This window comes from Babylonia areolata, chromosome 10 (genome assembly GCF_041734735.1).
Source record: "Babylonia areolata isolate BAREFJ2019XMU chromosome 10, ASM4173473v1, whole genome shotgun sequence".
Classification (NCBI taxonomy): domain Eukaryota; kingdom Metazoa; phylum Mollusca; class Gastropoda; order Neogastropoda; family Buccinidae; genus Babylonia; species Babylonia areolata.
Window position 1 is genome coordinate 3,223,889 of NC_134885.1, and position 144,179 is coordinate 3,368,067.

Here is a 144,179-nt window from a genome sequence, read left to right on the forward strand (position 1 = left end):
TACAATACAGTACAATACAGTACAATACAATACAATACAATGGCACGCACCGTAACACATCGCGACAAAGTAGCAACACAGCTGCTGGGGAGGGGGGGGGGGGCTGAGACGAATCAGATAAAAAAGAAAGAAAGAAAGAAAGAAGTTTCAGTTTCAATTTCTAAAGGAGGCTGACTACGTTCGGACGAATCCATATACGCTACACCCCGCTGCACACAGGACCTAGCTCGGGGACCGAATGACTAGATGCTCAGTTTCATTTTCCAGTCAAACTGTGAGAACGGGTGAGACCGAGACTCGAACCCAGACCCTCACGGAAACTGCTGCATCGGCAGATAAACGTCTTAACCCATTCTGCCACTTCCCTCCGAGGAGCAGCACGCACTTGGCGCACTGGAAAAGAACCTATGGCAACAAAAGGGTTGTCTTCCGGCAAACCTCTGTCGACGAAAATCCACTCTGATAGGAACACCAATGCACACGCATGCACTCAAGGCCTGACAAGCGCGTTGGGTTACGCTGTTGCCAGGCATCTGCCCAGCAGATGTGGTGTATATGGATTGATTATTATTATTTTGTCCGAACGCAGTGACGCCCCCTTGAGAAACTGAACCTGGAGCGAAGAGAGGGGAAAGAAAAGGCCAGGAACTGACAACGCGGCGTTAAAGACGAGCCATCCACTGACCTGAACCCGGGCCTCAGTGAGGCTACACCGCAGCGCCAGCTGTTCGCGAGCGTACACATCCGGGTAGTGAGTCTTCTGGAACACGCGCTCCATCTCCTCCAGCTGAAAGCTGGTGAACGTCGTGCGGTTCCTCCGCTTCTTCCTCTTGGGCTCCTCCTCCCCTCCTCCACCTCCTCCTCCTCCGTCCTCGTCCTCCCCTCCTTCTTCCTTGTCCTCCAATCCTCCTCCTCCTCCTCCTCCTCCCCCGCCTTCCCGGTCCCCCTCCCTGTTGCTGACCTTGCCGGTCTGTTCCAGGACCTTGTCCTCACAGTCTTTGCTCCTGCTGGGCAGCTCACCGTCCTTCAGATCCAGGGAGGAGGAGTCGGGGTTTCGGCCTCTGTCGGATAAAAGTCCTCCTCCTCTTTCTCCTCCTCCTCCTCCTCCTAATCCTCTGTCTCTCACGCCCCCTCCCTGTCTCCCTCCCTCCACGTGCACAGAGTTGTTGTGGGGGGGCATGCGGAGTCTGGAAGCCTCAGCCTGCTCCGGGGTGAGGGGGGTGGTGCTGGCCTGGAGGTAGTGGGGGGGCAGGGCGTGATGGTGGGGGTGGTGGTGGGGGTGGTGGGGGTGGGGCATGGGGAGGGAGGCGGGGGAGGAGGTGGTGAACTTGTGACGGTCGCTGACGTAAGCGGCGGTGTCTGACGCAACTGCCGCTCCGCCGAAGCCTCCCCCTCCCCCTCCTCCTCCTCCTCCTCCGTTGGCCGTGGATGTTGAGAGCGTCAGGTTCTTGGTGAGGGGCATGTCTAGAGAGTCCCCCAGCTCTGAAACATCCAGCACGGCACAGTTACTTATTTGCACAATCTTCATCATATTGAATGAAATCGGATTGAGTAAACTTTTTGGGGGTTGAACCAACACAAATCCTTATTGCACATCCCGCATGCTTTAAAGAGAAAGTCAAACGTAGTTTAAAAGATCATTTTCATTTTTGCAAGATTGGTATCGGTATATAGTTAACGTTGCTATGTTTATCATTGACAGGATGTTTAAACCAAATTTTTGGTCAAGATGTTTATTTTACAGTGTTAAGCAACTAATTATGTAATTGAGTTAGCAAAGTTTATAACAACTAACAATGCACTGCCTGTTAAAAAAAAAAACAACAACAAAAAAACAAAAAAAAAACAGCGTTCTAACAATTTCCCAAGAAACGAGAGAATCTGCAATAAATATTCCACAAATGATATCGCTGCAGAGTTTCGCTGCTTGTTTTTGTGTCCCCTTTTTGGACAGCTTCAAGAAAAATGGTTGCCTACATATCACAGAACCCGTCCAAACACCATTAAATTCTGACTTACTGTTCTCTGAAAGAAACGAAAGAATACTGCTCAAACTTAAAGCATGTGTCTCTACAATTCGTGTTTCTCTTCAATGAAGCTTTGTACATTTATAGGAAATCTAATTTTGTCGATTGCGAAGGAAAATGAATGTCAATGTGCATTTACCTGCTTGTTCGAGTGAGCCTTTGTGTTTGTTTACTTCTTCTTCTTCTTTTTTTTTTTTTTTTTTTGTTTTGCATCACTCCTTTTGTTTATATGTTGTGTGTTTAAGATGCTGATGTTTAATTTATCTGTGCCCCCATGGGTCACATGAACTAAAAATTCTTGCCTTGCATCGATCACAGCTACCCTTCAATGGAGAGCAAGTCTGCCTATCTGTCTGTCTGTCTGTCTGTCTGTCTGTCTGTCATTGAACGCTGCACAACTCCCTGTTTGTTGACCTGATGTAAGGTGGCAGAATGGTTAAGATCTTTATTTGCTGATACAGTGTCCGCGAGGGTGTGGGTTCGAATTCCGCTCTCGCCCTTTCTCCCAAGTATACTTGGAAAATCAAAGTGAGCGTCTTGTCATTCGGATGAGACGACAAACCGAGGCCCCGTGTGTAGCACGCACTTGTCGCACTGGCGGGGGTTGGTGGGGGGGGGGGGGGGGGGGGGGGGAGAGAGAGAGAGAGAAGAAGAAGAAGAAGAAAGACCCCCTGGCAACATACGTGTTAACCTCTGGCGAAATTCTGTAGAAAAAATCCACTCGGATAGGAACGCATAATTATGTGACTCACTCAAAGCCCGACTAGTGCGTTGGGTTATACAGTGCAGTGCAGTGCAGTGCAGTGCAGTACGGTACGATACGATGCGATACGATACGATACGATACGATACGGATTTGACCTGTACAAATTACTTTCTGTTGATCATGAGTGCCAGGAGTGTTGGTGATTCGTTGCGGACATCTCTGCTGCTAGCGATATTTGTTCATTTCCACTGTTCTTTTTTTTTTCCTGACTTCCTGTTTGTTTGTTTGTTGTTGTTGTTGTTTTGTTGTTGCTGTTTTTGGTTTGTTTGTTTTTGTTTATTTGTTTGTTTTTTTGGGGGGAGGTTTCTTAGGGTTTTTTAAACAGACAGTCACCCCACGCCCCTCCATTCTGTTTTGCGATTTTCCAAACGATCCTTTTTTCATATTTATTCATTCATTTATTTATTCATTTATTTATCTAACCATTCATTCATTTAAAAAAATATTAATCCATGTATTTATCTTATTACTTAGTGAGTGAGTGAGTGAGTGAGTGAGTAAGTGAGTGAGTGAGTGAGTGGGTTGGTTGGTTAGTTAGTTAGTTAGTTAGCGTAGCTTTTCACTATCAGTCCTGATTAAAGCTGGCCAAAAAAAAAAAAAAAGATGTAGCTGATGCGATGCGAAAAAGAGAGGAACAGAATGTGTGAGATTATTTTGCTTCTTATCCTAAATGTGACCTAGTCAGGGAACATTGAGTCTATTTTCTGTTAAAAAAAAATAAATAAAAAAAATCGAAGAAGAAGATTGCTTCAGTTCAAAATCTCGCAAGCGCACAAAGAACTTTTCTTATTGGGGGAAAAAAAAAGAAGAAAACTGGTGCTGTTAGCGCAATGTTGATGTGGAGAGAGACAGGGAGCGCTGAAGGAACACGAAAGACTTGGCACCAAGATCTTTCGCACTCACCGCCACACTTTTCGCAGGAAACAAAACAAACCCTAACACGCAAAAACGCTCGTACAAGTGCATTTTTAATGAGTTTAACGAAGCTTTATAGAGAGAGCGTGACCTTCTCTCCCCCCCCCCCCCCCAAAAAAAAAAAAACGAAAAAAAAAAACCGGTTTGCTGTATCAAATACAGCGAGCGTCTGATGTTTAATAACTTCCCTCTCCGCCCATTTCCGTTCTTTCCATTTCCATTCCCGTTCCCATTCCCATCCACTCTCACCCTCCCCCATCACCATATTCCGTTTCTCCCCCTCTCTCACTCCTTCCCCGGCCCATCCCCCGGCCCAACCCCCCCCCCCCCCCCTCCCCCCCGCCCCCCCCCCCCCCGCCCCCCCCCCCCCAACCCCCCTCACTGAACATTCCGTCTTCGCGTACATCGCGTAAAGATCCGAGGTTTTTTTTGTCGGTTTTGTTGTGTGTGTTTGTGGTTTTTTGTTGTTGTTTTTTTTAAATTTCGGTATTCAGATTCAGGAAAAGATAATTTTGACTATTCCTATTTTGTAAGGCGCTTTGAGCAGCATTGGTGCTGGATATCGCGCCATAGAAAAGCTATATATTATTATTATTATTATTATTATCATCATTCTCTTTCGCTCTGAGGTCTTCTCAAAGTCACAAACCATTGAGTTGTTAACCAGTGGGAAACTATTGCTATTGGGGTTTTGGGGTGTTTTTTTTTTTTTGTTTGTTTGTTTGTTTTTTTTGTTTGTGGTTGTTTTTTTGTTTTTGTTTTTTAAAAATTAATTTTGTTTATTTTCATATCCCAGCAGTGTAAACTATCATTTCCATTAGATCAACCTTTTTTTTTTCAAATTAAGTGAACTTAATTGTCTCTTTTGAGATAACTTTACCCATAGTCTTGTATGGTATTCACTATAGAAACATTAAATATACATCCAAAAGAGAGGCACATGTCAGTATTGTAAGAGATTAAATCAGATTATACTGACACACCCAAGAACATTACACTAAATATTGTCTGAGAACTTTTAACATATCTATTAGCTATGAACAATAACCGAAAAACTAAGAACAATTAAACTTTATCCAGGAGCAAATTCTAAAATAAAAACATAAACAATAGGAAAAACAGCGCTGAAAGTTTCCAAACGACACGTGTTCTTAAAAAAAAAAAAAAAAAAAAAAACCCACGTCCCATGCCAACAATAGACAATAGGTGTTTCAAGCCACCGACATCAAGAGCAGATCGGCGAATAGACCACAGGCGTTAAAAGATCATACTAAAATAATAATAAACATTCAGAGTGAATTATCTTAACCAATTTTAATCCCACAGTAAATAACAAACAGAGTGAAAATAGTCAATAAGCAACAGGCATTCCACAATCATGGTTGATAACAACCGTCTAGACTGAAATGTTCTAACACACCCCATGCTATTATAAACGTTTAGAACAAAACAAAAAAAAAAGTACCAATGATTAAAACCTGAATGAAACTGTGATAAAGTCAGCAAACACAAAACGTTCGGAAAGCACTGCCGCATCCACACATCATGAAAAACAATCAATGGAAAACTGAACTTATACCTGGATTAGTAAAAAAACAAAAAAAACAAAAACAAACAAAAAACCACATATAAACAAACGTTTAGAAAAGAGAAAAAAAAAAAAGAACGTATGCATATATATCAGCAAACAAATGTTCAGAAGAAAACGGTATCACAGCAGTCATTAAAACACAGTTGTTGTTGTTATTGTTGTTTTATCCTTCATGAGCTAATACACAGTTGGTGTTGTTGTTGTTTTATCCTTCATGAGCTGATACAAAAGTCAGCAAAAATAAATATCATGAAAATGAGCCTGATCCAAAGTCAACAAACACAAACAGAAATAAACCGCGTACCCAAGTCGTTAAACATATTATCGTAAATTGATATTCACATGACTCATCAAACAAAGACATTTAAAATAAACTTTTAGCCAGGTAAGTATGCACCAATTTTCAGAGAGAAAAAAAAACCCAAAAGAACAATCTCGACCTTAACTGAAATCAAAGGTCTTCATAAACCAATAAGACGAAAATGATAGAAAACCTATACTGTCAGGCTTGATTTGTATAAGGAAGATATTATTCAAAGCTCCATTCCTTCAGATGGTAGTAAACAGTATAGACTCTCTCTCTCTCTCTCTCTCTCTCTCTCTCTCTCTCTCTCTCTCTCTCTCTCTCCCTCTCTCAAAGAAGATGAAGTTCATTTTGTTCTTTGTTGCGAAGTACTGAAAGAAATCAGAGAAACTTCTATTCGACCCAGATACTATCGACAACCTTGTCTCTTCAGATTGGTTCTATTGTTGTCTTGTACTGACCATGATGTTGTGCGAAATTTGTCTCTGTTTTTCTACAAAGCATTTAGATACAGGGAAATTCTCACTTCTTAATGCTCCTGATTAACCTGATATATCCATAGCTGCATTGTTTTGATCTGTATGTCTTAAATGATATGATTATTGTCTGTTCACGTTCCCCTTCATGAGGGGCCTAGGCCTAAAATGAATAAACCATCTGAATCTGAATCTGAATCTCTCTCCCTCTCTCTCTCTCTCTCTCCTCTCTCTCTCTCTCTCTCTCTCTCTCTCTCTCTCTATCCAGCAGAACATCCAACTCATGCGATTACGTTTCAAACAACAAATAAAGCAACGACTGCCTGATCAGTATATCTAAAAGATATTCATTGGCAATCTGCCGATTTCAGAATGAACTGTACTTATCCGAAAAAATGTTTAAAGAAAAATAACTACTTTGAAAAAAAAACCCACCAATTCAACAGTTCTACCATTTTATTTAGCTATATCTATAATTATCATCAACAACAACAAAAACAACAAAATAAACCACTGAATATCGAACGTCTAAACAGACGGGGCTTTGAAGTGAAACTGGGAAATTTTTAGTGAAGACTGTCCACAACATGTAATCTGGATCTAGGTAGTGAATTTCACTATGTTATTATTGTCGTTGAAGTCTGTCGGAAACGTGAGTGGGAATATCTCTCTCTCTCTCTCTCTCTCTCTCTCTCTCTCCCTCCCTCTCTTTCTCACTCTCTTTCTCTCTCTCTTTCTCTCTCTCTCTTTCTCACTCTTTCTCTCTCCCTCTCTTTCTCACTCTCTTTCTCTTTCTCTCTCTCTCCCTCTCTTTCTCACTCTCTCTCTCCCTCTCTCTCTTTCTCACTCTTTCTCTCTCTCTTTCTCACTCTTTCTCTCTCTCTTTCTCCCTCTTTCTCTCTCCCTCTCTCTTTCTCACTCTCTTTCTCTTTCTCACTCTCTCTTTCTCTCTCTCTCTCTCTCTCTCTCTTTCTCACCCTCTTTCTCTGTTCTTATTTGAGTTTTATGTCTTTCCACTATAAACGATAATGGGCAATTAAAAAGAAAAAAAAAACAGAAAAAAACCTGCAACAACACCAACAACACCAGAACACTCTCTGTGTGGAGGGGGCGCGGGGGGGTTGGGGGGGGGGAGGGAGGGGCAGGGGAAGAGGGGTGGGAAGATAGGACACGGGAGGGATGGGAGTGATAGAGGGAGTTCTATGAGGGACAGAGGGAGTTCTGTGAGGGATAGAGGGAGTTCTGTGAGTGATAGAGGGAGTTCTATGAGGGACAGAGGGAGTTCTGTGAGGGACAGGAGTTCTATGAGGGACAGAGGGAGTTCTATGAGGGACAGAGGGAGTTCTATGAGGGACAGAGGGAGTTCTATGAGGGATAGAGGGAGTTCTGTGAGTGACAGGAGTTCTGTGAGGGACAGAGGGAGTTCTATGAGGGACAGAGGGAGTTCTATGAATGATAGAGGGAGTTCTATGAGGGACAGAGGGAGTTCTATGAGGGACAGAGGGAGCTGTGTGAGGGATAGAGGGAGTTCTATGCGTGATAGAGGGAGTTCTGTGAGGGATAGAGGGAGTTCTATTAGGGATAGAGGGAGTTATGTGAGTGATAGAGGGATAGAGGGACTTCTATGAGGGATAGAGGGAGTTATGTGAGTGATAGGGGGAGTTCTATGAGGGGCAGAGGGAGTTCTATGAGGGATAGAGGGATAGAGAGACTTCTATGAGGGATAGAGGGAGTTATGTGAGTGATAGAGGGAGTTCTATGAGGGACAGAGGGAGTTCTGTCAGGGACAGAGGGAGTTCTATGAATGATAGAGGGAGTTCTATGAGTGATAGAGGAAGTTCTATGAGGGACAGAGGGAGTTCTATGAGGGGCAGAGGGAGTTCTATGAGGGGCAGAGGGAGTTCTATGAATGATAGAGGGATAGAGGGACTTCTATGAGGGATAGAGGGAGTTATGTGAGTGATAGAGGGAGTTCTATGAGTGACAGAGGAAGTTCTATGAGGGGCAGAGGGAGTTCTATGAATGATAGAGGGATAGAGGGACTTCTATGAGGGATAGAGGGAGTTATGTGAGTGATAGAGGGAGTTCTATGAGGGACAGAGGGAGTTCTGTGAGGGACAGAGGGAGTTCTATGAGTGACGGAGGGAGTTCTATGAGGGATAGAGGGAGTTCTATGAGTGATGGAGGGAGTTCTATGAGGGATAGAGGGAGTTCTATGGGGGATAGAGGGAGTTCTTTGAGTGATGGAGGGAGTTCTATGCGTACGTGTCCGTCTATATGTGCGAGCATGCATGCCTGCTTGTATTGCGTGCGTACTTGCGCCCACGCGTGTAACGTTTATTTGTATGCTTGTGGGTGTGTGTGTGTGTGTGTGTGTGTGTGTGTGTGTGTGTGTGTGTGTGTGTGTGCGTGTGCTCGCGTGCGTGTACGTGCATGTGTGTGTATGTGTGTATGTGCGTATGCGCGTGCATGCATGTTGCTGTAAAAACCACACACCCACCCACGCACACACACACACACACAGAAGGATGACCCACCTTTAGCGTTAAACAGTCCGGGTCTACGGGCAGCTGCAGGAGGTTGGGAGGTGGTGGTAGGTGTGGTGGTGGGGGTGGTGGTGGTGGTGGAGCCCAGGATGCCTTCGATGCTGTACCCCCCGCCACCCCTCCCCCCGCCCTCACCACCCCGCCCACCCCCACCCCCACCCCCACCCCCGCCGTACCCCGCCAACAGGTCGTGCGAGGTCAGTGACGGGTGGTGGTGGTGGTGGTGGTGGAGGTGGTGGTGGTGGTGTGGGTGCGGGTGGTGGGGGAGGAGGGGGTGAGGGTTGGGAGGGGAGGAGGGGTAGGGGGCGAAGAGCGTGTCCGACTTGCCGCCCCCGTAGTGGACAGGGCTGAGGCTCATGATGCTCCTCAGTCCTGCTTCCGGTCAGTGGCGACGGTCAGTGTGGGTCAGTGAATGGTTGGCGCTCGTGCACACACTGACGCACTGACATACACACACCCCCTCCGGCTTGGTAACAGTGGTCAGTGGCCGGGATCTGGATGATACGGCCGCTGGTCGATGCAGTGGTTGCCCAATCCAGCTGTCACCTTGGTTGACACATTGATTTGTTGTTGTTCTTGTTGTTGTTGTGTTTGTCTTTATGGACGTGCAGTTGTGATCTTTGTGACAGTTCAGTCTGGCGGTCACGACAATTGGAAAACTGATTGGTGTTTTGTTTTGTTTTGTTTGCACGCGCAGCCTTCAGTACAATCGCTGACTGTTGAAGTTGTGATCATACAGTTCACGACTGTGAGTCCAGGTCCACTGTTATCCTGCAAAAAAAGAAAGAAAGAAAGTTAGGAATATGAGTGGATATTATCTGTATCAAAGTGATATTTGTTTATCGGGTAATTCATATTATATCTGAAGCTGTCATCTATTCAGAAATTGCGTCCAATACTTACTTTCACAGGTAGGGTCTGGAGTTCCTTAGCATTCTGCCGATATCCATACGTTAGTTATTTACGAGTCTTGATCAGAGACATGTTTCCGTGTTGAAGTGATAATTTATAGAGTTCTTCTTCTTCGTATCGTGGGCTGCAACTCCCACGTTCACTCGTATGTACACGAGTGGGCTTTTACGAGTATGACCTTTATTTTTTTTTTATCCCGCCATGTAGACAACCATACTCCTTTTTTCGGGGGTGTGCATGCTGGGTATGTTCTTGTTTCCATAACCCACCGAACGCTGACATGGATTACAGGATCTTTAACGTGCGCGTTTGATCTTCTGCGTGTGTACACACACGAAGGGGGTTCAGGTACTAGCAGGTCTGCACACATGTTGACCCTGGGAGATCGGAAAAATCTCCACCCTTTACCCACCAGCCGCCGTTACCGAGATTCGAACCCGGGACCCTCAGATTGAAAGTCCAACGCTTTAACCATTGCGCCCGTCATGGAGTTCAGATTATGGATGAATTTGAGAATCAACGTTCGTTTCAGAAGAGGTATAAACTTTTAATGTAACTGGACTGGAACCCGGTTTTCTTACAGCAGTGATGTCGATGCAGTTCAACTTTTCGAGACAAGACCGGAAGCCATTGTTTTCTGTTTAACGGACGAAAACGTGCTTTGCCCAGATATACTAGTTCCAGGTCAAAGCCCACCTGTGCTTATCAGACAACTGCTGTTTCTGGGAGACTTCCTGTGCGGACAGACATGCGCATTACATAAAAAACGGTTCTATGCAATGTCAGTCTGAAGAGCCTCAAGGTGATTGCATTGCACGTGATCGACTTGAATTTTGATGTGGTAATTGAAATGTTTCATACCATTTGTTTGCTCATTTGTTCATTCATTCATTTATGATGGATACCCATACAACAACAAGAAGGGGGGGGGGGGGGAAGCATACATACCCGTGCAATATCAGGTTCAATTAAAAGTCTCTTGATATTACAAGATTCCCTGTGTATGAACAACATTAACCTTCAAGCTGGAGATAAGGAGAGTTCCTTTGAATATTATCCTTCAATATAAAAAGTCTCATTGGGTTTTAACATTTAATGTATATAAAAAAACAAAACAAAAAACAACAACGTTCAGTATGAAGAGATCCCCTGACCATAAAAGATGTCTTTTTTGCATGTACTATAAATCAGCCATACAAAGAGACTTTCCATGTTAATTTTCAACACAAACCACCGGTATCGATGTATAAATGTTAACTATCAATCTTAATAGACTTCTAGCCTTTATGATTTTTGTATGTGTCATTGAATGCAATACCAGCCGTTATAATACTAAAATTGCCTTTTCAATAGTTATCTTTATTATACAAAATAAAACACCAACCTCTGGGTTTATGAAAATCCTGTATATGCTTTAATATTAGTAATCTTCATCATAAACAGGCTTTTTTTTTTTAGCCATGTCATATTTCAGTGTAAAAATTCAGTATGTTCCTTCATTGTGAAAAGACTCTTGACATTAAGATATGTCTTTCCTGCGCACGATACTATCATCAATATTTAGCATAAAATACGATATATCAACCATCAGTATGAAGACTACTGTCCATGAGATATTTTCTTCAGATTTAGTTATATATGCCTGAGTGCTACTAGTATTGCGCGATACCCAGACATCCAAAGACATACACGTTCCAGAATAAATGACAATCCGGACAACATTACGCACGCTTCGTTGAACATCGGGACTAAATCTCCAGATGACAGTACAAAGGCAAATTATTCATAACATGCTTCAAGTTCAAACTAGACACCATGTGAATATAGAATAAGATTAATCCGTGAAAAAAACAACAACAAAATAAAACAGAGGTGTTTACGACAACTGGGAGAACAGTAAATATTTGGATTTTTTTTTTTTTTTTTTTTTTTTTTTTTTTTGTGACAGGGAGATGGAATACTGGTGTGTGTGTGTGTGTGTGTGTGTGTGTGTGTGTGTGAATGTTGACGTGTTGTCAGCTGAGGACGCAGCCTGATCACGGAGAATGACACGTGTCACTTACACACGCCGCAGCTGGTTCCTGTTCCTGCCCACTGAACCAGGACCGACAACCCCAGGGTGGTCAGTAACGGTCAGTGATCACGTCACCTTGTGTTAGACTGACCACAGCCGGGCAGTGATTTACCTCCCTATTACACTGACCGCACGCCCTGGCATTTCCGGTGAGCCTGGCGGTCGGCTGCCGATGTGTCTGGAACCGGATTTGGGGAAGTGGTCGTTTTTCAGCCTCCGTTTGTATCTGTCTTTTCTGTCGCTGTTTTTTACACTTGAAATCAGTTCGTCACTCGATACTGTCGACTTCAGTCTGTTGTGGGGGGGCTGCAGAAGTTTGGCTGTTGATACAGTTGGAGAGAAGGTACTGGACGCGACATTGTCGTGGAAAGAAAATCGTTGTGTTTGTCAGTTACTTAATGAATCAGTTAAATGATCAATTGATTAATCAATTAATCAATCTTTTTCTTTATCAGTTAATTAACTAGTAACCTTAATCAATTAATTAATTAATTTTGTTTATTCATTTATTAGTCTATCTATCTATCTATCTATCTATCTATCTATCTATCTATCTATCTCTCCATCTATCTATCTATTTATTTGTTTGTTTTAATCATCGCTTAAATGGATGCGGCAGAAAACGGTAGTATTTAGTGTTGTTACGCCTGACTAAGAGTGTTGGGTTATGCTGCGTGGTCAGGCATCTGCCTAGCAGACGTGGTGTAGCGTATATGGATTTGTCCGAACGCAGTGACGCCTCCTTGAGAAACTGAAACTGACATGGAACTTCTTTTTTTTTTTTCAGTGTAAATGTGAATGTCATCCTTTTCCAAGAAAGATGGTCGGGGGAAAACGTGAAACTTCTGACAGCCCTCTGAAGAGAGTGGTCACGGAAAGGGGGTAAACTGGGGTCTTATCTCTGCGCTTGTGACTCGTTTTCAACTCGGTTCATCCACCCCCGAAAACGGAGTATGGCTGCCCACATGGCGGGGTGAAAACGGTCACATACGTAAAAGCCCACCTCGTGTACACACGAGTGAACGTGGGAGTTGCAGCCCACGAAGGAAGGAGAAGAAGAAGAAGAAGAAGAAGCGTTCGTCCATGAATAATTCTTTCACTTGTCATTGCTGGTCAGCGATGACTATAGAACAATGGCGTCACAGTGAAAGCTGTTGCACGCTGCCGGCTTGGTAAGAGCTGCGCAGTGCCAGTGAAACTGACATGCTTCCATTGATACTGTTGAAGAACTGTGACATGCTGCCACTGATACTGTGAAGAACTGTGACATGCTGCCGCTGATACTGTGAAGAACTGTGACATGCTGCCACTGATACTGTGAAGAACTGTGACATGCTGCCACTTATACTGTGAAGAACTGTGACATGCTGCCACTGATACTGTGAAGAACTGTGACATGCTGCCACTGATACTGTGAAGAACTGTGACATGCTGCCACTGATACTGTGAAGAACTGTGACATGCTGCCACTGATACTGTGAAGAACTGTGACATGCTGCGACTGATACTGTGAAGAACTGTGTAACTGCTGGTAGCGTTAAGAGCTCTGCTACCGTTACTGGACTAACATCGGTAGTGTTAACCACGGCTAGTGCTGGTAGTCCCGCGTTATCACTGGGCTGCTAGCTACAACTGGTAGTGTTGAGGCATGTGCTACCAAAGGTATTGTTAAGGATTATCAATTGTTTTTTTTACTTCAAGTCGCCTTTTTTTCTTTTTTTCTTTTTTTCTTTTTTTCTTTTTTCTTTTTTGCTTGCTTGCCAGGCTTTTGTTTGATTCGGTGGTTTTTTGTTGTTGTTTTTGTTTGTTTGTTTGTTTGTTTTTTCATTTTTTCTTGAATTTCAATTCGATGTGAAAGGAAGTTGTAGGCGAACTGTCGTCTTCAGCGCTGCCTAATTAGAGGATTCTGCTTTCCACTCCGGAGGACCTACAGATCTTTCTGACCTTATCAGTGTTTACGCTCCCGCAAGAAATCTCCGCTCTTCCTCTGACTGTTACCTTTTGAAAACTTCCTCGTGTCAATACAAGAACCTGTGGTGAACGTTCTTTCTTCTTTGCTGCTCCTCATATCTGGAACAACCTTCCTCATCATATCCGTGCATCTGATTCTATTTCTGCTTTTCGCTCATCACTAAAGACTCATCTTTTTAAAAGCTATCTATAAGTACTCTCAGCTTCCTTTTCTCCAACACCACCCATGTCAGCTCACTTTGGATGTATGTAGAGTGGGAGGGGGAGAGTGAGAGTGGGAGGGGGAGCAAGGGTTGAGAAAGAGTGGTCATGAATGTTTTATGTAAATGGTTATATTTTTTCTTTCACGTAAAGCGCCCTGAGTTCTTAGAAAGGTCGCTATATAAATGTACATTGTTATTATTGTTATTATTATGAAGTGATGTACTGGCCGCAGTGTCGTGAATTCTTTGTTGTGTGCTTTGTGTCCAAGGAAGTCATTCTTTGTCTTGGTACTGGGGTTTTGACTATCCATTTTATAGTATGTACGTTTTAAGTTGAAGAACATTCAATGGCTTGGTTTGTGTGTGTGTGTGTGTGTGTGTGTGTGTGTGTGTGTGTGTGTGTGTGTGTGTGTGTGTGTGTGTGTGTGTGTGTGTGTGTGTGTGTGTTGTATTATGTTTTACGTGCTTTCAGCACCGGAATGGTCTCCTCTGTCGTATGACCCGTAAACATGAATGAAGTTGTAAATCTGCGATGCAACATGGAACTGTAGGGCACGAAGTTTGTATAGGTTGCACAATACAATACAATACAATACAATACAATGCAATGCAATGCAATTCAATCCAATCCAACCTAAATTCAATCTAATAGAATGCAATACTATGCAGCAAAGTGCAGTGCAGTGCGGTGCAGTGCAGCCCAATTCACTACAACACAATACAATACAATAGAGTACAATACAATACAGTACAATGCAATACAATGCAATGCAATTTAATCCAATCCAATCCAACCTAAATTCATTCCAATAGAGTACAATGCAATACAATAAAATGCAATGCAATCCAGTCAGTTCCAATCCAATCCAACCCCAACCCAACCCAACCCAATACAATACAATAGATACAACACAATACAATACAATAGATACGATAAACACAATGCAATACAATACAACCCATCCCAACCCAACCCAATACAATGCAATGCAATACAACCCAATCCAACCCAATGCAATGCAATGCAATGCAACCATCGTTTGTTCGTGTAGATCATTGAAAGCCTAACGAATGCCGCCGCTACAGAACTGTATTGTGACTTGGTGACCTTTCTATCACTGGGCGTGTGAGAGTAATTACCATGGTCAGTGTTACCGTGATTGGTATTAACAACTATTGGTCAGTATTGTGAGTTGTTACCATGGTCAGTACTGTGAGAGTGTTACCACGGTCAGTGTTACCGTGATTAGTATTAACAACTATTGGTCAGTATTGTGAGTTGTTACCATGGTCAGTACTGTGAGAGTGTTACTATGGTCAGTGTTACCGTGATTAGTATTAACAACTATTGGTCAGTATTGTGAGTTGTTACCATGGTCAGTACTGTGAGAGTGTTACTATGGTCAGTGTTACCGTGATTAGTATTAACAACTATTGGTCAGTATTGTGAGTTGTTACCATGATCAGTGCTGTGAGAGTGTTACCATGGTCAGTGTTACCGTGATTAGTATTAACAACTATTGGTCAGTATTGTGAGTTGTTACCATGGTCAGTGCTTTGAGAGTGTTACTATGGTCAGTGTTACCGTGATTAGTATTAACAACTATTGGTCAGTATTGTGAGTTGTTACCATGGTCAGTACTGTGAGAGTGTTACTATGGTCAGTGTTACCGTGATTAGTATTAACAACTATTGGTCAGTATTGTGAGTTGTTACCATGGTCAGTACTGTGAGAGTGTTACTATGGTCAGTGTTACCGTGATTAGTATTAACAACTATTGGTCAGTATTGTGAGTTGTTACCATGGTCAGTACTGTGAGAGTGTTACTATGGTCAGTGTTACCGTGATTAGTATTAACAACTATTGGTCAGTATTGTGTGTTGTTACCATGGTCAGTACTGTGAGAGTGTTACCATGGTCAGTGTTACCGTGATTAGTATTAACAACTATTGGTCAGTATTGTGAGTTGTTACCATGGTCAGTGCTTTGAGAGTGTTACTATGGTCAGTGTTACCGTGATTAGTATTAACAACTATTGGTCAGTATTGTGAGTTGTTACCATGGTCAGTGCTTTGAGAGTGTTACTATGGTCAGTGTTACCGTGATTAGTATTAACAACTATTGGTCAGTATTGTGAGTTGTTACCATGGTCAGTGCTGTGAGAGTGTTACCATGGTCAGTGTTACCGTGATTAGTATTAACAACTATTGGTCAGTATTGTGAGTTGTTACCATGGTCAGTACTGTGAGAGTGTTACTATGGTCAGTATTAACAGCTACAGCCCTCGTTTGTCTCTGCGATAGAATGGTGACCAGCAGGGCAGTGCGTGTACCGTTCGGAATGACCAGAGGTCAGAATGCTGACCACAGCAGTAGTAATCGCCAGGAGTACTGAGCGGATGAGCGATCAAGGTTTTCGATACCGGTACCACTTGTGGTATAAATCATCAGCAGTGTGTAGATTGTGATTACTGATTGTAGTTTGTGATTATCGTATACCAGCTTTTATTGTATACGCAGCTTTGATGTGACGTGTTGTGTATAATATCGTGTGTTTTGTGAAGCACCCAGTGCAGTTTTCTGGACTGATTGCTGTTATAAGTATCCAGAATGCTATTATCAGTATCCACTATCATAATTGTCATTATCATTCCTGAAAGCTGTGAAACGTTTGATTTTGTAATGCACCCAGAGTAGAGTGCTATTAATAGTCAGTATCATCCAGAGAGCTATTGTAAGCATCCATTGATATTATTATCATTATCATTATTGAAAGCTGTGAAACGTTTGCTTTTGTGAAGCACCTACACGATAGAGTGCTATAAGTATCATCCAGAGTGCTATGATAAGCATCTATTGATATTAGTAGTAGTAGTAGTATTCCTGAAAGCTGTGAAACGTTTGCTTTCAAGTTGTGAAGCACCTAGCCTAGACCGCTATCATAAGTATCCAGAATGCTATTATAAGCATCCATTAATACCATTATTATGATTACCATAATTGTTATTCCTAAAAGCTGTGGAACGTTTGCCACCGAGGAGAAGAGGTTACGTATACACACACACAGGCACCACTTACTGTGATCACTGATCCGTGCTGATCGATGAAGGCTCAGTATTGACCACTGCCGCAGACCTCACAGCACAGAGAGACTGAAGAACAGGCACGGCGCTCCCTACAGACGTGCAGTGATGTCAGTGTCCGTGCACCCTTGTCCCTCATCGCACAGACATCACCATCTGGGGACAGGCATCATCAACGCACACAGAAGACACACACACGCGCTCTCTCTCTCTGTCTCTCTCTCTCTGTTCCCCTCCTGCGGGAACAACAAGTCTGGCGCCGACAGGCGAACTGAGAGCCTGGCACCCAGCATCCATCAGAATCTCTGCCCACTCCCCTCCTCTCACCCCTCCTCTCTCTCTCTCTCTTCCAGTGGTGCCGAGGGTTCTGGCTGAAGCCACGCCCCTTCCCGTGGGCGCCAAGGCCTGTCATTGGCTGAAGGGGGTGGGAGGTGGGGGTGGGGGGGGGGGCTGGGTAGAGGGAGGGGGGTGGGGGAGGGTGCCTTTCTGGAATTCAGAGCGTGCCGTGCTCTCCCGCTAACTTCATTATCAACACTGGCACCGCCGACCATTCTTTAGGCTAAACCTTCTTTTTTCTCCTCTCTCTCTCTCTCTCTCTCTCTCTCTCTCTCTCTCTGATCGGTTAGGGGTGTGATTGGGGGGTAGGGTGGCTGGTGTCCCAAATGAGAGCCGATCCTGAATGTGTCAAAGACTCGGAAAGCCATGATGAACACGGAGGCGAGGGGAGAGTCCAGGACTGAGAGATTCGGCGCGCCTTCCTGTCACTGTGGACGGAGTGAAAAACGGCGCTACTGGCTGGTGGGGGGTGGGGGGGGGTGGGGAGGGGTCGAGTAACTTCAGTCTGATTGTTCAAGCCAACTGATCTGGGTTAATTTGTTTTAGAAAAACAAGAAGGCGGAGACTGACGAAGCCTCTTTGCTGTTGCTGCCCTTGTTGTCGTGTCGATGCGACATGGGTGCTGAGTGACAGAGCAATGCTGAGCTTCTCAGGCTGCCGGGATGGGTGGTGGCTGTCTGTGGCTGTATGAGGGAGGGAGGTGGCAGAATGGATAAGACTCTCATTTTGATCAGTTCAGTGCCCGTTACTGAGGGTCCGCTGGGTTCGAATCCCGCTCTCGCCCTTTCACCCAAGTGTGACTGACTGGAGAATCAAAGTGAGCGTCTAGTCATTCGGATGAGACGATAAACCGAGGTCCCATGTGCAGCACGCGCCTGGTGCACTGAGAAACAACCCATAGCAACGAGGGTGTTGTCCGCTGGCAGAAATCCTGTGGGGGGGCGGGGGGGTGGGGGGGGGGGAATCCACTGTGAGATAGGTTCACAAATACACATGCATGCACTCAAGGCCTGACTAGCGCGTTGGTTTATGCTGCTGTCAGGCATCTGCCTACTAGCAGATGTGAGTGTAGCGTATATGGATTTATCCGAACGAAGTGACGCCTCCTTGAGAAACTGAAACTGTATGAGTGTGGTGTGCCAGCCAGTGTGTCACGTTTTGCAGTATTGTGTAGTGTGCAGAAATGGCCAAACGTTTTAATTCAAGAAACAAGTCAGAATGAAGCGTCCAGTACATAAAGTCCTGAAAGAAAAAACAAGAGAGGCAAGGCCTTCAAGACTCACTTGTGATACACTTTATATATATATATATATATATATATATATATATATATATATATATATATATATATAAATCCAAGCTTTTTATGTATTGAGTATAATTTCAAAATGTAATGTTTAAGATGAGAAAGATCAGTTTAAAGCAAATTAAGTCCCCTAGCATTAATTACAGAGTAATTTCCCTTTTTTACTATCTGCACCAAAACGTTTGCAAAATAAATGAAACTTCCATGCTTAGCAAAAGAAGTTCCTGTTTGAACAAAAAATGATAATAATGACTGCGCTTGTTGTTGGATCAGAATATCAGATCAAAGTGCCAAGTTTAGAGAATACAAAAAATATAAATATAACAGTAAATGCAGTTTGCATATAATTAGGCTTCAGTTTTTGTTGTTGTTTTTTTGTGCCCATCCCAGAAGTGCAATATTGTTTTAAACAACATGACTGGAAAGAACTGAATTTTTCCTATTTTTATGACTAATTTGGTGTCAACTGACAAAGTATTTGCAGAGAAAATGTCAATGTTAAAGTTTACCACGGACACACAGACACACAGACACACAAACACACACACACACACACACACACACACACACACACACACAGACAACCGAACACCGGGTTAACCGGGTTTGTTTACACAAGTGAGTCAAAAACTGGGGGAGCGACAAGGTTCAGCTTTATCGTGCTCTTTCATGTGTCACAAACGATTAACAGACGGCAAAGGCGAAACATACACACGGCGATATTTGATATTTAAAATGAGTTGAAATGCAAATCGAAATACAACACACTAGAAAGTGAACATTGTCTGAAGCAGTAATGTATTTGGGGAGAGAGGGAGATAGACACAAGACAAGACAAGACAAGTTCTTTATTATCGAGGATAATAGATAAGCACTGGCGCGCTTTTTTTTTTTTTTTTTTTTCATCCAGTCCACGCCCTGAAACAGGGTCTACACTACACAAAACTACATTATATATGTCATTGCATGCACTACACAAACAGAGAGAGAGAGAGACGGAGAGAGACAGAGTGACACACAGAGATATACAAACAGAGAGACAGAGATAGAGACAGAGAGAGTTCCGTTCAGTTCAGTTACTGAAGGAGGCGTCACTGCGTTCGGACAAATCCATACACGCTACACCACATCTGCTAAGCAGACGCCTGACCAGCAGCGTAACCCAACGCGCTTAGTCAGGCCTTGAGGGAGAAAGAAAGCATAAACAAATAAATGGATACATCGTAAAATTAATAAATGAATAATTAAACAAACAAATGAAGAAAAGTAAGCAGATAGATCATGAAACAAGATAAAATGCGGAAAAAGAGAAAGAAAAAATAGAGAGAGAATATATATATATATATATATATAGAGAGAGAGAGAGAGAGAGAGAGAGAGAGACCAGAGCTGTGTTGTGTTGTGTTGTGTTGTGTGCACTGTGTTATTGTGTTGTGTGAATAGTTGTTAGGGTTTTTTGTTTGTTTGTTGTTGTTGTTTTTGTGGCTTCATTTGCATCGCAGGTCATGGAGCACCCGCTTTTTGTGTTTTTTGTTGTTGTTGGGGATTTTTTGTTTGTTGTTTGTTTGTTTGTTGTTGTTGTTGTTGTTGTTGCTTTTTTTAAGTGCTTCACATGCCTTTTTCGTTGGCAAAAAAAACACAACAACAACAACGTTTTTTCTTTTTTCTTTCTGGTTGTGCGCATAGTTGTCTTGTACTGTGTCGTGTGCAGAGAACATGAAATTGTCTCCCATGCATCGCACCCAAGAAGTCCTGAGGCACGTGCACACAACTGATGTCTTACGCTGTGTAGCCTCAAGGTCACCACTGGCAGGGAGGGGGACCCGGGGGGGCGGGGGGGGGGTGGGGGGGGGGGGGAGAAGGGGGAAGGGGGAGGTGGGGGAGGAGGGAGGGAGGACCCCTGCGGAGAGAGTTCCCTCAGGTCTCTGACATCAAAGGACCGACGTCACAGCTGGGCACCTTGTCCCTCTATCTCTGACCACACTCCCCACCCACTCCCTCCTCCTCTCTCGCGCCCCCCCCCCCCCCTACCCCCTCCCCTACTCCCCATACTCCCCCACCGACCTCCTCCTCCACCCCCTATCCCACCTCCTCCCCTACTTCTTCCATATGTCCCCGTCTCTCTCTCTCTCTCTCTCTCTCTCTCTCTCTCTCTCTCTCTCTCTCTCTCTCTCTCTCTCTCTTACCCACCACACACCCCCTGTGGCCCACTCTCGTTCTCACCCGCTGTTGGTCAGCTTCTTTTTCTTGTTCTTCTCCTCCTCCTCCTCCTCCTTCTTCTTCTTCTCCCTCTCCTCATCCCCCTCTTCTACTTCTACTTCTTCTTCTTCTCTCCTCCTCCTCTTCTTCTTCTACTATTTCTTCTTCTTCTCCCTCTCCTCCTCCTCCCCCTCTTCCTCCTCCCCCTCTTCCTCCTTTTTCTTCTCTTCTTCTTCTTCTTCCTCCTCCTCCTCCTTCTTCTCCCTCTCCTCCTCCCCCTCTTCCTCCTCCTCCTCCTCTTCTTCTTCTTCTTCTCCCTCTCCTCCTCCTCCCCCTCTTCTTATTCTTCTTCTTCGTCTTCGTTCGTGGGCTGTGATTCCCTCGTTCACATGTACGCTATATATGCACGAATGGGCTTTTCAGTGTATGACCGTTTTTACCTCCGCCACGTAGGCAATCATACTCCGTTTTCGGAAGCGTTGGGGAGTGGTTCGTCCTCTGTTGGTCTCCACCGGCACCCAGCTCTCACCTATGGGTCCTAAAGCTGCTAGCATTCGGCAGCGCCCAACCCCGGGCAACGGCTTTGACAGGTTGGCTAAACTAGGTGAGGGTAGCCGATGGGTCTCAAACCCTCGGTGAGGTAGGGCTTGTCTACCCAAGCATGTGAAAACTGGATCCGGCGGACTCTGCAGAAGAAACCTTCATGGTTCAACGGAGAGAAAGGCGGTTGCAGCAGTGCACTGTGGAGTGCTGAGGGCAGGATGAGGCACATAGGACATCCTGGTCATCCACTGCATCCGTTTCCATCTCCAGTCGTCTTGACCTCGTCTTGCCACTGGATACAGACGGTCTCGGACAAGAGAGTGAGGTCGACGATGCGCAACTCCTCCTCACTATAAACAAAGTCATCGCGCAAGTCATCAGTCATCCTTCACCCAGGATGACTAGATGGTCCTCGTCGATTCCGACGGACGAACCACACATCCGCGAGGGTCTGGGTTCGAGTCCCCTGACTTTCCCTTTCTCATTTCACCACTCAAGATTGATGTGTCTGTTGATTGATTGTTGTTGGGTTTTTGTTTCCTCAGTACAATTAAATCCCATCCACATTTCAGCAGGCTACCGTCGTTCTTGACCTTCATCGTTTATCCAGCCTCTACCCCCATCCTACCTTCCTCCCTTCTCACATCACCCACACACCCACCCCCTTCCCACATCACACACACACCCACCCCCTTCACCATCACCCACACCACCCAGTACACGTGTGTGAAGAGTCACAGCGGGAGGGTGAGAACAGGTCTTTGGTCTGCCCTGCATGCTCAGCTCCGCTCTCTGTTCCGGGGTTCTTGCCCACGTCTTCTGCTCATTAACTCAAATCTCGCTCATCTCTACTGTTTACTCAGCGTAGCCCCACTTAAGCTCGATGCTCAAATCTGACTGACCTCCAAAGAAGGTTGGGGGATGTATGGAAATGAGTAACTTAAAAAAAAAAATCTTGATCTGTTGGTCTGATACGTCAGTCAGTGTGTGTGTGTGTGTGTGTGTGTGTGACTTGATAATGTTATGTCAAGCCCTCAAACAGAAAGCCTGAAAGCAAGGCAACAAATGAAAGAAAAGAATGAGGTCATGTGAAGTTTCTTTTTCTTTTTCTTTTTCTTGTTATCACAACAGATTTCTCTGTGTGAAATTCGGGCTGCTCTCCCCAGGAAGAGCGCGTCGCCACACTACAGCGCCACCCAGTTTCTCAAGGAAGCGTCCCTGCGCTCGGACGAATCCATATACGCTACACTACATCTGTAAGGCCATAACCTATCGCGCTTGTCAGGCCTGGAGTGCGATCATATATCTGTATATGTGTGTACCTATCAGAGTGGATTTCGTTTACAGAATGTTGTCTGAGGACAATACTTTTATTGCCATGAATTCTTTTTTTTAAGTTTGCCAAGTGCGTGCTGCACACGGGACCTCGGTTTATCGTCTCATCCGAATGACTATATAGACGCTAAGTTTGATTTTCCAGTCAAACTTGGGAGAAAAGGCGAGAGTGGGATTCGAACCCTGAACCCTGCGTGGGATCTTGTCTATCCTTCAATTAATCATATTTAGTTAAGTCTTTTGTGCCGTACCCTTCAGTAACCACTCGGTACACGGCTACAAAAGTGTAGCGACGCGCTCTCCCTGGGGAGAGCAGCCCGAATTTCACACAGAGAAATCTGTTGTGATAAAAAAAAATAAAATAAAACAAAAAACAAACAACTAAACGTCGAGAGTGCCTTGCTCACGTTCCACCCCGCTCTCCCGACCAAGAAGGTTTCAGGACAGTCGGCGTTGGGATGGTACCCGAAGGCCAAGTAGCTTCAGATAGCCCAGATAGTCGAGACAGCAGTTACCTCCTCTGCTGTTCTGATGGTCATAGTCGGACACGACTGACTATCATACATACAGGGTAAAATCAGTCTCTGATAATCGTAAGTCTGAGCCACTTTTTTTTTTTTAAATTATATTATTATTATTTAGTTAGTTATATAGTTATTTATTTATATATTTATTTATTTTATTTTATTTTATTATTTATTTATTTATTTGTACGCTTATAGTTGACTTCATCAGGTTTTTGTGCCTAATGCATATTATTATTTGTAGTAGTAGTTCTTTTTTATGTATTTATCTCTCTTTTTTTCAAGGCCTGACTAAGCGCGATGGGTTTGTCCGAATGCAGTGACGCCTCCTTGAGCTACTGAAAACTGAAACTGAAACTGAGCCACTGGTCGGCCGAGGTACAAGAAGGAAGCATACAACAGCTAAATGACGTTGCCAACATTCTCATAAAGATAAACGTGAACATTCGCCACACAAGCACACACACACACACACACACACACACACACACTTGAAATTGAGCGTGAACGTTACTACAACGTAACTAGGAAAGACCGGCTATGTAAATCATGTGGAGTTATAGAGGATGAACTGCATTTTCTGGACAAGTGTAGTGTGTACTCTGACTTGAGATCTCGCCTACTTGTGACAGTTAATTCCCAGTCTTCGAATCATTGGCCAGATGGCACTGGCAACACAATAATCCAAAGGCCGAGTTCTCTGTTGCCACAAAATTATTTCCAACCAGAACTGGCAAAATACATATATGAATGCTTTAAAGTTCGCAGTCCATAACTATGTCTTATGGAATGTCCTGCATGTGCTCACAACTTATCGCTTTTATTTTTTGTTTGCTTGTTGTGTTTAGTTTATAGTGTCCATAATTCCTATGATGGTTTTACGACAATTAAATGAGTTCTGAGTTTCACACACACAGTACAGAGCACAGAGGGGGGATGGGGACCGCTCTAGCTGCAGCTAGCAGTGTGGACGTCTGACGTCTCATGTTTCTGAAGGAGTGGAGAGGTGGTGGCAAGGCAGGAACAGGGAGGAAGGGGAGGTAAGAGTAACGATGATGGGGAAGGTGGTGGTGGTGGTGAAGGGCTGAAGGGGGTGGTTGGAGGAGTGGTGGTAGTGGTGGATGAAGACAGTTCAGAAGCAGCGGATTTGGAGGGGGGTGGGGGTGGGGGGTGGGGGGGTGAGGGCGGGAGGAGGGGGGGGGGGGAAGCGCCACAAACTGACCTCCTCCAGTTACCATCCACACATGTTACGTCCAGGCCGGCCCCTTGCCAGTCCCTCACGGCGGAATGTTCCCACCACTGACTGGACATCAAGGAGGCGTCACTGCGTTCGGACAAATCCATATACGCTACACCACATCTGCCAAGCAGATGCCTGACCAGCAGCGTAACCCAACGCGCTTAATCAGACCTTGAGGAAAAAAACAACAACAAAAAAAAACTGGACAGCTGAGGGGAGGGAGAAGGATAGGGAGGGGGGGGGGGGGGCGGTGGGAGGGGTTGTTACAGAAAGAGCGGAGGAGGGGGGGTGGGGGTGGGGGTGGGGGTTGGCGGTGCAAGAGAGGTAAGATTTGAGAGGTTGTTATTATTATGGTTGGATGGGAAGGACTGGGCCCCGCCTTGCCATGGCGCGCCCCACACCGGACACCTGACAGTGGGCGCGGAATCACAGCCCCAGAGGTCCTTAACTCTCTCCATACGAACGGCGAAAGAGATGACGTTAACAGCGTTTCACCCCAATTACCACCATCAAAATATTGCAAGCGGAAGGCTCTTATACTGAAGAGGTGAATGTTGACAAAGAATACCACAATTCTGACGACGGAAGCTAAAGGTTGGGTCATTGAGACACCCACTGGACATCCGAGGGGTCTGTGTAGAGGAGAAGAGAGGACTGGGCGTACTGAGTGAGTGAAAGGCTATGGGGGTCTTCAGCTGTGTTTTATGGTCGAAGGGTTGATGAGTTTTGTACTTTTCGCCTGCATTCATTTGTGTGTTGTGTTGTACTTTGTTGTTTTGCGTTGAGCTGAGTTGTGCTGAGTATAGCTGAGTTGTGCTGAGTATTGGTGAGTTGTGCTGAGTATAGCTGAGTTGTGCTGAGTATAGCTGAGTTGTGCTGAGTATAGCTGAGTTGTGCTGAGTATAGCTGAGTTGTGCTGAGTATAGCTGAGTCGAGCTCAGTCGCAAAGCGTCTCGTCGCGTTATGTACGAGCGTATTTTGCGTTGTGTTATAAAAATTTTTAAAAAGATAAAAAATAAATTTAAATATATATATATTTTTTTTAATACTGAATAAACTGGAATGAACATAAAAGAAAAATTGAATCGATCGTTTCTTTCAGCTCGTTGTAGGCCTCGAATGGTTCGTGCAGATCTAGAGATCTACCATGTGTTGTGGTGTGCTTGAAGGGATGGCAAAGTCTCCTTTACCGCCAAAATAAAAGAATAATCGAGATATAATAAAACACACACACACACAAAAAAATGATTTAAACGGCGTTATTACGTCCACTACAGTCACATCTATTTATCGCACGAAGAAGAAAACATCAACATTGGTTTAAGTATTAAATTTAGTCAAATGACGTAAGATGCGCCGCAGCAGTGGGGGATTAGTCTGCTTGCTTCGGAACTGAACATGCACAGTTCGATCCCGCTCGCATGCCTTTTTTTTCTGTTTTCCTCACAAGCTTAATTATTATATCATATTTAATACACAGCACTTTTCAACGCTTTTTTTTTTTTTTTTTTTTTTTTTTTTTATCTCCTCATGATTCCTTTACTGGATAAAGCGCGAAGCACAAGTGAGTCTTGAAGGTTTTGCCTCTTGTTTTTCATTTGAAGTTGAACTAAAGGCATTGCTGTTCAGTGGCATTACACAACATACATGTAGGATATTTTTGTCTGACTTAAATGAGCAAAATGTCTCCGCACTTGTATGTGTCTGTGTGTGCGCGTGTTTGTGAACAGCTGTGTGTGGGATTACAATTTTATGTTGTGTCACTGTTACAATATGTGTTTTTAATTTTCCTTTGTATGCACCCTGAGTTTACTGGAGACGGAGCGCCCTGAAACTCCGCTATTATGATTATTGTTTTCATTATTATCGTCATAATTGTATTGTATTGTATTGTATTACACTTTTAGTCACAACAGATTTCTCTGTGAAATTCGGGCTGCTCTCCTCCAGGGAGAGCGCGTTGCTACACTGATAGCGCCACCTTTTTTTCTTCTTTTTTTTTCCCTGCCTGCAGTTTTTTTGTTTTTTGTTTTTTTTTTTTGTTTTTCTTATCGAAGTGGGTTTTTCTACATAATTTTTCCAGGAACAACCCTTTAGTTGCCGTGGGCTCTTTTACGTGCGCCTAAGTGCATGCTGCACACGAGACCTCGGTTTATCATCTCATCTGAATGACTAGCGTCCAGACCACCACTCAAGGTCTAGTGAAGGGGGAGAATATACTGGCGACTGTACCGTGATTCGAACCAGTGCGCTCAGATTCTTTCGCTTCCTAGGCGGACGCGTTACCTCCAGGCCATCACTCCACTCCTGTATTACTTCTTTCATTGTCATTATTACCTCTTTACATTATCCCACAACCTCACTTTTATTACTATTGTCTTTTTTCTTTCTTTCTTTCTTTCTTTCTTTATATATATATATATATATATATATATATAATTCTTTTTTCTTCACATCTCTTTGTCTCCTTCAGGTTTCTGTTCAGGAATCGTTCGGTGAAAAGACGAGCGAGAGGCTGACGGGTCTGATCTGGTCTTTGCAGAGACTATAACAGATCTTCATGCAGATCCACCACATCAAAGACATGCCTTTTTTCCCCCACCCCCTCAGGCCTGGTTCTTCCTTTCTCCCCCTTGTCTCAGTGCACGATAATCAGATGCATCGGCCGGCGAGATGTAAACCATCATCCGAATCGCCCTTTCATTTTCGTCACTAGTTTATAAAGCCACCTTTCGCTCAGTTGCCGTTTCCGCCGTTCACAACAGCCTGTATACCATGTTCTTTGAGCTATGGATTGTAGGTGTGGGTGTGACGTCCTTAGCAAGGCGTCTGTCCCTAATACAGAGCAGCGTGTCTTGCTAGTGACGGTCAATGATAAAGAGCTTGCAAAACAGGGTTTTTACGGCCTTAAGCAGTTGCCGTAGGAGTCGCTGTTTGTTTGTGGATTATTAATATCATTATGTTTATTATCATGAGTAGTAGTAATAGTATCATCATCATCATCGTCGTCGTCGTCGCCGTCATTATCATTATCATCATCATCGTCATTATTATCATTGGTAGTATCCGCAGCAGCAGCAGCGGCGGCGGCAGTAGTAGTAGTGGTAGTGGTAGTGGTAGTAGTAGTCAGACAATGCCACGCCAATTCAAACCATTGCTTTGTTGTTCTGGGTCCGTCCCAGTCCGCCTGAAATTCAGCAGCTGTCCACATCACGCAGCCCAAACCTTGAGGCTAAAAAATGAATAACACTGTGATCGGCGTGGGGCCTTCCTACTGACATGACTGATTCAGCAACACACACACGAGTTTATGAAAAGGACATTTTAAAAAATTATTTACAAAGTTCGTGGCTGCACACCGCACATTTTGTTCCCACGTTTTTCGTCACTGACCCGAACACCCACCCAGCCTCCATGTTGCTGGTGCTCCTTGTTCTCTGTAAAGGACGTCATGCCCATGATAAAGTTCAATGGAGTATCTCTTTTCTTCCGATCTGGATAGTTTGGGAAGTATTTGTGCCGCTAATTATAAAGCAGGCCCAATGTCTTTTCTTTTAGTCTGCCCTAAAACTGGGGCATATTGGTTGGGGGGAGGGGGGGGGAAGGCATGCCTACTCATCCGTTCTGAATACAAAATGGTACGTTTTGAACATGCAGGTCGGAACGAGCGCTTCTAGCCTTTTTAGGGTGACACACCAACCGTTCAAACGGCCCTCTTTTAACGATATGGCAGCAAAGGCTTTTGGAGCAGCCTCTTTAATCTGTAGCAGTGAGCTTTCTAGGAATATTCGTTCTCTCATTACTACGAACGGATAAATGTGTCATTGAAATGAAGTGCAGTCTTGATCTCATCTGCTCCGCGTTAGGGCCTGTCTACCTAGATAAGATAAGATAAGATAAGAATAACTTTATTATCTCCAACTGGAGAAATTTGGTCAGGTGCATCATCACAACATAGACAAGTAAACAACATGGGGACCATAACTGTAAAAGCCAACAACAGCCCCAACAAATATTACGAAGATACAAATGTAAAAAATATCACATACATCGTTTCATACATACATCCACACACTGCAGGTAATAACTAGTATTCGTAATGTAAAAACAAAAGAATTAAGAAACATTATTTGAATATAATTATAAACATAGCCTACTCTACTGCACATTGATTATAATAGACAGATAAGATAAGAATAAAGATGAATTGCGGAAAACCACAACCAGATAATCAGCACACACCCGCACCACCCCCCACCCCCCACCCCACACACGCGGATAACTTGATTAAACAAGAGTAATAAACATATGTTCTCAAATAAAAGCATTTCACATATTCGCTTTTAAAAACATTGCAATTAATTATTACAAGACTATGACACAAGTTCTGTACGTGTTTTCCGGATAACGCCAGTGTTCGTCATTAGGGACAAGACGGAACAGACGGACGGATGAGAGAGTCCGACGTTTACAGTTGGATTACCTGTGCCTTGAACTGATCTGCCTGGCCACTTAGAGCAGGGCTGGCACCAGGGGGAGTGCCGTGTGTGGCCTGTCGCTTTCAGGCTGTGTGGGAATTGAAAGCTGATAAATACACTACCTGCATCGCCGTTCCGGTCAGCAGCTGCACGGCGGTAGGCCAGAGGCCCGAACATTGGTGAGGAGCAAAAAAAGTAGGACAGTGTGGGGAACAGGAAAGAAGGAAAGTGGCGGGGGGGGGGGGGGGGGGGGGGGGGGGGGGGGGGGGGAGGCCAGGGAAGAGAACTGAAAAACTAAAAGTTGCAAATATGATTGACTTATTAAAATCAAACCAGACTTACCTGGTAAGGTGGCGCCCTCTCGTTGAGTAGAATTATGATCAAAGTCACTGTCACTATCACTGTCACTGGTCCCGAAACCTGGTTTGGTCGTGAAGGGGACGTTGCACTGCTGTTAACTCTCTCCATACGAACGGCGAAAGAGATGACGTTAACAGCGTTTCACCCCAATTACCATCATCAAAATATTGCAAGCAGAAGGCTCTTATACTGACGAGGTAAATGTTGACAAAGAATACCACAATTCTGACGACGGAAGCTAAAGGTTGGGTCATTCAGACACCCACTAGACATCCGAGGGGTCTGTGTAGAGCAGAAGAGAGGACTGGCCGTGCTGAGTGAGTTAAGGCATCACCAACTTTCTCCATTTCTGGCGTTGGTAGGATGGGGCCTGAGTTACGGTAAAGCTCCTCCTCTCTGTCCACTTACTCCGTCATGTCTCATACCACTCAGTTTTGAAATCGGCGGCTCTCTCTGCAGATTTTTCGGTATTGCATGGAAAGTCTGTCATAGATGTCGTGGGTAGCGAGAATTTTACGTCAGTGTTGTCGAAAATTTGCACGGATAGTAAATCTCGAGTCGCTGATTATTGCTTAATCTGCAGGACGTGTATGGCCAAACCGGAAACAGTGTACTTGCCAGGCTCTTTCGATGTGTAGCGTACCTTCAGGTCTTGTGATTTCATTAAATGAATAGTTCTAACACGTACAGGGAGGTGAGGAGAAGGGGGCGCGGGTTGGAGGTTGCTTATAAGTTCAGCTGAATGTATGGTTTTCTTTGCTGTACCGATCGCTGTTCTAATTGCACTACGCTTCATACATGAACAGAAGGGACGTGGAAGGTAGGGTAACGCTGTCGTTCACACACACACACACACACACACACACACACACCTGATAAATATTCTTTCGTCATAAATCTAAACAAGTGTCTGTTTATGTTTTGTCATTAGTGTCACGACTTAAACACACTGAAATTAATACACACTGCTCTCATTGCTCTCCTTTGACGATTTACTGGCTAGAATTAATTACCATTAACAGAATATGTCAGACTGAAAAAAATAACCATATTTTGATACTACCATGATAGGATCATATCATATTGCTTTTAGAAACGATAGCTTCATTTTTTGAAGCAATTGTTTAAAAGATATATATATATATATATATATATATATATATATATATATATATATATAAGAGTAACAGGTATGATGTACAACTGTCTGAAAGAAAACATTGATAATCAAAATTGAAAACCATTCCAACCATTCTGAAAACGTTTGTCCATATGTATATAATTAGGTTGTGTTTCGCTAATGTGCAGCTTTTACGTGGAGGTGATTCATAGAAAGGATATTTATTAACTCATTGACTGCTGAAGCATAATAAAATGAAATCAGTATAGCACGAATCTGAAATGCGAGAACTAGGCAACACCGTGTGTACTTTGAAGTCAGTGGTATAATATTTGATTTTGCTGTTTAAAAATGATGCAATGCCAAGGGAAAGAGGTCCAAATAAGGAGGAGTCAGCGACATCCTATTTCAGATAAGCAACAGCCCACCACTGACGGGCGTCAAGCAGCAGTCAAGGGGTTAACATGCCCAGGTTTTTGTTGTTTTGTGTGTGTGTGAGTGTGTTCTCTCCCCCCCCCCCCCCCCCCCCCCAGCATTTGTGGTTGCCGAGAAAATGCCAACATTAAGGTTTCCGACAGACACTCAGACGCATACAACTGAAACATTTAATTAAAAGTCAGTTAATCATCAAAGACAAATCGTTTATCAATAAATCCTTGTACAGATCCGGCACACACACAAAAAAAAAATCTTTTTTTTTTCTCTTTCTTTTTTCTTCTTTTTTTTTTCTCTTTTTTTTTTTCTTCTTCTTCCTGGTTGTTTTTTCTTTCTTTCATTCTTTCTTTTTCCTCGAAATCAACATTTCCTCCAAAGAGGTTAGCTGAAAAACCAACGCCACTGGTATTTTCAGACACAAAACATACGGGCGATCTCGGCCATTGAAGGCAGCTTGTCAGCTTGTTAATGTGAACGGCTGAGCGGACGAAACGAAACGCAAGCTGGCCAGCAGTTGGCTTTGCAGTTAGAAAGGAAAACAGGAGCCAAGCCTGTAGATGAGGTAAGCGTGTTAGCCGCCATGGTATAGTGGAGCGTGTGTGCCCGGAAAGGGGGGGATCCCTGTTGTTTTCTTTCCATTGGTTGAGATGTGGGGATTGACGGGATCTTCGGGGATTGTTACGTCACTGGCCAATGATCTGATAGGTGGTACCCGGATGATTCCTTGTCTGTAGAGGTTGGGGTGTGTGTGTGTGTGTGTGTGTGTGTGTGAAAGAGAGAGAGAGAGAGAGAGAGAGAGAGAGAGAGAGACCTAAAATAATCCCAAATTTAAGAATGTTGCGTAACCGGTTTATGGACACTACGTTGAATTCAGTTATGACCACCATAACCGGCAACACAAAAATCACCATCAATAGTAATAAGAAGACTGATGACGATGTTAAGAAGAAGCAGAACAAGAAGAATCAGATACATTCTGGTCAGTGCAGTCCTCTTATCTATAAAACCTAACCAATAAAACGACACAAATCAATCCTCCCTTATGTAGGCCAGTACATGAGCTCCGCTTTAATTTCACAATATAACCCATTGCATCAGATTGTCCAGTTGCTCACACGACGAGAGACTGGCAATTCAGCCCTCACACTGCACTGACCAGTGTAGCCCAGTGCATGAATTGGGTCACTCCTCAATCCTCTATACTAAACTGAAGCCGTAAACTGGTCACGTCTGTTTCTGATCAGTTATCATGACATCGGATGTCGGTTGTTGTTTTTCATTTCCTCGGGTGTCTGCGGCCAGACTGACCCCATCTTTAATTCTCCAGTAAGCTACTGTGCAAAGCTTCTCTGACCTACACGGTGTCAAAGCCGGACAGGTTTCTTTTTGAATAGCTCCATCCTATGGACTTGACCTTTACTGAGAATGGCTGCAGTGAATCAGTTTCAAATATCCTAAGCCTGCCTGCATGTGTGCTACTTTGCGGTGACCTTGAACTATACAGCGCGACTGACTATGTGCATGCAGTCCTTGGCGATGTAACTTCAACAGAAGACGAAGAACAGAAAGAAGAAGAAGAAAAAGGGGTTGCCCTAATTGGTCACACGCGGACTGACTTCATGTGTGATGCTCACTTCGCCTACGGAAATACAAACCACACGTGGAAGAAAAGAAAAAAGGATCAGAGAGAGCGAGCAACCGTCAGAGAGAGAGAGAGAGAGAGAGAGAGAGACGGAGGTAGGGCGAGGGAGAGAGTGGTGGACAGGGTTGAGGAGGAGGAAAGATATCGTAGGGGTGGTGGTGGAGGTGGTCCATTTGAGATTTACACACACACACACACACACACACACACGCACACACACGTAAAAAGGAAAGAAAAAAAAATAATGATACCGGGCCATGGAATCAGATGGCTAGGCCACAAAACAGGAGAAACCCGCAGCGAACAAAGGGGGAAGAGAGGAAGGAAGGAGGGCGGGAGGGGGGGGGGAAGGCCCAAGGTTGTTTGTTCGGCATATTCCCCACAGCAGGTTATGATGTGCGAGTACCGCGGGGCCCCATGTGTCCAAACACTCCCCTGAAAATGGACACTTGCTCACGCTGGTCACGTTTTGCCAGGCATGTGCTGGCCACCTCGCCTGGGCGCTTCTCCGTCCTCCTCCCTCCTCAGCGCCCCTCCCTCCCTCTCTTGTTCCTCCTCACCCCTGCACCCGCCCTCCCACCCCCCAATACACCTTCCCTCCGTCTTCCCCTTCCTCCGTATTCCGTGTCCCTAGTTTAAAAATAAAAATAAAAAAATAAAAAAGAGAATAATTCCCATTCACCGTACTGAAACGAAAGAGGCATAAAAAGAAACACACACACACACACAGACACACACAACAAAAAACATACACGCACGCACGCACGCACGCACACACACACACACACACACACACACACACACACACACACACACACCTGTATGTTTTGATAAAATGCAAACCTGAAAAACATGCCTTCACACACCAAGACACCATATTCTATTTTAAAGCCACACAATTCGCCTGTTTCAGTCCATTTATTGTCATAAAACACAGTGTTGAAATACACAAAATGTATTAATACGTATTTCACTATCATAAACGTAGTTGATATTACGTAATATCAATATCAATCTTCGGGTTTTGCCAACAAATAGGAAAATATAACTCAAAACATATATAGTGTATACTGCAAAATGGGCAGCCAAAGTCAATAATATAGAAATGTAAAGAAATTAAAACCCCTTTTCTTTAAAACCAACAAAAGCAGAAAGGTAAAACTTCAATCACATCAATGTCATATCGTATAAACACATTAATATATGCTTACTTGTTCACAGTATATTGCTAACAAATCAAATACATGAAGTCTGTTTGAATGTATATATCTATGTGTTTGGAGTGAATGGTGTACGTGCGCGCGTATTCAGGCAACTTACTATATGTTATATGTTAATATATTCATTTATATGGAATAATAACTGGAGTGTAAAAAATGAAATATTTGTGAAACAACCATTATTTTTGTCACAATAACATCTGGGCAAATAGTATGTAAAAAAAAAAAAAAAGAAAAAAAAAGAAAAAAAGAATTGAATACATTGAATAAAAATTATATGAAAACAATGGCAGCAAATAACCCTTGTGGTTCTGGGAATCATTTGTAGTCCAAAACCTTTTTGGAGCTTCCATTTGAGCCATGTACACAGCCAGGGATTTTCTGTTTGACAGGCGATTCGTCCTCCTGTCACCGAAAGGTTTTTGTGTTCTCTCAGTCCCTCCTCCCCACCCTCCCACCTCTCTCTCTCTCTCTCTTGTGTCTCTCTCACGAACACTCCCCCACTCCCTACACCGCCTTCTCCACCACAAAAAGGTCGAGGTGAGAGAGAGAAAGAGGGAATGGCGGAAAAACTGTAGTATGACCATTACTGCCGAACATCACCTTGCCAGAGAGAGTCCAGCTCTTCACCCCTGGCCCTAAACCTCTTGGCCGCAAAGCACTCCCGTTGCTATGTGTTTCCATTCCGTCACAAACCTTCATCAATCAAAACTTTCTGGAGTCGAGATGAGACGATTCTGCCGTGTTAGGTGCACTGCGACCCGATAGTTTGATTCCTCTCTTAGCAAACATTTTGCAAACAGAACTGACAGAACGACTTTGTACCTGTGGCTCTGATGACTGGATACGCCTATCGTATGTCGCGGATTTGGACGGTGCGTGAGATGGTCTGGCGCGATGTATATGTTCTGACACATAAGCAGTTCTCTCTCTGCCAGAATTGAGTTGACTGGAACGAGCAGGTGCGGATGTGATTTTAGAATCATGGGCAACAGCCTGGTTCGAATACATTCGTCTCAACTTTACTACCTTCTTGGAATTCTGCTCTGGCGGTTGCTCTGAACTTCCGTCTAATTGTTCAGAGGGTTGTGTGTTGCAGGGGAAAGGTGATAGCACAAAGTGATGAGGATATTTGGGGAATGGCAACTTCGGGTAAGCTGTTCTACTTTGACCATACTTTTTCATAGCTTTTTGCGCCTTCTCTTTGCTGGAAAAAAGCGGCGCTTCTCGCGTATTCACGCCAACATCGGCATTAACAGAAGGGTGCAACCTCTCCAGTCTCCCCAAATCGTTCCTGGAATAATCTCGGTCTGAAAAACTATGCTCAGTTGGGTGAAAACTCTGCTGTTCGTGTGTCGTGAGACTGGAAGGGAAAGGCAGGCGTGACCTTTCCCCCACCTTTGGAGAAAGGAGAAAGGAGAAAGGATGCCGCTGTGCTGAATTATTTTGATAATTACCTATGTCATTTTGTGGAACAGAGTCCTGTGAGTCAGTGTGGAAAACTGGTAGAGGTGCAGACCGTGGACAGGAATATGAGCCATGCTCAGAATATACTATTTTCTTGTGATTTCTGAAATGCTCACTGAACGCCTTTTTCAGTTTGGCTACTTTTCCTGTGTCCTCTCCATCACCGCCAGCTTTCTTTTGCTGTTCCTGTTCCGAAGCCGTGTGTCGATACAGATAGTAAGGATATGTAGGATACGGAAGGGTCTTTACCTTGGGCTTGGTCTGGTTGCTGTATGATTTGCGCAGTGCATATACTTTGCCCTCTTTCACACAGTCACCGCCTTTACCAGATACAGAGGAGGTGTGAGCTGTGTCCGCTCGGGCCTTCTTTGGTGATGGTGATGGTGAAGGATATGTGGGATATGGAAGGGTCTTTACCTTGGGCTTGGTCTGGTTGCTGTATGATTTGCGCAGTGCATACACTTTGCCCTCTTTCACACGGTCACCGCCTTTCCCAGATACAGCAGAGGTGTGAGTTGTGTCCGCTCGGGCCTTCTTTGGTGATGGTGATGGTGAAGGATATGTGGGATATGGAAGGGTCTTTACCTTGGGCTTGGTCTGGTTGCTGTATGATTTGCGCAGTGCATACACTTTGCCGTCTTTCACACAGTCACCGCCTTTACCAGATACAGAGGAGGTGTGAGCTGTGTCCGCTCGGGCCTTCTTTGGTGATGGTGATGGTGAAGGATATGTCACGGTGGGATATGGAAGGGTCTTTACCTTGGGCTTGGTCTGGTTGCTGTACGATTTGTGCAGTGCATACACTTTGCCCTCTTTCACACGGTCACCGCCTTTCCCAGATACAGCAGAGGTGTGAGTTGTGTCCGCTCGGGCCTTCTTTGGTGATGGTGATTGCTGATGATGTGGCCACTCTGGGGACGGATGTTTCGTCATTTTGTCTGACTGATTAATGCAGGTCCTTTGAAGTTGTGAAAAGTTTGCCTGGGATTTGTCATAATCACCCGAATATGACTGCACTGATCTGTAATCTTCACGTTTCTCTTTTGGAAACGATATTGAAGATGAATGATGAGGACGCTGGTGAAGAAATGTCCTTTTTGCGTTCTTTCTTCGTCTGCTTGAATGCTTTTGCAGTTCAGATACCTTTCTTAAATTGAAATGCTGGCAATTGGTGGACTGTTCAGGCGATTCGTAGCCTTTTGGAAAGTGTCTATAAGTAGTAGGATTAAGTATAGGTGCACAATATGAAGAATGATATATACTTTGCTCAGGCAAGTTCTGCTTGAATGGGAGTGAAGAAGTCATCGGAGGACAATATGGATGATGTTTTGTGCTGACAGCTTGAGAAGGATTAGGTGATGTAAGACTTCCTTTGACAAGAACTTGGTGGACTGGTTTATTTGATGATATAGCTTGGGGAATATCATCTTTTGTCTCTGTGTGATATGGCAAGATACGGCTGCTTGAAAGTGTATGTGGTGAACTGAAATGCTGGGCATTTTCAAAAAATACCTTTTCCTTGCGATTTCTGGAATGCTCACTGAACACCCTCTTCAATCTGACTACCTTTCCTGTACCCTCACCATCACAGCTGTCCTCTTGTGAGTCACCCACTGAAGACTCTGACTTCACTCTGCCAGCTTTATTTTGCTGCTCCAAAGCCACGTGTCGATATAAATAGTAAGGATACAGGAGGGTCTTTACCTTGGCCTTGATCTGGTTGCTGTATGATTTGCGCAGTGCATACACTTTGCCGTCTTTCACACAGTCACCACCTTTACCAGATACAGCAGAGGTGTGAGTTGTGTCCGCTCGGGCCTTCTTTGGTGATGGTGATGGTGAAGGATATGTCACGGTGGGATATGGAAGGGTCTTTACCTTGGGCTTGGTCTGGTTGCTGTATGATTTGCGCAGTGCATACACTTTGCCCTCTTTCACACGGTCACCGCCTTTACTAGATACAGCAGAGGTGTGAGCTGTGTCTACTCGGGCCTTCTTTGGTGATGATAATAGTGAATGCTGTTGATGTGGCCATTCTGGGAATGGATGTTTTGTCATTTTGTCTGACTGACAGTTGTAATTCTTTCGCAGTTCAGAAACTTCTCCTGTTGAGTTGTTTCCTGAATACGACTGTTCGTATGTGAAATCAGGTTGACGTTCCTTTTGGGGGAATGAAATTGAAGATGAATGATGGGAATGCTTATGAAACTGAGACTTTTTGGTGTCTTTTTTCAAATCAGTGAAATATTTTTTCAGTTTTGACATCTGTCTATTGTTCCACTCTTTATCATTCCGTTCAGCTTTTTCAAATACTTTATCAGCTTGATAATTGGCCTGAACATGTGACTTGTTACTATCATTTTGAGCATTTTTCTTATCACATATGGATATACAAAAAGGATAATGGTGTTTGGTTTGAACCGGGGTAGTCTGTCTGACTGGAGAATTAGAATGTACAGGAGGGCTCGGTTGATAATGGTGTTGTATGTTAACATCTTGTATAAGTCTTGGAGATGTGAGATTGCGTCTCACAGGAGTTTGGCGGGATGGTTGACTCACTGATGAAGCTTGAATGCCTCTACAGAGAGAGGCGCGAGTTGTGTCTAGTTGGGTCTTGGGAGGTGATGGTGGTGGTGGGCACGGATAATGCGGCCACTCAGGGAATGGGAGTTTCCTCACTTTGTGTGACTGCCTGTTGTACATCCTTTGATGTTCAGAAACCTTTCCCTCATGGTTGTCATAATCACTTGAAAAAGGCTGCACACTGTCAGAACTGTTATGCATTGAAGACACTCCTCTTTGAGGCACACCATGATTGTGACAGTAAATGTAGTCATTGGGAAGTGTTTCGGGAATTTGACCACAGAAGAAAGGGTCATGAGAATAATTATGTTGTTTTTCATGTTGTTTTCCCCTAGGGCTGTAACTATTTTCCCATTCAGAAACACTTGTCTTTGGATGGCACACTGGATCCCACATGGAATTTCTTATATGTCGCTTTCTTTCTTCCTGTGTGTTCTTTTTCTCTGGGGGTGATGGACAGGGACAGGGATAGTGAGGATACTGTGGAAACAAAGGCTTGTTGTAATTCTTTGACTCACTGCTGAATGTTCTGCGTATACCAGATACCTTCCTCTCAGGACAGACGTAGTCCTGTTCAGTATCTGTTTGACTCACTTCTGCTTCTAGACTTGTATCATTCACTCTTGGAGAGGTGATGGGTGGAGATGAAATGTGAACTGGGTATTTTGGTACTGGCAACTTGTGAGAACCTTTTGAAAGCTGACTGAATTTTCGATGAAGAACAGACACTTTCCTCTGTGGGGGATCTTGAAATTCCCATTCCGAACTTGGCTCGGAAGATTCTTCACATTGTTTCTGGACTTTGATCTTGTGGGTATGAGGCCCGATCGAAGAATGGTACTGACAAACTGGTGACCATTGTCTTCTGTGTTTATGTGACAGACTGCTGAATGTCCTTTTCAGGTGTGACACTTTTGAAGAATGGTACTGATTAACTGGTGACCACAGTCTTCTGTGTTTATGTGACAGATTGCTGAATGTCCTTTTTAGGCGTGACACTTTTCCCTCTGGTGACTGATAAAAATCCCATTCACTTTCTTCTGACGTCTTTAAGGTCAGAATCAAGATCAAAATGATATGGTTTAAAGTCTGCATTTTCGGATTTGCCTTCCTGTTCGCTGGATGAATACAAATAGTATGGGTATTTAGGAAATGGTAGTCTGCTATACATTTGTTTACGTCGTCCATATTTTTTCATTGCTTTGTTAACTCTTGATTTGTTGATGTGGAAATATGGATTGCGAGGAGGCCATTTTCCCACTGTCTCATCTTCACTTGAGTAACATGATACAGCATACTCACTTGGGCAAAAGGGGTAGTGATGATGCACGGGATGTTTAGACTGCTTACTGGTTGTGGCCACTCTTTTGTGGGAATAGAAATCAACCTTTTTTGTCTCTCCATGACCAGTTTCTGATTTTTCCTTCCAGAAAGCGGTGCCAACATCGTGAGAGTATGGGCGGTCTGAGCCAGCTTCTTCACCCTGACCAGAAAAAGAACGTGGTAAATTCATATCTGTATCTGCCTTCCTTATTCTTTCCGAGCTTTCAAACTGCTTAGACTGCTGAATGGTTGTGGCCACGCTTTTGTGGGAATTAGAATCAACTTTACTTTTCTTTCTATGACCAGTTTCTGATTTTTCCTTCCAGAAAGTGGTGCCAACATCGTGAGAGTATGGGCGGTCTGAGTCAGCTTCTTCACCCTGACCAGAAAAAGAACGTGGTAACTTCATATCTGTATCTGCCTTACTTATTCTTTCTGAGTTTTCACGGCACATGTCGCGTTGTGCACCTTGCTCCATAGCAGCGTCCGTAAAGGATGGATATTGTTCTACACTTCTTTGTTCTTCTAATTTTGTGTAAGTGGCTGATCTTCTTATCTCACCAGAACTCGAATATACTGGACCAAATGGTTCAGAATCACATGAGTCTGTTGCGATAATTGTGGGCGTATCCTTTCTTTGGGCAGCTATAGAATCGTCAGCTTGGCGGTCTGAGTCAGCTTCTTCACCCTGACCAGAAAATGAACATGGTAATTTCACATCTGTATCTGATTTTCTAATCCTTTCTGAACTTTCACGTCGCATGTAGTTTTCTGCACCTTGCACTGTATCAGCTTCCATAAATGATGCATATTCGTTTGCGTGTACACTCCTCTGTTCTGATAATTTTGAGTAAGCATCTGGTTTTTGTATCCCATCAGAACTCGAAAAAACCGGGCCAAATGGTTCAGAATCAGCTGAGTCTGTGTCAACTGTGAGTATATCCTTTCGGTGGGCAGCTGTAGATTCGTCAACTGAATCTGTTGTAGCAAATGTGCATGAACTTTGTTTATGTTCAGAATCACTTACCATAGTTTCTTCAGCAATTTTGTTCGAATTTCTCTGTCTTAAAAGTTTGATTTCTTTGGATTCATCAACTCCACACACTTCAATAATTTTATCTGAACTGGTCTTATGTTCTGTGTCATGGACCTGCTTAGAACCATCAACCATAACAATTCTGTCTGGAAACGTCATAAATTTTGAAGTTTTGACATGCTGAGAATCACCAAACGTATCTGTTTCCACAACTTTGTCTGAACTTGTTCTAGATAGAAGAGGATGGCTCATACTGATTCTACAAGGACTTTCCATGTGTGCGGAAAGTCCTGCAGACATTGCCTTATGTCTTTGGTAGCCTGTGTATGATTCCATGTTGTTAAGGTGGTGAACACCTTGGTTTTTATGTAGTTCTTGTGGGGTGTTACTTTCTTTTTGCCCACATGTTTGAAAGTCACTTTCTCTGCCTCTTCTTTGAAGATTGCTATCCTTTCTTTCCTTTTCATCCATTATAGAATGGCTTAAGGAACTGGTACGTTTCATGTTGTCAGTTTCCCTTATTGAGGAACCAGATGCACACCCTGTGGCGGAGCCTGATGTATGTTCTGTGGAGGAGCCAGATGCTTTCCCTGAGACAGAAGCTCGTGTATGCCCTTTTGAGGAACCAGATGCATGCTTTATGGGAGAATGAGATGTATGACCTGTAGTGGAACCAGATGCACACTTTATTGAGGAACCAGATGCACGTTCTACGAGGGAACTAGATGCATGCCCAATGGTGGAACCAGATGTCTGTCGTTTTGGTGAACCTGATGTGTGCTGCATGGTGGAACCTGATGTACACTGTATGGCGGAACCTGATGTACGCCCTATGGTGGAACCTGATGTATGCACTATGGCGGAACCTGGTGTTCGCTCGACGGCGGAACCTGAAGTATGCAATATGGCAGAACCTTGTGTACGCTCTATGGCGGAACCTGATGCATGCACTATGGCGGAACCTTGTGTACGCTCTATGGCGGAACCTGATGTATGCACTATGGCGGAACCTGGTGTACGCTCTATGGCGGAACCTGATGTATGCACTATGGAAGAACCTGATGAACGCTCTATGGCGGAACCTGGTGTACGCTCTATGGCGGAACCTGATGTACGTGGTATGGCGGAACCAGATGTTCGCACATTGATGGAACCTGATGCACACTGTTCGGCGGAACCTGATGTACGCACTATAGCAGAATCTGATTTACCCCCTATGGCGGAACCTGATGTATGCCCTATAGCGGGAGCAAACTTACACCTAATGGAAGAACTCGATGTACGCTCTTTGGCAGAACCTGATGTACGCCCTATAGCAGAACCTGATGAACGTCCTATGGGGGAATCTGATGTACCGCCTATGGGGGAATCTGATGTATTCTCAATAGGGGTGGAAAAAGATGCATGCCCTGTAGGTGAACCAGATGCAGGCCCCATGGCGGAACCAGATGCACATTCCGTGGAGGAACATGATGTACGCTGTATGGCGGAACCTGATGTATGCACTATGGCGGAACCTGGTGTACGCTCTATGGCGGAACCTGATGTATGCACTATGGCGGAACCTGGTGTACGCTCTATGGCGGAACCTGATGTATGCACTATGGCGGAACCTGGTGTACGCTCTATGGCGGAACCTGATGTATGCACTATGGCGGAACCTGGTGTACGCTCTATGGCGGAACCTGATGTACATGGTATGGCGGTACCAGATGTTCGCACAATGACGGAACCTGATGTACACACTATGGCGGAACCTGTTGCACACTTTATGGCGGAACCTGATATACGCTCTATGGCGGAATCTGATGTACGCTGTATGGGGGACTCAGATGCACGTTGTATGGCGGGACCTGATGTACGCCCTATGGCGGAATCTGATGTAAGCCCTATGGAAGAACCAGATGTACGCCCTATCGAGGAACCTGGTGTACGCTCTTTGGGGGAAGCTGATGTACACCCCATAGCAGAACCTGATGTACGCTCTTTGGGGGAACCTGATGAACGCTCTTTGGGGGAAGCTGATGTATGCCCCATAGCAGAACCTGATGTACGCTCTTTGGGGGAACCTGATGAACGCTCTTTGGGGGAAGCTGATGTATGCCCCATAGCAGAACCTGATGTACGTCCTATGGAAGAACCTGATGAACGCTCTTTGGGGGAAGCTGATGTATGCCCCATAGCAGAACCTGATGTACGTCCTATGGAAGAACCTGATGTACGCTCTTTGGGGGAAGCTGATGTATGCTCTATGAGTGAACCTGATGTACACCCCATAGCAGAACCTGATGTATTATCTTTGGGGGAAGCTGATGTACGCCCCATAGCAGAACCTGATGTACGCCTTATGGAAGAACTTGATGAATGCTCTTTGGGGGAAGCTGATGTACGCCCCATAGCAGAACCTGATGTACGCCTTATGGAAGAACTTGATGAATGCTCTTTGGGGGAAGCTGATGTACGCCCCATAGCAGAACCTGATGTACGCCTTATGGAAGAACTTGATGAATGCTCTTTGGGGGAAGCTGATGTACGCCCCATAGCAGAACCTGATGTACGCCTTATGGAAGAACTTGATGAATGCTCTTTGGGGGAAGCTGATGTACGCCCCATAGCAGAACCTGATGTACGCCTTATGGAAGAACCTGGTGTATTATCTTTGGGGGAAGCTGATGTACGCCCCATAGCAGAACCTGATGTACGCCCTATGGAAGAACCTGATGAACGCTCTTTGGGGAAAGCTGATGTACGCCCCATAGCAGAACCTGATGTACGCCTTATGGAAGAACCTGATGAACACTCTATGGCGGAACCTGGTGTACGCTCTATGGCGGAACCTGATGTACGTGGTATGGCGGAACCAGATGTTCGCACATTGATGGAACCTGATGCACACTGTTCGGCGGAACCTGATGTACGCACTATAGCAGAATCTGATTTACCCCCTATGGCGGAACCTGATGTATGCCCTATAGCAGGAGCAAACTTACTCCTAATCGAAGAACTCGATGTACGCTCTTTGGCAGAACCTGATGTACGCCCTATAGCAGAACCTGATGTACGCCTTATGGAAGAACCTGATGATTGCTCTTTGGGGGAAGCTGATGTATGCCCCATAGCAGAACCTGATGTACGCCCTATGGAAGAACCTGATGTACGCTCTCTGGGGGAAGCTGATGTATGTTCTATGGGGGAACCAGATGCAGGCCCCATGGAGGAACCTGATGCACGCCTGATGGGGGAGCTTGATGCTGTTTGCTGAGTGTCTTGTTCCCTACTGCCTGACTGTCCAGTTCCCATGGGCCTCCATTCTGGAAAGGGGCCCGCAATTAACTGTTCTGGACATGCATCTTGTGGAAAATCAGAAGTCTTTTGGGATGTATTTTGAACCAGTTGGTAATGATCTAGACCTGCGTTCTTTTCGCCATTGATTAACGGACCTGGAGCATCGCGATAGTGACCAGGCTCTGGAACAGAGATTAATCTGACCTCATTTTCTGTTCTTAGTCTCCAAGGGACATGTTTACTTCGTGTTGTGAAAGTCTGGGTGGGCAGATATGCTATAGAGTCTAGAGCAGCAGCTGGTTGTTTCAAATCTGAAGAGATATCCACTTGCGAAGTAACAGAAGCTTGACAGGAACAACACCAATGTTGAGGTCTTTGTGCAAAACGACAATCGTGTGATTCGTCTTGAGCGTAGAATTTAGGAGACATCCGTGGCTCATTCTGCTGACCTCTGCCACTCTGAATTCTATTTCTGTCAAAGTCATCTTCAACATCTTTAACACATGGAAGAAGACGAACTTTGGCTGATGTTACCATGGATATTTGAGGCTTGCAATGTCTGAAATATTCCTCTTTGAAATGGTTTGCGTCTTCAGGAGTGACAAATGTAGTATGAGTGTGTGTAGTTTTTGATACAGGTGACACTGACGGCGCAAGATGTTCGGCAAAAGGTACAAATGGCACAGAATGTTGATATTGCCACTCAAACTGGGGATCAGAGACGCACAGTTGTTTATCCTTGTTCCCTGCAGCCGGAGAAAATGTTTGTGTTGCTGTATCATGCCTGCCATCCTGTGTCTGTTGTCCTGCTGTGTTGGACCGTGGACCCAAGGCAAATGAAAAGGAAGAAGGTGATGCCGGTTTCTGACACGCACTTCCGTCATCCTGCCTATAAAAAGACGTGGACGCCTTTATGTTTTGATTGTTTGGTTCATGCGCTGTTTGTCCAGCATAATATAGAGAAACCGGAAATGACAGACCCTGTCTCTGTTCAACTATACATTGTGATGTAAGGAAACGGGGTGATTCAAAACTGTTCGCAACCTGATTAGTTGGGCCAGTCTCTGTATCTAGAGTGGGTGCAGAAGATGGCTGAACTGGATATTGTCTGCTTTGTTCAGACAGCATTTTTCCGGAACTATTTTTATTCATTGTGTGGTCTGCATGAGTTTGTGGAGTCAAGGATGAATGTAAACATTCTTTTTGAGCGATGCTATCTTTGTGAGGAGTTCGTAATGTTTGAAAATGAAACTGTGAATCCTGTCCCTTTTGATTCAATGAACCAGCCTCAACAGATTTGTCCACGGTTTTTGAGGAGTCAGAATAGTGTAGGAGATACGCAGCTTCTGTGTGTGAGACATTTTCATTTGAAGCACTGGCAGGTTGAGATGCATTCCATGCCTCTTTCTCTCCATCATATCCATCAACCTGTAAACTCTGAATATCATCAGATCGGTTGATTTGCTGACTATAGCACCGTGCTGGTTCTACTGAGTAAATACGCTGGCGTAATGATGGCATCGATTTACCTGACTTTAATATCTCAGTTTTAGATTGAACAGGTCCATGAGATGTCAACAGATCTGCATGAGAAGATTCCCGTGAATGAGACATCTTGAGATCATATGTCGCTAAAGGTTTCTGTCGACGAAGTGGCGGGCGAGACTCATTACATGAATCATGTTCCATGTGAGATGAGTTCAGTTGTGGTTCATGGGAAAAGTACTGCTCCATTTCATCCTGAGCCGGAGTCAGTGTCACTGACATACTGCACTGTGGAGAGGGTGAATACATCGGTTCAGCCTCCTCAGCACTGTGTCCGTTATACTGATTGACAGAGCCTGGACTTTCCTGATAGTGAACATCCTGTGTCCTATGATTCTGAGAGTTTAATTCTGGTAAAGTAGTGACACATTCTACTGAAGCCACAGATTGTGAAGACTTGTAAGGCAGTTCTGAAGCAGATCGTATTGAAGCTGTGCCTGACTGTGACTGCTCCTGTGAAGACAGCTTACGTACATGCGTTCCTGAAACCTGAGGACCTGGTGTGGCTGAACAGTGATCATTCATTTCAGGTCTCTCATCATGTCTTTCAGAGTCAGAGAATTCGTCCAAAGGAGTATGTGGACCTGATGGAGTCAGAGAGTGACTTTGCTCCTTATCGCTCGTCGAGTCTATTGTGATGATTAAATCTTGCGAATCTTGTGAACTACTAACGCTTCCTGTCAAATAGCCTTGTGATGCTTCAAACGGAGATGCGCCATGACATTCTGGAAAACCGGACAGCTGTTCCAGCTCTGAGAATTTCACACCTGGGAAACTGGATGGTCCGAGTTCATGATTAATTGTGTAATGTTCATGATCTGGATACCGAACAAAATGAGGAGTTTGAGACTGTTCAATATCTGGAAGAGTTTCAGTTGCTGATGACGTTTGGCTTTGATCCAACGGATCATAACTGGGATGACTTCTTTCATTTTCCAAAGCCATGCTGTGAGTCTGCGTGTGATCTGTGTCATATACTTCATATTGCAGTCCTCCATGGATCTTCTCACTCTCCATTAAAGGCGAAGGATTTGAGAAATACATTCCATCATCTGTCGATGTTGTGGAGTCTGAGTACACTTTATTGTCCATCAGTTGGTTTGTCAAGATTGTGGAGTCGTCTGAGTACGCTTTAATGTCTGTCAGTAGGGGTGAGTATGCTGTTGATTCTGTTCCTTCAGTGTCTGTGTACTCCTCTGGCTCCAGGCGTCTCCTTCCATTCTTTTCTTTGATCTCCGTCTGGAACAATAAATACTCTGCAAGAAATAAGAACTACCAAACCACTGCTTGGAACACGTATGCCTTCTGATAGGTAGTGCATACCTGTGTGCAAGCTGATGGTAGCAGATGCCATTGTTTAAAAAGTGTAACTGTAGGCTATTTACAAGGCTAATTTCTCATTTAATATCTCTTCTCTTTACTTCATTCATTTCCCTACATAATTACTGAGCTTAGTGTGGATCACGCATGTGTTGTGTTTGTATTCAAATAATGATCAGGTGAAATACTACTGTGACATTCAGTTTCACAAGTATCACACTTTGTTGTATCTGGATTCGTCAGTTATTGCCCCAAAATGAATTGCTGAGAAAATGACTCACTAAAAGCAATACGACCTTCAAAACGTGAATGAGATACGAAACAAATGACAGGATTAACTGTGCATAGTATACTACAGTCATCTGTAATTTGTTGTGTTCGTGTGTGTGTGTCAGTGTGTCAGTGTGTGTGTGTGTGTGTGAGAGAGAGAGAGAGAGAGAGAGAGAGAGAGAGAGACAAAGACAAAGACAAAGACAAAATCTTTATTAACGAGGGTAATAGATAAGCAAGTAACATGCTTTTTTACATCCAGCCCTCGCCCTAAAGAGGGAATAAAGCTAAAAAAGCGAAAATGAGCACAAAATCAAAACACAATCAAAATATACCATTATTTTACAATTCAAAGCCATTCCACAAAAGGAAGAAGAAGAGAAGAAAAGAAAAAAAAATCATGAAATACACACACACACACACACACACACACACACACACACACAAACGCACACAAATGCACCCACTCAAAAGAGAGTGAGAGGGAACGCAATGTTGGATTTCAGGTGACGTCAATTTTTGTGAATAGGTACATTTTTAGATTTTGCTTAAAGTTGTTGTGGTTAGTAATATTTTTTAAACGTGATGGTAACTTATTCCAATACGCCACTGGATACAGATGGTCTCGGACAAGAGAGTGAGGTCGACGGTGCGCAACTCCTCCTCACTAGAAACAAAGTCATCGCGCAAGTCATCAGTCATCCTTCATCCCATACCATCATTTTCCCCAAGCCCTGTGGCGACAGGCGAGCGACGAAGCGACAGGTGTTGGTACACTGGCAGTCGTAGCCGCGGACCTGCACACAGGCGGCTCAGGCCATAGGGTCGTTTTTCACCGACTGGAGCAGCGGTGGAGATCGGCAGCCCCCTGAGCGACTGAGCAGCCCTCTTCAGGACAGCACTGCTCACCTCCATGGCATGAGGAAGGGGCTAGAAAAGGTGCCCTAAACATTGCCTGCTCCACACCACCCTAGTCAGCATACCGCGGCTGACGGGGACCTTACTCAAGCGGTCGACACACAAAGGAAAGAAAGAAGAAAACAAGGAGCACCCCATTGACCATTGCCACATGGAACGTGCGTACGCTTCTGGACAGAGGCGACTCAGCCAGACCACAGAGACGCACAACACTCATTGCGAGTGAATTAGCCAGGTACAACATCGACATCGCTGCCTTAAGTGAGACCAGACTGGCAGAAGAAGGTGAACTCTGTGAGCGAGGCGCAGGCTACACCTTCTTTTGGAGTGGTCGCGGACCTGAAGAGAGACGTGAGGCTGGAGTTGGCTTTGCAGTGAAGACAACCCTCGTTGGCTAGCTGGCTGGCCCCCAGAAAGGAGTAAACGATCGCCTGATGACGATGAAACTCCCTATATGCAACGGGAAGAAGTTTACCACCATTGTCAGCGCCTACGCGCCCACCATGACCAACCCAGATGAGATCAAGGACAAGTTCTACGAGGACCTGAACGCTGTCATCACCACTGTTCCCAACGCAGACAAGCTCATCATTCTTGGTGACTTTAACGCGAGAGTTGGTTGTGACAGCACCTCCTGGGAAGGAGTGATTGGGAAGCATGGGGTTGGTAACTGTAACAGCAATGGCCAACTACTTCTCCAGACATGTGCTGAGCACGACCTTCTTATCACAAACACCATCTTCTGCCTCCCTACCCGTAACAGGACGTCATGGATGCATCCTCGCTCTGGGCATTGGCATCTCATCGACTTTGTCATCGTCAGGAAGAGGGACAGGCAGGACATACGAGTCACGAGGGCCATGTGCAGCGCCGAGTGCTGGACAGACCACCGCCTTATCGTCTCCAAGCTCAACCTCCGCATCCAGCCCAAGAGACGGCCTCAGGGCATGAAAGCGCTCAAACGCCTGAATGTCAACAAGCTGGAGCTATGCAACATCAAGCAGAGCTTTGCTGACACCCTGGAGGAACGCCTTGAGTCCACCATGCTGGACAACCAGAATGTGGAGGCAGCATGGGGCGCACTGCATGAGACGGTGTACAACACTGCCATAGAGTGCCTGGGGCCTTCTGTCAGGAAGCACAAAGACTGGTTTGATGAGAACTGCACTGAGATCAAGCAGCTGCTAGAAGACAAGCGCCAAGCCTACAGAGCCCACATTGAAGATCCCAAGTCACAGTCAAAGAAAGACATACTGAAGAGCGCACGCAGCACCATCCAGCTGAAGCTGCGGCAGATGCAGGATTCCTGGCTGAGCAACAAAGCTGATGAGATCCAGGGCTTTGCAGACAGGAACGACATGAAGAACTTCTATAACGGCCTGAAAGAAGTCTACGGTCCCACCACCTCCGGATCTGCTCCACTCCTCAGTGCTGATGGTTCTACCCTGATCACTGATAAGGACGGGATCCTTGAGAGATGGGCTGAACACTTTGACAGTGTACTGAACCGCCCCTCCACCATCAATGATGAAGCCATCGACCGACTCCCCCACGTGCCAGTCAGTGAGTCGTTGGATGCCATTCCAACTTTGGAGGAGACCCAGAAAGCTATCCCTCTGCTACCCAATGGCAAAGCCCCTGGCTCAGACTCCATTCCAGCTGAGGTCTACAAAGAAGGTGGTATGGTGCTGACTGAGAAGCTTCATCAGCTGTTCCAGCTCATCTGGCAGCATGAGGCAGTTCCACAGGACTTCAAAGACGCTTCCATCATACACCTGTACAAGCGCAAAGGAAATCGTCAGGCCTGTGACAACCATCGTGGAATATCCCTGCTGTCCGTCGCAGGCAAGACTCTGGCCAGAGTGCTACTCAACCGTCTCATAGCACACCTTGAGCAAGGTCTCCTACCAGAGAGCCAGTGTGGCTTCCGGAAAGAACGCGGGACTATCGACATGGTGTTTGCTGCCAGGCAGCTCCAGGAGAAGTGTCAGGAACAGAACGCCAACCTTTACTCCACCTATGTCGATCTGACCAAGGCCTTCGATACTGTTAGCAGAGATAGCCTTTAGAGAATCATGGCGAAGTACGGATGTCCCAGAAAGTTCATCACCATCATACGTCAACTACATGATGGGATGCTGGCCCGAGTCCAAGACAACGGAGAGACTTCAGAACCATTCCCTGTCTCCAACGGAGTCAAGCAAGGGTGTGTTCTTGCCCCCACCCTGTTCAGTCTCATGTTTTCAGCCATGCTGACAGATGTCTTCAGAGACGCTGACGTAGGCACTGGCATCAGGTACCGCACAGATGGCTCACTCTTTAACCTCAGGAGGCTTCAAGCAAAAACCAAGGTGAGGACAGACACCGTCAACGACTTCCTGTTTGCTGATGACTGCGCTCTCAACACTGCCTCCGAAGCTGACATGCAACACAGTGTCATCAAGTTCTCTGCTGCCTGTGACAACTTTGGCCTCACAATCAGCACAAAGAAGACTGAGGTGATGCACCAACCAGCTCCAGGAAAGCCTTACGTTGAACCAAACATCTTCATCAACGGGCAATGACTGAATGCGGTGGACAAGTTCACATACCTGGGCAGTACACTCTCCCGCACAGTTGTCATCGACGACGAGGTGAATGCCAGACTCGCCAAAGCCAGCGCTGCCTTCGGCAGACTCCATAAGAACGTTTGGCACAGGAGAGGCATCACCCTGGATACGAAGCTCAAAGTATACAAGGCCATAGTTCTCACCACACTGCTCTATGCATGTGAATCATGGACGGTCTACAAACGCCACGCCAAAAAGCTGAACCACTTCCACACCACCAGCCTCAGAAAACTTCTCGGCATAAAGTGGTAAGAGAAGATCCCTGACACAGAGGTGCTCACTCGTGCAAACTTGCCCAGCATCTACACCATCTTGATGCAGGCCCAGCTGCGCTGGGCAGGCCATGTAGTTCGCATGCCAGACCACCGGTTCCCCAAGAAACTGCTGTACGGCGAACTCCAACATGGCAAGCGCTCCCATGGAGGCCAAAAGAAGCACTTCAAAGACACTCTGAAAGCTTCTCTGAAGGCCTTCAGCATCAGCCAGGACACATGGGAGCTGAATGCAATGGACAGACCAAAGTGGCGTTCAGCTGTCCACAAAGGCGCCAAATCCTGTGAGGCCAACAGAATCGCTGCAGCAGAGCAACGCAGACAGGCCAGGAAAAGCAGTGCGAGCAAGTCCCCGACAGCCGCCACCATCCCCTGTCCACACTGCATCATAACCTTCCGGGCGCGGATTGGCCTGACCAGTTATCTGCGCACCCACAGAGCCCAACCCACCCACCCCCAGGATGACTAGATGGTCCTCGTCGATCCCGACGGACGAACCACACACACTTCAAATACCTTCCTGTAGGAAAAGCTCAAGGTGCCCAAAATGGCTCCTTACCATGAGGAGGAATATTGGTAGCACCCCTCAACGAATAGGTAGTCTTATTCAGCCATTTCTGAGCTATCTCCAGGACCTTGCAGTCTTATTCAACCATTTCTGGGCTATCTCCAGGACCTAAAGGCACCTTGTGCTCCAAGAGCAGGAGGCTTGCTGCGAGGAGGATAGCGTACATGATAGAGCTATTTCCACACGTGTTACTCAGTTAGGTAAGGTAAGTTCTAACCTAGCAATGTCAGAGTCGAGTTGGGCCTGGTTCCATGCTGAACGAACAAGAGACCTGTCTCCTGAGGAAAGAGGTGAGGGGGCACCCTCAGCCCTTTCTTCAGTGTACCTGATCAGGAACCTGATCAGTAACTTCTTCAGGTTCCAGCAAGGGCTGGATCCCTTCTGATGTGGAAGCACCCAGGGAAGCTTCCTGAGCCTGTAGGTCGACCCAACAGAAAGCGGAGCTGGACCACTCAGGCACCTGGTAATAAGGCTGCAAGAGCCGCAAACCCTGGTATTCTGCCAGGCAAAAGGAGGCAGCTGAAGAATAGTGGTGGGACTGAAATTATAAGCCTGTCCGTGAACAGGTACGCCAGACCTTCTCACGTTGAGCATTGTGGAAAGTGATAGACGCCTACCAGTGTTGGGATGACAGGAACACCCAATCATCTCCCAAGAGGGGGTGAAAAATCTTGGCTTTCACAAACTGATCAGTGGTACAGGGACGTGCTATGTTCCGTCAGGGGAGGGGTGGGGGGAGAGAATCCATCCGTGGGCACCAGACACCCTGCGAGTCCATGCCTTTAGGACACAGGCGTCTATATCTCCTGGAAGGGGGTAACTTGCCCAGGTCTGACCTGACCAGGGTGTCGAAACCGCCGGCGGACAGATGGGACAACAGCCCAGAAACGCCTGCAATGCACTGGTTTCCCCCAGCAGAGGAAACCAGCCAGACAGGGAAAGGTTGTTGGAGTGCAACAAGGTCACCTGTTACCATTCGCCATCTCTAGACTAAAGGTTCTAGGGACAGAGAGACTGGAAAGCGGGTCATGTACCTCAGCTTTCACTACCTGTACACTTCCGTAGGTATCAGAGGTCCAAGTGAAGGAGGAGGCGGGGGCGGAGGGCGGAAAACGCAAATGCCTGTTACATTACTCACACATCCCAATCCCTGGACCCACAGGTGCCAAGAAGCAGAGATGACGGAAGTTCTGACGGGTTGGAAGAGTCAAGAATTATTTCAGTTTTATCCTCATTCAACTGTAACCTGTTTACGAGGGTCCATGCCTTCACATCATTAATACAGGATCGCATGGTAGAAAACAAAATGTCAGACTGAGATCGATCACATGAGTTGTACATTTCAGTGTCATCAGCAAACATACGATGCTGAATGTTGTGATTGGAAATCATCTTGGACAAACGTTGGGCGAACAGAATGAACAAACTCGGCCCCAGAACCGAGCTCCGGGGCACTCCGTACAAAAGAGGAGATGGATCAGACTCATATCCCAGGACGGACACAACCTGCTTTCTTTCAGTCAGATATGACACGAAGAAATGGAGTGCCGTATCCTGAGCACCAAAGCGAAGCTTCAGACGCTCGAACAGAATACTGTGATCGATTGTATCGAAAGTAGCACTTAAAACGAGAAGCGTCAAAGCAGAAATCTGATTCGAATCACCTGCAACAGGCGGGTCATTGAAAACTCTAAGCAAAGCTGTCTCCGTACTGTGACTGGGTCTGTAAGCAGACTGAAAAATGTGCCAAAGTCCATTTTTCTCAAGGTGGGTTAAAAACTGAGACAAAGCAATTCTTTCGAGTAGTTTGGACACAAAAGGAATATTTGAGACAGGTCTAAAGTTTTTCAAGACGTTGGGATCGAGGGAAGCTTTCTTTAGAAGTGGTTTAACCAAAGCATTTTTCAAACAAGTGGGTACAGTACCAGTGGACAGTGAAGTATTCAAAATGTCAGTAAGAACAGGAAGAATTTCGTCAATGCATTCCAAAAATAAGTATTTTGGAAGTGGATCAAGACCACAGGTCTTTTGAGTCATTTTAAGAATAGTCTCACGGACAGTTTTCTGATACACTAGTGTCAAAATGACTTAACGGGGCGCCATTAAACAGGTGGTCAACATCAACAGGCAGGGCAGGGGGACTAGGCTGTTGGTCCAAAGAGTTTCGGATAGTGGCAATTTTGGCACTGATATAGTCCGAAAACATCTGAGCCAGCTGGTGTGGTGGGTAGAGCGATGGCAGAGGACTCTGTTTCACCCTCCCTATCAAGTTGCCTGTTAGCCTGCACGTAGCAGATGCCGCGATTTCAGCACTGTATAAACTGGGTTTAGCATTAACAACTAGTTTCGTTTTGTGTTTAGCAGCGTCCAATATCTGCTTGTACACTGTCAGTTTTTGGGAAACCCACTGACGCTCTGCAGCACGTCTCTCTTGCTTCAGGGCCCGAAGACATTGTGCCGTATTAAGCCGTTGACCAAAGAATGATTCAGAGTTGATGGCTGTAAATTGCGCTGAATGGCTGAGCAGACGACGGACTTGGCAGAGGTCTTGGTACGGAGTTAATCGCGAAATTTGGCCAACAGAAAGCAAACCAATGGGCTTAGTTTGCATCAGTTTGACATGGCATTACTAGTATATGTCACCAACGATTGACTAACGATTTTCAAAAATACTCTGTTTTGCAGATGTAATTATCGGTGCTGGTTTTTTTCGGATGAGACGATAAACCGAGGTCCCGTGTGCAGCATGCACTTAGCGCACGCAAAAGAACCCACGACAACAAAAGGGTTGTTCCTGGCAAAATTCTGTTTAAAAATCCACTTCGATAGGAAAAACAAATAAAACTGCACACAGGAAAAAAAAAAAAAAAAATGGGTGGCGCTGTAGTGTAGCGACGCGCTCTCCCTGGGGAGAGCAGCCCGAATTTCACACAGAGAAATCTGTTGTGATAAAAAGAAATACAAATACAAATACAAATCTGTACCCTATTGTTAGTCGTTTCTGGAAAAAAAAAAAAAAAAAAAAGACGTCTAGAAAGGTTCTATGAAAATGGCATGGACAGACATGCAGGGATGGGCAGACAACCACATGTGTACAGTTTCATCCCTATCGTCTAAAATCACAGTTTGTGGGTTGACATTGAACTAAAGAACACACATCTGACCACAGAAGAAATCCAGGGTTGTTGTTTCGTTTTTGTTTTGTTTTTGTTTCTTGTTCTTGTTGGGGTTTTTTGTTGTTGTTGTTGTTTTGGAGTTGTTGTTGTTTTTGTTGTTGTTGTTTTTTTTGTTGTTTTTTTGTTGTTGTTGTTTGTTTGCTTGTTTGTTTTTTTATATGGATAATAACTGCAGCCTTTATCAGCATCTCTCGGGACGTTTCCAGATTGAAACCATCTGTCGGTGCTGTTTTGTCACTGAGCTTCATATCCGTCATTACATTGTTGACAGTAGAATATATCACAATTTAGGAGAGAGAGGGAGAGAGAGGGAAACGGAAACGGAATGGTTTATTCACATATAGGCCTCAGCCCCAAGTGAAGGGGTTGATACGAACAATATACAACTCAATAAGACAACATAAGCAAACAAGCATAAATGCAGATAACAAAACATAATTATATTCATTTCAAGAGAGAGAGAGAGAACGAACGAAAGAACGAATGCTTTATTCATATGAGGCCTGAACCCCTTACTGAAGGGGGATTCATTGATAAATGGTGAGAAAATGACATGACACGGTAAATCGACAATTCAAATCAACCAAAAATGGTTAACACAAATATTCAACAACATTCACGAGGTAACTGTACATAATTTCTTCAATGCTTCGCATGTAATATATGGCTAAAGTTATGCAGAGCACATTCGTGTCTTGAAGACATGGGTAAATTGAACCTAAAATTAGACGGATCCCTATAATACTTTGGTTGAATCAATCTTTGTCTAACTCTAAGATCACTCAAAGCAGGGCAACATAAAAAAATGTAATTTATCTTCCTTACCCAGACTGCATGAACGGCATGTATACACAGGTTCATTTAAAATACAGTATCTGAAACTATGAGCAGCAATATTAGAAATACCAAATCTAAATTTTGTCAATGCACATTTTATATATCTGTTCAATCCTAACCCAATGTATGGTTCAATTACATGCAATGTTTAAAAATGTCTAAAAATGTGCAAATCTATCACTATTTTGTGTATGATCATGCCAGTCTTGCCACCTGCAATTGATAATACGTTGTCTGAAACATTTAAGAAACCTGCAATATCTTCCACCCCCTGATTATCCCATACAAATGCAAAACCACAAGAATTTAAACACTGACGAACACTCGTTGCCCATGTCTTCTGACCATTATTATCGAAACAATATAACATCTTATAAGCTTTGAATTGAACTATGTTTTCATTCATTCCAGTCAGTTTTAGCAAATATTCAATACGCTTAATATATGAACTTAGATAAATCAGATATCTCGTATCTCGGCCCAGCTCACCACATGCAAGATAATTTGGAGTCCGGTTGTCTACATAAAGAAAACGTTTCATTGCAAACAAGTGCATTTTTTCTGTTACTGTTCTGTTTTCCAGTCCCCAGATTTCTGCTCCGTGATGTAATATCGGCTAAACTTGTGAATAAAAAAATTGAACAAATACACTCACGAACTACAGTCTGCCTTATACAAAATATGAAGTATCCCAATCAGTGTTGGGTTTTTTTGTTTGTTTGTTTTTGTTGTTTTGTTGTTGTTTTTTTGTGCTTTATTAGCAATGTCTTAACATGCAAAATTGAAACTCAGTCGACTGAAAGAGAGAGAAACAGACAGACAGACAGAACTGAACAGTCAGTCACCTTTTTGTCAGCTTTGTGCAGCTTCGCGGTTGCTTGGAGTAACTTGTCTTCCTGGATCAGAACGTGTACAGCGGCATTTAAACGTACACGCGTGCAAGCGAATGTACATGCATGCATTCAAACGTTTGTATGTATATGTGTGTACTCACGTGCGCCCGTGTGTGTGTGTGTGTTATTGTGTGTGTTTCTGTGTGTGTGTGTGTGTGTGTGTGTGTGTGTGTGTGTGTGTGTTTGTGCGTGTGTGATAAGCTGATGCTGATCTGAACACACATATAATACCTGATAAATCAACCTGCCCAGGTACAAAGACAGGTGCAGAGTGATTTGACCTTGGATAAACAGTTCCTCTATCGTACCAGCCCTACTGTTGCACCAAAGCGCCTGCTTAGTCGTGGAAAAGGTATTTCCTCACCCCCACACACCAACCACCTCTCCATGCACGCACGTACATGTTTGCATACAACCGCCCTCCCCCCCCCCCCAACCCCTCTTACCCCTCCCTCCTTCCCCCCTACCCCAACACACGCACACACACGCATGCGCGCACAAACTCCCTTCTCCAAAATTTCACGGAAATGTTTAAGCTTGACAAACGAACTGAAAATTCCGCGGAATTAAATCAGTTTTGCATTTCAGCCATTTCTTTCACTCAGTAGAGAAACAGATGGCTGTTCTTCTCTCTCTCTCTCTCTCCCTCTCCCTCTCTATGATATCAATCCCGAACAAAGCAAACAAATAAACTTTTTTTTTTAAATGTTCATGCTCAGATTCGTTCCTGAAACCTCCATAACATCGATCTTTTTATCTTTAAGACTGTTTTCCACATCTCTGATAACAAGCGATGGCTGGCCTGTCAGAGTTAAGGGCTTATCAGTTATCCCTTCAGAAATGCTGTTAGACTATTCTTTAAGCAAACCACGGATACATTCTAAACCTGTTTTTTGTATATAAAAAACCAACAACAACAACAAAAAAAACAACAACCAATGACACCTGATAAGTTAAATAATATCAATTTGTACACTGGTCTGGGACAATCAGGCAGACAGACAGACATACAAAGCGAATCCTATACCTGATCCTACATTACGGACGGGCAATGAAGGTTAAAGTTGTGAACGAACAATGCTCTAACCAGAAACTCACTTGTAAGCGCCCATCCCCAATTTGCACCGGTTTCACCCAGAACTTGGGGGTGGGGTGGGTAGGCATTTCACTGGGTACTCCACCCGGCTAATGCGGGAGACCGTTCCCTGACATAATATTACACTGTACACTACTGGCTGGGCTGGGAGTGAGAACAAAGCGGCTTCTAGAACAAAGCACCTAGGTGTGGAACCGTGAGTAAGAGGTAGACTAAAAGAACCTTGGTAAAAGTCGACTTACGTGGGATAAAAGAGGCGACGTATCGAGCCACAGGCCCTTCTTCAGGCGAATGAAATGAGTGAGTGACATACAGGGTGTGGAGAAACGCCAAGCTCCCACTTTCTTTAGATGTATTTGAAATCTAACGCAAACATTCTGTTCTTTATATCTAAATCTGCACTGCATTATAAAGCAACACGATGACAAATAGTTTATGATTTTTTTTTCCAAGTTGGTGAGGGGGTGGTGAGCATTTATTAGATATCTGGCGGTTACAAGTTAGTTTACGGTATTAAAATGAACAGCTGTTATTAGGTCCATGGCGAATTTCAGACGAACTATGTATAGACCTACCTCGCGTTTTTTCAGTATGCCGTAGTGACAACACCTGCAAACAATCAAACAAACAAAATAATATAATAAAATAAATAAATAAATAAATAAAAGAAGCAATGAACGTTTAATAGCGCATGCACGCACATACGTTCACTCTGACACACAATTGCACACAAACACACACACACACACACACACACACACACACTTGCACAGAACGTCAGTGTCCCACCACACACGCGCGCGAATGCACATAATTATGTACAGGTTACAAGTTTTGCTTTCATACTGTACTCTAGATACACAAAGCACACACTTTTACGAATTGGGTAATTGATAACGAGTGTATCATCATGCTTGTGTGCGGGAATATGTGAATGTGCGTGAGAGAGAGAGAGAGAGAGGGGGGGGGGAGAGGGAGAGAGAGAGAGTATATCGTCAGGTATCGCCAGGACTGTATTGAAGAAGGAGAGAGGGACAAATAATGGCGGGGAAAGGGCGAGGCAGAGAGAGTGAGAGAGAGAAAGAAAGACTATATCGTCGGGTCCATGTCGCCAGGACTGTATTGAAGAAGGAGAGAGGAACAAATAGGGGGGGGGGGGGGGAGCACAAGGCAGAGAGAGAGAGAGAGAAAGAAAGAGAGAGAAATAAAGACTGTATCGTCAGGTCCATATCGCCAGGACTGTATCGAAGAAAGAGAGAGAGAGGGACGGATAAAGGGGGGGAAAGGGCGAGGCACAGAGAGAGAGATATATATACAGAGAGACCGAGAGAGCGTGTGGTCGGGTATTCCAGAAGGGCGGATCTCGGCGTCACTCACACGCAGCACACCATTCCCATCACCAGAAGCAGAACGCCACAGCCTACCCCCACACCCACAAACACGCTGACCGGGTAGTTCAACACCACATCTGGAAAATAAAAGATCATAGAATTTGACAAAAATAGAATACGTTAAAATAAAGATAACATAAAAGGAAACGATGTAAAACTAATAACATGAAATAAGATAAACTCCGTGAAAAGGAGAGTATACACATTTTGTTTTCAATACCGGATTAATTCAGACGGTGACGATGGAAAATAGCAAGAGCTAATTGGGAGAAGGAGGGAAGGGTGAATCTCGCGCACATACAATACATATACACGCGCGCGCGCGCGCGCACCATCGGACTATTTTCCCACACTCTCTCTCTCTCTCTCTCGAATAATTGGCTTTGTCTGTCATCAGTCCCTGAGACGGTACAAGGCAACGAGAGAATTGTCCCTGGTAAAACTGCGTGGTAAAATCCTTTCTAGTATACACGTGTGTGTACGCAGCATGCACTAAATGCTCATAAAAGAACCCACGGTAACAAGAGAATTGTTCCTGGCAAAATTTCATAGTAAAATCCATTCATTATACATGTGTGTATAAGTGTGCATGTGTTTGTGGGTGAGAGAGAGAGAGAGAGAGAGAGAGAGAGAGAGAGAGAGAGAGAGAGAGAGAGAGAGAGAGAGAGAGAAACCTCACTGAATGAATAAAGGAAACAAATAGTGAGCGCTTCAGATGTCAGTCGGCTCTACCGAGGAAGGCAGCCTGTTGTGCAAAGTAACTCTGTAAAGCGCTCGGGGGATATAGGCGCTGTGTAAATATCCAAAGCAACCAATGATGAAATAAACTGTGAATTCTTCTTCTTCTGCTGCTGCTCCTGATTTTATGCACTACAATAACTTCCACGTTTGATTCTGTGAGTACTTAATGTATAACTCACCCCGACTGCCCGAACAGCCATCCTATGCCTATACTCTGAACTGGGGAACGAACTAACCTCACCATTCGATGTTCAAATGCCCCTCAAAACCATATGCACAAACAACAAATCAATAATCATTACCACCGATACAGACAATCAAAGAATACAAAGCAACATGATTATCAACAACAGCGTTAGTCATATAACCAGTCATGCATGCCTCAATTCAAAAATCCAACATTGATACAACAAACAGGGGGAGCTAGTTTTAAGGTCTGCTTTGCGCTTTTCATCAGCCTGCATCACAGACCTCAATGTTTTATGCAGGTATACAAAACAGCCACGTCAACATTAACAACAACAGAAGCCTTGATATCAGGCACACCCCCGGTCCCTTCATACCCCGACCACTCAAACGTCAATGACTCCCACCTTGCCATGTGAGTAATCATAGACGTTTGTTTAAAAAAAAATGTATTGTATTGTATTGCCCTTTGTCACAACAGACTTCTCTGTGCGTTATTAGGGCCGCTCACCCCGGGGAGAGCGTGTCGCTACAGTACAGCGCCACTTTTTTTTTTTTTTTTAATGAATCAGCGTTTTCACCACCACCACCCTACCCCCAGCCATACTCCTGTTTTGGGGAAGGGGGTGCGCGGAGGGGTTTGCGTATCTGACCCTGTGCGTGCATATACACGTAGGAGGTTCAGGCACGTGCGCTAAGTAAACATGTTACTCACAGCCCCGGACTTGGTTTTATCGTTTCATCCGAATGACTAGCGTCCAGACCACCACTCAAGGTCTAGAGGAGGGGGGAGAAACATAATGCCGTGTGATGGATTCGATCCCGTGTGCTCAGATTCTCTCGCTTCCAGTGCGGACGCGTTTCCGGTGGACCACTACTCCACTGCATCACTCCATCAATCATGGAAGTAAATAAAAGTTTATAACAACAACAATAACAACAACTACTTCAACAACAACAACTCTGACACATCCTTTCGTACAAACCGCTCTAACGTCAGCGACGCTCACCTTGCCATGTGGATTCAAGACGCGCAACTTCTTGCAGGTCAAAGTTCTCGCTGGCGTCGACGGTATCGGAGAGCTCCTCGGGAATATCCGGCACGTCTATAATGGGCTGAATACCCTCCATGTGTATCGGGGCGAACGTGATGGTGTCCGTGTCTGTTTCTGCCATTTCTGGGTCTTCTTTTTCAGTTTTTCTTTCTTCTTCTTTTTTTTTTTTCTCTCTTTTTTTTCTCTTCTTTTTCTTTCTTATCTGATTGCCTCACTCGTCTCTGTGACCGCAGCTGATAATTACTTCAACAACCGAATAATGAGCAACCGAAGAACAAATAGATCTAACTACATATGGATGGAAATAACAAGCGACGAAATTTTACACCGCCGCCTTTCAGATCTATTAGCTTGGATTTCTTGGAATAAAAGCTTATCAACGATGGTGGATAAAAACACTCGAGATCCTGGGGCTACCTCTTAATTCAGAACAATTATTTTGACTCTACGATTACTCTTGTCTATTATTTCTATCAATCATGACTGCCTGTCATTGAGAATGTCTTAATTTCTTTTATGGCAGTATCTTTACAAATTCTGTACGTAAACGTTCTTATACTTTGCAACCGTTATTCAGACTGCCTCCATATTTAACTTAGTATTCAGTTGTGGAAAGGTTAACAGGAGTTCAGTATTTGTACAATTAGTCACTTCAGTTCAGTTACTCAAGGAAGCGTCACAGCGTTCGGACAAATCCAGAAATGCTACACCTGCCAAGCTGACGCCTGACCAGCAGCGTAACCCAACGCGGTTAGTCAGTATTTTGTAAGCTTACGTTCAAGTACAGTCATCTTACCGAATTTTCTTAAATCGAAATGGTCATCTGAGTCACGGCCTTCTTACTACAACCAGAGTTTGGGGTAACATGCATCATATCTAACATGGTTTTAGTTCAGTTCAGTTCAGTTCAGTTTTGGGGACGTTTATAAGCCTTTCGGCTTTTTTTTTTTTGTTTTTTTGTTTTTTTGTCCCAGTCTAACAAAAAAAATATTGATTTGAGTTGCCAGTACACTTGCTCAGGAGTAGCAGTAGTAAATTTTTATTTTATTTATTTTTTATCATTCATCACAAATGAATTTCAACTTGCTGATACTGTTCTAGCAGATTTTTAAAAGTGTTAACATTGTTAGCCATCTTAACAATAACATGCAGAGGTAATGTATTCCAATAACTTGAATAAGGTGCAGTTCTGTCACTAAAACATTTTTTTTTTTTTCGAATGTTAGTTTTGAATACTTAATAAATAGTTTGTCAGTGGCATTCCTTGTTATATCCGCAAAGGTTTTTGAAAAAAGGTCTCTTTGTCTTACTTATCAATATTATTCTTATTGAGTATTTTATGTTTGTATTAGATCCCCTCGACCTCTAATTCTACTAAATTTCAAAGATGGTAAATTAAGTAATTTCTGAGTCTTTCTTCATATGTTTTATCCTGCAATCCACTAACAAACTTTGCTGCCTTTCTTTGAACTTTTTCAACTGCAACAGATTGCTTTTTGTATAGCGGGTATCAAATTACATTTCCAGATTCGAGGTGTGGTCTTACTACTAAGTTACTAGTGTCTTAAATAATCTAACAAAAGTGTCACTGTCCATATATGAGAAAGTTCTTTTAATAAAATCTCGCGTACTCTGTTTGCCTTTACTATTACATAATTAAAGTGTCTATGTAGCTGACGCTGACAATCAAAGTGACCAACCTTGACAAGCTCACTACTCAAACACAAAGCCAAGCGTTCACAGAATTCCACCACGTGAAGCAGTCCACTCGATCTGTATCATGCACATGATTATTTCTCTCAAAACTGTTTTCGGGTGTGGGGTTTCCAAAATTTTCTGCATCCTTTCACGGAAGCTGACAACTGTCATTTTATTTTGTGAGCTGTTTCTCAAATGAAAACCACTGCAAATGAATGTCAGCGTTCCATGGACTGAAGCCTGGTAGAAGCACCGTTGAAGTCAAAGGGAGACAACTCAATTCTACTAGCTGAAATATGTTGTGGGTATCGTCCCTTCAAATGTGCAAGAGATAATGGCGCCCTGTCAGCAAAACGTGTATGTGTCAGTGTGTGTGCGTGTGCGTGTGCGCGCGCGCAGCGCGCTCATGGGGCGCACGCTTTCGGCCCCGTCTTTGTTCGTGCCGGTGCATTCTTGAAAGTGTACAGATCGGATGCACTGGCATTCACAATACACAACTGACCGGCAGTGCCTCGGAAGCCGCATCAGTAGCCAGTGCACTCAGTGACGCCGGCCGGGCGCAGCGTGCGCGCTCACACACTGGCGCGCGCGCGCGCGCGCGCGCACACACACACACACACACACACACACACACACACACACACACACACACACACACACACATAAGCACAAACACAAATACACGACTTACACACACACACACACACACACACACACACACACAGAGTCACTCGTTGGCACATCACCTAAGTTGTACATATGGAGAAAAATAGATTTGTTTCACAGGGGGAAAACCTCCCTCTCTCTCTCTCTCTCTCTGAAACACACACACACACACACACACACACACACACACACACACACACACACACACACTGACAGAGAGAGAGAGAAAGTCGGAGAGAGAGTCACTCATTGGCACATGAGTCACAGTCGTACATATGGAATAAAATAGATTTGTTTCATAGGGGAACCCCCCGTACCCCCCCCCCCCCTCTTCTCTCCGTCTCTGTCTCTGTCTCTCTTTCTCTCTCTCTCAGTCTCTCTGAAACACTCGCACACACACACACACACACACACACACACACACACACACACACTCACACTCACACACTGGCACACACACATGACACATAGATATACACACACACACTCACACTCACACACTGGCACACACACACACATATGACACATAGATACACACACACGCACGCACGCACACACACACACACACACACACACACACACACACACACACACACACACACTAAGTCACTCTTTGCCCTCTTCCCTCTCCATTTCCTTGTCTGTCAACCTCCACGGTTTGTGTTGTTGCTGTTGTTGTTTGTTTTTGTTTGTTTGTTTTTCTACTAGTATCCACTGTATGAGAGCATTTAGACTAGAATTGAGTTTTAAACTTGTATTGTATCGTATTATATTGTATTACACTTTTTTTTCACAACAGATTACTCTATGTGAAATTCTGACTGCTGTTTCACTGAGAGCGCCACCTTTTTTTTTTCTTTTTTTTTCCCTGCTTGCAGTTTTTGTTGTTGTTGTTGCTGTTGTTATATTTGTTGTCCTATCGGAAGTCAGGATTTTTTTCTATAGAATTTTGCCAGAGACAACCCTTTTGTTGCCGTGGGTTCTTGTACATGCGATAAGTGCACATGATGCAACCGGGACCTCGGTTTATCGTCTCATCCGAATGACTAGCGTCCAGACCACCACTCAAGGTCTGGTGGAGGGGAGAGAAGATACTGGCGACTGTGCCGGGATTCGAACCAATGCGCTCAGATTCGCACGCTTCCCAGGCGGACTTACTGAAATAGATTTTAAAAAGTGTATCAGAATACAACTGATATGATAAAAAGAATGAAGAGTTAGATAAGGCATGAACGGAAGAAAAAAAAAGTAAAATGAATACAGTGAATAAAAAGAGCCTAATTCATGGAACTCTCTGAGTCCCTGTCTCGGTTGTATCTGCTGTGTGTGTGTGTGTGTGTGTGTGTGTGCCAGTGTGTGTATGTGTGTGTGTGTGCGTGCGTGCGTGTGTGTGTATACGTGCAGAGTACGTGTGTGTCAGTGTGTGTGTGTGTCAGTGTGTGTGCACAGTGCGCGCGCGCGCGCGTGTGTGTGTGTGTGCGCCGGCGCGCGCGTGTGTGTCGTTGTGTGTGTGTGTGTGTGTGTGTGTGTGTGTGTGTGTGTGGCAGTGTGTGCGGTTTCAGTGACACTGACATGACTGACACGCATATATGTATACTGACGCCATATGCGTTCCACTGATTTTCATAAGTACGCACACACGTGCACGTGTATGTGCGCGCACGCGCGGTGCGTACGCACGCACACACACGTACACACGCACGCTCGGCGCACACGTACGTGACACACACAGGCACACACCGTGCGCGCGCACGCACATACACACACACACACACACACACACACACACACACACACACACACACACACACACACAAACCGTGCGCACACACGCACACAAACAGCGTCAGTGACGAAACCATGACTGCACTGACTCGCACGCACGCACACTGGCATGTGGGCGCGCGCGCACACACACACACACACACACACACACACGCGCGCGCGCGCGCGCGCCACGAGTGTCGCGAAAGCCGTCATCTTCAGCCGAGGGGAGGAGGCTGTCGGAGTCGACGCTTAAGTGACAACACGATCAGTCGAAAGTACCGTAACTCCTTTTTAGTAATCAGGTGAACCACAGAACAAACACACGCGTACATGTGCCATGCTTTTGAAAAATAATCGGCTTAAATGATAATAATAATAATAACAATAAAGATAAAATAAAAAATGGGCGTGTCCGCTGTGTTGTGAGAAAGTCGGGATTCTCCTCAGCATTGCTGATGGCCAATCACATTGCACTTTACAAACATCCCGCTGCGCGGCCATCTTTGGATCATCAGCTTCTGTCTCGATTGTGGGCTGCTGAACGGTGAGTTAACCACGTCTCGTTGGTGTGTTGCGTAATGAAAACTAGGTAACTGTGTCGTGACAGGACAGACGTCAGTGGAAAGGTGACTGCGGTTTGCGGTAACATTATATTGTACCTCATATAGTCATCAGTAGATACAGTTTCGCACTGTACCCACCAGCTTTTCTTCTGCATCTGTGTGCACTTCTGAGCGCAAGATGCGCACACTGACGCAGTCACACACACATGCAATGGTCGTTGACTGACGCAGTGCATACCAGTTTTGGTTTGTCTTGCGGCACCCAGATGTTAGATCAAAAGTCACTGTTTCATGCATGCTAAAAATCTCTGATTTTGGAGCCCAGCATATTAATTTAAAGTTCAGGACCAATAGGAATTTTTGACATTTAAGGAAAGCAAGAGATTTTTTATTTTAAAAAGTCTATTTTGTGTGAATTGTATGTCTACAGCCCGTGCTGTTGTACAAAATAAACAGCACAAACTTTCAAAGACATAAACAGATTAAAATGTGTCACAAACATGTATGCATTCATGTACAGTGATGCACACACATACACTCACACACACACACACACACACACACACACTTTCTCTCTCTCTCTCTCTCTCTCTCTCTCTCTCTCTCCCTCCCTCCCTTACATATGTATACACTCATGTGTGACACTTAAAGAGTTTTGCAAAAGCATTTGCACAAGCACATAGACACACACAACAGTAGGAAAGGTGACTTATTTTTGTGTCATTTAACAGGTCATTTGTATACAGGTACATGTACAGGATACATCTTATGATGATGAAATCTGTACTTGGTCAGACTGGCTAACAGATATGGAAGGAACCAAGGGAGCAGATATTCTGACCATCAGTTATACACAAAAACACTTCTCAAGCAAAAAGGGACTGATACTGTAATAGACAGGTTGAACTCATACATATTTCTCTTCACTGAACTTATTTTAGAAAGAAGAGCAGAAACAGGTGGCTGGCAATCATGACTAAACTGACGGGCGGAATAGCCTAGTGGTTAGAGCATTGGACTTTCAATCTGAGGGTCCTGGGTTTGAATCTTGGTAATGGCGCCTGGTGGGTAAAGGGTGGAGATTTTTCCGATCTCCCAGGTCGTCATATGTGCAGACCTGCGTGTGCCTGAACACCCTTCATGTGTATACACAAGCAGAAGATCAAATATGCATGTTAAAGATCCTGTGATCCATGTCAGTGTTCAGTGGCTTATGGAAACAAGAACATACCCAGCATGCACACACCCAAAAATGGAGTATGGTTGCCTACATGATAGGGTAAAAACGGTCATACACGTAAAAGCCCAAACGTGTACAAACGAGTAAACATAAGAGTTGCAGCCCATGAATGAAGAAGAATATGACTAAACGGTACAAAGTGGTGGTTTTTTATTTGAGACCATCAAACAGACAACTCAACAACAACAAAAACCCACAAAAATACTAAAAGACTTACAGAAAAATAATTTCCAGGAGGGAAAAAGAAGCAGTCCTATTTACATGTCTCCACTCCCACCACCCAGTCCTCATCCCAAATAAAACCTGCAAACATCATACACACATGCATGCACACACACTCACTAGAAACCAGATTACACATACACACACATACACACAAACTCACGCATGCATGCACGCGCGCACATACACTAACACGTGTGCGCGCGCGCGCACACACACACACACACATGTAAACACACACAAGATGAAATGCACACACAAGCGTGCACACACACACACACACACACACCAAATGAAACATGTGCATGTGCTAACACGAAACAAATGAAATGGATATGTGAAACTTTTTTGCCAAATATTTTGCAAACTCACCACTTTTGTTTGGCAACATTTTGAATGTAATATTATGTTCAAGGTTTGAGTAGATGATGTCATGGGCCTTGGATTGCCTTTATATATATATATATATATATATATATATATATATATTCACTTTATTTTGATTTTTTCTTTTTTCTTTTTCTTTTTTTCTTTTTTTTTTTTTTAATAGAAAAATGGTGGGTAGGGTGGAGAATGGTAGGATGGGGTGGTTGAGAGGTCAAGTGGCTAAAATCATAATTCTGAATCTCAAAGGCACATTCACTCTACATTTCACATACTGTACGCCTTGCCATGCACACACACACACACACACACACACACACACACACACACACACACACACACACACACACATGCTCACTTACACTGTCTCTAGCAAGCATGGCATGCAGTCAGACACACTGTTACCGACACAGCCACACACAGTAGAACAGTGCTGCGGGCAGAAGAAATTCACCACCATGTTTGTGTTGATCTGCAGCATGCATCACCGATCACAGTGCAGCAGAGCAGGAAAGATGGACTGAAAAATTAAGAGGATAGACTAAAATAGAGCATTGATTTTTTCCCCACTCCTCACGGTTCTGATTCCCCCTGGCTCCGTCACAGAATGCAGATCACAGAGCAGCTCTGTCCTGCATAGAGTCAGATGGAACTGATGGGTGCTATTGCTGAGTGGGTAGAGCATTGGACTCCCAACTTGAGGGTCCTGGGTTCGATCTCGTTATCAGCGCCAGGTGGGTTAAGGGTGGAGATTTTTTCTGATCTCCCAGGTCAGCATATTTGCAGGCCTGCTACTGTGCTAGTGCCTTCACTTCTTCCATATGTGTACACATGCAGAAGATCAGGTACACATGTTGAAGATCCTGTACTCCATGTTGTCAATCGGTGGGTTATGGCAGCAAGAACATACCCAAGTTGCACACCTTCAAAAACAGTTCAGCAGCCTTGAGGGTGTGATAATAAGTCTACATCAAAAAGCCCACTATTTTCAAGTGAACATACAGGTTGCAACCCATGATTGAGTGCATAGAGATTGGAACAATGCATGTAACAGTCTGTTCAGTGATTGTACTATTTTGGAAAATATTTATTTCATTTAATTTAGCATATCCGAGCTTTGTTGAGTGTTGTGAATGCTGACAGTGGAACAAGCAAAAGTCCCTACGGTTGTATGTCCTTGCCTAGATATGAGTGTGCATGATCAGTGTGTCAGTCTGTGCATGTGTTTATGTGTAAGCAACATTTTTTTTTTCTTGGCTTTGACTTTGAGACATGTTTATACCAAATATTGGACATGTATTCAGCAGAAGACAGTAATGAGAATTTAATGTAATGAGGGCAAGATTTTTGAAATACTTACATATGATTTACAGTTGCATGTTTTTAAACACACAAACATGGACTTGCATGCATGAACACAAAAACACACACTGAGACAACAGATATGTGCTTCCATGCATGTAAACCCCCCACCCCTACCCTTGCACACACACACGCACACACACACACACACACACACACACACACACACACACACACACACACACACCCCTGAGCAAAGCCCCTCCATGAAGGAACAAAACCAGAGATATTGATCAATATGTCATCATTGACCGATTCACCCTCAGCTGACCTCTCCTTGTCAGAACGGCACATTGTCTGGATCTGCGCAGATGATGTTCTTGGTGTGTGCCTGCCTAAATCCTGTCCTTGCTAAGTTGCTATTGATTTGCTGTTTGTGTCTGATTGATTGGTGACTTCCTCTGGAGTGCCTTGATACGATACAGCCAGTCTGTTTGTGAAGGTCTCTTGGCTAGGGCAATATGTACCACACATAAATCCTTCAGTTGAAGAGTTCTTGGCAGCTTGTGAAAGTTGACATGGTATGTTGTGAAGAATGGTAAGATAGGAACAGTGCCAATGCTTGTAATCATGTGCACAGGGGAAACCACAGTTTTTGGTAGGAAATCATGTGTAGGTTGACAGTCAGCAGTGTTTCTCATGGAGATAAGGTGTCCCTTGTGCTTTTTAAAATGTTTATCATGTGAATATGAATGTTTTTATGTCACAGTTGTTCATCCGCAGTTCAGAAGTTTTAACTTTCATATCAGGGAAGTTCATTTGTGATTCAGAAGTTTTGTTTATCAGAGTGGTGAATTTCTTCAGTAAATTGAGAACAGATGAAAGCTTGTGTCAGAGCTTTTATTTCAATGTCTTCACTTTGTTTTAACAGTGTTACCCAACAAAATGAAACAACAAAATCTGTGTAGTCCATCTTTTTAGGACAGGTGAGCTCGTGGGGTGAAGGTGAAAAGATAGCATGAAAGAAAACATTGCATCCCCTTATCTTCGTGTCAGCCTGTGCTTTCTTTAATCCACAGTCAGCCCAGTTGTTGTGGGTGATGAACTCCATGTACTCCCCCTCTTCCTCTTTCTGTCTGTGTCTTGAGCCATTGGTTGTGAAAACAGATGTGTCTGGAGAGTGTAGATTGGTGAACTGAACATATTTCATTCTGTCCTGTTCTAACTGGTTTATGCTTCCAGTACACAGAGCACCTGATGCTAATCTGAACCAACTTCTGAATGTGTAAAAATAGCAGAGACACAGAAAATTTTTACTCTGTGTGTGTGTGTGTGTGTGTGTGAAAGAGTGTCAGTGTGTGTGTGTACATGTAATTATACTGGAACATGTATTTTGTATCCTTCTGTGTGTGTGTGTGTGTGTGTGTGTGTGTGTGTAATTATCTGTCTGTATAGTATATAGATGGATATGTGCATGTTGTTCAGGTTTGTATGTGTGTTATGTGTGCTAGTGTCCACATATTTTTGAATGCATTTATGTAAGACTGTATATATTTGTATATGCTGTTCTGTTTTTTGGTGTGTGTGTGTGTGTGTGTGTGTGTGCGTGCGTGCGTTTATTCTTTATGTTTGGTTTGGTTTCATTGTGTTGACTCTTCTGTTACTTTGCATTAACCTGATTAAATAATATCCTCTATTCATATTTTATGTTTGTATTCCCATGTTCCTTGACCAGTACTGTTGTTGCTAACTGAATGCTCAAGGCTGATGCAAAATGCTGACCAGTGTGACGATGCCAACAATAAAGGTAATCATAATAGTCTTTTCAGGCCATCTGGCTGGTGCGGACAGGAGAAGTGAAACTCACATGGTATGGGCAGCACATATGCACAGGGTGAATATACAGACATCAGACATAAGCGTTGCATCAGGGTTTCAAAACTTCACAAATGAACATAGCGACCTTAACCCAGTTAATCCTAGGGGGTTTACAGCCTTGGCAGGCTTCCTTGTCATGTTGATGCAGTAAAAAGCAGAAAATACACTGAAACTGACTGGGTTTTTTTTGTTCAAATTGACGTGTGTGGGCACTGGTGGAATACTGTAGAAGCTAGCTCCCTTTGCTTGCATTCTGTGCACATACAGGAAGGTGGAAACCATTTTAAAACCCCATCGGTGCCAAGGGAAAAACCATAGAAAGTGGTGTTTCAAGTCATAAAACAATATCCGAAACAAAAGCCTAAAACTGAGAAAACGTTCAGGAGATATACCACACAAGATAATTAATGAAACAAATTTCGAACCCCAAGCAGTGAGTCATACGCAGGGGTCAGTGAGTTAAAGGCCAGCTTCCCCATTGTTCCAGAGCGAAAGGGTCTGTGTCATCATCTGAGAGAGCAAGGGCATCGCTCCAGACCCGGTCTTCCATCCAGCGGGAACACACCACACCCATAAATCCTCCGCCTGCCACACCTGTGAACCCTCTACCAACCACAGTCGCTCGCCATGTCCACCAGTAACGATGGCGTTGTGCAGCCCAGCAGTGACAGCTTCTGGGAGGTGGGCAAGTACATGCGCACCGTCAAACGCTGCGACAACGGCTACAAGCTGTGCGACCAGCTCCGCGCGCTCATCGAACAGCGCAGTGACATCGAGAAGAAGTACGCGTCCATGCTGACGACCTGGTCGAAAAAGTGGAACGACTTCCTGGATAAAGGTGAGGGTTTTTTTTTTTCTGTATTGAGTGGTAGAAAGAAAAGGTTGGAGTTTGTGAATGAAGACTGTATGGGTGTACGTGAGTGTGTATGCACACACACATACAAACGGATAAGCACTTGTGACACAAGTATGTGTGCATGTGTATGCACCCCGACGTAGACACAGATACACATCTAGGCACACACACACACACTACACAGACACTGATGCTCTGAACATTTAGCCAGATTCACTAACACCCACGTTATCAACTAAAATTCTAGATTACTTTTTTTTTTCATATAAAACTCTGTATTTCCAGAGAATATTCAGCTTCCCATGACAAAGGAGAGACAGTTTGATAACAACTATAATAATCAGTAGCTGTCTTGTCTTGCAGAACCCATCAGCTTTGTGAACATATCTGCTATCAGTATTTCATGCATGGGACGCTATTCCCATATGATGAACTGTGTGTTTTTCATTGATCTACTGTATGTACAGCTGTTACTGTTGGGTGGGATTTCAGTGTTTCACACATGGGGCGTTGTTCGCAGTCTCTGCTGTACATACCTAGACACCTGTGTGTGGCACAGGTTCGGTGCCAGCAGTGCACGGAGAGAGGGGCCATGTAGGGTCTGTGGAACTGTAAGCAGTGTTAGCAAACAAGCCAGCACCACCCCAACCCCCAACCCAACTTTTTGTGCCTGTGTTTCAGTTTCAGTTTCTCAAGGAGGCGTCACTGTGTTTGGACAAATCCATATGTGAAACAACACATCTGCGGGGCAGGTACCTGACCTGCAGCATAACCCAGTGCACTTGCCAGGCCTTGAGTGCATGCGTATATTAGTGGTTTCTCCCCTACTGTTGGAATTCATTGACAGCTTAGTCTTTTGTGAAGGTCTATGACTCTAACTTGGAGGCCAGATTAAGCTCGCTCTTGGTGCTGCAGCCTGGGGGGCTAGTTGGCCTTGGGAACCATCCCAACATCAACTGACCTGAAACCCTCTTGGCCACCAGAGTGGGGATGTGACTTGGGCAAGACTCTCTCCACTATAAAGAATTCTAGCCCAGATAGTATGGATACCAGTTGCCTCGAATGTTGTCCTGATGGTCTTAGTTGAACAGAGAAATCTGTTGTGACAAAAAAGAGTAATACAATACAATACAATACAATACAATACAATACAAATATATTTGTGTACCTATTAGAGTGGATTTCCTCAATGGAATTTTGCCAGAAGACAGCATATAGTTGCTGTGGATTTTTTTTCAGTGTGCCAAGAGCATGCTGCACAAAAAAAACCAGTTTATCATCTCATCTATATGACTAGACACTTAGTTTGATTTTCTTTTTGTCCATGTGCCTCTGTGTGTATGTGTGTTGCCTCTGTGTGTATGTGTGTGTGTGTGCCTGTATGTGTGAGTCGCCTGTGTGTGTGTGTGTGTGTCTGTGTCTGCCTTTGTGTGTGTGTGCCTTTGTGTGTGTATGTGTGTGTGCCTGTTTGTGTTCTTTCTTTAACGTCTTTTCACTTATCACTTTACCATTGCCTGTGTGTATGTGTATGTGCCTGTTTGTATGTGTGTGTGTGTGGGGATGTGTGTGTGTGCCTGTTTTTTTGTTGTTGATTTTGTGTGTGTGTGCCTTTGTGTGTGTGTGTATGCCTCAGCTTGTGCCTGTGTGTGTGTGTTTGTGTGCCTCTGTGTGTGTGTGTGTGTGTGTATATATATATATCTGTGTGTATATATGTGTGCATGTGTGCCTTGTGTATGTGCCTGTGTGTGTGAGACAGGCCCAGAGTACGGCACAGGCCAGGCGGCGTGGCGCAGTGTTCTGGCGGAGGCGGAGCAGGTGAGCGGGCTGCACAGCCAGGTGGGAGAGCGGCTGATGGGCGAGGTGTACTCCTCCGTCAAGGCCTGGCAGAAGGAGAACTACCACAAGTCCATGATGCACTTCAAAGAGACCAAGGAGTTCGAGGACGAGTTCAGAAAGGTTCAGTGGCACGCGCCTGCACACTCATTTTGACTGTTTCACTTCACTGCTGTAGGCAACTGCAGTTGACTAGACAGTTCACTGCCATGGATGACATTTGTCAGCTAAGTTCACTGCCTTAGGCAGCTTTATTCAACAAGACAGTTCACCAACATTGGCAACTTTAGTGGACAGTTCATTGCCATAGGCGACTTTAGTTGAATAGACAGTTCACTGCCATAGGCGACTTTAGTTGAATAGACAGTATAGGCGGCTTTAGTTGAATAGACAGTTCACTGCCATAGGCGACTTTAGTTGAATAGACAGTTCACTGCCGTAGGCGACTTTAGTTGAATAGACAGTTCACTGCCATAGGCGGCTTTAGTTTAATACAGTTCACTGCCGTAGGCGACTTAAGTTGACTAGACGGTTCACTGCTATAGGCACCTTAAGTTGACTAGACAGTTCACTGCCATAGGCACCTTAAGTTGACTAGACAGTTCACTGCCATAGGCACCTTAAGTTGACTGGACAGTTCACCATCATAGGCGACTTAAGTTGACTGGACAGTTCACCGCCATAGGCGACTCAGTTGACTAGACAGTTCACTACCATAGGCAACTTTAGTTAAATAGACAGTTCACTGCCATAGGCGACTTAAGTTGACTGGACAGTTCACCGCCATAGGCGACTTAAGTTGACTAGACAGTTCACTACCATAGGCGACTTTAGTTTAATAGACAGTTCACTGCCATAGGCGACTTAAGTTGACTAGACAGTTCACTGCCATAGGCGACTTAAGTTGACTGGACAGTTCACTGCCATAGGCACCTTAAGTTGACTAGAAAGTTCATTGCCATGGGTGACTTTAGTTCAGTACAGTTCAGTCACTCAAGGAGGCATCACTGAATTCTGACAAATCCATGTACGCTACACCACATCTGCTGAGCAGATGTAGTCGACTAAACAGTTTAACTGCCATGGGTGACTTTTGCCAGCTAGACAGTTTCTGGCATAGGCAACTTTTGTCAACTTGACAGTTCACTGTCATGGACAACTTTAGTCGACAGTTTACCGCCATAGGTGACAAATCAACTAGACAGTTCACTGCCATAGGCAACTTCAGTGGACTAGACAGTCCAAAACCATAAGTGACTTATTCAACTAGACAGTTCACTGCCATAGGTGACTTAAGTCAATAGTTCACTGCCATAGGTGACTTTGATCAACTAGACAGTTCACTGCTGAAGGTGACTTTAGTCGACTAGACAGTGCACCGCCGAAGGTGATTTTCGGCGACAAGACAGTTCAAAACCATTGGTGACTTTATTCAACTAGACAGTTCACCACCATGAGTGACTTTAGTCGACTAGACAGTTCACCGCCATCGGTGACTTGAGATTACTAGACAGTTCACCACCATCGGTGACTTTAGTTGACTAGACAGTTCACCACCATAGGCGACTTGAGATTACTAGACAGTTCACCGCCATCGGTGACTAAGTTGACTAGACAGTTCACCACCATAGGCGACTTGAGATTACTAGACAGTTCACCACCATCGGTGACTTTAGTCGACTAGACAGTTCACCACCGTAGGCAACTTGAGATTACTAGACAGTTCACCACCATTGGTGACTTGAGATTACTAGACAGTTCACCACCATAGGCGACTTGAGATTACTAGACTGTTCACCGCCATCGGTGACTTAAGTCGACTAGACAGTTCACCACCGTAGGCAACTTGAGATTACTAGACAGTTCACCGCTATTGGTGACTTAGTTGACTAGACAGTTCACCACCACAGGCGACTTGAGATTACTAGACAGTTCACCACCATCGGTGACTTTAGTTGACTAGACAGTTCACCACCATAGGCGACTTGAGATTACTAGACAGTTCACCACCATCGGTGACTTTAGTTGACTAGACAGTTTCACCACCATAGGCGACTTGAGATTACTAGACAGTTTACCACCATCGGTGACTTTAGTCGACTATACAGTTCACCACCATAGGCGACTTGAGATTACTAGACAGTTCACCGCCATCGGTGACTTTAGCCGACTAGACAGTTCACCACTGTAGGCAGCGTAAGTTGACATTGAGGGATAATGTGTCCGTTTAAGAAGCAAGAGATTGATGGTACAGGATCGAATCCTCTACAGAATACATGACATGACATGACATGCCAGTGGAAATGTATGTGCCTTGAAAGTGTGGAAAGTTTCTGCCAGTCGGTTTTTGGCCCCACTTAACACTCCCTCAGTTCAAATCCCAGCTAAAAACTTGTCTGTTCTATGAGGCATTTTCATGATTTCTTCTCTCTCTCTCTCTGCACAGTTAATTTTAGCAGTTTTCTGCTCATAAGTGCATATGTGTGTATGGTTGAATGTGGTTCGTAATTTTTTCAGGCATGTCTGCGTGAGAATGGGCAATTGCCAGGCCGCACTGAGTCAAACTTTAATTAGAGAAATGAGCTGTACAAATGCCATTCTTCTTCTTCATTCATGGGCTGCATTTCCCATGTTCGCTCATATGTACACGAGTGGGCTTTTACGTGTATGACCCTGCCATGTAGGCAGCCATACTCTGTTTTCGGGGGTGTGCATGCTGGGTATGTTCTTGTTTCCATAACCCATGGAACATTGACATGGATTACAGGTTCTTTAACATATGAATTTGATCTTCCGCGTGTTTACACACAAGAAGGGAGGTTCAGGCACAAGCAGGTCTGTACATATGTTGACCTGGGAGATTGGAAAAATCTCCACCCTTTACCCACTAGGCGCCATTAGAGATTCGAACCCAGGACCCTCAGATTTAAAGTCTTAGCTTTAAGCACTTGGCTATTGCGCCCATCAAAATGTCATTCATTATTATTATTGTTGTTAGCAGCAGCATTTCAATGCCCCCAGTGGGCACACGAAATAAACTCTTTGCCTTGCCTTGCATCATTATTATGATTATTATTATTACTATCATCATCATCATCATCATCATTATTATTATTATTATTATTACTATGCAATGTCCAGGCTCAGAAGCCATGGGCAAAGCGGCTGTCCAAGGTGCTGGAGGCCAAGAGGGAGTACCACACGGCCTGTCGCACCGAGAAGAGCACTGTTAACCAGGAGAACAACGCTCGGGGAGACGCCTCCATGTCCGCCGATGGGGTCAGTTTCAGTTTCAGGCATCACTGTGTTGAGACAAATCCATATACGCTACACCACATCTGCTGGACAGATGCCTGACAGCGGCATGACCCAATGCGCTTGTCAGGCCTTGAGTGCATGCTTATATATTTGTGTACCTATCAGAGTGGATTTCTTTTTACCTGATTTTGCCAGAGGGCAACACTCTGGTTTCCATGGGTTCTTTATCAGTTCGCCAAGTGCATGCTGCACACGGGACCTCGGTTTATCGTCTCATCTGAAAGACTAGATGCTCAGTTTGATTTTCCACTCAATTTTGAGAGAAAGGGCGAGAGGGCGAGATTACTTCCTCTGTAGACCTGGTACGAGTATTCTCATATCAACACACTATTCTAATTTTGCTTATTCTTGCTTGGTACAGCTGGCATTCTAAACTGAACTGTCTACAGATTCCGGAAGCTTGAACACAAAGCTTTGTTCAACCGATTGAATCAACTATTCTCCACCGATTTTTACTGTTTAAGTGAACCAGCCTGTTTGGGTAAAATGGGTTAATTGGAAATGACATGGAAATGGCACAGAAACCAGTCCATGTGGAATACGATGAGAGCAATGCCGTCACCTGGTGTGTGTGTGCATGTGTGCGTGTGTGTGTGCGTGTGTGTGTGTGTGTGTTTCAGTTGCGGAAGCTGCAGGAGAAGCTGAAGAAGTGCCAGAAGGAGGTGGAAGCCAGCAAGGACAGGTACCAGGCCTGTCTGAAAAACCTCAACGCCTACAATGCCAAGTACGTCGAAGACATGACGGAGGTCAGTGCCTAGTGTGGGTTGGTTAGCGTGTTCAGTACGTGGAAGCTTTTTTTTTTTTTTCTGTTTCTGAACAGTTGTTGAATACATGGAAGCCTTTTTTTCTGTTTCTGAACAGTTGTTGAATACATGGAAGCCCTTTTTTCTGTTTCTGAACAGTTGTTGAATACATGTAAGCCTTTTTTTCTGTTTCTGAACAGTTGTTGAATACATGTAAGCCTTTTTTTCTGTTCCTGAACAGTTGTTAATACATGTAAGCCTTTTTTTCTGTTTCTGAACAGTTGTTGAATACATGTAAGCCTTTTTTCTGTTTCTGAACAGTTGTTGAATACATGTAAGCCTTTTTTTCTGTTTCTGAACAGTTGTTGAATACATGGAAGCCTTTTTTTTCTATTTCTGAACAGTTGTTGAATACATGGAAGTCTTTTTTCTGTTTCTGAACAGTTGTTGAATACATGTAAGCCTTTTTTTCTGTTTCTGAACAGTTGTTGAATATATGTAAGCCTTTTTTTCTGTTTCTGAACAGTTGTTGAATACATGTAAGCCTTTTTTTCTGTTTCTGAACAGTTGTTGAATACATGTAAGCCTTTCTTTCTGTTTCTGAACAGTTGTTGAATACATGTAAGCCTTTTTTTCTGTTTCTGAACAGTTGTTGAATACATGGAAGCTTTTTTTCTGTTTCTGAACAGTTGTTGAATACATGGAAGCCTTTTTTTCTGTTTCTGAACAGTTGTTGAATACATGTAAGCCTTTTTTTTCTGTCTGTGGACAGTAGTCATTTCTTTCAGTGTTTAGTTACTTTGCATGGAAACATCGTTTTCTGTTTCTGGACAGTAGTGATTTGTTTCAATGTGTAGTTACTTTGCTGAATACAGGGAAGCTTTGTTTTTTTCTGTTTCAGGACAGTAGTCATTCCTTTAAATGTTTAGTTACTTTCTTAAATATATGGAAACACTTTTTTCTGTTTCAGGACATAGTCATTCCTTTAACTGTTGTTCCTTGATACATGGAAGCACTTTTTTCTGACTCTGGACAGTAGTCATTTCTTTCAGTGTCCAGTTACTTTCTTAAATATGTGGAAACATTTTTCTGTCTCTGGGCAGTAGTCATTTCTTTCAGTGTCCAGTTATTTTGTTGATACATGGAAGCACTTTTATCTGTTCCTGAACAGTAGTCATTTCTTTCGGTGTCCAGTTACTTTGTTGATACATGGAAGCACTTTTATCTGTTCCTGAACAGTAGTCATTTCTTTCGTGTCCAGTTACTTTGTTGATACATGGAAGCACTTTTATCTGTTCCTGAACAGTAGTCATTTCTTTCGTGTCCAGTTACTTTGTTGATACATGGAAGCACTTTTATCTGTTCCTGAACAGTAGTCATTTCTTTCGTGTCCAGTTACTTTGTTGATACATGGAAGCACTTTTATCTGTTCCTGAACAGTAGTCATTTCTTTCAGTGTCCAGTTACTTTGTTGATACATGGAAGCACTTTTATCTGTTCCTGAACAGCAGTCATTTCTTTCGTGTCCAGTTACTTTGTTGATACATGGAAGCACTTTTATCTGTTCCTGAACAGTAGTCATTTCTTTCAGTGTCCAGTTACTTTGTTTGAATCCCACACTTGCCAGTATTGCCTCCCTCTCAACTCGACCTTGAGTGGTGGTCTTGACGCTAGTCATTTGTATGAGACAATAAACTGAGGTCCTTTTATACTCAGCACACGTAAAAGAACCCATGGCAAAGTAATTCTGCAGAAGAGATCCATTCTGGGGCCGTATTCAAGAGACCATCGTGCCTGCGGTTAAATGTGTGCCTGTGGGTAATCTGCCTGAGGCAAGGCAAACTGCCTGAGGGTTAGCGATATCCGGTATTCAGGAACACAGAAATCTACCTGCAGTTCTACAAACCCGAAGGCAATTTACCCGTACTATCTGCCAAGGGTGACAGCACACAAAGCAGAGGCAAATACGGTGAATCCTTTTGTTGCGGTGGTTATTTTAAGGGAAAACAGGCGTTTTGCAGAGAGACAGTGTCTTGCCTCTGATAGTTTGATTTTATCCTTTGTTCACTTGGCTGTCAAAATTGATGTATTGAGACTGACAGACGTCATTATATTCCATATGAATTATGTATGTAGCTGTGAAGTGAGTGTACTTGCAGACAATAGATTTGGAATGCCCGAAGTTTGCAGAGTTTGCAGATCATCGAAATTCGTTTATTCCAGAGAAATATTTGAATCCGACTCCGTTATTTTAGTTCATTTTTGCAATTAGTTGCAAAGTAGGGAAGACAGTGTGTCAGAATGTGAAAGTGGCCCCTAGATTTGACAAGTTGCTGACTCAAATCGCTGCTTTGTCACTGAATCTTTTTTTTGCTGTGGCGCGGTGTGAAGTAAAAGAGCATGCGCAGAAGGGAATCCCCGGGAATCTTATTTATAGACCACGGGTTAGCTGCCTGAGTGCACTTTGTGTGTCCTGAATACGAAGATAACCTGGCCTTCAAGGCAAACTGTAACTGCAGGTCCCTGCCCTGTCAAGGGTAACTTGCCTTCAGGCAAAATGATTTTTGTCTTGAATACGGCCCCTGATAGGCACACAAATGTATATGCATGCATATAGTGACTAGCACGTTTGAGTGATACCACTGCCAGGCATCTGCTTAGCGGATGTGGTCTAGTATGTATGGATTTGCCTGGATGCAGTGACGCGTCTTTGAGAAAATGAGACTGCCTTTTGTGGTGGTGATGTCGGCTTCGGTCCCAGCTGTATCCCTCCCTCAGTTTGGCAACAGAGCACACCAACTTTTTCCTCACAGCAGTGCTATAAGGGAAAAGATAAACATTTTAATCATTCATCAGTATTTAAGCCACTGAGGTTCAAACTGGATGGCGAAAAAACATGAACTGCCAGTAAACTCAGAAGAGAATTATTGTCACCGTCATTTGAAAATATTTTCATTTTGCCATCAGTCAAAGAATTTTTTTTTATTCTAAATATTTTGTATTATATTTTTGTCACAACAGATTTCTCTCTGTGAAATTCGGGCTGCTGTTTCTGTGGAGAGCGTGTAACCACAGTACAGTGCCACCCTTTGTTTTCTGTGTGCGTGTGTTATCAGAGTGGATTTTCCTTCATAATTTTACCAGGGAGAACCCTTTTGTTGCCCTGGTTGTTGTTGTTTTTTTAACACGTGCGCTACGTACATGCTGCACGTGGGATGTCAGTGTATCCTCTCATCCCAATGAACAGTCTCCAGACAACCACTCAGTGTCTTGTGAAGGGGAGAAAATTATGGCAAGTGTGAGACGTGATCCAGCACCTTCAGATTCCCTCGCTTCCTGGGTGGACACATTACCACTAGGGCACCAGTCCACTTTTCTATCATGTTGATCTGCAAAAGTTGACTCAGGTGATACTTGTGGTGTTGCAGGTGTTAAAGTTGTGGTGTTGGAAGTGTTGTGTTTGGTGTTGCAGGTGTTGTTTTTGGTGTTGCAGGTGTTGTTTTTGGTGTTGCAGGTGTATGACAAGTGCCAGGAATTTGAATTGAAGCGGATCAACTTTTTCAAGCAGACCTTTTTCAGACTCCGTGAATCTTTAGATCTCAGTGTGGATCCCAAGTAAGTGTGTGTTTCTTTGTTGTAGTTTTTTATCATGTTACTGAGGAGAGAAATGTTTTTTTATTGATCATGTTACTGAGGAGAGAAGTGTTGTTGTTTTTTTTATTGATCATGTTACTGAGGAGAGAAGTGGGGTTTTTTTTTTATCATGTTACTGAGGAGAGAAGTGGGTTTTTTTTTATCATGTTACTGAGGAGAGAAAAGTTTTTTTTATCATGTTACTGAGGCGAGAAGTGTTTTTTATCATGTTACTGAGGAGAGAAGTGTTTTTTTATTGATCATGTTATTAAGGAGGGAAGTGTTTTTTTATCATGTTACTGAGGAGGGAAGTGTTTTTTATTGATCATGTTACTGAGGAGAGAAGTGTTTTTTTTATTGATCATGTTACTGAGGAGGGAAGTGTTTTTTTATCATGTTACTGAGGAGAGAAGTGTTTTTTATCATGTTACTGAGGAGAGAAGTGTTTTTTATCATGTTAATAAGGAGAGAAGGGTGTTTTATTTATCATGTTACTGAAAAGAGAAGTACTTGACTGCTGTGGTTACAGGTTTGGCCATGTGTACATGACTGTTGTGGTTACAGGTACGGCCAGGTGTACATGACTGCTGTGGTTACAGGTTTGGCCAGGTGTACATGGCTGCTGTGGTTACAGGTATGGCCAGGTGTACATGACTGCTGTGGTTACAGGTTTGGCCAGGTGTACATGACTGTTGTGGTTACAGGTTTGGCCAGGTGTACATGACTGCTGTGGTTACAGGTACAGCCAGGTGTACATGACTATTGTGGTTACAGGTACAGCCAGGTGTACATGACTGCTGTGGTTACAGGTTTGGCCAGGTGTACATGACTGCTGTGGTTACAGGTATGGCCAGGTGTACATGACTGCTGTGGTTACAGGTACTGCCAGGTGTACATGACTGCTGTGGTTACAGGTATGGCCAGGTGTACATGACTGCTTGTGGTTACAGGTTTGGCCAGGTGTGCATGACTGTTGTGGTTACAGGTTTGGCCAGGTGTACATGACTGTTGTGGTTACAGATACAGCCAGGTGTACATGACTGTTGTGGTTACAGGTTTGGTCAGGTGTACATGACTGCTGTGGTTACAGGTTTGGTCAGGTGTACATGACTGCTGTGGTTACAGGTATGGCCAGGTGTACATGACTGCTGTGGTTACAGGTATGGCCAGGTGTACATGACTGCTGTGGTTACAGGTTTGGCCAGGTGTACATGACTGCTGTGGTTACAGGTATGGCCAGGTGTACATGACTGCTGTGGTTACAGGTATGGCCAGGTGTACATGACTGCTGTGGTTACAGGTATGGCCAGGTGTACATGACTGCTGTGGTTACAGGTACGGCCAGGTGTACATGAATTGTGGTTACAGGTACGGCCAGGTGTACATGACTGCTGTGGTTACAGGTATGGCCAGGTGTACATGACTGCTGTGGTTACAGGTACGGCCAGGTGTACATGACTGTTGTGGTTACAGGTTTGGCCAGGTGTACATGACTGTTGTGGTTACAGGTTTGGCCAGGTGTACATGACTGTTGTGGTTACAGGTACGGCCAGGTGTACATGACTGTTGTGGTTACAGGTTTGGCCAGGTGTACATGACTGTTGTGGTTACAGGTACAGCCAGGTGTACATGACTGTTGTGGTTACAGGTACAGCCAGGTTTACATGACTGTTGTGGTTACAGGTACAGCCAGGTGTACATGACTGTTGTGGTTACAGGTTTGGCCAGGTGTACATGACTGTTGTGGTTACAGGTACAGCCAGGTGTACATGACTGCTGTGGTTACAGGTTTGGTCAGGTGTACATGACTGTTGTGGTTACAGGTTTGGCCAGGTGTACATGACTGTTGTGGTTACAGGTACAGCCAGGTGTACATGACTGCTGTGGTTACAGGTACAGCCAGGTGTACATGACTGCTGTGGTTAAAGGTTCAGCCATGTGTACATGACTGTTGTGGTTACAGGTTTGGCCAGGTGTACATGACTTTGTGGTTACAGGTACAGCCAGGTGTACATGACTGTTGTAGTTACAGGTACAGCCAGGTGTACATGACTGCTGTGGTTACAGATTTGGCCAGGTGTACATGACTGTTGTGGTTACAGGTTTGGCCAGGTGTACATGACTGTTGTGGTTACAGGTACAGCCAGGTGTACATGACTGTTGTGGTTACAGGGAAGTCCAGGAGTACATGACTGTTGTGGTTACAGGTTTGGCCAGGTGTACGCAGACCTGCAGGCCTACATTTCCAACATGGACGGGGACAAGGACCTGAAGTACTGGTCAGTGATGCGGGGGGTGGACATGGCCATGGCCTGGCCGCAGTTTGAGGTCAGTCCCGGACATCTCCTCTCTCTGTCCCCGCTCCCTCCACACTCTCCCACTCTGTCATGCCTCCTCCCCCCTCTCTCTCTTTCTCTCTCCCCTCACTCTCTCCTTGCCCCCTGCCCTCTCTCCCCCACTCTCTTTCTCTCTCCCCCACTCTCTCCTTGCCCCCTCCCCTCTCTCCCCTCACTCTCTCCTTGTCCCCTCCCCTCTCTCCCCTCACTCTCTCCTTGTCCCCTCCCCTCTCTCCCCTCACTCTCTCCTTGTCCCCTGCCCTCTCTCTCTCTCTTCCACTCTGTCCTTCCCCCCCCCCCCCCCAGCCCCCCTGACCCTCTCTCTTTCTATTCCAGTCTGCCCCTGCCCTCTCTCTTTCTTCAACTCTGTCTCTGCCTGTTCTCCCCTCTCTCTCCCCGTCTCTTCCACTCCGCCCCTGCACCCTCCCCCCCCCCTCTCTCTGTCTCTCTCACTTCTGCTCTGTCTCCACCCTCTCCCCTCTTTATCTTCACACTCTGTCCCAGCCCTCTTTTTCTTTATTATCATATTATCACATTTTGTGAAGCACTATGCTTGAGGGAAAGTTCAGTTTGGGACAGCATGATACAGATTTTCTTTATTATCACGTTTTGTAAAGCGCCATGTGCAAGGGAAAGTTCAGTTAGGGACAGCGTTATATAGATTTTCTTTATTGTCATATTTTCACATTTTGTAAAGCAGCATGCGCGAGGGAAGTTTGGGACAGCGTGATGCAGAATTCTTTATTATATCATAATGTTTTGAAAAGAACCATGCGTGAGGGAAAGTTTGGTCTGGGACAGCATGATATAGATTTTGTTTATCATCATATTACATTTTGCAAAGCGCCGTGCACAAGGGAAAGTTCGGTTGGGGCAGCATGGTACAGATTTTCTTTCTTAACATTATTTTTTGTAAAGCACCATGACGGGCGCAATAGCCGAGTGGTTAAAGCGTTGGACTGTCAATCTGAGGGTCCCGGGTTCGAATCACGGTGACGGCACCTGGTGGGTAAAGGGTGGAGATTTTTACGATCTCCCAGGTCAACATATGTGCAGACCTGCTAGTGCCTGAACCGCCTTCATGTGTATATGCAAGCAGAAGATCAAATACGCACGTTAAAGATCCTGTAATCCATGTCAGCGTTCGGTGGGTTATGGAAACAAGAACATACCCAGCATGCACACCCCCGAAAACGGAGTATGGCTGCCTACATGGCGGGGTAAAAACGGTCATACACGTAAAAGCTCACTCATGTGCATACGAGTGAAAGCAGAAGAAGAAGTGAAGCACCGTGAGTGAAGGAAAGTTCGGTGTGGGACAGCATGATACAGATTTTCTTTATTATCATATTTTGTAAAGCACCATGTGCAAGGGAATGTTCAGTGTGGGACAGGTTGATGCAGATTTTTTTTATTATCACGTTTTGTAAAGCACCGTGCATGAGGGAAAGTTCAGTTTGCGACAGCGTTATAGCAGATTTGTTAAGATGACGATGACAGCGCTGCATGGTGTGTGTTTCTCCTGCCGACCCTGCAGGAGTATTCCCCAGAGCTGCAGGCCATCTCCAAACAGGGCAAGAGCTCGGTGAGCACCACGGGCGACGGAGGCATCACCATCACCAGCATCCGCCACTCGCGGGAGAGCAGCTACAGCAGCTACAGCACTGACCAGCCTCCCTCCTACACCTCCTCCACCTTCGCTGCCTCCACCAGCTCTACGGTGCCGCAGTACAGCAGGTAAAAATGTGTGCGTGTGCGTGTGGGTGTGTGTGTGTGTGCGTGAGAAAAAATGTGTGTGTGTGCTTGTGTGTGTGGAGGGTGGGCGAGAGAAAAATTGTATGTGTGTGTGGAGTGTGGGGGAGAGAGAAAGTGTGTGTGTGGAGGGTTAAGGAGAGAAAAATTGTGTGTGTGTGTGGGGGGGAGAGAGAAAGTGTGTGTGTGTGGAGAGTGGGGGAGATAGAAAGTGTGTGTGTGTGTGTGGAGGGTGGGGGAGAGAGAAAGTGTGTGTGTGGAGAGTGAGGGAGAGAGAAATGTGTGTGTGTGTGTGTGGAGGGTTAAGGAGAGAGAAATGTGTGTGTGTGTGTGTGGAGGGTGGGGGAGAGAGAAAGTGTGTGTGTGGAGGGTGGAGGAGAGAGAAAGTGTGTGTGTAGAGGGTGGGGGAGAGAGAAAGTGTGTGTGTGTGTGTGTGGAGGGTGGGGGAGAGAAAAAGTGTGTGTGTGGAGGGTGGGGGAGAGAAAAATTGTATGTGTTTGTCCTTGTGTTTAAGCAGAGTGGACAAGAGAAAAATTGTGTGTGTGTTTGTGTGTTTGGAGGGAGGGAGAGAGAGCAGTGGGTGTGCCTGTGTGTATTGGGGACGGGAGGGAGGGGGTTTCGGAGGATGTCTATGTCTGTAAATATTATTTGAGTGTGTTTTGTGTCTTTGCATCTGTCTGTCTGTGTATTTGTGTGCTTGTGTATTGTACTGTTTATTGTGGTTGGGTGAAACTTTATATTCATTTTGTGATAAGAATTGAATAACTTAAAGCATTTAAGAACAAATTCTTTTTTTTTAATTATATTTTGTTTTGTTTGATGAATGGTGTTTCTTATTTTCTTCTTTTTTTTTAATGAGGGAAGTCCATCAAATGTCTTTTCTACAGTGAATTATGTGGTGAGGCTTTTTCTGAAGTTCACTGAAGTTCCTCACATTAGTTTTTTTTGTCAGTTTAAAAAACCTTCCCATGTTGAGAACGGTGAGATGGGTGTCTCACAGAGCAGGGTTGTGATGGTAATGGTGGTGGTGTGCGCACAGTGCTACCTATGACAGTGCCATGAATCCTTTCACTGAGGAGGAGGAGGAGGAGGATGGAAAGGCTGGCGACCACAGAGCTAATCTAAAGTATTCATTTTGCTGTCCCATTCTCAGCACGGAATTCCCACCTGTAAACCACCCAGCCACTGACCATTTTTGGACCTTATCTTCTTCTTCTTTTTTTTTTTTTTTTTTTTTGCTACTTGCAGTGAAGGTTATTTTTGTCCAGAAAACGCACGGTCACCAGGGCGTTATCATTTTTGTCGATAATGAAGTCTGAACATTTCACGCTAACTGTAACATTTGTCATAAATTCTACTAATAGTTTTCTTTGGATCTGAAGTTTGTTTGTTTTTGTGTTTTTATAAGCAGTGCACTTTCATTATTTTGAAAACAAAGCACCTTTTCCACCTTCTGTTCAGCAGTTTTTAGTTTTGAACTTCTTTTCTTTTGACACACTTAAAAAAAGAAGAAAAAAAGAAAGAAAAAAAAGAACTAAAAGCTTCTATAGCATACGCCATCATTCATCCCACGTTTTGAATCATCTTCACGTTTTTTTCTTTCTGTTTTTTTTTTTTTTATCCACTTCTCATGTTTACATTTTGATGGTCTGCAGAAGCTGCATTTTTTCCTATGTGATAATATAACAGAACAGATTATGTCTTTATTCCAAGTGTACCCGGGTCACAAGAAATATTTACAGAGATAGTACATCAAGGGTGCGAACATGAATCAGAAATTGTATATAAACACAAATGCAGTAGGATGTGTGACACATATGTAAATATACGTTTAAGTGCAAGTACATGAACACTCATTTGGATTTAAGATGTCAGTAGAGACAGGAGCAACAGCTGAGTGGTTAAACTTACGGACTTTCAATCTGAGGGCCCCAGGTTTGAATCCGGTCATGCTTCCTTGCAGGCAAAGGGTGGAGATTTTGCCAATCTCCCAGGTCACCATACGTATAGACCTGCTGACGCCTGAACCCTTTTCATGTGTATAAACAAGCAGAAGAACAATTACGCATGTTAAAGGTACTGAAATCCATGTCAGTGTTTGGTGGGTTATGGAAACTTGAACATATCCAGCTTGCACTCCCCCCTGCCCCCTCCCCTCCGAAGATGGAGTATGACTGCCTACACAGCAGAGGTGAAAACTGTCATACCTGTAAAAGCCCACTTGATAATGTGAGTGAACGTGGGAGTCAAACAAAGAAGAAGAAGTCATTTGCATGGAGATCATAGACAGCATGTATGAACAGCCCTGATGATGGAGACTGGTGTTCTCTTTGTGGGTCATAGAGGTTAAAGGTTAAAGACAGGGTCATGGAGAGGACCATATAAAATCAGGGAGAGGCTCTGGGATGAAAGCAGCCGGGAACCCCTTTCATGTGTACACTCAAGCAGAAGATCAAATACACGAGTTAAAGATCCTGTAATCCATGTCAGCGTTTGGTTGGTTATGGAAACACGAACATACCCAGCATGCACACCACCAAAAACGAAGTATGGCTGCCTACATGGCGGGGTAAAAATTGTCATACACGTAAAAGCCCACTTGTATACATACGAGTGAACGTGGGAGTTGCAGCCCATGAATGAAGAAGAAGCAATACAGGTGAGTGGTGTGTTTTTTTCAGCCAGGTGCACGACAACCCGTTTGGTGACTACGACCTGGACACAGAGGAGGGGGTAGACCTGGACGACAGCAGTCAGGGCTGGGCTGTGCGGGCACTGTATGACTACGCCAGGTCCGAGGAGGACGAGATCGAGTTCAAAGCAGGTCAGTGTGGGTCTCCGCCGTCTACGTTGGTGGGTGCAGGGTACAATTGTCTTCTGCACTTGAAGAGTACTTTTTTTTTTTTTTTTTTTTTGCTACCCCTCATCATCTTCAGTGGCATTACTCCCATGATGCTCATTCCGAGTCCACCCCTTAACGGCCTCACCCAAGTTCATCTGTCGCAGTCCCAGCATTGGCAGTCCACAGGAAACAGTTTAGGTCACCATAATGCCAAAAGCCCGAGACGATGCTGCACAGCTGCTGAGTCACTAGATGGTGGTCAGTAGTGCCTGTTGTGATTTAATGCTCTTAGGACACCACCATCGATGCCCCCTGACAACAGTAATGGCTTATAGTCACAGAGCAGATGGGCGCAATAGCCGAGTGGTTAGAGCGTTGGACTGACAATCTGAGGGTCCCGGGTTCGAATCACGGTGATGGCGTCTGGTGGGTGAAGGGTGGAGATTTTTACGATCTCCCAGGTCAACATATGTGCAGACCTGCTAGTGCCTGAACCCCCTTCGTGTGTATATGCAAGCAGAAGATAAGATACACACGTTAAAGCTTTTGTAATCCATGTCAGCGTTCGGTGGGTTATGGAAACAACATACCCAGCATGCACACCCCCGAAAACAGAGTATGGCTGCCTACATGGCGGGGTAAAAACGGTCATACACATAAAAGCCCACTTGTGTGCATACGAGTGAACGTGGGAGTTGCAGCCCACGAACGAAGAAGAAGAAGATAGTCACAGAGCCAGACTGAGCGAGCGTCCCCAACAGATCGAAGCCACCACCATGTCCCCCCCCAACAACAATCCCCCCATGAATCTGCGGACACTAAAGACCTCGACAGGACTCGCCCCAAGCAGTGAGGTGGAGGGGTTTCAAAACTGAGGTCACCACGAGAGCAGGGCATGAAAAACCACAGAATTTCCACCAATTTTTTTTTCTATACTGATAATGAGTAAGGATGATAGTGATGACGAAGCTGCTGTTGAAGTCCAGTCAGGCTTGGGACTACGCTGTGGGCTGCTTTTTCAGTGAGTGCTTGTGTCTCCCAGCACGCTGGCTTTTTGTTTTGTTTTTTTTGTCCCACAACTTATTGTAGTTTGTAACTAACTCCTGCTGGTGGTGATTAGTTTTTGACTCACTTGTGTAAACAAAGTGAGTCTATGTTTTAACCCGGTGTTCGGTTGTCTGTGTGTGTGTGTGTGTGTCTGTGTGTCCGTGGTAAACTTTAACATTGACATTTTCTCTGCAAATACTTTGTCAGTTGACACCAAATTTGGCATAAAAATAGGAAAAATTCAGTTCTTTCCAGTCATCTTGTTTAAAACAATACTGTACCTCTGGGATGGGCACAATTTTTTTTTTTTTAAAAGCCTAATTATATGCAAACTGCATTTACTGTTATATTTATATTTTTGTATTCTCTAAACTTGGCACTTTGACCTTATTCTGACACAACAACAAGAGGAGTCATTATTATCATTTTTTGTTCAAACAGGAACTTCTTTTGTTCAGCATGGAAGTTTTATTTATTTTGCAAACGTTTTGGTGCAGATAGTAAAAAAAGGGAAATTACTCTGTAATTAATGCTAGGGGACTTAATTTATCACAAGTGAGTCTTGAAGGCCTTGCCTCTCTTGTTAAATTTATACTTTCTAAATGAAATCAAAGATAATGAATTTTCAGCCATTGATGAAAGATCCATGTGTAGCACAAAACGAGAGAGAGAGAGAGAGAACAGAATGAGGTGGACATGCATGCAGCTGAGGCCTTAAAACAAAAGAGAAAAGATATTGAATTCTATAATATGTTAAGCTGCATTTGTGTGTGAGCTTTTGTATTTGAATAAATATGACACAAAACTTTTTTTTTTTTTTTAAGGTACTGCATTTGTATTTGAGATTTTGTACTTGAAGAAAAATGACATGTTTTGAAACCTTCTCCAGCAGACTGAATGTTTTTGAAGAATGACAAATCATGATCAGTAGAAAATGCGTCGTCTCACTGGTGTTACATTTGTTACGTTAGTTTCAGTTTGTTTGCTTCACCACATCTGCTTGCCCTCCCCCCTCCCCTCACCCCCCCCCCCCCCCAGAAAAGAATGTTAACACCGCAACAATGGTGTTACTACATTAGTTTCAGTTTGTTACACCATGTCTGCTTGCCCTCCCCCCTCCCCACACTCCCCCCAAAAAGAACGTTAACACCACAACAATGGTGTTACTGCATTAGTTTTGGTTGGTTTGTTACACCACGTCTGCTTCCCTTATCCCACCCCCCAGAAAAAAAATGCTAACGCTGCATCATTAACGCTGGTCACATGCGCTGTCTGCAGGGGACGTGTTTGTCCAGCTGTCAGCCGAGGACGAGATGGGCTGGTCCCGAGGTCGCAAGGACGGGGTCGTCGGTCTGTTTCCTGGCAACTATGTGGAGAGGGTATGACGATCGGGCCCACAACTGTACAACTCTTCTCTCCTCTCTCAGGTTGTGAACCTACAGCTGTCCCAGTGAGACAGTGAGGCTGAGACCTGGCTGCTGTGGAGAGAAGGGGGAATGGAGAGCTGGAGAAACGTTGATGTTGTTTGAGAGAAGGGGGAGTGAACGGAGAACTGGAAAAATGTTGCTGTTGTTGAGAGAATGGGAACATAGAGCTGGAGAAACCTTGATGTTGTGAAGATAAGAGGGAATGGAGAGCTGGAGAAACCTTGATGTTGTGGAGATAAGAGGGAATGGAGAGCTGGAGAAACCTTGATGTTGTGGAGATAAGAGGGAATGGAGAGCTGGAGAAACCTTGATGTTGTGGAGATGAGGGAACGGAGAGCTGGAGAAACATTGATGATGTGGAGATAAGAGGGAACAGAGAGCTGGAGAAATGCTGATGTTGTGGAGGTAAGAGGGAAACATTGATGTGGAGAAAAGAGGTTAACAGAGAGTTGTGGAAACGTTGATGTTGTGGAGAGGAAAGGGAAGGCTGGAGAAACCTTGATGTTGTGGAGAGAAGAGGGAACAGAGAGCTGGGGAAACCTTGATGATGTGGAGAGAAGAGGGAACGGAAGGCTGGAGAAACCTTGATGATGTGGAGAGAAGAGGGAACAGAGAGGCTGGGGAAACGTTGTGTGTGGGAGAGAGGGAACGGAAGGCTGGAGAAACCTTGGTGTGTGGAGAGGGAACAGGAATGCTGGAGAAACCATGATGTTGTGGAGAGGGAACGGAAGGCTGGAGAAACCTTGATGATGTGGAGAGAAGAGGGAACGGAAGGCTGGAGAAACCTTGATGTTGTGGAGAGGGAACGGAAGGCTGGAGAAACCTTGATGTTGTGGAGAGGGAACGGAAGGCTGGAGAAACCTTGATGTTGTGGAGAGGGAACGGAAAGCTGGAGAAACCTTGATGTTGTGGAGAGGGAACGGAAAGCTGGAGAAACCTTGATGTTGTGGAGAGGGAACGGAAGGCTGGAGAAACCTTGATGTTGTGGAGAGGGAACGGAAGGCTGGAGAAACCTTGATGTTGTGGAGAGGGAACGGAAGGCTGGAGAAACCTTGATGTTGTGGAGAGGGAACGGAAGGCTGGAGAAACCTTGATGTTGTGGAGAAGGAACGGAAGGCTGGAGAAACCTTGGTGTGCAGAGGGAACGGAAGGCTGGAGAAACCTTGATGTTGTGGAGAGGGAACGGAAGGCTGGACAAACGTTGATGTTGTGGAGAGGGAACGGAAGGCTGGAGAAACCTTGATGTTGTGGAGAGGGAACGGAAGGCTGGAGAAACCTTGATGTTGTGGAGAGGGAACGGAAGGCTGGAGAAACCTTGGTGCTATCGTCAGGAAGACAGCAGCAGCTCTGGGGGTTGTGAAGCCTGGTGTGTTGTGAAAAATATGCTGTTGGTGAAAAGTGTGATGTGAACATCACGTGATGAAAATGTAGGCACATTGTGGGTGAATATTGTGAACATCGCGTGATGAAAATGTAAGCACATTGTGGGTGAATATTGTGAACATTGCGTGATGAAAATGTAAGCACATTGTGGGTGAATATTGTGAACATCGCGTGATGAAAATGTAAGCACATTGTGGGTGAATATTGTGAACATCGCGTGATGAAAATGTAAGCACATTGTGGGTGAATATTGTGAACATTGCGTGATGAAAATGTAAGCATATTGTGGGTGAAAAGAGTGACTTTCGCATGATGAAAATGTAAGCACATTGTGTGTGAAAATAGTGAACATTGCGTCATGAAAATGTAAGCACATTGTGGGTGAAATTAGTGACCACTGCCAGATAAAAATGTTTGCATATTGTGGGTGAAAAGTGTGATGATTGCATGATGAAAATGAGAGCACATTGCGCTAATGAACAAAGAGGATTGTTGAATGTTTGAGGGGCTGATGAAAAGAGAGGGGCGTGTCAGAGTGTTGACTTTATGCACAGTTTAACTTAAAGTGAGCAGTGAGGTGTAAAGAGTGAACATGCGCACGAGCAAGCAGGTTGTGTTGTGGACGTCATGCACAAGAGCCAAGCATGTTTTTTGAAGGCGCTTGTTGCTGTCTTTTTTTTTTTTTCTTTTCCATTTATCAGCTTTTGATGTTAATTCCTGTGTTTTCTTTCCTTTAAAAAGAGGTGGCCAGTTCCAGCATGATTATTTTGAGAGCATTTTTGTGTGTGTGAAAATTATCATTGTTCTTGCCTGGTTCATTTTTTATTTGCGAGTACCATGGATATATTCTGCAATAATCGGCCAGTCGTCCATTGTGTTTTTCTACATTCAGATCTGCCATTTTGTTACGCAGTTTACCATATCAGTTACTTTGTAAGACTGTAGGTTTGCAATTCTCTTTCCTGCCAAATGCTTCGTTATTAAATGCTGCGTCTCATTTTGTTCATTGGAAATGGCATTGCTTTTTTTTGTTATTGTTGTCGTGGCTTTGCTGTAGCCTGTGTCAGGAATGTTTCTGGGTTGTTTTTTTTCCATATATTGTGCCATTTTAGAATGTTGCGAACACAAAATACAATTCTTTTTAATACTTTTTCTTTTTCATTTTTGAGCGTACATATAAGAACAGATGAAACATAAAAACATCCACATAGTAAAAACTGAAACAAAGAAAGACAGAGAAAAACGAACACAAATTGCCATAACAATTTTTTATATAAAAAAACAACCACCCACAGATTTTGATCCATAACATCAAATAGGTTATTAGCAATTAATAGATAATCAAAATGCATGTTATTATAAGAAAATCTAGTCATCATAACTATTGTCTGCAACAAAATTACTGGGTTTTTTTTTAGCTTTTTCAACAACAAAAGATAAAAAAAATAAGGTGTATTTTGTGTGTGTGTGTGTGTGATTTTTTCATACATTGCCATTTAGTAGATCTGTTGCAAACACAGGTATTGTGACAAGATACCAGTCTGTGTTATGGTTTATTATTTTCATACATTGTGCCATTTTAGTCTGTTGCATACAGATAACATAGTCTACAGTATGATTTGGTTTATTTCCATACATTAGGCCATTTTCATCTGTTGCAAAATGAGCTGTTGTGTCAAGGCACAGGCAACCCAGTGCAGCATGGGAGCCCCATGGAAAGTGAGTCGTGGAGATGTGAGCCATGAAGATCAGTCAGGGTTTGTGCCGCTGTTGTTCCTGTTGTGTTGGGCAATATTGAAGACCACTTTTGACGTGTGTGACTTTTTTTCCCTGTTGGAACTGGTGTGGCAGCCTGTTCATACCCCTCACCCACCCCACCCCATTGGTCTTTTTTTTTTTTTTTATTGCAGGGTCAAATCTGACCAGCCCTGATCAACTAAAGGGTATGTGTCCACTAGTCTGGAATGACCCCCTGAGGGTAGACTTCATCTAGTCAGAACCTCACCTCACCTCCCCTCCCCTCCCCTCTCCCCCAAGTTGGATTTATGCCACCCACCCCCACCCCCAACTGTCCCCTTGTAATAGGTATGGATGTCACTCTAGGCTAGCTAGAAATGAACCTCAAGGATAATTTTGGCCGTTAGAATCGGTACAGGCTATTAAAGTAAAATTCCCCCATGTTTGCTTTGGTTAAGTTGTAACGGAGATAGGGAGGGGGTGGGGAAGGAGGGGCGGCAGTAAAGGCTGGCCCAGAAAGCCCCCACCCCTACCCCTTCCTTTTTCAATGGATGGATTAAGCCCTTAGAAGTGGGGTAATTTACAACTTGCGGGGAGGGAGGGGTCGATCTTGAATAGCCCCCAACAACCCCAGGGGTCCTTCAAGGTTAGCCCCCAATGACCCTGGGGGATAAAAGCTAGCAGGGGGGTAGTTTGAGGCTGTGACACCAGGCTGTTTTGCACTCGGGGGCCCATACTGTGCGTGGTTGTGGTTGCGAGTGCCGTTTGCACTGGCAGTGATGTTGGCAACTTGTTGATGTGTTTGTGAAGGAACCATTCCCGTTGAACAGGCTGGCCATTGTTTTGTTTTGGTTAGGTTTTGGTTTTTTTGTTTCTAAACTGAAAGAGGTTGGCCATGTTAGAACTGTAAGAGGATTGGCCGACTGTTTCAACTGTAAGGGGTTGGCTGGCCATCTGTTTGAAGTGTAAGGGGATGGTCAGTTGTCTGACCTCCTGCTTCAGCTGCCATTATGAACCAAGTCCATTGTCGGCCCAGCATTCTTCCAAAGTGGCATTTTCTGTCTACCAAGGGCATTTAAAAAAAAAAAAAAAAAAAAACCCTCAGTTTTTCGCCCCACACTTCAACTTTTTTTTTTTCTTTATTTTTGTTAGTCTTCTGTTGTGTGTACATTAAGCTGGTTGTGAACATGAGAAGTTTGCAGTATGGTGAGAGATGGAGATGGCTGTTTGCACGTTGTTGAATTTGGTGAAGAGAACGTTTTTGATGTGCATTTTCTGTGTGTGTGTGTGTGTAAAATGGAAACGGGGTGAAAAAAGGGAATAAGATTTTTGTTTTTGGTGCAATACTGATTTACATTTCTTTTTTTCTTGAAAAGCAGTTGTGGAAAAAGTGAAAACTGTTAGATATATATTCATCTTCACAATGAAATACTTTTTTTTGAAAATAAGTTAAATGAAAAAGTCAGCTACTTTTGACTGCTGGCCAGATTGGAAAGAATGTAATAGTGCCGGTGGTTAGCAATATTATTACATTCTAATACAGTATACATTGCTGATTCCATGGTTGAAGCATGTCTTTCCCCCCCAGTGTACTATAATCTGTACACGTATGCAGTGCTCTTTTTGTCTTCAGTGCAGCCATTGCTCTTAGAGTTCAGTACACAAAAAATATGCATAATGTTTGATAGGAGTGTTTTAACATAAAAGTTAAAACAAGGGAGGGGTTTTTTTGTTTCGTACTATTTGCAGGATTGGTCTTAATGTTTTTTTTTCTTTTCTTTTCAAACACTTGTACAGTGCATGATTCATTTTCCCCCCTTTGTGACATTAGGCGAGCAAGATGCATGGACCCTGCGACTCTGTTCAGTCACTTCTTCCAAGTCCATTATCTGTCTTTGAGTTCCACTGCCCCACTCACTTGTTACCATTAAAACATTCAGAGAAAGAGTGAAGTTTGTTGCACACAGAATAGATCTGTTGATGTTCATCATATAGCTGGCATGATGGAGAAAGTTCTTCCAAGGCACAACGAAACATTTCGTCCCCACCCCCCCCCTTCCCACAAGTTCCAACTGTGCCAGTGTGATGTGTAGACAGGATTAACTCACTCAGTACGGCCAGTCCTCTCTTCTCCTCTACACAGACCCCTCGGATGTCCAGTGGGTGTCTGAATGACCCAACCTTCAGCTTCCGTCATCAGAATTGTGGTATTCTTTGTCAACATTCATGTCTTCAGTATAAGAGCTTTCCGCTTGCAATATTTTGATGATGGTAATTGGGGTGAAACGCCGTTGACGTCGTCTCTTTCGCCGTTCGTATGGAAAGAGTTAAAAGTCCTGTACATGGAACTCCACATGTCAGCATGTACATGTTGTGCTGTCCCTGTGGTTCTCAAGTGAACTAAGCATTACATGAAGACTATGCATCATCATCTTGGCAAGTGAACTGCCTGTCCTATGGACAGTTTTCTGTGGAAGCGGGATTTTTTCTCCTCCTATCATTTCCCTAGTACATATTTTTCACTTTACTATGTTTTTATTCATGTACTTTTTTTTTTTTTTTTTATCTGTTTTTCACGATCCTGGAGTGAGCTCTCAAAGCCTAATCAGTGTGTTGGGTTTTTGCCAAGGTCAGGCATGTACCTTTTTTTTCTTCTTTTTTTAAAAAAAAAATGTGATGTTGCCAAGATGGATCAGCCTGCGTGCTTTGATTCCACCCTGAAACTATGGAAGGTTTTTTTTTTTTTTCAACGGCATCATTTAGATACCAACAAAACTTTTAGGACGCACTTGGAAGCAAGCATGTATGACAGATAGACCATTGTTGTGTACAAGGTTGCGCACATTTTTTTTTTTCCAGGTTGTTGTCTTTGAAAGGGTGCTTGAAGACCAGCCAGTCTTATTCTGGTATTACTGGGGTACATGCGTAGTGAAGGAGGGATCATGTTGACAGGAACCACACCAGTTGTGTTATCAGCAGCATTCCAACACATTGTTCCACATGTGCTGTGTTTGTGTTTGATAATGCACTGACTCAGAAGAGGGGTTTAGTAATGTTGTGGAAGATGAATCACTGGAACCACAGTTGTGCTGTCAGTGATTGAAGCAGCATTCAAAAAGGATTATGTTGTTCCACATGTGCTGATGTTTGATACTTTTGATAACCCTTTGACCAACATTGTTCTATTCCCATGTTGATTTATCCACTTGGTTTGTGCGTACACATGCTTATGTGTGTGGTGTGTACTGGTTCAGATCTATTGGCATGTATAGTCGTTTTATCTGCAAAAAAAAAAAGAGGGTCTTCCAAGTTTCTCAGCTTTCCTTGAAAAACACATCAGATATATACAGGCTCTTCCCATGTAGTCATTACAGCAGGAGCACAGATTGTGAAGTTTTGTTTTTGTGGCTTGTAAAAATCCAGTTATGCACAGTGCCCAATACAGTGAGTATACTCTCCCTTGTTTTGCGAGCCAGAGACCTCAAGGCATACCCCTTCCTCTGCTTGCGGAAAAACCCACGTTGTCCACAAAACAAGGCAAGGGGTAAGAAGCTTGTTTTTGAAAGTAAATGTTGTGAAATTGCTCCATGCATGGACCGTTGTGAGGCTTTTGAATGTTTTGGAGTTTCAATTGTGCAAATTCTGAGCTTAAGATGTCTGGATTTTTTTTTTTTTTTTTTAATCCAGAATGCACCATGGGTCCAAAATGAAATGTTGCTGTAATGTATTAATGTTATGTTGCTGTAATAAATTTACAATTGAAGTGGCAAGAATGATAGGTTTTTGTAAAACATTTGATTTCAATGTGACATTTACCTTAACCACAGTTGATTATAGGGCAAAAATATTTATTGTATTTAAACCACAGTAGATTTCTATTGGTGGAATTCAGGCCGCTCTTCCCGTGATCATAATTAGACCCACACCCCTTTCGTTTTTCGTCTACAATTATGTTTTTTTTTGTTTGTTTTTTTACCAAGTGGATTTTTCTTCATTTTGCCAGCCAGCTCTCCTGGCACCATGGGTTCTTTCACATGCATGGAGTGCATGTTGCACACAGAACCCAGGTTAGTCTCAAAGACCAGATCACCACTGAAGGTCTAGTAAAGGGAATAAAATACCAGTTCATGCAAAACTGAATTGAACACTTGCTTCCTGGTTGATCAGATTTCAACTAATCCACCACTGCCCTCATTTGTGACATACCAGAAGTGATAATGTGTAGTGATAAGAATGTATATTTTGTGTAGTAAATGTCTTTCATTTACATGCCGTTTCCCCACCTGGGACATAGGCTAACAGTGCTCTACAGCCATTCCAGTCCTTGACAGTGGCTTTGTGTGTGGTCCCATGTGCTGTCCTGTCCTGCCTCCAGGTCATGCCATGTATTTCTTGGGCAACCTCCCCCCACTTTTTTTAATTCTTTTTATTCATCTTGTCTTCATTGTTTGCGAGTTCTGCTTGATGCAGACTTTGTCCAGAAAACTTGGATGAAATATTACATATTCAAGTTATGCATATCATGTCCTGCTTTTGTTTATATAAATATTACTCATGGTTACCATTATGTGGATGGTGGTGTTTATATTCATGCTAAAATGTAAATGATGTATAGTGACAAAATAATGCCAAAACAGGAAATTATCAGTTACATTGTGGAAGACAAGGTTTAAAAGGTCTATTGTTGTCATGGAAATCTTAACAGGCAGACTTATTTTGCTAGTATAAAACTTGCAAGTGTAAAATAGTGTCCAGTTCTTTTGCTAGTATTAAACATGCTAGTTCAAAACAATGTCCTGTTTTCATTGTCCCTTCCAGTGGATGGCCGAACACTTCACTGTCTTGAACCACACGTTTGCGTCGACACACACAAAAACTAGTTATACAAAAATGTACACTGATAAAGAATACTTTCAGAATTCAGGTGGTTTTGTCTTCAATTCCATAACTTTTCAAACTTTGATCCAGTACACATGTACAAAAAAAAATTGTCGTTTTACTTAACAAAAAAAACTAATATTAAAGAATGTGGACATTTTTTTTTCAAACTGTATTCTTTTAATAAGGGTTGTATTTTCATTCCTACCTTGTACAATGATGTTTTTTAACTGAGGACTGCATTTATAATCCATTGGTGATAAAACCACCTCTACAAAACTTATGGGCGGTTGTGTTCTGAGTGGAGTGTAAGTGCACTACTGTTAATTAGGCTTAGCAAGTCACTGGCTCTGAAGCAGACAGCTTGCTTCAGATCGACCTGCCAGTTCCGATTACCACATGCATAGCATCACCCAATACCATGTCAGGCACCCAAGGTGAAAGAAATTACCATTGAAGTATGATCATTATTTTCACGTCTGCATTTAGGTTCTGAAATGTGGAGTTGGTCTCATTTCATGAAATTGTGAAAATTTTGTTGAAAGGTTTTGTACCACCTGCCTTTTCACTTGACCCTTCTGAATATCGATTTTACTGTTATGTTCAGAACCAAGAAATAATCAGGTAAATTATTTTATTGCCTTGGCTTTATCAGTTTTTTTTGTTTCGTTTTTTTAAGCCAGTTTCTGGTGGAAAGCTATCTGCCAGTAAAGATACAGCTCGCTTTTTTAGGGGTACATCCTGACTCAAGAAAACCTGTAAACTTTTTATATTATGTAGGATAAGTCCCTTATACTGCTGTGTTGTGTACAATCTGAAGACATTTTATTAATCTGCTGTTCAGGTTTGAATTTAAAGATCATTGCATCTTGCCTCCCAGGTAAGTAAGAAAACAGTGCATGCTGTTAAAGGCGGCTTGATTTTCATGTGCGCAAGCGAAACGGTTCAAATGCCTGCACCTGTGTGTACATTGTATCCACCACTGTCACCAAATTGATTTCAGTATATAATTCAGTTGTTTTTTTTACCTCGTTCTCAGATTTCATGGTTCTCAGATAGCTCATTTATGTAATGCTTGGTACAGGTTGCACCTGATGGTTTCAGTTAACCAAGACTCTGAAAACCTTTTCTTTGCCATGTGTTCATAAACATTTCAGAATTTTGTGATGTGCAGACTGACTGCCATCCTTTAAAATGTTCAGAAGATTAGAAGACTTTCTTTTTCAAGCGATGGTGAATATTTCAGTGACTGGGAAAGTCTGGTGAAAAATTGAAAGACGCTCTCAGTAGTATCTAGACAATGTGAGGCTAGTAATATTTCAACGGAAAAATAAGGATGCATTGTTCCGTGTTCAACTTTTTTTTTTCCCCCCATCATCTGTCCAACTATTTGTGACAGCTGCTTTTTGCTATGAAAATAAAGTTTCAAGAAAAGGGTGCCCTGAGGGAAAATGGACTCTTGGCTCAACTTCAGCTACTGAAATCAGCTTATTCATGGTTATTGATATGTATTAAATGCTGTTACTATGGTTGTGTAAATTGTAACAATTTTATTATTGTAATAACCAGTAGCCTTTTACAGTTTAGCATTGTTGACTGCTCAAGCCAGTGGAGATAACTGGACAGGAAGCATTAACTCACTTCGAACGAATAGTTTTCTCCCTTGCTTTTCCCAACAGACAACCCATTTGTTAGGGTTAGGACAAAAAACAAAAACAACAAAAAAGTGACTGAATGAAACTCCCAGTACTTGACCCACTGCCCCCTCTTCTCAAGTTGTGTGAACACCTACCCCCATCCCTCTTCACTGCTCTCAGAAGCCAAGTCATCGGTACCCTCTTGCTGTTAGCTTTCTTCTTTGCAGATACTTCATTCAACGTCTTCATCATCTGTGGAAACCTTCAGTTTGAAGCATTTCAATGACTTCAGCAGCGGTAAAAGCCACTGTCGTGATCTACTTTGTTTTTTTTTTAATTGTTGAAACCACTATAGTGTTCTTTTGTCTAGAACACTACCTTACGTTCCATCGTCCAGAGTGAGTTAGACATCCATGAGCTTGGATTAAAAGAAAAAAAATCCATGACTTAATGGTTTGCCCACATAGCATAGAGCAGTGCAACAGATCTGCATTGTGTTGCCATTCAGTGATCCACCATGCTGAGTCTTCATGCACTTTGACCCCCCCACCACTCCCCCTCAACTGTGACGGGTTAGTGACTGGTACACAACCCCTCGTTCATGTGTAAGAGCACACCTATGATTGCAAGTACAAACAATGAAACCAACTCCCTCCTTGCAGAGTGAATATCAGCCACTTGTTGGAAACATTGCAGATATTGTAGACTTAGTTCGGCTTAGACAATGCAGAAATTGTTGGAGACTTTTCCGGCTTATGTTGAAACATCCTGTTTGATGTACTGTTAAACTGTTTAATCAGAATTATGTTAAGGCCACATAAGTCTTTCATTATTTATTGCAACTTGTTACATATCAAAAATAGTGTCTTCCCAGTTATGTTGACCAGAGTATTTTTGGTGCACGTATCCTTGCATGTGTTTCATAAAATTATTTTCTATATCCAGAATATGGGTAAATTAAAATCTACATTCCAATATTTTTCCATATGTTTGGCTGAGGTGTCTTCACTAACCTTTTTTTCTCTCTTTTTTTAATATTTAGCACCGTCAGTTTGTATTTACATTTATGTAATCAGCGTCCATCTTTGTGGCAAAAAGGAAGAATAGGATAAATTTAATATAATGGTAGTACTGATGTAAACTTTTCTGGTCATTCCACTGACAAAATGGTTCAGGTTCCATAGCCTTTTCCAGGCACCAGGGCAGTGATTTCATATCCAGTATGGCATTGGAAAGCAGTGCCTAATCCTCTGCTATTAACTCCCACCACATGGGATGTTTCTCCCACTTTTCTGTCACTGTTTCTGCCTTTCTTCTTCCCTCACTACAGTCTGCAAACCTTCACTTTTTTCCCTCCATTCTGCTGTCTATGATTTCAACTAACTCCACTTGTAACCACTTGATGGAGGTTGATGCCATGGCTGTACCCGCTCACCACAATCATTTCCCCTTTTGTCGAAGCTTTTAACACTATCAGGATCACTTGCACTGTTAATGTAAATGGACCATTACAGGCCAGACAAGAAGGTAGAGAGGTGATGTACCTGTTAGCAGTCCACTGGCAGGAGTGGATCAAATCTGATTTGTCCTTACTGAAGAACTGTCCCAAGCTGGGCAACTTGTCACAAGTTTTCCACTGGCCTATCAGCGCTGAAGAGGTCCTGCTGAATGGCAACTCTCTGCAAGTTACTCCTGTATGTCCTTTTACTGTTCACTGGCCTCAAATAGTACCCCAAGGAGTTGACTTAGTTCACTGGTCTCAAAAAGAGTTCACTGGTCTCAAAAAGTTGAAAGTACTTTGATTTTAAAATAGTTATGTACAAAACAGGAAGGTGGCCAGAACAGCTGGGTTTTTCTGAATTTGATGTGTGTCCAACTTGAGAAAATTTTCAGCTACTTTGTGCTGTGCTGTGCTGTGCACTAGTGCACACACATCAGCACTGCCTGTTATTGCTGGTACTGTTCAACCCCAACCCCCTATTGCTGGTACTGTTCAACCCCCATGTTAAAAGAAAATGTGAAAATAAAAGTAATCCAGAGATCTGTCTGCTGACTTGGGTACTTCGGTATGAATGAGGAATGAATGGAAGACAGAATGATGGATATGAGTGGAGGATGCGACCTGAAGAGATAAAGTATTGCTGAAGGACAATCTGATTTGACTTCAAAAGAACATATGGTTTCATTTACTTTTCTCTCATTCTTTCAAGTAAAGGGTAAGAAGTGTCAGCTGACGATACTGTTTTGATCATAATACATCACTGATCAGTGATGAAATCTTTGAAATTTGAGGACACCTTTTTCCACAGTTCTCAGACTGTGAAAACAAATTAGGGGGGACAAGGAAAGGACAAAATCTATGGTCTCATTTTCTGGCAACTCCCCTACACTTGCCATGCTATGTCTATAAACATACAGATACATTCAAAAGGCCTAGCAAGTGCCACCCAGCTAATTCTCACCATTACTGTAGAAGTTTTCAATCTGACAGTGGTAACACTGAGCAATTGGAGCACATTTTTGATGAACTGCTGAACTTATTCCTCATTCTATAGTCAATGTAATGTTACCATCATCAGCTTCAGGCATGTCATGCTTCAGACATCCATCCATCATTCTGCAGGTTAATGACAGGACTGATGAAACAGATGCAGAGAAAACCAAAACCAGATGTTGCTCAAGCTGTGGAACTCTACCATACTTTCTGCGACAGTTGTAGCGACTTTCACCGTTTCAGGCCAGGCCTGAAAACAGATCTTTACCCATTACTAAGATTAACCTTTCTCCTCCCTACCATATAAGAGCACAACTGCTTTAATTCACTTTGTGATGAGCGTGCATGAGGAAGAGGTGAAGCATGAACGCAGTCGCCAGTTTGTGTGTGTGCATGCGATACGTTATTACCTCTTTCTGCGTTATACACCATACCATATAATTGTTCCTTTGGTACTTTTTGCAATTATTGTAAATCGCCTTGAGCACTGGAAGGTACTACATACATTTCCATTATAATTTCCAATGCACTCAGCTGCCTGAAATCTGCGGGATCAAGAAGTATTTTACCCTCCTCCCAATCTCGGGCTGAATACTTTCAGCGAACACCCTGACCTACACTGCCACCAGGCTGAGTATCTTCCCTTTTACTTTCACTCCCACCTCCTGCCCTCACATGCCTGCAGCACTCACATCAAGCTCTCATTTTCAGGTATGGCACATGTTCACATTGCATCTTCAAAGAAAATCTCATCTTGCAAACTTTATTTTCCTTTTAACTGCATGTGAGCTCAAGAACTTTATAAAATAAGTTAAATGTTGAGTTACTTTGGGTTACTTCTGAACAACTGTGTTGAAACCCGAGGAAAATCAATTCAGAATGAAAATTAAAATTCCAATTTCCAGAAAAGCAAGACGGAAAAACCAAGGACTGGTGAAATTTGTTACATGTTAAGACACCTGTCTGGTCCACACAGGAATTAACTAAATCCAGACACAAACAGGGCCATGATGGCTAGCAGCCATGTCAAGTCCGCAACACCTCAAGCCCACAAGTCCTCCTCAGGAATGTCCTGCGAAGGAGGAGGATCAGCAAACCCACCTGCAGGCCGCATGTCTGAAGCAGCTCCAAAACCACCCTGCTGGTCCGATGCGGAGGAACCAAAGCCCCCAGAGTCCCCAGGGGGGCCAAACCCCGCTGCGATAGTGAATGGAAGGTCGGAAGAGCGCCCACTCCTGGCACGATCAGAAGAGGGATCGGAAGAAAAGCCCGTAAATGGATGGTCACCAGTAAAGCGAGAAGTGAAACCACCAAATCCAGGTCTTGGCGTATCCTCAGAATTTCTTCCACGTCCATACCCGCCTCTCTGCAACACAAATGTTTCCATGTTAAAGAAACAGTCACCACTTTTATTCTTGACATTTTAACCATCATGCTCTGTAGGCTTTTTACAATTTTGATTTCATGACTGGCTGACTGAATAATTACTACAAAGATCTGTGCACAACATCTTTTCTTGATGTTTGTGGACACAACTGAGCAATGGTTTTGTGCTCACTAAAACTGATAAAGACTTGAAGCTCTATTTCAAAGTGGATTAATCTCAAAGCCAGGCCAACAAGGACTTGGCTCAGACTGCAGGGCCAGGTGGTAGGCAGTAATGGGTGGACCCCACAAGTGTCACAGATGGGGAAAGATAATGCGAGTCTGGGCACTTTTCTATTTTTTCATTTAACGACTTTGTTGTCAACAGGACAGATTCTGTCAGAAATGACTCAACAGAGCGAACATCAGCCCTTTTCATTTTATTTCCAGAACAAAACCAAAACATGAACTGCACGTAGAACTATGCACACCTCTGACTGTCAAGTATTTGTGAGCAATGGGATGTGTCTTCAGCTCTCTAGGACCTGGACTGAGAGATGGGATGAGCAGGTACAGAAGGAACAGATCCAATTTGCCCACTCCTGTTTCACCTACTATTCGATTGTGCTGCTACTCTCAGACCTGGAGTTTGTCCCATTTCTCCTATCAGCCAGTCCTGTTTTACATATCAGCCACAGTATCTCTCTCAGATATACACTCACACAAAGTTTGTGCATAAACACCAACATCAGCTTGTTTTCAAACACACTACAGCTCTTGACAGGGTGTTACACTGTATCTGCTTCCATGGAAGTGACTTCCAAGCAAACATAATGCAATTTCCTATGGTATAGATGTCAGCATCCAATGCAAGAGAAGCAGCCAAATTCTGATGTTTCAAAGTTACAAACCTGACCATCAACACAAGAGTGGTCCAGCAATGAAGGAAGTGAGCTTCTTGAATTATTTTTTAAATAAAACGTGTACACGTGTACACACTGACACAGCAACCGAGTGCACAAACCGAAAATACGCGAATGGTGATTACCAATTTAGTGATAGGTTAATCTTGAACAGGGGAAATGGGAATAGGCAAATCAGGATGACACAGAAGGAACAGCCAGTGAGTCGACAAGAATCTGCTGGACTGCTGTCTGGCCTGTGTTGTGTGTGACCCTTGTACATGGTGGTAGGGAGTGGACAGTTTACATTTAACCACAAGCCCTCAGGTCGAGTATTGTGTATCAGTCTCTGGGCACAGTGGTACTGGTTTTAGGATATTTTTTTTTGTGAAATAAAGGCAAGACTAAAACCAGTGCTTACTCAAGACATATGCATTTATGGACACACAAACTGAAATTACATACACACATCAATACACAACCACACACATACCCCAACCATACACACACTAACACATAACCACAACCACACAAACTGGTTATTTGCACCAAACAAAAACGCAGGCTAGAGGTTTCTTTTTTTTTGTTTTTTTTTTTTAAAGAAAGAAAAAAACATGTGAAAAGGCTAAAAGAGGTTTGCTCACAAACTGGAATGTCTCGTTGGCTCCAGCCCCAACTTCACTCTTCTTATCACCACCACCAAAACTGGAAACTGGAAACAAAATTACTTCGGTTAGTTTTCTGACTTGCTTGTGTAAACAAAGCCTATGTTAAAATCTGGTATTCGGTTGTCTATGTGTGTGTGTCCATGTCTGTGATAAACTTTAACATTGCCATTTTCTCTGGAAATACTTTGTCTGCCAATACCAAATTTGGCTTAAACATAGTAGGGAAAAAAATCATCAGTCATACCAATAATAGGTTGTACATATCCCAAATATAAACATATTTCCAAATCATAAACTGTTTATTTTGTTGATGGTTCTGCATTCAAAAAACGCCATTACCCCTTTGCAGCTGCCCGAACGTCTTGTATGAAGGTGCCATGACCTCGTTTTTCTTGTTCACAATTAAAAGCAAAGGAAAACAAATTCTGGACAGTACACATACAGTGACACTAACTACATTATTGATGTGTTTACTGCATATCAATATTCTAAAGCGGACACTGAATTAATTATGAACATAAAAGAAAATTTGAATTGACCATTTCACTAAGATCAGCCTTATCTACACTGGTTTGTGCAGATCATGATATGTTGCAAAGCCTGATGCAATAGTAACGTCTTTTACCGCCCAACAACGTCTCTTTTACTGCCTAATTAACTCACTGGAGATGGGCTGGAGCTTCAGCGCAGGTGCTCTGCCCACACAGAACGACATGCCTAAGTGTAAGATATGACGAATCTCCAAATTTTTTTTCATACACTCAGCAGTGTTCAATTAAAGGAAAACTGATCAGGCTGTCTTGAGGGACCAGTCTAGGAAAAATTGAGTTATTTCCCCTTGACAGTTAACCATGTGAAAGGCTTTTTTACTCCATCTTTCTTGACCGGGTCAGAAGTCGTGATGCTTAAACATGGCAGCGGAGCTGACGTACTCCCTGCGTGAGGCTGTCAAAACTGACAGTAGTAGTATCAAACATTGAACGTGACCTAGACACTGGTGACTAATTCCAATGATTTTTCTGATGACATTCAGTTAGTACCAATGATTCTGAAAGTGACGACAAAACTTTGCTGACTGACCCCTACGACGCTGAGACAGAAATTGACAGTGACACAATGACGGCCATAATGCAAGACAAGATGACTTGACTGTAGATATTGACGATTCGGAACAAGAGTACTTGTATGAGTGGGTAAAAGACCTGACAAACTTCCCACTGGCTGCACCTTTCACTGGGACCCCAGGACTCTTGACTTTCCAGACACGCCCACTCCTGTTGAGGTGTGTTTACAATCTGATACTTTGTTAATTTAGTTCTTGTGTAAATAATGTTGATTTTTACAATTTTTAATGAATAATTTGCAAAGATTAATGTAAAATTATCATTTTCTGTGTGTGCACTTATTAAATTGTGTCAGGGTGTATCTGTGCAATGGGTGTGTCACTGTATTATGCGTGGGCATGTCTGTGCATGAGTGTTATTTATACTGTCACTGCTGAATTATTATGCACGTGTATGTGCTGTGTATTATGTTTATTTTGCATTTGTTTTGTTTTGTTTGTTTTTTGTGGGGGGTTTTTTTTGTCCTTTTTTTTCTTGCAATACAAGCAAAAGCTTTTTTTTTTTTCTTATGACAGCATTGTCTGTTACAGAAATTCAAAACACTTTACATGCATGAGGAGATCTGCCAGACACAGGAGCAGACATGGGGAGACAGGCCAGGCACTGGCCTGCTAACATTCCACCCACCAAGGAGCAGCAGACCAGGAAAACAGAGGATGCAAGGTGTGTTATGCCAAACACAAAGCAGCGTCACGTCAAGGTGAAAAACGCAAAAAAAGGCCACCACAATCATGTGCAAACAGTGTAAAGTGCCCCTCTGTGCTGTTCCATGCTTTGAGGTGTCCCACAGTCAAGGACCATAGCAAATAATCTAGCTGCAGCAGAAATGTGTAAATAGGTTTTTTTTCATTTTTTCAAGTGATTGATTTGTATGGTTTTGCTTTTTCTGTCTTTCCAGTGCTGTGATGATTTTTTTTTTTTAACAGTTTGTTGTGCAACATTTGACTTCAAACTGATTTATGAGAATCAGGTTTCATTACTGTGTGAGAAAATCTTATGCTGCCTTGTGGATTAGCTGATGGGTATGACATGCCTGGTGAGTACAGTATACCTATTTTTAAATTTTTTGTTTTGTTTTTCAGTATTTAGTTACAAAATATAAAAAAATATTTAGCAGCATTTAATGAGAAAACTTTAAAAATGTTAAAAGAACAGATGGTAAACTTTGTAGTGATATATAATTTGTATGTCTTTGTCTCTGTGTGAAAGTGTTGAATTTTTAAAATATATCCATATTTGCCCGTCACAGTAAAACTACATGCACTATTTAACTACGTCTCCACAGAACAGTCAAGACAATTTCATTTTTATCAGCACATCACACATAAAACAGCTTGTGCATTGTCATCTTCAGTCAACCTGCTGTAACGACCTGACCGCCTGACTGCACTGAAAAGCTACAGTCAAACAAACGTCTGCCATCTCCGAGGCAGCCTGGGGTAAAAACTTAGCCAGAGTACACCGCCACAACCCAACACCAACATGGATCAGTGTCCCCAATGATGCACACTGTGCTTCCAGACACCAAGTCATCCAAAGACAAATGAACAAGTTGTCTTTGGGTCCAGAGGACCACCACCTGTACGTGTAACACAAACAGCTCGTGCATTAGCGTCAATACATGCTCTCACTCAGCTACAGGTGTGTTTGCAGGCCTGAGAGGGTGGAGGGGGGTGTACATACATGGACACTAATGCCTTTCTTTCGAAACTTTTCTGAACAGGAAAAACAAATACAACTGCAGGCTGAAAAAAAATTAAGGTGTGGCGCTGCACTGTAGCGACATGCTCTCCCCAGGGAGAGCAGTCCCATTTCACAGGGAAATCTGTTGCGACAAATGTGAGAAAATTATGGTGTGTTTTAAAAATCTTTTACACAGCCACTAAGAAATATACTACAGAGTGCAACCCAAGGAAGTGGCTATTTTGAGTTGTCATCTTATCCAAATCCAATGCACCGATATATCCAAACTACGCTATGAGATACGTTAACTTGCATATATCAGTTTATTCATGGATTTAACTTTTAAACTTCAAAGTCGCACTAAATGCTGAGCTGAGAGTCAAAGCCAAAATGTACAAAGGAAACGCTCTGCACAAATACAGCAAATGTCCCCCCCTCCCCCACGCCCCTTCCAGCGCTAGGTGATCTGTACTCACACAGAATCTGTACACACATTCAAAATCAGTTTATCTAAAAGCAGGAAATGCAGCAGATAACCTGTTTGGCTCAAAGCACAGGCCAGTATACTTACAGCTACTTCTCCGGTATTCTCTGTTCGTACCAGCACCACGACCTGCGCCTCCTTCACCAACTGTGTGAACAGAAAATAAAATAATTTCATAAATAGTGATCACACCATATACAACTGCCTCTTCAAACAACAGCGGTGTGAACAGTTCACATGACAAAACACGGCAGTTGAAAGGTTTCGTCAGTGCACACACAAAGATCTTTCAGGCAGCACACGAACTCCAGAAGTGCAGACCTTCCCATTACCCTTGCTCAAATGCACAGCTTCAAGACCCAGCTTGGCTCAAGACCTCACCCATGCATTGTTCATTTACTTATCTACTACTCCTATGGTTAAATATATATGCATCTAGTAGATCTGACTTGTGAGGCCATGTTGAAACTCAAACCTAAGTCAGGATCCATGACTAAGAGATTGTGTCATCAGTAAGGGGCCTAGTAGTTGGCATCCTGAGCAATGTCAAATCAGAACACCAACATGATTCAGCAGGAAAGCAGGTTCTCCCCTACTGTGCAGCATTCAGATCACCTAATATTCATTGTGGACTGCCAGTACCGAGAGTGCAACAGATGGACCCAGGTGTGGCTGTGTGTGTGTGTGTGTGTGTGTGTGTGTGAATGAACAGCACGAGTTAGTGCCACTGAAACGGTGCAGATGGAGCAGAAGAAAAATGCCTAGAGCACCCCTTTTGCCCCCACCCCCTCCACTTACCTCCTCTTCCCCTGGCTCTGAAACTCTCTCGGGGTGCACCCTGTCTTTTCAGCGTCGCAGGAATGATTTCGGCCGGTAGGTTAAGGAAATCCCTCAGGTGCATGATGCCCTCGTTTGTCAGAAACCAGTAGTAGTGGCACCATGCAAAACCTTCTCGCACAAACCCTCGGGATTTTAGACTCTGGAAACACTCCACTTATATATCAGTTCCACAAGTAACAGTAACAGGAAAACTTTGTGATAGTGATATTTTACATAAAAAACTTGCAAATAAATCGCAGTCACACTGATCACCGTCACCCAGAAAATGGAAATGAAAATGAAGTATTCATATATGTAGCTCATATATACTTTTAGTTTGTATGTATATAACAAATATGAACATTTATGAAAAAAAAGTAATTCAAAACCAGGCGTACAGAATTAAGATATGGGTTCATCATAAGACAGGATAAAGAAACACAGAAAACTAAAGGCTTAACTGCAAAAGCTGAATCCTAAAAGCCTTCAGCAGAATGCATGTGGATGAAATACATGGACAGGCATGTGAACAAGAACATCAGATTGTCTTCTCTCATGCCATGCACAACCTGTAGTTAAATCATTCTCATGCTATGCGCCATCTGTAGTTCAAGGAATAGCGAATCTCAAGCTATGCACCATTTGTAGTTAAAGAAACAACGAATCTGTCATGCGATGCACCATCTGTAGTCAAAGGAATTATCCTTAGTTAAAGGAACAATAAATCTCATGCTATGCACCATCTGTAATCTAAGGAATCATATGTCTCCTCCCTCATGCAATGCACCATCTGTAGTTTTCACCCTCTTGTGATCATACTGGCATCAGCCGCTAGTATCCTAACCAGGAATAACAGACTAAATGGGTCACTTTTCTATCAAGCGCTGATCATTTGTTGTCACTCTGAAAGGCTCGAAATGAAGGCTCTGATTTTATCGAGGTTAACTCACTCGGGACTGTCAGTTTTCTCCCTTGCTTTTCCCCAAAGACGGTCCATTTGTAAGAGTTTGGAAAAAATTTACAAAAAATACAAAATTCAGAGTAAGAAAATGAAACTTTCAGAACTGGTTTTGTGTTGGGCTATTACATCAAAATAAATAAATAAAAAATAATAAAAAAATCAAATTTCTCATCTTGTATTTTAGAGTTTTGCCATCGTGTAGAAAATAAATCCAATTTTTCACCCCGAATCACTAAACCCATGCTCACTTCTTGCACTTGATTCACTTTCATCTTCTCCGACCCTCCAGTTTGTAGTATTTCAAGTACTTCGGTAACACTAAAATGTTGCCGTCGTTGCCTCGTTCGCTCCCCAACATTCTGAGAAGAACCCACTTCAGATGCCATTTGCCAACAGGCTGCAATGCGAGCAGGCGACCAGTGTGAATGTGAATGTCAGTGTGTATGCGAGACAGGCCACACATGACAGGCTGGCCAATCATACCATTCGGTAGTGGAGTGACCCAGAATAGCGCACTCTAAATGGCTAATCACAAAATCATGTATACAGTGCGTGATGGACTTTTATTTTTGGAAAATGCTATTCCATTCCGCCATCCGAATCCAAATATATTTTATGTAGGAATGCTCATGCATTCCGTCATCCGGAGAGTGTTAAGTCATAATCCAGTCATGTGTTGGCACTTTGTTGGGAGTCAACTTGTCAAGTGCCTTTTTATAGAAAAGGGAAAGGAATAAACCACAGTAACTTCAAAATGAACCTGACCAAATTTCACCGTGGCAGCTTAATTGTCTGCTTACCGGAATAACTGACTTCACACAAGAACTGGATCAAATATTAGAATAAGTCAGCTTTATTATCTCCAAAGAGAAACTTATGGTCTTGCTCATGATATAAACATAAAACATTCTTTAAAAAGACTATGCATCCTCACACAAATTGTGCATATACACTTGCATAACAGTTTTAAAAAGTCAATTTAGAGACACCACGCCCCCTGAAGGCCCACAGGAGGTGCCCTATTTAATCCCCAACCAGCCAGCATGGCCCACTAAACAGTGTTCACTTACCTTCACTTTAGCTTTAACTCAGTACGGCCAGTCCTCTCTTCTCTACACAGACCCCTCGGATGTCCAGTGGGTGTCTGAATGACCCAACCTTTTGCTTCCGTCGTCAGAATTGTGGTATTCTTTGTCAACATTCACCTCTTCAGTATAAGAGCCTTCCGCTTGCAATATTTTGATGATGGTAATTGGGGTGAAACACTGATAACGTCGTCTCTTTTGCCCTTCGTATGGAGAGAGTTAAGCAGCCCCATAATGCACCGAGAATGGAAGTACATTTGTTCCTTCCACTGCTGCCGTTTTCATGTTTGAACCAGGTGGAATACTTCTAACATTTGTTCTGAGTGATGAATTTTTTATTTTTTTTTTTTAAAACAAAAATGATTGATCAGGCATGCCTTCAATCATGTGCAACTGCTATGAGTTATCTATTTGTCGTCAAATATTCAGAGCGATTTTCTTTTATCATTCTTTACAATTAAAATGTTCCCAAATTACTTGTGTAAAACTTTTCTGCATATCATGAGCTGTGTTCCAGCAAAATACAGCCTTATTGGTATTCAATTATTTTTGGTTGTTTTTTTTTTTTTGGGGGGGGGAAGGGGGTTTATGTGCAAATTCAGTGCAGAGTTACTTTCCTTCAGAAAAAAATTAGGAGTTCCCATGGGATTTATGGACACTTAATGCCTTTACCCTTATACTATGTACCATCTGCAGTTAAAGGAATGTCAAAGGAATTAGCACACCTCTCGATTTACAGACAGGATAACCATAAAAAATAATTTAAAAAACCCCTGACATATGCCAACATCATCTTTCTTCCAGACTGAGCTTATTTCAAACCTTTTTGTGGAGCGGAAAGCAGCATTTGGGTGGAAGTAGGTAAGACTGATGGTAAAAATGCTTCTGAACTAAAAAGTCATAATGAAAATAAGTTAGAATTATCCATTTTGGCTCCATTACTGGCCAGGTAATTTTTTCAAATACTACTGTTTATTCCATAAATGGCAGATGAATGACTGACTTTGTGGACTGGAAAATGATCACATACTCCTGCCATCGATTGTTACCTGTATGATCATTCTCAACCGTTCTAAAGCCCGAGACCTTTATGATATTCAAGGTTACTAGGACAGTCATCATGCTCATGTGTATCTGTATCACACAAACTCAAAAAATATCAGAACACATTTATATTTCTGTATTTTGTATTTCTTTTTATCACAACAGATTTCTCTGCGTGAAATTCGGGCTGCTCTCCATTTTTTTTTTTTCTGCCTGCAATTTTGTTTGTTTTTCCTATCAGAGGATTTTTCTACAGAATTTTGCCAGAGACAACCCTTTTGTTGACGTGGGTTCTTTTACATGCGCTATGTGCATGCTGCACACGGGACCTCAGTTATCGTCTCATCCGAATGACTTGCATCCAGACCACCACTCAAGGTCTAGTGGAGGGGGAGGAAAATAGCCGCTGAGCTGTGATTTGAACCAGCACGCTCAGATTTTCTCGCTTCCTATGCGGACGGCATTACCTTTAGGCCATCACTCCACATTGTGGAAAAAAACCCAGAACATAAAACCAACTCATGTATTTCTGTATGATACAAATTGTGGAAAAAATACCAGGACAGACAGCCAGCACCTGTGTTATCTGCATAACACAAACTGTGGAGAAAAAAAAGGATATATCCAACTCGTGTGTATCTGTAACACACACACAAAAAAATACCAGAACACATCTAACTCACATATATCTGTACAATAAAAATTGTGGCGGAAAAATTCCAGGACAGACATCCAGTTCATGTGTGTGTGTATCACACAAACTGAAAAATGGCCTTATCTGCAACTTACTTTCATCAGCTTAATGACATGCAGATTAGGAATGCCAATGTCGCGGTGTTCAGCACCACCCAGTTTGTTGCTGGCAACCATCACCCCCTCCTTGAATAGGTACTCATACACCTTCTGTCGGTGTTGCTTAGGAACCAGCATCCTGCAATGCACAGTACAACACACAAATGAGTACAACACACAAATATGAGTGTGACAAATCTGTGATAAGCAAGAGTTAACAAAACTTTTATTATTTGTATACACAAATATGTGCATATCATACATCTTAACTTGTTCAGTGCCGAAAGGACTTCAGCTGATGTCGTACACAAACTGTTGCCACAGTGCCTAGAAGATATCCTCTTACATCCTGTATCCATTCACCTTTTTCCTTAATCTGACTCTGGTTCAATTCAGACAATGAATGTTTAGGTTGATGTGTCTGGGTTTTAAAAATACTATTCATTTAAATAAGTATATGTCAGGAAGAACACCCGCTTCTCAATCATTTGGTAACTGGAGCACATGGGTACACAGCAAGGGGGTTTGCCTCCTTTACAAATCTGGCATCGGAACCTTTGAAAGATTGTTGTCCCAGTCAGCAGACTTAAAATGACATTGAAGGCTGTTCAAATGATTGTAAATAAGTGTGTATAGTCTGTTAAATGTGTATACATGTATGGACATTGTTTTAGTGTGTGCATTCTAAAGGGCTATGCATTTAAGTTTTTCAATTTGGTATTTAAATCCATGTCTTAAAGGATTTTATACTGTACTGTGTAAGTGAGCATGTTTTACATGGAAAGGTGCTTTATGAATTAAATCATTATCAAAGGGGCGTGGCCATGAACTAATACCTATGAGCTCTTTTCACTGATACTGCCGCAGATTGAACAGCCCAATAATCCAAAATTTTTGTGAAACACGATGAAAATGCAAACGACAGGATTCCCCCCCCCCCCCCCACTTTTCTCACTGATCAGATGACAGACTTGTACACAGAGGAAGCTAGTCGATATGCACAGCAGACAATTTTTGTTAGCATACATGGAGCATGCAGTGATTGTGCCAGCATCATCAAAGAGCTTCCTCTGTAGGGAAACATTCTTTGGTGTCACACCGCTTGACTGCACAGTCTCCAAGAATATGACTGAGCTTAGATGATTGAACTCACTTCTGTCAGTGTCGGGAAAGATTCACCTACATGTATGCACTATCGTGACTATGCACAAGCTGTAATTCTTATCAAACTTGTTTTTGTCTTCAACTACGAGTATTAACTGACATGTCATTTCAAACCGTTATTTTTCATTCTGGAGGCTATACAGTGGCGATCGAACTTTTTTTTTTGTTTTTTTTGTCACAAACAAATTATAATCTTCACTTTGAAATGACTGAACAGTTGAGACAAAGTGATGAAGTGCCCTACATTGCACATCTTTTGATAGTGGGCAGGGCATCATCTCTTCCCCCTCAAGTCTGGATGAAAATTATAACGGTGGAAGATTCTCCGCCACCACCACCCTGTAAATTCTCCAAACTTCATCTCATATACCCTCAAAATTATTGAAAGCTGCAACAAAAAATCCCACAAATTTAACACAAAAATCAGAAATCTTACGATTTGAAGTTAGATCTTTGCACCCGCTTGTTCACCTTTTCTTGTTAATCTAAGCTGGTAATAATTTAAATACCCGTGCATTCTGGTGAGTGAAACATTTCTCGACGAATGTTCAGTAACCATAAACAAAATGACCTATGATTGCAACAGCCAAGCATAGTGGCCTCAAGGCATTATTTTTGCTAATCCTGACGTCAATTTCGGTCTCTCGAGTATGACGTGCGCGCAAGCTGAAATGTCAAGCTCTATGCAAGCTCGAAAAAAACAAAAAAACAACAACAACCTCACATTCATCTTCAAATTAATATCAGAGAGTAAGGTCCTTACCTGTTGATATACGTGTCAGTTTTTCTCTCCACAACCGTACCGTCCTGCGACGAAATTACACTGAACTGTGGTGCAACACCTGAGGTCACCTGGTCCTGTCTCTTGCACCGGATTGGCTGACTGCGAGCGCTGATTAGAAATCGCGGGAAAGGGTCACGTGATAACATGCGGGGCAGGGTTTTGAAAAAAATATTTGAAAACAAAATGGTGGGGGGTGGGAGTGGATCACCGAGATTCACGTGCCTGGTGCTTGGTTGACACCAGACGAAAGAAAACGCAGAGTGCAGCTTCAAGTTGTGCAGTCCCTTACCTTACACAAACATACCTCAGTCCGAACAGCATCGCCACTGATCAAATAAGATTGTGGTGTTTTTTTTAAGTCCCCAAATTTCGTGGCCTGTCTTGACATGCTCACATGGTGACCTCAGTGTCGATTTAGGTCATGTCCAAGTTCAGCATCCTAGATCATTGCACCTATTTTATTCGTGGCAATTTCGTGCATGTCTGAAACGATATTACCATCTGAGTAGATGTTGTAACCAATTTTAGGAGGATTTCAGCGATTATACGTTATCTTACTCAATTCTGATGCACTGGATTCAGTCACTAAACTAACGTGCCACCATCTTGCTTTTCCGTTTTCCGTCCTGCAAACCATTGAAATGTAACCAAAGGTGCAATAATTCAGGATGATAAAATTGGACATTACCGTCAATTAATTATCCATGTCCGTTCTTGCCGTGAATATAGAAATATTGAAAAAAGAAGAAGAAAAAAAAGTCTCGATATTCCCTGGCCTGTCTTGAACTACTCTCAGTGTCACCTCGGTTTCACTTTCTGAAGGAGGTGTCACTGCGTTCCATATACGCTACATCTTATCTGCTTCGCAGATGCCTGACCAGCAGCATAACCCAACGCGCTTGTCAGGCCTTGAGTGCATGCATATACATTTGTGTACCTATCAGAGTGAATTTCTTCTACAGAATTTTGCCAGAGAACAACTTTTGTTGCCATGGGTTCTTTTCCAGTGCGCCAAGCGCGTGCTGCACACGGGACCTCTGTTTATCGCCTGGTGACCTCAGTGTCGGTTTATCCAGTATCCAAGTCCATTTTTGACGAAGGTTCCCGGTGTCGAAGCTTTTCGTATCGACAGGTCACTTCATGGAGAATGTCGTTAGAGGGTTGTGGTGGATGCTCGACCTGGTCCTCGTTTGAGCCGCGATTGTTGTTGTCAGTTTTGGCTTTGCTGGTGATACCTTGTGTGCGCTGAGTCAGGGAGTCACAACAGGCACGTGCACCACGGACGTCACTCTAGTGACTCAGCGGTTGAGCTCTGGCGTGTGGCTTCTTTACGAGCTAAAACAAAATCTCTCCATGGACTGCGAACCTGGGTGTGGCTGTGTATGAGAGGCTCACGATGTGCGGCGTGACACGGGGGTAATGCCATGCACTGAAACGGCGCGGACACGGACAGCAAAAATTAAAAGGGAAGAAAGTCATGCAGAGACGGAGATAGCTAGAGAATGTCTGAGACAAAACACATTCCAACTGTATATATCATTCTTTATATATTCAGAAAATTCATACTACATAATTGACGCTTTCACCGATTAGAATGTATCTAAAGCATATATAAAATCTGAGTAAAACGTGCGTTTTCACACATATCAAAATCTTAAAGCGAAGCATCAAAATAACTACGAAATAAATTGGTATAAAAAGGTGTTTCGTGTGTGAACTGAATACACGAACATTGTCTGATCGCAAGTCCACTTTTTTCCTTTATGTCTCCGCCCTCTCACTTCGTTTTCCGTTTTTCTGTCCACATCGCGCTATTTGTGAAATTTTCTGAAAAGATTGACTCTCGCTGAGCCAGTATCATGGTGTAGTATTCCATCTCTCTCTCTCTCTCTCCCTCTCTCTCTCTCACACACACACACACGCGCGCGCGCGCGCGCACACACACACACACATATAATTCACAAACCCACGCATGCATACCTGAACTTTTCAACTAAGCCGTTATCCTGGTACCAGGACCTAACGTGCTGCACGAGGGACTAGGAAATGTGTTGGGGTTGGAAAAGATCCCACCACGTTAATCTTCGTCAGAGGAAGCGGCTGTATCGTCTGCATCATCAGCATGAAGAAGACTGCCCTCGCCCAGGAAGACAATCCTGTCCAAGGAATGCCCCTGAGACCTTACTGTCGGACTGTCTGCAGCCGATCGGCTTTTCCATTCCAGAACGAGAGAGTCTTCACCACCTGGGAATGGCCGAGAGATCGATACATCCAGCTGATCAGACTCGGGCGTGTCCTTTGAGGCAGGCTCTGGTGATGTGTCCTCATTTCTGGACCATTCTTCTCTGTCAGCATATGACAGGCTATCGTCTAAATCCAGTGAGCATTCAGACAGATCGTCTGGTAGAGCGTCCTGTTCAGGCCACTGATCCGTGGACAGCTCTGAAAGTGATGCTGTCGGATCCTTTGGCTCTTGGTCTTCTGACAGGTCATACTGTGACCATGTGTCACCTGTTTTTGAAGCGCTGGAGACCGGCTGACTGGTCAGCTCAGGGTCTTCTGCAGTGTCGTTTACAGTGGACGTTTTTAGATGAGGGCCGTGAGGGTGCCTTGATGACCATTCTGACGTGTCTCTTTTGATAACTGGTTTGCAGCTGAAGGGCGCACCTGAATCCAGTGACGTTGGCACACAGCAATGTGAAGAATGTCCTGAAACAGATACTGGACATGCGCTGGAAACAGCTGAAAAGGAGCTTTTCTGATCGCCTCGCTTCAAGGTTCTGGGGTTACATGTTCTTGGTGATCGCTTTGACAGCGAACGCTGCAGATCAAGTGACTTTGGACTCTCTTCAGACCCCAGTGCAGTGTCTCGTGCAGAGCTGTGTGTGTCAGGACAGCCACGAGTTGCTGGTTTAGGTCTGCTGTGTAAGGTCACCAAAGCCGTTTTTCTGTTGACTGACTCTCCGAACTCCAAATGTTCAGCTCCGTGTTCTGTCTCTGAAGCACACCCTGGCTTCTTCACGGACCATGGACCCATTGCACCTGGCTGTGACGTTTTGGCTGTCGGTGGTTTTTCCAGTATTGTTTTTGTTGACGATGGCTTCTCCAAACGTGATTGACACACTGCCGGCTTAGACAGATTTTCTGCAACTTCATGTGCGTTTTCTGTGGTGGCCCCGAATTGTTCTGATGGCTTCGCCACGGTGCAGAACTTCACTGACCTGTGTGAGGCGGACGCGTTGCCAGCACTCTTTGCGGGCAGTTTGGTCATTGCTGCGCGACCAGCGTGTGACGTGACTGCGGTGCCCTGGAAGTACCTGGCCTGGACCTGACGGATACGTCTCTCCAGCGGGGTTGTGAAGGAGGCTGCAGTCTGTTCCTGCCCCCGTTTCTTGGGGTCCTCTTTTCCTGGACGTTGGGGCCAGGGAAAGGTGGATATGGAAGTATCACTTGGTCCCAAGGCGCACTCTCTGAAGCCCCACGTGTCTCTGCTCAGCTGGGACAGCGGAAGCTTGGGAAGCTGCAGCACCGTGCCGTGGTTATTCCCATCCTTCAGCACCGCGTCTTTTCCTTTAGGGTCATGTGTGGTACACTCGGCAATGGGGGGGAGTGTGACAGTGCCCAGTTTGTCCAGGGTCAGTTCTGTATGGTAAGGGCTGCGTTTGTTGAACACCGTGTGGCTTCGTGGATACGTGGTGCTAGCACTTTGGTTCATGTTTATGGCGCTGTTGTTGTTCTTTCCTGTAACACAGACAGAACGAGTGGAATTGTCTCTCTGTCACTTCTCTGAAATGACACACACTTTTAAATACTTAATAACAGCAATGGTAAACTTCGAGTCACGAAATGCATAGCACTTTTCCTTCATCCAATGCCCCACCATTCTGCCGTGGGTATATGTGTGTGTGTGTGTGTGTGTGTGTGTGTGTGTGTGTGTGTGTGTGTGTGTGTGAGTGCGTGCGTGCGTGTTTGCCTGCGTGTGTGCGTGCGTGAGTCTTTTTCTCCATACACCCCTCAGTCCCCCCTCCCCAGTCCAATCCCTCACCTATCCCCCATTCCACACCCACTGTGTGTGTATGTGGGTATGTATGTGTTAAAATGAATGAACCAGTACATGTCGAAATCGCCTTTGAAATGAATAGACAATATACCAATGAGAAAAAGAAGAGCTTTCCTGTGGGTGACAATGCACTATAATACACTTTTATATCTGGCGAGATCTGGCAGGGTCTGTAGTGACAGTTTGCTTTGTAACAGCACAAACACACACATATTCGCACAGACACGCATATGTCTATAATTTACATGTGTGTACATAATTTTTATTATACTTCTTCTTCGTTCGTGGGCTGCAACTCCCACGTCTCACTCATATGTATACCAGAGGGCTTTTACGTGTATGACCGTTTTTATCCCGCCAGGTAGGCAGCCATACTCCGTTTTCGGGGGTGTGCATGCTGGATATGTTCATGTTTCCATTGCCCAACGAACGTTGACATGGATTACAGGATCTTTTACGTCCGCATTTGATCTTATGCTTGTGTATACACACGAAGGGGGTTCAGGCACAAGAAGGTCTGCACATATGTTGACCTGGGAGATCGGAAAAATCTCCACCCTTTACCCACCAGGCGCCGTTACCGAGATTCGAACCCGGGACCCTCAGACTGAAGTCCAACGCTTTAACCACTCGACTATAGCGCCCGTCGTTCACATACATTTGCATTCACACAGTCAATCATACCACATATAAAGGAGGAATGTATTCTGTATGGAACAGAGTGAGTTCAGGTCGTACCTCTGTGCTGCCCTCCGTCTCCCCGGGGCGAGGTCAGCGGGAAGAGAGTCTGCTGCCGCCTCTGGGTGGCCTGGGCACGGAGTTCCTGGGCCCGGGTCGTCCTGACCGGGAACTCCCCTGATGACACTGCACAACAACACCTCTCTCGTCACGGCTTTCCCTGATGACACTGCACAACAACACCTCTCTCGTCACGGCTTTCCCTGATGACACTGCACAACAACACCTCTCTCGTCACGGCTTTCCCTGATGACACTGCACAACAACACCTCTCTCGTCACGGCTTTCCCTGATGACACTGCACAACAACACCTCTCTCGTCACGGCTTTCCCTGATGACACTGCACAACAACACCTCTCTCGTCACGGCTTTCCCTGATGACACAACACCTTTCTCGTCACGGCTTTCCCTGATGACACAACACCTTTCTCGTCACGGCTTTCCCTGATGACACAACACCTCTCTCGTCACGGCTTTCCCTGATGACACAACACCTTTCTCGTCACGGCTTTCCCTGATGACACAACACCTTTCTCGTCACGGCTTTCCCCGATGACACAACACCTCTCTCGTCACGGCTTTCCCTGATGACACAACACCTCTCTCATCACGGCTTTCCCTGATGACACAACATCCTCTCTCGTCACGGCTTTCCCTGATGACACAACACCTCTCTCGTCACGGCTTTCCCTGATGACACAACACCTCTCTCATCACGGCTTTCCCTGATGACACAACACCTCTCTCATCACAGCTTTCCCTGATGACACAACACCCTCTCTCGTCACGGCTTTCCCTGATGACACAACACCTCTCTCATCACGGCTTTCCCTGATGTCACAGCACCTCTCTCGTCACGACTTTCCCTGATGACACAACACCTCTCTCATCACAGCTTTCCCTGATGACACAACACCTCTCTCATCACAGCTTTCCCTGATGACACAACACCCTCTCTCGTCACGGCTTTCCCTGATGACACAACACCCTCTCTCGTCACGGCTTTCCCTGATGACACAACACCCTCTCTCGTCACGGCTTTCCCTGATGACACAACACCCTCTCTCGTCACGGCTTTCCCTGATGACACAACACCCTCTCTCGTCACGGCTTTCCCTGATGACACAACACCTCTCTCATCACGGCTTTCCCCGATGACACAGCACATCACTCCGTCCGCCGTCACGGCCTTGTTCCGCCGCTGTGCTCTCTCTCTCTGTCTCTCTCTGTGTCACTGTCCCTCTCTCTCACTCTGTTCCTGTCTCTCTCTGCCCTCTCTCCCTCTCTCTCACTGACTCTTTCTCTCTCTGTGTCCCTGTCTCTCTCTGACTTTCTGACCCCCTCTCTCTGTCCCTCTCTCATGCATGCAATGACACACATAATGTAGTGCTGTGCAGTGTAGACCCTGTTTCAGGGCGGGGACTGGATGAAAAAAAAGCGCGCCAGTGCTTATCTGTTATCCTCGAAAATATAGAATTTGTCTTGTCTTGTCTCTCTGTCCCTCTCTCTCTCTCTGTGTCTCTGTCTCTCTCTGTCCTCCCTCCCGTCTCTCTCTCTCACCGTCCCTTTCACTTTCTCTCCCTCTCTCTGCCCACTCGCCTGTCTCTGTCTCTCTGCCCTCCTCCCTCTCTCTGTCTCTCTCTCTCTCTCTCTCTGTCCTTGTCTGCCCTCTCGCCTGTCTCTCTCTTTGTCCCTCTCTCTCTCTCTCTCTCTCTCTCTCCAGGGAAAGACAGACAGGCAGAGATGAAAAACACAGGCAAAGAGACGCAGAGAGAAAGACAGACAGAGACAGAGACAGGGTGACACTGAGACCCACAGACAGACAGAGATGGAGACAGGGAGAGACAGACAGGCAGAGATGAAAAACACAGGCAAAGAGACGCAGAGAGAAAGACAGACAGAGACAGAGACAGGGTGACACTGAGACCCACAGACAGACAGACAGAGATGGAGACAGGGAGAGAGAGACAGACAGAGACAGAGACAGACAGACAGACAGACGGAGTGACACAGAGACAGAGACGGAGACTGAGTGACACAGAGACAGAGACAGAGAGTCACCGAGAGACAGAGACAGGGCGAACATCAGTAGAAGAAGAGAGAAACAGAGAAGTAACAAAACCCAAACACACCTTGCTGAGGCTTGACAGCCCTGAAGGCTCTGCGAGGAGGGACGACAGGGGGGAGGCCCTGGAGGGGGGTGAAGCAGCGTTCGTGGTCCACGGGGCTGGTGCCGGACGGGGAGCTGCACAGGTATGGAACGTCCTGAGGCTGGAACTTCTCTGGCTCCGAGGGGAAGCAGTTGCGATGCCTCTCAATCATCTCTTGCCGTAATGCGTCCATGTCGATGTGAAAGCTCTCCCCCGTCAAACCCGATTGCTACAAAACACAGAGGAAACGAAACGAAACGAAATGAAACGAAACGAAATTTTATTCTACCATGGTAATGAGATAAGTAAAACCATATATATATATATATATATTTTTTTTTTTTTTTTTTTGCACACTGCCCTGGGAAATGGTGGCATGCGTTGTTAGTGAGCGGTTGTGTTAGTTGTGTGTGTGTGTGTGTGTGTGTGTGTGTGTGTGTGTGTGTGTGTGTGTGTGTGTGTGTGTGTTGGTGCGTTTGTATGTGTGTTAGTGTTAGTGTGTGTGTGTGCGTGTGAGTGCGTGTGTATGAGTGTCTGTTAGTGTGTTAGTGTTTATGTGTGTGTGCGTGTATGAGTGTGTAAGTGTGTGTATGTGTGTGTGTTGGTGTGTTTGTGTGTGTATGTGTGTGTGTGTGTGTGTGTGTGTTAGTGTACGTGTGTGTATGTGTGGGTGTGTGTCGGAGGGTGCGAGCAAATGTGCGTGTTGTGTGTCTGTGATAATCAAGCTTCTCATCCCAGCACAAACGCATTCGAGCACCATGCACACACACGCGTGTGCGCGCGCACATGCATACATGTGTGTACGCACACATTCCCACATGCGCACACACACAGGCCCACATGTATAATTTTATATATATATATATATATATATATATATATATATATATATATATATATATATATATATATATATATATATATATGCACACATGCACACGTGCACATACACACATTCAGACACACATACTTACAGTCACACGCTCTCACACAAGCATAAACGAACACACACACACACACACACACACACTACGGAACTAAGATTACCAGACGCCACAGGAAAGCAATAGGCACTCTTTTCTAATTACTTCCCATTATCTCCCTAAAAAATGTCTAAGGCATCTGATTACTTCTCGTTTCTCACTACAAATGCCAAAGGTGTCTAATCACTCCCCCTATATCCCTACAAACGCCAAAGGTATCTAATTACTTTCCCTATCTCCCTACAAATGCCAAAGGTATCTAATTACTTCCCCCATCTCCCTACAAACGCCAATGGTACCTAATCACTTCCTCCATCTTCCTACAGACGCCAAAGGTATCTAATCACTTCCTCCATCTCCCTACAAACGCCAAAGGTATCTAATCACTTCCTCCATCTCCCTACAAACGCCAAAGGTATCTAATCACTTCCTCCATCTTCCTACAAACGCCAAAGGTATCTAATCACTTCCTCCATCTTCCTACAAACGCCAAAGGTATCTAATCACTTCCTCCATCTTCCTACAAACGCCAAAGGTATCTAATCACTTCCTCCATCTTCCTACAAACGCCAAAGGTATCTAATCACTTCCTCCATCTTCCTACAAACGCCAAAGGTATCTAATCACTTCCTCCATCTTCCTACAAACGCCAAAGGTATCTAATCACTTCCTCCATCTTCCTACAAACGCCAAAAGTATCTAATCACTTCCTCCATCTGCCTACAAATGCCAAAGGTATCTAATCACTTCCTCCATCTGCCTACAAACGCCAAAGATATCTAATTACATCACCTATCTCCCTACAAACGCCAAAGGTATCTAATTACTTTCCCTATCTTCCTACAAATGCCAAAGGTATCTAATCACTTCCCCTATCTCCCTACAAACGCCAAAGGTATCTAATTACTTCCCCAATCTCCCTACAAACGCCAAAGGTATCTAATTACTTCCCCCATCTCCCTACAAACGCCAAAGGTATCTAATCACTTCCCCTATCTCAGTACAAACGACAAATGTGTCGAACTACTTCCCCCTATTTCGAAGCAGTGAACAATCTTCTTACAATGCCCAGATCGGACTGATCAGCTCATAACCTGTATTTCCTCACTGTCAGGAGGAAGGTGGCAGAATGGTTAAGACGCTCAGCTGCCAATACAGTGAGCCCTTGAGGGTGTGGGTTCGAATCCCGCTCTCGCCCTTTCTCCCAAGTTTGACTGGAAAACCAAACTGAGCGTCTACAGTCTTTCAGATGAGACGATAACACCGAGGTCCCGTGTGCAGCACGCACTTGGCGCAGTGAAAAAGAACCCATGGCAACAAAAGTGTTGTCCTCTGGCAAAAATTATGTAAAAAGAAACCCACTCTGATAGGAACACAAATATTATAAGCATGCACTCCAGGCCTGACAAGTGCGTTGGGTTACGCTGCTGGTCAGGCATCTGCCTTACAGATGGGGTGTAGCGTATCCATATGGATTTGTCCGAACATAATGACACGTTCCTTGAGAAACTGAAACTGCAACTCAGGAAGGTCCGTCATCAACGTTTAGCGTACTGCTTCTGACAAAGAAAGAGGCGAACCAGAGTAAAGATGTGACAGGGTTTGTGTGCGTGCGTGTGTGTGTGTGTGTGTGTGTGTGTGTGTTGTTGTTGTTGTTGTTGTTACCTTGCCAGTCTTAAGCCACCTATTTCTCCACTCCTCGTTATTTTTCCACCACTTGTACACATCGCTGAGCTTTTTCTTTCCTCTGATGGCGCGCTGCACACAACAGCACATGACACTCCGCAATCATAATTATGCAGGATAAGGATGACAAGAAAGATGACGCGAGTGTGATGATGTCAATCATGGAACAAGTAGGCCTGGAGGTTGTAGAAGCAGCTGCAACAGCATCGGGCGCTTACAACAGCAAGCAGTAAATCGTTGTGGGAGCAGCAGCAAGAACAATGGAATGACTAGAACGCCAAACGTCCAGATAAAGTGGTGAATGGGGGGGGGGGGGGGGGGGGGCGTGGGTGTGTGTGTGGGGGGGGGGATCGGTTGAAGAAAACGCTGCTGACTGAATGGTTGATTGGAAAACTGAAGTGGGAGCAACATACAGGGCAGAAAGAAGAGAAGAAGAAAAAAGAAAAAAAAAACAAAAACAGCATCAGCAGTAGCAGTTTGGTGTTTTTGTCATTGTTGTAAAGGTAATAGCAACAACTTGGAGAAGAAGAAGAAGATTAAGGAGGAGGAGGAGGAGGAGGAGGAAAGGAAAAAGGAGAAAAGAAAGAGGAAGAAGAAGAAGAAGAAGAGCAACACTAGGAGCAACAGAACTAAAAATGAATTGATCATAGCACTAAATTGGTACAACATTAGCGAAATGATTCACTGATTAGCACACGGAATGGAAGAAGGAAAAAGAAGAGGTTCACACACACACACACACACACACACACACACACACACACATACAGAGAGAGAGGGACACACACACACACACACACACACACACACACACACACACACACACAGAGGCGAAATGAATAACCGATTTTTTTCGACACTTGTTATGCAAAATGAAAACGCTTGTATTCCAAATGAAGCGTTTAATGGGAAGGCAACCGAACAATCCGATCCACGAGAGAGTGACTGTGACAGTGGACAGAATAAGTCACAGTGCACAATCTGATCATCAATGTCCAAATCAATGTGGTTTTCCATGTCTATGTCAGTGCGTCAGTGCTTCGGAAAAAAAAAAATCCATTTACCTTACACCACATCTGCCAGCAACATAACCCAACGCGCTTTGTCAGGTCTTGTATAGTTGTGTGCATATCAAAGTGGATTTCTTCTTCAGAACTTTGCCAGAGGATAACACTTTGATAACACTTATGTTGTCATGGGTTCTTTTTCATTGCGCCAAGTGCGTGCTGCACACGGGACCTTGGCTTGTTGTCTATATCCGAATGACTAGACGCTTAGTTTGAATGTCCAGTCAAGCTTAGGGGAAAGGGTGAGAGCAGATTGAGAACAGAAACCTCACGGTTAGTGCACTGGCTGATATGCGTCTTGATCATTCTCCCATCTTCCTGGCTGTCTCAGTGTGTTTGTGACCGTGAAGAGGTCAATTCTTAAGATATTACCCACGTGTCAGTGTAAGAGTTACGTTGTTGATGCACTGTACGCTATCAATGTGTCTGCACCTGTAAAACTAGTTAATGCATAGTACACTATATCGTTGTGGCTGTAACCGTTGAGTCGTTAATGCACAGTGCACTGTCAAAGTCTGTCACCGTGAGGTAATTAATGCACAGTACACTGTCAATCTGCCTGTCACCATGAGGTAATTAATGCACAGTACACTGTCACCGTGCATGTCACCATGAGGTAATTAATGCACAATACACTGTCACCGTGTATGTCACCGTGAGGTAATTAATGCACAATACACTGTCACCGTGTATGTCACCGTGAGGTAATTAATGCACAATACACTGTCACCGTGTATGTCACCGTGAGGTAATTAATGCACAATACACTGTCACCGTGTATGTCACCGTGAGGTAATTAATGCACAATACACTACACCGTGTATGCCACCGTGAGGTAATTAATGCACAGTACACTGTCACCGTGTATGTTACCGTGAGGTAATTAATGCACAGTACACTGTCAGCCTGTCTGTAACCGTGAGGTAATTAATGCACAGTACACTGTCACCGTGTATGTCACCGTGAGGTAATTAATACACAGTACACTGTCACCGTGTATGCCACCGTGAGGTAATTAATGCACAGTACACTGTCACCGTGTATGTTACCGTGAGGTAACTAATGCACAGTACACTGTCACCGTGTATGCCACCGTGAGGTAATTAATGCACAGTACACTGTCACCGTGTATGTCACCATGAGGTAATTAGCGCACAGTACACTGACAACCTGTCTGTCACCGTGAGGTTATTAATGCACAGTACAATGTCACCGTGTATGTCACCATGAGGTAATTAACGCACAGTACACTGTCACCGTGTATGTCACCATGAGGTAATTAATGCACAGTACACTGTCACCGTGTATGTCACCATGAGGTTATTAATGCACAGTACACTGTCACCGTGTATGTCACCATGAGGTAATTAATGCACAGTACACTGTCACCGTGTATGTCACAATGAGGTTATTAATGCACAGTACACTGTCACCGTGTATGTTACCATGAGGTAATTAATGCACAGTACACTGTCACCGTGTATGTCACCATGAGGTAATTAATGCACAGTACAGTCACCGTGCATGTCACCATGAGGTAATTAATGCACAGTACACTGTCACCGTGTATGTTACCGTAAGGTAATTAATGCACAGTACAATGACACCGTGTATGTCACCATGAGGTTATTAATGCACAGTACACTGTCACCGTGTATGTCACCATGAGGTAATTAACGCACAGTACACTGACAACATGTCTGTCACCGTGAGGTGATTAATGCACAGTACACTGTCAAAGGTTATGTCACCGTGGTGTTAATTAACACACAGCACACCATCAATATATCAGTCGCCATGGAATGTTTCATGCACCCACACATAGAACTTCAAGAATATGCGCTGTGGCAAGATGTGTCTCAATGAATAAAATACACAGTTCACTACCTGATAGTCCATCTCCATCTTGATGTGGTTGTAGACGGTGCGGGTGCTGACCAGTCTACGAAGCATGGCTTTGTTCTCGCGGTTAACCCTCTCGTAAAAGCGCTCCCGCTCCTCGAAGCCGTGACTGCCACAGAAGAGGTCCTTCACTGAGCAAGTCACAGTGATCTTGTGAGGCAGTTCGCCTCTGACACCCCAACTGTGTCATGTAAGTCTCCAACACCCCACTGTGTCATGTTGGTCCCTAACACCCCACTGTGTCATGTTGGTCCCTAACACCCCACTGTGTCATGTAAGTCTCCAACACCCCACTGTGTCATGTTTGTCCCTAACATCCCACTGTGTCATGGCAGTCCTTAACACCCCACTGTGTCATGTTTGTCCCTAACACCCCACTGTGTCATGGCAGTCCTTAACACCCCACTGTGTCATGGCAGTCCTTAACACCCCACTGTGTCATGTTGGTCCCTAACACCCCACTGTGCCATGTCAGTCTCCAACACCCCACTGTGTCATGTAAGTCTCCAACACCCCACTGTCATGTTGGTCCCTAACACCCTACTGTGCCATGTCAGTCTCCAACACCCCACTGTCATGTAAGTCTCCAACACCCCACTGTGTCATGTTGGTCCCTAACACCCCACTGTGCCATGTCAGTCTCCAACACCCCACTGTGTCATGTAAGTCTCCAACACCCCACTGTGTCATGTCAGTCTCCAACACCCCACTGTGTCATGTCAGTCTCCAACACCCCACTGTCATGTAAGTCTCCAACACCCCACTGTGTCATGTTGGTCCCTAACACCCCACTGTGCCATGTCAGTCTCCAACACCCCACTGTCATGTAAGTCTCCAACACCCCACTGTCATGTAAGTCTCCAACACCCCACTGTGTCATGTCAGTCTCCAACACCCCACTGTCATGTAAGTCTCCAACACCCCACTATGTCATGTTTGTCCCTAACACCCCACTGTGTCATGTCAGTCTCCAACACCCCACTGTCATGTAAGTCTCCAACACCCCACTGTGTCATGTTGGTCCCTAACACCCCACTGTGCCATGTCAGTCTCCAACACCCCACTGTGTCATGTAAGTCTCCAACACCCCACTATGTCATGTTGGTCCCTAACACCCCACTGTGTCATGTAAGTCTCCAACACCCCACTGTGTCATGTAAGTCCCTAACACCCCACTGTGTCATGTAAGTCCCTAACACCCCACTGTGTCATGTCAGTCTCCAACACCCCACTGTGTCATGTAAGTCTCCAACACCCCACTGTGTCATGTTGGTCCCTAACACTCCACTGTGTCATGTAAGTCTCCAACACCCCACTGTGTCATGTAAGTCTCCAACACCCCACTGTGTCATGTAAGTCTCCAACACCCCACTTGCATTTAAGTCTCCAACACCCCACTGTGTCATGTTTGTCTCCAACACCCCACTGTGTCATGTAAGTCTCCAACACCCCACTGTGTCATGTCAGTCTCCAACACCCCACTGTGTCATGTTTGTCTCCAACACCCCACTGTGTCATGTAAGTCTCCAACACCCCACTGTGTCATGTTAGTCCCTAACACCCCACTGTGTCATGTAAGTCTCCAACACCCCACTGTCATGTAAGTCCCTAATAGCCCACTGTGTCATGTTTGTCCCTAACACCCCACTGTGTCATGTAGGTTCTTAACACCCCACTGTGTCATGTTGGTCCCTAACACCCCACTGTGTCATGTAGGTTCTTAACACCCCACTGTGTCATGTTAGTCCCTAACACCCCACTGTGTCATGTTGGTCCCTAACACCCCACTGTGTCATGTAGGTTCTTAACACCCCACTGTGTCATGTTGGTCCCTAACACCCCACTGTGTCATGTAGGTTCTTAACACCCCACTGTGTCATGTTGGTCCCTAACACCCCACTGTGTCATGTTGGTCCCTAACACCCCACTGTGTCATGTAAGTCCCTAACACCCCACTGTGTCATGGCAGTCCCTAACACCCCACTGTGTCATGTAAGTCCCTAACACCCCACTGTGTCATGGCAGTCCTTAACACCCCACTGTGTCATGTTGGTCCCTAACACCCCACTGTGTCATGTTAGTCCCTAACACCCCACTGTGTCATGTAGGTTCTTAACACCCCACTGTGTCATGGCAGTCCTTAACACCCCACTGTGTCATGGCAGTCCTTAACACCCCACTGTGTCATGTAAGTCCCTAACATCCCACTGTGTCATGGTAGTCCTTAACACCCCACTGTGTCATGTTTGTCCCTAACACCACACTGTGTCATGGTAGTCCTTAACACACCACTGTGTCATGTTAGTCCTTACCACCCCATGTGCCATGCATGCGCGCACACACGGCCACACACACATACAACAACAACAACAACAAGGAGAAGGAGAAGGAGAAGAAGAAGAAGAACAACAACAACAACAAAACAAACAAAAACGAACAACTTTTTTGATTTAATGTGGGTTACTTGGCGGTGACTTTGTCTTCTTCTTGCTTAAAGGAAAACGCGCGCATTGTTCTTGTTGCTGTTGTTTAAGGGTGCACTCATTCAGTCATTGTGCACGGCGGGTACTGACCTCGCTTGTCCATTGCCGAGTTTTCTCTTGTGGTAGTGGTCCACGGAGCCAGGGCCTTTCATCACACTGATGATTGCTCGCAGCATTCTCACGTTGTCTTGTTCCAATTTCGCCAGGCACTCTCCTTTCACCTGCCATAACATTTTACGTGTGATAGTCAGTCGTGTCCGACTATGGCCATCAGAACAGCAGAGGAGGCAAGTGCTGTCCTGACTACCTGGGCGAGAAGTTGATAAAAGTTGAGAGTGGCTTGCCCAAGTTACACCCCCACTGTCTCTGTCAACAGGGCTTTAGAACAATCGGCGTTGAGATCGTCCCCACAGGCCAACTTGCCGCCCCCCCCCCTCCCCCCCCGCCCACACACACCCCTTCCCCGCCCCCCCAAAAGGCTGCAGCAATAATAGCCAGTGCAATCTTGCCTCCTACACAGTCCTAGTTTCACACAATATAACGAGAGTCATAATCCTTCGCAAATGACTAAGCCGTCCTTCCACTGCTGCGAAGAAACCATTACCATAAACTCTCACTGTAATGTTGACCAAATTGTCAGCTTATGGGTGTCTATCTATGATATAAGCCGCTACAGAAGAAACTGACAAAGCTTCATTCAATCAAAACAACAAAAAAAACAACAACAAAAAACAACCAACAAATGTCAATGCACACCGCGTTTAACTAACTCCACGCGTGGATTTCAGCGTGCTCAAACATGTTAACTCACTCAGTACTGCCAGTCCTCTCTTCTCCTCTACACAGACCCCTCGGATGTCCAGTGGGTGTCTGAATGACCCAACCTTTAGCTTCCGTCGTCAGAACTGTGGTATTCTTTGTCAACATTCACCTCTTCAGTATAAGAGCCTTCTGCTTGCAACATTTTGATGATGGTAATTGGGGTGAAACGCTGTTAACATCGTATCTTTCGCCGTTCGTATGAGAGTTAACTATTGCCGGAAATAACAGTACCCCTGGACTTCATAATCAGTTCGAAAAAAAAAAAAAAAAAAAAAAAAAAAAAAGCAAATAAAATCATTCGAGACGCCCCTCCCCCCTTCCACCACCACCATCCTCATTATGTTTGGCAAAGAATAGGAGAAATATTCATATCAACATAATTTCATGCAATGGAGTAAAGAGATTTCCTCAGAAATTAAGTTCCTACCACATTTCACTTGTGCACACAGCAACTACAACAGAAGAAATGTCCGAACACAAAGTGACATTAGATTTCGAAACACATAAGCCATGACAAGGAGAAAATTCTATGATAGTCTTTATAAAAAAAAAAATCTGTTTTAGTATTTATTTACTCATTTATTCATCCATTTAGTTATTTCCTATTAATCTAATTATTCGTTTATTTATCTACACTTTTATGATTCAATGAAATGTTCCATTTGCATGTTTAAAAATGGAATACGGAAGCAAAATACTGATAGAATAGAATGTCTTTATTACCACACACAAACACGGATACAGTATAATTTAGGATACACACATGTGCATATCAATACAAAAACTTGTGCATACTCACACATGCACACAGACACACACATACATACACATACACATGCACGCACACGCACGCACACACACACACACACACACACACACACACACACACGTTTGAACAGAAGCCGCATATTACATGTGGATGGGGCTGATGACTAGATCTCCAGGTAGATGGTTGTTGATTGCACTATTCTATTTAATCATACTGGATTTGTTCGAGAGACAGGGCATTGACTGCTTTGGGGGAAAAGCTATTGGCGAAGCGATTGGTTTTCGTCCTTATTTATACTCCTGTACCGTCGACCAGAGGGGAGCATCTCGAAAATCCCAAAAGCTGGATGTGATTAGTCCTTGCTGATTGATTTTGCTCTCTTTTTTTCTTTTTTTTTAGTAGCCTCTTATAATATATGTCGTCTGGAGAAGGTAGATCAGACCCAGTAATTTTGGTGGCAGTTTTTACGATTCTGTTCAGGGCTGCGACTTCTGCCTTGGAAATGTTTCCGTACCAAACAGTAGTAGCGATAATACGATACGTGTTTTCTCCGGGGTTTTTAGTTTGGTTGGTTGGGTTTTTTGGGGGGGTGGGGGTGGGGTTTCTTTCTTTCTTTTCTTTTTTTTCCCCAAAACTTGGATGCAGGAGAAAAACAAACTCCTAGCGCCTCCTACATAGTTTCTCTTTGTGGGGTGGGGTGGATGAACGGGTGAATTCGTTTTGCTGACTGAAAAGAAATGCAAAGCGCAAAGGTGGGTGCTTTGATGGCCGGACTGACGAACAGACTGATCGATGGTTTTGAAGGGTACATGGACGGATGGATGGATGGATGGAAAGGTCAGAGGTCAGCGTGCGGGCTGCGTGTATGGACAGACAGAAGCAATCTGAAGGGTGGAGGAATAGACAGTTATGTGAAAGGATGGACAGAGAACGTCCATATTCTAAATATATTTCTGTTTAATAATTACGATGTAATAATTAACTGCAATGTTTTTAAAAGCGAATATGTGAAATGCTTTTATTTGAGAACATATGTTGATTACTCTTGTTTGATCAAGTTATCTGCGTGTGTGGGGTGGGGTGGGGGGGGGGGAGGGTGCGGTGCGGGTGTGTTCTGATTATCTGGTTGTGGTTTTCCGCAATTCATCTTTATTCTTATCTTATCTGTCTATTATAATCAATGTGCAGTATAGTAGGCTATGTTTATAATTATATTCAAATAATGTTTCTTAATTCTTTCTGTTTTTACATTAAGAATACTAGTTATTACCTGCAGTGTGTGGATGTATGTATGAAACGATGTATGTGATATTTTTTACATTTGTATCTTCGTAATATTTGTTGGGGCTGTTGTTGGCTTTTACAGTTATGGTCCCCATGTTGTTTACTTGTCTATGTTGTGATAATGCACCTGACCAAATTTCTCCAGGTGGAGATAATAAAGTTATTCTTATCTTATCTTATCTTATCTTAAACACGCAGACAGACAGGTTCGTTCGTTCTTTCGTTTTACGTCTTTTCACTGTAAGTGATATTAGATGAGGGGAGGAAAAAAATCGAGTGGGAGGAGGGGGTGGGGGTAGGGGGGGGGATTACTGTGTACGCATGCGAGTAAGTGAAAGTGTGAGTGTGTGTGTGTGTGTGTGTGTGTGTGTGTGTGTGTGTGTGTGTGTGTGTGTGTGTTACATACAGAAAATGATTGATTTAAATTTTGTTAAAAAAAAAATTAAAACATAACAATATAACATATTTCTAATGAAAAACTAACAACTATAACAGCGAACCAAACCAACTGGACTATTTAACAAGGAGTTGAAAAAGTCATACATTAGCAATGGACTGCTGAAGATCGTCAACACTGACGATGATTTCGAGACTTTAACATATCGCAAGTTGGTATATGATCGGCTGTTATGTGAGCACCACAGATGCAGATTAAGATTAATCTGCAGACAGACAGGTAGACTGAATGACATGACATAGAAAACACACAGATGGATGGACAGGGCAGACAGACAAGCAGACAGGCAGACATGCGTGGACTTTACTCACCACGATGTGCTTCAATTTGTGACGTAAGTCCACGCAAGTTCTTGGTGGTCCATCATCAACACTGGGTTTTGCTGTTTCACACACACACACACACACACACACACACACACACACACACTAAATGTTATTCACCTAAACTGTTTAAGTTCAAATAACCAAGAAAGAAATCTTTGCCATTTAATTATTCAGTACTTGACCGAAAAGAAAAGCCTTATCGTTCGAAGACAGAAACATTGCCACTAATTATCTCTCTCTCTCTCTCTCTCTCTCTCAACTTATATATGATATATATGATTTATATCTGCCTTTTACGGTATTGCCTAAATCACTCAAAGTACTGACGTTTAAGATTTGATTAATCAATTAATAAAGATAATAATGATGATGATAATAATAACAGTAATAATATAATTATAATTATGGTAATAATAATAATAATATGTATATATTGCTTCTTTTTCAAATTCAAATATTGTTTCAGGGTAGTGTTGTTGTTGTTGTTGTTCTTCTTCTTCTTCTTTTTCTTCTTCTTCTTCATTTCCTCCACCTCCTCCTCCTCCTCCTTCTTCTTCTTCTTCTTCTCCTACTCCTCCTCATCCTATTTGTTCTTGTTCTTGTTCTTCCTCTTCTTCTTCTCCTCCCCCTTTTTTTCTTCTTCTTGTTCTTCTTCTTCTTGTTCTTCTTCTTCTTCTCCTCCTCCTCCTTTTCCTCTTCTTCTTCTTCTTCTTCTCCTCCTCCTCCTCCTCCTTTTCCTCTTCTTCTTCTTCTCCTCCTCTTCCTTTTCCTCTTCTTCTTCTTCTCCTCCTCCTCCTCCCCCTTTTCCTCTTCTTCTTCTTCTTCTTCCAATATTTTCTTCTTCTTCTTCTTCTTCCAATATTTTGGGCTTTGTGTGTACGATGGATAATTGCAGATTTTCATATTCTATACTGTAATGAACATCTGAAGGGTATTTTTTTTTCTTAGTAAATCAACGAGAATATACAAAGCTCGGTAAGGAAAACGATAAAGAGTGAAGATACCCATTATCTACTACTGCTGCTGCTGCTTTTGGGATCAGCTGCTGTCATCGCTTTAGAAGACAAGACTCGCTTTGTTGTGCTGAAAATCCCTGTATTTCTGTCAACACTCTCTAATCAGTAATCTGCTTGTTGAATGAAGTGTTTTTCTGTTAATATACAGATCACTACAAGAAAAGGCTTTCTCATTCTGTGTTTGTTTCAGTTCTTTCGAGACCCGCAATTGTTATTTGGAAATATCCTAATCGTTTTGGCTGGTATTACTTCGGCTTATATCTTCACAAAAGCGCACTCAGCTTTAAACTATGTACGCATGGTATATCACAGTAAGCACGTACTTACAAGTATTGATCAAGACAAAGAATCACCTGAACTGCGAGATCTAAAATCCACTGCAATAAGTGCATAATAGAGATCATAATACATTAACGGAGATCTAAAATGTTATCACAGTATAAACAGTGAGAGTGGAGTACCTTCATCAACTCTGCGCCAATGGTCTATCAGCCTTTTCTGTCGATACATGGCCTGCAAAATGGTCTCATCAGAAAGCGGTTCCACTGTGGGATAGCGACGTCGCTTCGGTGCCTTGGACTGAGCCATGACGAACAGGACTGGCCAGACGGAAGCACACAACCCGTCGCCACTGCTCCTGGCTTCCAAGGGGGACTAGAAAGGGGGGCAGAACAACGGAAGACCCGGATCTTGACTTGGCCAACGCCACTCAGTGACGAAATTTTGCACAGAAACGAGTCATAGGTGAGTAGTTGATATTACGTCACACTTTTTCTTTGTAACTTTGCTTCTTCCACTTACTTCTGGTTTGTCAATTCTTTGGGCGCGCATCACATGCAGATGACGGCATTAGGTGTGTGTTTTGTTGTTGCTGTTGCTGTTGTTGTTGTTTTGTTTGTTTGTTTCTGTGTGCACACGTGTGTGTCAACAACGGGAAAAACAAAAAAACCCATGCGTGTAACATGAATCAGAGTAAATTTACTGTATTTCAGTTGTCCGTGTGTGTGGTTGTATGCATGTAATTATGTATGTATGTATTGTATATAGTGGAGTGATGGCCTAGAGGTAACGCGTCCGCCTAGGAAACGAGAGAATCTGAGCGCGCTGGTTCGAATCACGACTCAGCCGCCAATATTTTCTCCACCTCCACTAGACCTTGAGTGGTGGTCTGGACGCTAGTCATTTGGATGAAATGATAAACCGAGGTCCCGTGTGCAGCATGCACTTAGCGCACGTAAAAGAACCCACGGCAACAAAAGACTTGTTCCTGGCAAAATTCTGTAGAAAAATCCACTTCGATAGGAAAAAAGAGATAAAACTGCACGCAGGAAAAAAAAAAAAAAAAAAAATGGGTGGCGCTGTAGTGTAACGACACGCTCTCCCTGGGGAGAGCAGCCCGAATTTCACACAGAGAAATCTGTTGTGATAAAAAGAAATACAATACAAATACAAAAACAGATGTATCTAACTATGTATGTGTCTGTGTTCGCGGCAAACTTTGACAGTATTAGCCATTTTTTTATGCATTCGTGCCGAAGATATTATGCTAAGAGATGTCCAAACAGGCTTGGGTGTGACAGTCAGTGACTGCAGCAGTGTGCGCACCTCATGTCAACCACACTTGAGTTGCGTGCGTGTGCGTGAGGGAAAAGGGGGCAAGGAGGGTGTTGGGAGGTATGTTTGTGCGTGCGTGCGTGTGCTGATATGGTTTGGACACAACACTCGACACACCAGCTTGTCCAAAACAATCATGCAAAACACCATCGAGGGCGGGAGAAGAAGAGGAAGACAGCGGAAGAACTGGCATGAGAACATCAAACAATGGACCGGACTCCACACACGTGAGCTGCTGCCAGCGGCTGCCGACAGAGACAGATGGAGAAGGGAGGTTGCGTCTGCGGTCCTCAGGCTTCCCCCAACGACTACTTAGTTATGGGCCTGAGGTTGAGGAGGTTGAGGTTGCGTGTGTAAATGGGCGCATGCGCTCTGGTGTCATGTATACTATGTCGGTGAATATTACCTCATGTCCTGCTGCAGTCCGTTCGTAACATGCACAAGGGTTGCTAACAAGTCGTATCGAATCACGACAGATCGTGAAAACAAAACTTATTTAAAGAGAAAACGACAGGAAAGCAGAGTTGTTGTTTGTATGTTTGTTGGTTTTTTTGTTTTTTGGTTTTTGGTTTTTTTGGTTTGTTGTTTTTTTTGTGTGTTTTTTCCAAGGTCATTTCTTTGTGACGGCAAATAGAATCGAAAAGCATGTTTATGACTTTTTCTTTTCTTTTCTTGATCAGAAAATATTGATAGTAGATCTTTTGTCGCGGAAGGAGCAGCTAGAGAGTGAAATCAGCAGGAAGCGTGAGAGGGCAGAAATGAATGCATCGCACACTTTTCTACATCTGCATCGTTCGCCGATACCGTTTCCAAGCTGTGAATCCTGCTTCGTGGAATTTGTTGTGTTGTAGTGTTTTCTTCTTCTTCTTTTTTTATTTAAATTTTCCCCCCATCTTTCCTCTCCCGTTCCCCCCCACCCCCCGCCCCCATCCCCCACTCCCCCAGCACCACCCCCCGCCCCCATCCCCCACTCCCCTAGCACCACCACCCGGCCCCATCCCCCACTCCCCCAGCACCACCACCCGGCCCCATCCCCCACTCCCCCAGCACCACCACCCGGCCCCATCCCCCACTCCCCCAGCACCACCACCCGGCCCCCACCGCTTTTCCCTCCTCCCTTCCTCCCATCTCTCTTTCTCTCTCTCTCTTACTGAGAGATGCGCACAATTAAACTTGCGCACACACACGCACGCACACACACGCATGCACGCACGCACGTATGCACGCACCCCCCCCCCCCCCCCCCCCCACCCCCCCCAAAAAAACAAAAAAAACAAAACAAAAAAAAAACAACAACAACAACAACAAAAAACAAAAAAACACACACACACACAAACACGTTTGGAGAAAACGACAAAAAAACACACACCGTTTAGTATTTTAATTCCCACAGAATAGAAACAAGAAGCAAAGTGAATTACTTTGAAGTAAACATTTTCTTGTACATGGTTTCTACGAGCATTGACATTCATCCGTTAATTTTGATAGCACTTGTTGACCTCAGTTATCAGCACATAAATGTCTTCCTTTTCATAATTTCACAATTCTGGTTCGTGACAGAACATTCGAAGGACAGCCAGTAACTAATTGATTGGCTTACATTTCAAGTAAGACAACTAATAGTTATAAAAACATTTCATTTGTACGAGCTTCAGCTGGTCTACAGCCGTTGACAATGGTTGGTGAGTGTATAGCGACTAATATTTATTTGGGTAGCGTTTTATTAAAAAGACACGATACTCGTTCATGCCACGTGGAAAAAGGTTCCCTGAACATTGTGAAAAGTATTCAGGGGGGGGGGGGGATAAAGAAACGGTACCAAAATAAACTAGTTTTTAATCATCGAATCAAGGAAGATCCGCGTGTTTCTTGGCGACTCTATAATCCGTCATTTTCTGAAATTAAAATTATAGATTAAACATTTTCAAAATTTGAAAATGATAGATCCTCACTCAAATAAACCATTCCAAAGAAAGCGCCAAGTTTACGGAACAAATACCCTAAAGCAGCAAAATCTACACAAAACAATAAAATCTATCTCTGGTCTAAAAGGCAAATTATCATATGATCCCAACTGAAACATTACGCTCACTGTTTCTTAAAGCTTTTTACCGCCAACTGAAACTGCCTTCATTTGGAGTTTTAACGCAGTCCACTAGCAAAAACAACAAGTAATATCCGCAACTGACTCACAGAATGTAATACTCAACGCAACTGAAAATGCTCAGCAGGTCCAAAAGCTTCTACCAACAGACTAAAGAGGTCTCTGGGATCACCCATAACCTTTGACGGCAGTCCGGGTGGTGAACTGATACCCACTCTGTTCAGGGCTCGGCATCGGATGACGCGGCCCAGTCTCTCTCTTTCTGGAGGGTGTTTTAGCTTCAACAGTAAATACTAATCAAAGAACGGCAACTTTTACTCCTCAAAAGCAGACAACTCTATTTGTCATCGCTACAAAGCGCTTCCCAACAGCTGAAGCACACAAGTTAATTAATAACAGAAACTAAGAGATTTCCTCTGAAATTAAGTTCCCACTTCGTTTATACACAGACCATTTGACTTGTGCACACAGCAACAATGACAGAAGAAATGTCCACACACAAAGTTGCATTAAATTTCTGAAACATTAGACAAGCCATGCTTGGCAGTGTATGGTACTCCTGTTTTTTTGTAAGATTTTGAATGAATTATTGCCTTTTTAATTTTCAAACTGAAATTTGTAGACAAAATACTCATTATACGAAACTTGTTTTCTCCGTTTATTTCCCTCAAAAGTTGAAACGAAAAGGAGAAAAACAAACACCTAACGCCTCCTACATAATATCTCCATGTACTGTAGGCATGCCCTGCAGTAGAGCTGGTATATGTCTGTATGCGTTGATCATTTCTCTGCTGGATGTTTTAATCATACTGATACTTGTTTGTTTTTGTTGTTGTTGTTGTTGTTTTTGTTTTGTTTTTTTGGTGTTTTTTTTTTTTTTTTTGTGGGGTTTTTTCGCACAGTTCAGTCTGGTGTAGGGTTATAAAATGTAACTAAAACGATGATAACAGTTATACAAATTATACAGTAGTTTCTAACAAACAAAAACATTTCGACTGAGCAAGCTACAGCAATTTCTATAATATAAAAAATGTATAAAAATAAAAATTACTCAAGGCATAACTTTAGAAACTAGCTTATAAATCAGACAAACTTCTCTTTTTTTTTTTTTTTTTGTTTGTGGTAAGATCATAAGAACAGGCAGGATATAAAAAATGCAAAAAAAATAAAAAAAATGTTTGTAAAAGCCACCCCAAACCCCACCCCACGCCCTCCACTCACAAAAAGCAAAAAAACATTTTGAGCAAAAGACACCAGCTGAGTGACTGCGAGACAACCTCAGTCAATCACCAGACAGACGGCAAATTCCCTGCCCCTTGATCCTCAGGCCTTGGCACCCTCCCCCTGCCCCCCCGCAGCAGCATCAGAGAGGACGTCACATCTGGCGGCATTCTTGCGGTGCCAACGAGCCATGAAGCAGCAGAGCCAGGTGTACTGCTCTCGCTCCATCCTTGAGGGCAGACTGACGCTGCCAGCCGCGGCCTTCATCTCCCTCGACACGGCGCGGGGACGGCTGGAGATCACCTTGCCGTGCCACGCCTCCGCAAAGCGCTGCAGGAACTGCTGGACTTCCGGCGACAGGGTTGTCTTCTCCTTCTCGTCCTTGGCCTTAGGTTGTTGTTGCTTCCCTGATGGCGGTGGTGGTGGTGGTTTCCTGTGCAGTTGGTTCAGCCACTGGCGGACCCCCGTTCGGAACTCTTTGGACACCGGCTTGCAGGCCTGGGATGGGAAGAGGATGGTGGTTAGGTTCGCGCACACACACATATTTTTATTACTTGTTCATGATTTTTGGAGGAAATAGTTTACCACAGTGCAACCTTCTCTTCTTTTATCTTTTTTCTTTCCAGATCAATAAAGTCTGTCATTAAACACGCTGGTTAGTTCCCCGAAATTGACGAACACTTCCTGAAGTCCCATCACCCTCTCAGCACCTTCCCCCGATCCCCCACCCCACCCTCTCCATCTCCCCCCACGGTCTTACCAGTTGACGAACACTTCCTGAAGTCCTATCCCCGTAACACCTTCACCACCCCACCCTCTCCCCATCCCCTCCCCCACGGCGGTCTTACCTACCAATTGACGAACACTTCCTGAAGTCCTACCACCCTCTCAACACCTTCCCACCATCCGCATCCTACCCTCTCTCCTTCCCCCTCACCCTCCCCCACCTTTCCCACACGCTCTCACCGTCTCCACGCAGTCTGTGTCCTCTTGCTCGGACGCTGAGCTGACGTCCAGCAAGGCGGCACGCCGGGCCCGACGCTTGAGGGCGGCCGTCTCCTCCCCCCCGCTCGTCTCCCCCCCGCTCTCTCCGCTGGACCAGGCGCCCATGACGCTGCAGAAGGCCGCGTGCTTGCCGTGCCAGCGGGACAGGAAGCGGCACAGAAACCGGAAGTGGTTCTCCGTCATACCGGCAGGCAACTTCCGCTCCTTCCGCTTCATCCTCTTGGCCACCAGCAGCGGGGACTTCCGGGCCAGCTTCCGGTCCCACTCCTCCGCGAAGGTCCGCACGAAAGCCTGCACTTCCGGTGACATGGCGGCCACGGCGCTGCTGTCTTCTTCATCAGAGATGGTGTCATCCTTGGAGGGCACTTTTCTGCCGTGCAGGCGGTTCACCAGAACTCGTGTGGCTTTGACGAAGGCTTTCGGTACAGCCTTCTTTTTCTGACACAGAGGGGAGCGTGGGTTAGTCAGTCCGTCAGTTGATGTGATGTCACACACACACGCGCACACGCGCGCACACACACACACACACACACACACACACACACACACACACACACACATATCCAGAAACCTTTTATTTTAAAGGGGGGGGGGGGAGGAGGTGTGCGTGTATGAGTGAGTGAGTGAGTGAGTGAGTGTGTGTGTGTGTGTGTGTGTGTGTGTGTGTGTCTTCCCCGCCTCTAACACACACACACACACACACACACACACACACACACACCACAACACACACACACACACTCATCCAGAAGCCTTTTAAAATCCGATAAGACACACAGAGCATGTTAAGGTGAGATACCAGCGGCCCCTGCCAACCTGGTGGTCGTCTTACCGTAGTCATAACCCACACAGTACTGATTTGTATGTTTGAACGCAAACGGTGATTTTGTCGACAGATTTTTCATGTTGTTTTTATGTCATGTCTGCTTTTAATTGGATCGTGTTAGCCGCCTTGAACAGTATTCGTACTGGAAATCGTTCCATACAAAAGCTATGCATGATGAAGATGATGATGATGATGATGATTAGCTCTGTATCTTACCAATCTTTAAAAGGATATAAAATGTTTATTGATCATTCGAAATGGACATGATGATTATAAATCCCTGATGTCAATCCACACACCATGTCATTTATGTAAACCCGAAAAGGACTGATATGTTAATCTAACACACACACACACACACACACACACACACACACACACACAATACCCTCCCTCCAACGAAACGATCCAACCAACCTTCTTGTCATCATCAGACTCAGACGAAGATGACTCCGAAGAAGACTCCTCTTCCTTCTTCTTCTTCTCCTGCTTCTCCTTCTTCTTCCCCTTGCCCTTCCCCTTCCTCTCCTCCCTCTCCCCTTCGTCCTCGCTGACGTGGTCATCCTCTTCGCCGCTGGACCAGCCGGACATGACGACACAGCGCGCGGCATGCCGGGAATGCCAGCGCCGGAAGTAGCGACACATCCAGAGGTAGTGGTCCCTGGTGAGGTCTGCCGGCAGGGGCCTCCTCCGCTTCCTAATCCTCTTGGCCACCAGGGAGGGCTTCTTCTCAGCGAGCATGGCGTGCCAGTCCTCCGCCAGTTTCTGCACGAAGGACTGGACCTCCGGTTTGAGGGCAGCCAGGGCGGCCTTGTCCTGTTGCTGGTCGGCAGGCTTGGTGGTGGCGTCCTTGGTCTTCGTCTGCTGGTGCTGGTGGATCTGTTTCATCAGCAAGCGCACCGCTTGGCGGAACTCTCTGGCCACGTTGTGCTGCCCTTTCTGTTAGTTTTGACACGGGGAGAGAGTGCGTTCAGGGATTGTGAGTTGTGTCAGGGAGACACAATGACAGTGACTGTTAGTTCGTCATGGAGAGACAGTGACAAGGAACGTTAGACTGAACTGAAACTGAACCTTGTAAACTCATTCTGCCTGTCTGTCTGTATGTCAGTCAGTCTCTCTGTCTGTCTGTCTCTCTCTCTCTCAGATAGAAGGAAAGGAAAAAGATTGTGGCAAACACATACACACACAGACACACACACGCACACACACACACACACACACACACACACACACATTCACACACACACACACACCCCACTCACATCCTTCTCCCCCTCCTCCTCCTCCTCTTCCGCCGCCTTGGCCGCGCCACCACCTCCCTCCTCCAGCTCCTTGTTGGCCGCCAGCCTCCTGGCACGCCTCTGCCTCTTCCTCATCCTCCTCACCCTCCTCAGCACCCCCTCCTCGCCCCCGCTCTCATCGGCGTCCGTGTCGCCGCTAGACCACCCGGCCATGGCCCTGCACTGCCCAGCGTGGCGCCGGTGCCAGCGAGCCATCAGTCTCAGGAGCCACAGGAAGTGGTCCCTCTCCAGTCCCGAAGGTAGAGTTCGCTTCTTCATCCGCATCCGTCGGCAGAGCACTGAGGGCCGCTGGCTAGTCAGCTTGCTATGCCATTCGTCGTGGGTCTGAAGGAGACAGGGAGGGTGGGTTGGTTGGTTGGGTGGTTGGTAGTGGTGGTGTGGTGTGGTTGTGCTGTGCTGTGTTGTAGTGTAATAATAATAATAATGGATACTTATATAGCACACTATCCAGAAATCTGCTCTAGGTGCTTTACAAAAACGCTTTGTTAACATAAAACATTACATCTATGTTACATACACACACCAAAATATGACTACACACACACACACACACACACACACACACACACACACACACACACACACACACACACACACTGCATACAAACATTTTAACAATACATGTGTATCTAACAGCTACCCTAACACATACGCACACATAGGCAGGCACAAACTTACATAAACGCACGCACACACAATACACATTCATATACATGCATGTAGTTATGTACACATACATATGTATACATACATAGTCAAGCACAGCTAACGCAAAGGAAGTGGACCTGCCACAATTGAACTTACTGCTGAGGGAAAAGGTGAGTTTTGAGACGAGATTTAAAAGATGCGAAGGAATCCGAATGACGGAGGTTATCAGGGAGCTTGTTCCACGTCTTTGGCGATTGAAAAGAAAACGATCTGTGTCCATAGGTCTTACTTCTGACGTGATGTGTAATGTCATGTATTGCATTGCATCGTATTGTATTGTGTGGTGTGGTGTGGTGTGGTATGCTGTGCTGTGTTGTAGTGTAATGTCATGTATTGCATTGCATCGTATTGTAGTGTGTGGTGTGGTGTGGTATGCTGCGCTGTGTTGTAATGTACCTGCTTGATAAAGTCGCGGACTTGAGGTGCCAGTTCATCCACTGCGGAGTCTGCCTGTTGAGGACACTCCGCCGCTTGGTGCAAACGGCGGACAAATACACGTGCACCCGTGCGGAATTCTTTGGAAATCACCTGGTGGTGTGAAGAAAACACACATGCATAATAATGACTCCTATCAATACCTCCAAGGCAATGCCATATCATTCAATGAGTAAATAAGATGTGGCAGGCATCCCAACTGTTTCGAAAAGATTACAAAAGATGTGATATGTCTGTCCAATCAAAAGAAAGAAATATATATATATATATATATATATATATATATATATATATATATATATATATATATATATATATATACTTTTCTTCTTTTTTTTTTTTTTTTAAGAAGTTATTGGTTGATAATGTACTTGTTCGTGTGACGTTGACCATTAAAAACACGTCGTTGATATGACTGAATATTTTGGCATGTTGCTGCTTTCGGAGGACACACATTTGGGGTTGATATGATATACTGCCTTGAACTTGTACTGCAATAATGAAAGAACCAATAATTCAAGACCAGTTCGCTG

The 144,179-nt window shown here is 44.1% G+C and overlaps 4 protein-coding genes and 1 long non-coding RNA gene across 5 annotated transcripts in view; 1 reads left to right on the forward strand and 4 right to left on the reverse strand.

The window, feature by feature from the left end:
* Window positions 1–8,725, reverse strand: part of LOC143286641 (uncharacterized) — an 84,529-nt gene extending 75,804 nt beyond the window's left edge. The window contains exons 1-3 of the mRNA XM_076594279.1: window positions 8,617–8,725; window positions 1,154–1,482; window positions 686–1,024 (exon numbers count right to left, since the gene is read on the reverse strand). Coding sequence (XP_076450394.1) covers window positions 686–1,024; window positions 1,154–1,462 — 648 coding nt within the window. The 5' untranslated portion in view covers window positions 1,463–1,482; window positions 8,617–8,725. The remainder of the gene's footprint in view (window positions 1–685; window positions 1,025–1,153; window positions 1,483–8,616) is intronic.
* A 37,154-nt stretch (window positions 8,726–45,879) lies between these two features.
* LOC143286626 (uncharacterized) lies at window positions 45,880–57,408 on the reverse strand. Its single transcript, XR_013055837.1, has 3 exons — window positions 57,380–57,408; window positions 55,661–55,711; window positions 45,880–46,084 (listed from the first exon to the last, which is right to left on the reverse strand). It is a non-coding gene; the product is annotated as an uncharacterized LOC143286626 (long non-coding RNA).
* Window positions 57,409–64,802: 7,394 nt separating this feature from the next.
* Window positions 64,803–90,281, forward strand: LOC143286401 (protein kinase C and casein kinase substrate in neurons protein 1-like). The gene is made up of 10 exons (XM_076593958.1): window positions 64,803–64,852; window positions 70,385–70,735; window positions 72,510–72,709; window positions 75,728–75,865; window positions 76,525–76,650; window positions 80,162–80,262; window positions 82,488–82,608; window positions 84,154–84,353; window positions 87,050–87,192; window positions 89,536–90,281. The coding sequence occupies exons 2-10, from the start codon at window positions 70,525–70,527 to the stop codon at window positions 89,640–89,642; spliced, it is 1,347 nt and encodes a 448-aa protein (XP_076450073.1). The 5' UTR covers window positions 64,803–64,852; window positions 70,385–70,524; the 3' UTR covers window positions 89,643–90,281.
* Window positions 90,282–102,562: 12,281 nt separating this feature from the next.
* On the reverse strand, window positions 102,563–114,812 carry LOC143286402 (small ribosomal subunit protein eS10-like). The gene is made up of 6 exons (XM_076593959.1): window positions 114,668–114,812; window positions 112,738–112,879; window positions 108,838–109,018; window positions 108,127–108,186; window positions 104,725–104,792; window positions 102,563–103,179 (listed from the first exon to the last, which is right to left on the reverse strand). The coding sequence occupies exons 2-6, from the start codon at window positions 112,876–112,878 to the stop codon at window positions 102,856–102,858; spliced, it is 774 nt and encodes a 257-aa protein (XP_076450074.1). The 5' UTR covers window position 112,879; window positions 114,668–114,812; the 3' UTR covers window positions 102,563–102,855.
* Window positions 114,813–137,412: 22,600 nt separating this feature from the next.
* LOC143286720 (uncharacterized) overlaps window positions 137,413–144,179 on the reverse strand; it is an 11,236-nt gene continuing 4,469 nt past the window's right edge. Inside the window, exons 4-8 of the mRNA XM_076594425.1 lie at window positions 143,608–143,739; window positions 142,465–142,827; window positions 141,620–142,141; window positions 140,338–140,814; window positions 137,413–139,869 (exon numbers count right to left, since the gene is read on the reverse strand). Coding sequence (XP_076450540.1) covers window positions 139,474–139,869; window positions 140,338–140,814; window positions 141,620–142,141; window positions 142,465–142,827; window positions 143,608–143,739 — 1,890 coding nt within the window. The 3' untranslated portion in view covers window positions 137,413–139,473. The remainder of the gene's footprint in view (window positions 139,870–140,337; window positions 140,815–141,619; window positions 142,142–142,464; window positions 142,828–143,607; window positions 143,740–144,179) is intronic.

Bases quoted from the DNA above. Each gene is read 5' to 3' on its own strand.
- LOC143286402 (XM_076593959.1), bottom strand. From the start codon at position 112,878: ATGCTGGTTCCTAAGCAACACCGACAGAAGGTGTATGAGTACCTATTC. The intron at 108,187-108,837 runs GTAAGTGGAGGG...CTGTTCACACAG, and splicing joins CAGAGCCAGGGGAAGAGGAG to TTGGTGAAGGAGGCGCAGGT. The intron at 104,793-108,126 runs GTAAGTATACTG...TTTTGTTTCCAG, and splicing joins AGAATACCGGAGAAGTAGCT to TTTCCAGTTTTGGTGGTGGT.
- LOC143286401 (XM_076593958.1), top strand. From the start codon at position 70,525: ATGTCCACCAGTAACGATGGCGTTGTGCAGCCCAGCAGTGACAGCTTC. The intron at 72,710-75,727 runs GTTCAGTGGCAC...TGCAATGTCCAG, and splicing joins TCGAGGACGAGTTCAGAAAG to GCTCAGAAGCCATGGGCAAA. The intron at 80,263-82,487 runs GTAAGTGTGTGT...TTGTGGTTACAG, and splicing joins GATCTCAGTGTGGATCCCAA to GTTTGGCCAGGTGTACGCAG.